We start from the raw sequence: 144179 nt of genomic DNA on the forward strand, positions 1-144179 counted from the left end.
GGTTGCTAGAGGATGTGCAATTTGTCTAGCGCCAGAGGCTATAGGTGTAGGCTCCGATCAGAGATCTAGTAGGTGCACAACCATAGGGATAGAAATAGGTGTTACCAGAGGCACAACCATAGGTACAACAACCAATAGCACCAGATGTACAACCACCACTAGAGAGGCCAAGGGGATTGACTAATTTGGAGGCTAGGATGAGTGCCATGGAGGCTCAGATGGGTGAGGTGTTGAGTACCCTACAGACATTTATAGTTGTGATGACACCAAGGCCAACACCACCACCACCACCACTAAGGAAAAAGGGGGTATCGACGAGTTAGGTAGTTGTGATTGGACAGGCTACACCTAGGAAAGATGTAATAGAGTAGGTTCTGCAAGAGGAGACGAGTGCCCCTAGTGAGTAGGGATCATCAGATCGAGCACCTACACATGGATGAGTGTGCATTATGTGTTGTGGATTTCTCCTCATTATTTATGATTATTATTTTGATGTTCTTTTTATACTCATGTTGATGTTACTTGGTTGATCCTTGGATGCCATGATTTATTGACGTATAGGTTATGTGATCTTTGGATGTTCTCATTGATGTAGTTTATCTGCTATTTATGTTGATTTTGGTATGTGGATGCATTGTTTGATTGTTATTTTTTTTGTATGAGATATCCAAGCTTATTGATGTTCCAATGTGTGCACTTGTTATATCATGGACTTATGTATGCATGTGATGGTTTGATTTGATGGATATGGTAGTAGTATATGCGAATGTGTATATATTAGTGAATGATTAATGTAGCATGACAAAATGGATAATGATTAAAATAAATGACATTGAAATAATGATGTAATGAAAAGGTGATGTGATAATATGAGTGTAATGACATGAAATGAAATATGGTAGAATGACATTGGATTTAATGAAATGAGATGTAATAGAATGTAATAGAATGGAATATAATGAAATGTAATGGAATGACATGAAAATGTAGTAAAATGGAAATTAGATGTGATGAAATGAGATTTAATGGAATGTAATGAAATGACATTTGGTGTAATGTAACATCATGTAATGCGATGTAATAAAGTGATTTGTAAATGTAATGGAATGAATTGTGAAAAAAATGAATTGTAATGGGATGATTGTGGTGGTGATGTAATGAAATGTGATAAAAATGTGGAAAGAAATGATATGTGATGAAATAATAGGTGAGGTAATGAAATGAAATAGGTAAATGAAATGGAATGAATTTTGAAAAAAATGAATTGTAATGGGATGAATGCGGTGGTAATGTAATGAAATATGATAAAAATGTGATAAAATGTGGAAATAAATGATATGTGATGAAAAAATAGGTGAGGTAATGAAATGAAATAGGTAAATAAAATGGAATGAAATGTCAAATAAATGAAATGATATGTGATGAAATGATAGGTAATGAAATGATTAGAGCTAATGTAATGAAATGAAAAGAAATTGGTAAGTGAATAAAAAATATGATGAAATGGCAAGGAAATGGAAGTAATACGATGTAATGAGAGGAAATATGATATGAGTTATGATAAAATAGGATTGTATGTAATGGAATAAAATGAATGTAATGGAATGTAATGTAATGATAATGATATGTAATAAAATGAAATTTGTTGTGATGTGATGCAATGTAATGATGTCAAAATGAAATGAATGTGTAAATGAAAATAAAAGTGTAAATGAATGAATGTTTGACAAAGTGTCCTAGAAGTGAATATGGTAAAATGAAAAAAAAAGTGAAGATGGGATTGTAATGACTAGAAATGATAAATTAAAAAAATGTGAGAAACGTAATGGGAACGTAATGAAATAAAATGTGGTAAAATGTAACATGACAAATAGAATGTGAAAGAAAGTGAAAAATGGAAAGAAATGGAATGGTTTGAGATTTGAAAGCTGTGGGATGGGATATAAACTTTTGAGATTCAAAAGCCATGAAATGAAATAGATGAAATGCATGAATTAAAGGTAATGTGAGGAAGAACACGAAATGCAAGTCACAAATGTCGAAACATAGGGAAAGTGAAATATAATAAAATGAAATGAACTGTGATATGCAAGGAAATGAAATGGAGGGGGGATGATGTGTGATGTAGTGAATTATGGTGAACAAAAAGGAGATGAAATGGGATATGACAAAATGAGATTCAAAAAGCCATGTAATGCAGTAGATGAGGGGGTGTGATAAGGGATTAAATTTGATACAAGGTAATAGTGAATAGAATTGTTTGAGATTCAAAAGCCACGTAATGCAATAGGTGGGATGAAAATATAAGATGATGATGTGAAACAATGAATTATGATGCATAGTGGTGTTGGAAATATTCAAGATATGACAAGTTACTGAGAGGGGAGGGGTGAATCAGTAACTTCTAAAATTTCAAACAATAAAACTGTATACTGATATATTCACCATTCATCCAAGTAACCTACTGTAAGCATGAAACAAAATCATTTGCAACACTTGAACACACAGAATTGGTGACCCAGAAACCTTCCAAATAGAAAGTAAAACTGGGGTGGGGATGAAACCCACAAGCTTCGTTACTACAGTTTGAAGTTGGCCGGTTAAGGCTTACAATGACCACTTATGGTGATCTGCCCTGTTACGAGCACAAAGGATTGCTAGATCCACCTTGTTAGAGGATTTCCAAACATACCATAAAGTATGCACTCTGTTAGGAGATTTACAAAAGACTGTTAAGTCTACCTTGTTAGAGGATTTACAAAAACTGATTCACCTGTTAGAATGAAACAGTGGATCTGATTACAACTGATTGTTGATAAGATCCGCTATGCTCTGATTCACCTTGATGTGATAGATAAAACTTTTCTGCTCCAAAATTTGACCTTGCTGAATATCTTCACAAATCAACACACATACTTTCGCACGCATGTATTTCTTTCACACTTTCGCAGTTTCATTAATCACAATTTCTATTGCCATTGCAATTGCTTTTCATCTCATTTCTTACTTGCTTTTTCTTCTTTTTGAATGATACAATACATTACATATATATACCATTCAAATAAACAATGCATGCAAGGTCGGCCAAAACAACAAGTGCAAATCTCTATACAAAGTCGGCCCAAGGTAAAAACTCGGGTTCACTGAACTGACTCGGTGTCCTTCTGATACTCGGCGTCCACTGCGTTACTCGGCATTGTCATGCACTCTGTAGAAGTGAAGGCATGGTTCATACTAAACACTTCAAGTAGTTCTGAACTTGGTAACCACTGGAGACTCGGTAGAAGAGATGTCACTCGGTGAATACTTCTATCTGAACTGCAGCTCGGTGATCAAAGGAAACACTTGATAGAACCTTGTGACTCGATGATAGTTAGTTTCCTTGATATCCGTCTGAGCTCGGTAAAAAAATAATTTCCTTGATAACCATTTGAGCTCAGTTATCACGAAGTTCTCGATTAATACTAAGTACATCTTCACTCGGTCAAAACTGATTCCTTTCTTTACCTTGAACACTCGGTAAACACTGGCTGCTGTACTCGGTAAATACTGACTTCTTTGTTCACCTTGATTACTCGGTAAACACTGACTTCTTTGTTCACCTTGATCACTCGGTAAACACTGACTTCTTTGTTCACCTTGATCACTCGGTAAACTCTGATAACTAGGTAAAGCTTGGCTTACAAAGGAATGTCCGGTGAGAGCTCGGTAAGCATTTAGAATCCAATAAGTGTTGTAACTAATGACAAAAATGTATCATAATGCCAACAATCTCCCCCTTTGGCATTAGTGACAAAAACACTTATGAGACAAAATTTATCTGACATGCTGATGACTAATTCTGAATATACATAGCTTCGTTATATACAACTCCCCCATAGAATAGCTTTGTTATATACAACTCCCCCATAGAATGTACATACATTATTTACATGAGCTGTATATCTCTTCCTTTGTACAATTTTTCTTGAAAACACTTATTCACCCATAGTATACATATCCAACAATAATCTCCCCCTTTTTGACAATAATGCCAAAGAATAAAAGAATATATATACTTATATAGAAACACCAAAATGAGAGATGAACTCTGAATGTACCTGGAGAATAAGCTGGAGAGTCTTATCCCAATTCTCTTGCAAAATTTTGCAGGTGGAAAGAGCTACTTGAACTTCAGCCGAAAGTTCAATCACATGATCTACAATGGAGAAGTTATTATCATGGATTAACGTCTTTGAATGTGTAATGTGCTTTTGCATTGAATCCATGATGGGAAGGATCATGTTTTGGATATCTATCAATGTAGATCGGATCCTTGCCTCTTCTCTCAACAGCTCTACCTGCTTCTCTAACAAAAATTTGATTCTGAGGTGATGAGATGACCTTGAACTGGGGTCAAGCTTCAAGTTCTGTGCGCTCACCTTCAGATCTTCATCAATTTTATTTAGTTTCTCTCTTATTCCTTTAGTGTACTCGGTAACATCACAAAGCTTAGCAAAAAGAGATGTTACATTATTAAAAGAATTTTCCATATCTGCCAAAACTGAGGTTAATGCAACCTGATTTATTGCAATGTTCTGGGCAATGTGACCCAATACCTTATTATCAAATTTCTTTTCTGCACGCTCAATTAGCTTTTCTTGTCCGGAGGCATCTTCATTGAATTTATTAACTGCCTCTTCCAGTTGAATCAAAATGTGTTGAGAAGTATCAACATCAACACCTATAGCCTCAGTGATTATGTTTCGGGCTTCCTCAATTATCTTATATTCCTTATCCCTTTCCGATCTTAACTGCATCTGAGTAGCCTTTTTCTCAATAAGTTGACTAGCATACCTCATTTCTTCAATGGTAGCATTATCAAAGTCAATCTTTGGAATTACTATCTCTGTGTCCAAGTCAATGTCTTCAGGAATTTCCTTTCTAGTGATCATAAGTCTTAATGGTTGCTTTTGTTTGACTTCTGAGATGACTGGTTTGACCTTTGGAATAGACACAACAGTAGAGACAGAAGGACTAGCAGTAAAAACTGGGATGCTTGAGGCTTGAGTGCCAATAGGAGTATGTACAGGGTCAAAAATTTGAGTGCTGGCCAAAAATGGTGATACACTCGGTAATATAGTATCTAAGCTCACTATGCCTGAAGTAGATGGCGACAAAATTGTAGAACAAATTGGAGTTGTCAAAATTGGAGAACTTACAGCAATACCAACTGATGATGATGGAGTCAAGGAGGCCAACTCGGTAGATGAAAAGGGGTGCAGCTCGGTAGACGAAGAGGGATGCAGCTCGGTAGATGAAGTGGTAGTCACTTCCATTGATGATACCTGGAGCTGAGATATGGCAGGTGTAGATGGTAAATCTGGTGTAGATGAACCTGCTGAAGCTGACTCCAACCTTGATGATGTCACAGGTTTAGCTGGGGAGTGAGGAAGGGATGCAATAACTGCTGCTGCAATTTTTACCGTATCATCCTCCTTATCTTCCTCTTCAACTTCTTCCTCTTTGTCTTCCATCATTGCATGCAACTCTCCTGGTGTAACTGTGATGGATGGAGTGCTATCTGATTCATCACTGCTGTTGCTGCTGTCATCATCTTTTATTTCTACTGGGTCTACACTGGGCTTATGTAGATGATAGATGTTTTTCCACATGTTTGTAGCATCATTTACAACATGCTCTATATCTTTGATCAAAATCAAAAAAGTGTGGAATCTGATCATCATTTTACCTTCATAGGTTTTCAATTCAGATTTTACCTCTGCTCCAGTGAGACTAGGCCGAAGATTCTTCAAGGATTGCTCATATATATCTTTTACCGTCTTGGTGGCTAACTCCCATCTTGGCTGTACTCTCTCTAGTAGTTCTTTAGAGATATGAGGAGCAATCTGGTCTGGGGAGTATTTCCATTTTCCCATTTTGTTAAGTACCAGTTCCTCAATTTGCATTTTCTCTACATCAGTCCTTGTCTCAAATCTCAATGCCTTGAAATTTGCGATGCCAGCTCCTTCTTCCAATGATTTGAGCCTTTGCTCGAATGTAGGTGCAGGTTTGACCAATACAGGTTCCTGAATACCTTTTCTCGTCCTCCGAGTGAATACTGCAGTAGGCTGCTTCTTGGGCTTGGTAATGATTACCTTGCCTTTCTTCTTTGCTAGTTGCTCTTTTTCTGATTCTTTTTCTCCTTCTTCTTCTTCTTCACTTTCTTTATCTTCACCTTTTCCCTCGGTGACCATAAGAGGACTCATTTCAGTTTTCAGTTTGGCCACTTTCCTCTTACCTTTGCTGATGGCCTGTGGAATTTTGATTTCCAGTTCAATTCTGGCCTTTGCTTCATCATAAGTACCAAAAATTCATTGCCTTGGGTCTACTGGCTCATTTACCAGTGCTTCAATGATATCCCTTGTTTCATCAATATTTACCTCATATGGAAGAGGTTTCACCCATGCAACTCGGGGTCTAACTGCCTGTATGTATACCTTGTCACAGTCAACCATGAAACAGACATCATCCTTATACTCTTCAACAAGTTTTGGAGGTATTCTGAATCTGTTGTTCATCCTTTCCTTGAAATCTTCAAAATAATTATCCATTACTTTGTCAAAATTCATACCCATTTCTACTATGAATTCATTTATTTGATACAAAATTGGAGCATCTTTCCTCCATACAACTGCACCCTTAGATGGAAAGAATTTTTGTACATAGAAAAATAAACAAACTAGCAAAGAACCAAATTTACAAGGGTTTGTCTTTGTAGTCCTTATGCTTTCCATGTTTTTATTGAATTGTTTTAATAGCACATCAGCTAGGTCAAACTCCATATTTTTCTTTACAATTTTATATGCCAAATCTACAGCCTCGCAAGGTACACTATTCAGCCTGCTGGAACTATACAGTTTGTATGCAATAACATAAATACCAAATTTCAGTTCTATATCTGAAACATTGTTGAGCTTTAAACCTCTGCCATCCCATTCAGCTTGGGTTTTCTTCTGTAACTCATCCCGTCCTAGGGTTTTGGTGGTTTTGGCTTTGCTGAGCATCGGGAGACCCGTGATTTTGTGAATCATCTTCTTGGTTATCAAAACTGGTTGTTCCAACCACAACTGACCATTATGCACTCGGCTCAAGATATACCTCACCCATTTCACTTGGAAACTTTTTGGCAGATGCGGGATATGGGTTAAGCCTTTGGTTTCCAAATGTTTGAACTCAGGTTTTAGGGTTCCATCCACGCATAACTCGGCTAGGGTGCTATCCATATCTAGTGTCCCTATTTCTTGCACAATACACTTGAAATGAGTATGAATATCATTGATTAGAAGTACCTTTGGAGGGATCTGTGATTGAGCTCCATGCGGGTCGAGTGATTCAGCGATGGCAGGAACAAGCTTGAACGTCGGTGCCTTCCATTCCGTTCCCTTCACAAGCATTTCGGATCCTTTCTTCGCCTTGCTGCTGGTGGTGCTTGCGGAAGCCATTGCTACTCAGTGAGTGAAAGGATTTCATAAGAATACTTCACTGGAAAATCTCTTCAACTCACTTGAACTCGCTTGAAAGCCCTCTTTTTGTAAATCTCGAATTCGCGGTGAAAAATGAGGTTGAAATCTGCCTTTTTGATGAAAAATTTGCCATTTATGTTCAGTACGGAGGTAGCTGCGATCGAAAGACTGTCATCCACTAGCTCGGCTTAAACTTTGCAACTCGGTGACCAAAAGAAAATAGGTTAAACCACCCTTAACTCAGTAAGAGAAGAACCAACCATGTTCGGTAAGTGCAACTTGGTGAAAGAAGCCTTATTGCACCCGACTGAGCTCGGTAAGGTCATGTACCAACCATGATCCTGATGTATCTGAAATACTGATTTGATCATATTTTCATTCTAGGACTGCTTAGAATAATGCTTTGTAGATACAGTCCTGGTTTTATCCTGATGAGTCTTTAATTGGAAATGGGAGAGTCACTCACTTCTTGAGTGACCATTCCATTACTTGAATTATCTGGCTCGGTAGACTTTGGAATCCATTGCTGCTTCATTTGTTTCCGAATATTGTCTACTTTGATTTTCTTCTCATCCTCGACTTTCTTTATGTTCATGCAGTTTTTAGATATATGACCAAGTTCTGTACATGTATAACATCTTACAGTGGTATCCCTTTTTCTTAGGTGATGCCTTGCACAGTTTATGCCAGTATGACCATATTCTCCACAATAATGACATCTGCACCAAGTGTTGTAGTCCCAACCAAATATTGCTTTGACAAGTTGTTCAGCTGGATTAAATGATTTGGATTTGCATTGTGATGCCTTATGACCTTGCTTTTGGCATTTGTGACATTTACCTTCAAATTTTGGTTTCTTTTTGCATTCATTGGCTTTGTGTCCATGCTGATTGCAATTGTAGCACTTTCCATTAAATTTGCCTTTTCCATTGCTCCAACATCCGTTAGATGTATGACCTAACTTACCACAGTGGCTGCAAGTAGGTTTTTGATTCTTTTGAGTACCCTGTTTGGAGGATTCACCTTCTTCCTTGTATCCAAGGCCTGCTTTGCCATTTTGTTTATGAAAGTTTTCTTCATTTTGCAGATTCAATTGATCCATGTCCTTTTGAGATTTTACCATTCTCTCATTGACTTGTTTTTCAGAGATTAGATCACTTTGTAAGCTTGCATTGATTTGTCTTTCAGTAATTAAGTCATTTCTCAAATTCTCATTCTCAGATCTCAGATTCATAATTTCTTCATTTGCATTAGATAATTGAGTTACAAGATTTTCAAGCTGAGAGGATTGATTATTCCTTACCTCTAAGTCTTCACCTGCCTTGTTCCTTTGCTCCAAGATTTCGCATAGCCTGATGGACTGGATTCCTTGTTCCCTTTTGAGCTTTCTTACTTCTTCCTGCAGAGATCCATTCTTTTCTAAAAGTTCTTTGATTGCTTTGTCAGCTTCATCTGAACTATTTGATGGTGAGAGATCTTCAATCTTTTCTTCAACATACTGATGGTTATTCATTTGCTTTGCAAGTTCTTTTCTTCTTTTCAAGGATTGTGAAAGATGCTCTTTTGCTTCATTGAGTTGAGCCATGGCCATTTTCAGATCTAGCTTTTCATTCTCAATAGTTTTTTCAAGTCTGAATATCTCCATTGTCTTTGATCTTTGCTCAAGCTGTAAAACTTTTATCTTGAGAGGTTTAAAGCTCTGATACCAATTGTTGGAAATATTCAAGATATGACAAGTTACTGAGAGGGGAGGGGTGAATCAGTAACTTCTAATATTTCCAATAGGTGGTGATATTGTGAGGAGACAAATTCCATGACAGTTGAGTGTTAAAAGCTCATCTAGATGTTGATGTTGTTGCCTATTATTGGATAACTAGTTGTGAGTTTGCTGAAGGAATGGGTGGAGGTCTTCTTGTGAAATCCTAATTTGTGTGCCAAGCATTTATTTTTAAAGAACCCAAGATGAAAATGCAAACAAAATGAATGCAACTAACTATCACTTTGTAAAGAGATGCAAAATTAATTTTCATCATAGAGCGTTTAATAAAAGGTGACAAAGTACAATCACCACTAGCTCAACTATGGTGATATGAATACTATGTCACACTGAGAAGTATCAAAAATGTACATGGAAATATAACAACTACTAGAAAATAGAAGCTATAGTTATAGAAGATAAAAAAAGGCATGCAAACAATCACATGTTAGATAAAAGACCTTACCTAAGATAGTGCACAAAATTGGTCGAGGTACACATGGCTTTCCAAATGAGAGGAGGCACTTACAAGTGGACACCAATAATGCACAAAACCAAAGGATCACCAAAGTTAAACAATGAAAAACCAATAAAAAATATCATGACTTCATCCCGGTACCTCTAGTCAAGCAAATCATTGAGGTACTAAAAGTGCATGATAGTTTAGAAAACCATTATATGCAGACCAGGCATGATTCTAGTTGTGCGTAATAGTGTCAAGTTTGTTTAGTTTTTCTAGGGATCAATTGTTGTACTAGGTGTCTAAGAAAGCATGAGATGTGTTGGTGATGATTTAGTAGTGGATTCTATCATGCAATGTGTGTTGGTAGGAATTAGGGTGGTTGAATGTTAGAGCCAAGGGTCAAGTGTACCTAGTACTAGTGCAGCGAGATGTAGAGAGTGGATACATGGTAAGACTAGTGGAAAACAAGTCTCAGGTAAGTGATGGCTAGAAGTAAGCAATTATCATGGGAATGGAACAAGGCAAGGTGGAGAGTAGAATGTGGCTAGTGGATATATTGAGAATTTGCAGGAAGTTTGCAAGTGGAAATATGTCAGGCTCACCAGATTAGTTGTAGTAAGAGGGTGATGCTAGCTAGGGAAGGTGGATGAGGCAAAGGCAAAGAGCGAAGCACATTTAGTGAACCTTCGAGGAATTGGTGTATTAGTCAGAATTACAAGTGGTAATTCTGGAGCCTGGTGAAGTGTGTCATGCAGGACAAGGATGAGTGCAACCTAAAGAGGTGATAAGTAGGGTAGAAGAAACACCCTGGTTGACATTAATGATGTTGTCAGGGGCTATAGCACAACAGACATTATAGGTGGTATTGCATTATGACCTAATGATGTAGGTGGAAAACAATTTTCTTGGGACTGTCAGGAGCAGAGGAGGAGACAAGGGAGATAACATCTCCTAAAAAGTCCATGGGAGAAGCACCAAAGGATGTGGGGGGCGTTAGTAGGGTGAGGCAAGGATTATGTTGGCTACTTAGCCTTGTGATTCTAGGACAAGGGTCAACTGAAGGGGAGGAAAGTGGTGAAAATGTGGAAGATCCTTGACTAGAGGCATGGGTGGAGATCAAGCATCAAGCGATGTGGAGGAATTATGGAGAATGTTGGCTGCAGAGAGAGTCCAAGTGGAGAATGCATAATAGGAAGTTGCATTTTTGCTGGGATTGATGGAGAAAACATGGGAAGATGGAGCACAAACAAAGGAAAGATGATTGCAAGTAGTGGTGGATGTTGAGTGGGCGTGAGTACAATCAATATAGGTAGAACTACATGTGGAGCAATCACAGGTGGATGAAAATGATGTGAGAATGTGAGCAAAATAGTCACAAGTTGCAAGAATCTCTAAAGATGTCACAAGTGGGTTTATAAAGTGCTTAGAACAAGCTGGTGTTGTTGCAATCATAGTCAGAGTCATTTAGGGAGGCGATTGCAAAAGAAAACTCTCTGGCATTGAAGCTACAAGAGAAATTAGCATTAAGTGAGGGGAAGGTTAGATAGTTATAGCAGCATTTTTGCAAGGCAAAAGTAGACATGGAACACTAGAAAATTGTGACTGATCAGATGCAACAAGAGTGGGATGTGGCCCAATGAGTGATCACTACACCGAGAGTAAACAAGCTAGTAGAGAATGTGTTTGTGGAAATGCATCAAACAAAAAAAGTACATTGGGAAGCCACTTATTATATAGAATGTTTTCATCAAGCATTCCTAAATGATGATCGGCGAGAGATGCAGTTCATAGATAGGGAATTTACCCAACTATTAAATGCACAATTATGTGGTGTGAGGTTTCCAATTCCCATGGATGCAGTGTGGGTACGTAGATGAATAATGCTAGGAGCTTCCTCTTCTAGAGCTAGGTTAGAAGAAACACCATTGATTGGACACCCTATCTTGCCACCTCCTTCAAGAAGGCTAGAATAAATAATCTACCAAATGTTTATCGAATGTAAAGTTGTCATTGTCGGCATAGTAGAATAAAAGTCTATGCTTGTGGTTGCAGCAAGCAAAGGGATAACTGATGTTGATTGTAATATATTAGCATTTTTTTTGGTATTTTTGGAATATAGTTGGATGTTTTTAGCATTTTGAGGAATATGTGAATGTTTTTGGGATTTTTTGAATTTTTTTAGAAAGGTTTTAATCTCCATAAAAGTGGGAACAATATGATCTGTAGAGGAAGGAAAACCTTTACTTATTTGTGGGGAACTGAACGTCCGTGTGGGCTTGTAATGTAAGATGAGTAGAGATTTGCATAACATTTAGAGAGTTGTGATATGTATGACATAATTCTACGTATGTTAATAGTCGTTACAGGTGATTATAAAGCCAACATTGGGACATTTCTCTAGGTGCATGCCGAGATGAATACTCTCAAGGCCTATGGAATAGAGTTTGGGGGCCTGGAAAAGGCACTTAAGGGGCCTAAAAAAGGTGTTTGGGCCTAAAAAAGCACTAGAGGGGCCTTGAAAAAGGCACTTGGGCCAAAAAAGGCACTTGAGGGGCCTTGAAAAAGGCACTTGGGCCTAAAAAGGCACTCAAGGGGCCATGAAAAGGGTGCTTGGGCCTAGAAAGATGCTAGAGGGGCCTAAAAAAGTGTTTGGGCCTAAAAAGGTGCTTGAGGGGCCTTGAAAAAGGCACTTGAGCCTAAAAAGGTGCTAAAGGGGCTTTGAGAAGGGCACTTGGGCCTAAAAAGGTACTTGAGGGCCTTGAAAAAGGTACTTGGGCCTAAAAAGGTGCTTGGGCCTAGAAAGGTGCTTGAGGGGCATCGAAAAAGGTGTTTGGGCCTAAAAAGGCGCTAGAGGGGGAGCCAAGCTCTCACACTTACGCTTACTTATTTTGTACCCCTGATTGAGTGAGGATGAAAGAGTCTGATAGATATCTAGGCTCTTAAGATAGCATTGATATATTTTATGAAGTGGCTTGACCAATCGTGGCCACTGCAACATAAAAAAGACTAATGATCCATTAGGAATTGTTGTTTGTGACAAGAGGAAGGAAAAGGGGTACCTCTTGCAAATTTTGAATTTTTTTGATAATTTTTGAATATTTTTGGTAATTTTTGGTAATTTTTGATATTTTTTTGTAATTTTTGAATTTTTAAAAATAAATTTGGATGATTTTTTGTTTTTTTGATAATTTTGGATGATTTTTGAATTTTTTTGATAATTTTGGATGATTTTTGGGTCTATGGGGGTGGAATGAAGGATGGGAGTGAGATTTGTTGGAATACGAGGGTAACCAGGACCATGTGAGGTACCTAAAGAGGTAATAAAGGGAGTGTGGGACATCAAATGGGTTGACTAAGGGCTAAAATAAACATTGGAAATTGTTGGTCAAGGTAGATAACTGAGGTGTGCATTGATCTTCTTGTAATTCATGTCTATGGCATCTCAATACATAATCTGACTCCTTGTTTCTCCCAATTTGTGGTTCTTCCCTTTGTTGCTATCATATTGGCTATCTCTACTACTACAAGCTATTTTGGATGGTAAGGGACCACTGATTTGTAACCCATAAGTGTTTCTCAATTGGGTATGTGTGAAATTAACTTGACCGTGCTAGATAAGCCTCAAACAAGCAAAATTTGTCACAGAGATAGTTGGTTGAGTAGTGTCTTGATTTTTTTCAACACTGAAGGACTTGTGTTGTTTGGGAAGTCCAAAGGTGCTATCTCTTGCTCCTTTTCAAACCAATTTTTTTTGGAATTTTCTAGTGTTTTTGATTTCTTTGGTTTTTTTTTTTGGGTATTTTTGATGTGTTTCTCAAGGCTCTAGACATAAAATCTCTTGAGATGGATGCTATTGATGGGTTTTGCTAGGTTTGTGCCATCACAATATGAAAGTGTATAAGTACTAGGCCCAAAGGACTCTGTGATAATGTAAGGACCAATCCAATTGGCTTCCCACTTAACTTTGTTTTCTCTAGCCTCTTGGTTCTTAGGGTTTTCTCGGAGCACTAGGTCACCAATCTGGAAAACACAAGGTTTGACCTTTTTGTTGTAATTTCTTGATAACCTACTCTGATACACTTTGAGATGTTCATGTGTTGCACACTGATGTTCTTCTAAAAATTCTAGCTATTCTAGATGGGCCACTATGTAATTCTCATCTAATAGGATGTCCCAAAGAGTAACTCTCAAGGATGGAATCTCCACTTCTAAAGGAAGAATAGCTTCACAACCATAAACCAAGGGGAAGGGTGTTGCACCTGTAAGTGTCCTAACACTCATCCTCTAGGCCTAGATACAATATCTACCAATATCATTGAGAGTTCTTTTGAGAATGTTGATAATGATTTTTTTGGTGGCCTCTGCTTCGCCATTGCCTTAGGGGTAATAAATTGACAAGGAGTGGCGTATAATGTAAAGCTTTGGTCTTTAAAGAGGTGTAAAATTGGAATTGGTATAATGTGACACATCCTTTTCAAGACATCTAAACAAAGTACCATCAAGACCCTTCCTATACAGTGTATCGGCCACCAAAGTGTAAAGAGAGGTTTGTTGTATAAAATTTCATTTTTTGTTACATGAGGGTTCAGAAGGAATGGTGTTATCACGAAGGTAAGTGATGATGGGGTTATAACAAAGGGAATCATGAGCATCTAAGTGGAAAATGATAAGGGAATGAGATTGAATAAACGTGGGTTAAACCATCTCTTCTACTAAGAACTCATACCACTCGTGCTGCTCCAGGAGCTAGAGTAAGGGGGCCAAGGTAGCCATAGCATCTGTTGCTCTACTTTTATCTCTAAGAATTTTTTCAAAGGTAATGTGAACAAAAAATGCCTTGAGGTTGTTTACCATATGTTTTTAAAGCAATAAATTTTCATCTTTGGTCTAAGAAGTGTTAGTGACTTGATTGATGATCAACTAGGAGTCTCCATAAACCTCTAGTGCTGTCAATTTCCACTCTAAAGCTAGTTTGAGACCCAAGACCAAAGCTTCATATTCTATCACGTTGTTGGTGTAGGGGAAAAATAGTTTTTAAGACTTAGGGATGGTAACACCTAGTGGCATGATGTACAAAATACTAGCACCTGGTCCATGATGTGTGTAGGAACCATCAAAATAGAATTTCCATGTTATTGGCTCTATCTAAAGAATGTGCATGTTTGGGAAATTAGCTAGGATAGGATTTGAACTCTCTATAGGCACCTCTTCCAATTGATCGACAATGGCCTATCTTTTTATTTCTTTCCTATCAATGTACTCAATGTCAAATTCACTTAGGACCATCACCCATTTGGCCAATCTGCCTGTTAATGCTGTTTTGATAAGAAGATATTTGAGGGGATCAATCTTGGAGATGAGCTTGAATTTGTGTGTTAGAAGATAATGACATAGCTTTTGGGAAGAAAAAACTATAGGTAGACATTCCTTTTCAATAAAAGAATAATTAAGCTCATAATTGACCAAGGTATGACTGATGTAATAGATAGCCCATTCCTTTCCTTGGTTGTTTTCTTGTGCTAGGAGGGCTCCAATTGATTTATCCATTAGAAAAATGTACAGTAACAAAGGTTTGTGTGATATTGGAGGTACCAACATGGGTGGATTCATCAATTAGGTTTGGAGTAAATCAAAAGCATTCTAGCACTGATCATCCCATTGAAAAATTATATCTTTATGTAGTAAGTGGGTGAAAGGTACACATGTTTTTGCCAACTGATAAATGAACCAACAAATTGATTGAAGCTATCCTTAAAGAGAGCATAGCTGACTTAGGTTCTTCAAAGGTTGTATATTGATTATGGCTTGTACTTTTTAGGGTCAACTTCTATTTCTACACTTGGAATCTTGTGTCATATGTGTCATGGATTCTCAAAGGAATCTCTTGTCATTTTGCATATCTAAGGTGACAAATCCAATGCTCTCATCTTTCGTGTTGATTATAAAATGAGCATTCTTCCTCTCATTTCTGGTTGCTAGTTTCTTAGATTTTCACTCTTGCTCTCACACTAAAATCACATCTTCTAGTATTATCATAGCATTATCACCATCTTAGGATTTTGCTTCAACATTGTCCACACTATAGAAAATTTTGAGCTACATCATATGGAGATGAAAGAAGGACTTGGGAGCTACAAATGAAAGAGGGGGTTTCTAAAATTGTGTTGCTTCCTTTTTGTTTATTTGGCTTTCATGGTAGACTAGAAGGTGTCAATGTATGTTTATTGAGTTTGTGATTTTCTCATAGTATGTTAGGCATTAGCCTATTTTTTGGTCATATAATTGGTGAACCTGACGTAAACATGCTTAACAAACTTGGGTTTCTTGTGTTTGTGCTTGTAGATGCAAGGAAGGAGCTCACTTGGAGGGGTGTAACTCTGATTCTCTCTCCTTTATCACACCTAGTCTAATTAGGGGGCCCAGTAATATGGTTGTATGCTCTTATTTTTACATTCTATTAGCTTGCTGTCCTAGGGTGCACTCTTCTTTGTTAGGGCACACTTGGGACCCCTAGGAGGCAATTTTACTAGTCTAGGAGCCACCATAACTATTTTCTACTATTCCCAGCTTACCAAATATTCTTAGAAATGACCAATTATACCCTTATGGGCCTAGCTACACCATGGGTGTAGTCTACACTATTTGAGCACACTTGGGAAGGTAGATTTCAAACTTTCACTTTCTGGGTCTTGTTTGGGCATGATTTCCCCACACTCTACAACTGACCTCCTAGATGTGCCCAAAAAATACCAACTACACCCTTCTGGGCCCCAAGTGCACCATGGGAATAATTATCACTATTTTAGTGCACTTGGGGGCATTCTGGGTCATTCTAACCTTCTAGGGCACAGTCTGCTCTGTCAGAGCACACTTAGTTCACAAAAAGCACACACATAACTCAAAATCTACATCTAGGGTTTTTATTTCTTTGTAGGAACTAGGGTAGATTTTTTTTGTTACTAATGGTCTATTTGTAGTATGTGGTGATCGTTGGATGAAGACATAATCATGCTTGTTTGCAGGACATGGTCAAAGACCCTATGTGTTTGTCAAAACCATGTGTGTGGATTTCCTAGATTAGATAACACTTCGTTTGGTGCATAAACTGAACTTTTTCTTTTCTAATTGGCATGTCTATAGTGTTTAAAACCCTAGGGGTTACATGTACATATCCTCTCCCCTTGCCATTCATGGAACTTGGGTGTAAGAGAAATCCATCTAACTTCTATAAGAAGCTTGCCTTGGACCAAGATACCTAATATTGGGTATGCTAGGGGATGACTTTAGAGTGGTAATGAGCCAAAAGCCAGATCAATGTTCTAGTTTCTATATAAAACTTGATTATGGTGAAAGTCATGTTGGCGGTATCGCTGTGTGATAACTCTCCTCTATTACCCTTGTGGTGCGTCAAAGCTCAATTCTTGGGGTTGGGAGACCTTCTGAGAAAGTTTATCATTCACTTGCCAAACAAAATGCCCTTACTAAAATCCATGTTTTAGTGGCCAAAATCCTTTCTATCCACTGGTTCAAGGGGTTAACCATGCCTATGAAGACATCCTACATTCTCATGGTCCTTAGTAGAGACAACAATCCCTTGGGAAGTCATGCCCCTTGGGAAGCAAATCTTGGTAGCCCTGAAAAGTGAGTGCACTGTAAGGGGGAGCATGTGGTGCTAATATCCTAGGTTGTCCACTTTGGATAAGTGTGGCTGAACTTTAGTTCAAGTAGAAATTTAGTGGAGATAGTCCTAAAGCCTAGGCTGTGGTGTGACTATTCACTTTTAACAACAATTATTCTTGTCTTAATGTGTCTTGCGTGTGTGTAAAACATTAATCAAGATAAAAGCCAATTTTAAAATTTACACCTTGGATATTGTTAGAACCTTGTCAAAAAATCAAACACTATCTAAATATTACAACCTTGGTCAAAACTTTGCAAACTTTGGTACAATATATTCAAGGCTTAAAAGACATGGCAACTTGTGATCCCAAACATGCTTGGCATAACATAGGTTTCATCCTTGCATAGAAACCACTTGCATTCACCCTAGTTTAAGCTGCATACTTGCATTATATAGGATTCATCTTGCATCTTTTAGTCCTCACTTAGGATCCCTCATCTTTCATATTGCATCCATTAGGGTTTAGTGTGAATCCATTAGTCTTTGCATTTCAACCTCAAAAACTACACTTTGTGTCTCCCATCTTACATCTTTGTGTCTTAACTTTCATTCTAAAAATTTATCCTAGTCTTAACACTATCCTCTACTATCTAGCTCATTGTGACATCAATCTAGAAACCTTGACACTTAAAATTGCCTTAGTTTTAGCCCTACTTCGCAACTGTGCTCTGAAACTACCAACTATGTCCAAACTATCCCCAACTAAACCATAGGAATATTTGGTACTATCTAAGCACACTTGGTGGTCTAAGGACCCATTTTAGGCTTCCAGGTAGCATTCAGAGGCTTCAGAGGTGTCCATAAGTACCTAAATAGGTCCCCTTGCATTAGCATGCCCTAATCTGCATTCTGCACCTCCTAGTCTTCATTACCTTCAATTAGGACATCATTCCTTAGGTCATAAATTTTTTTCTACATCTCCTAATCCATCATAAAATCATCCCTAACATGCTAGCTTTTTGGCATAGTAACTTGACAACCACCCCACTTAGATTTAGAAAAAATTCAACCCAGCTTCCCAACTGCTCCATAAAACTACCAACTGTGCCCAAACTAGCCCCAACTACACCATAGGAATAGTTGGTATTATTGGATCATATTTGGTGCTCTTAGAGTGTAGTTGGGGACCTATATGACAATTTTGGGCTTCCAAACTACATTTTGAGACTCTAAAACTACATTAAGAAGCCTCCATAGATCTTCATTCTACGTCTCACCCAAAATGACATCTTGCACCCAAAATATCATTTTTCATCTTAGGAAATTTCCATATTGCATATCCAACCAGCATAACTAGCATTTTGAGCCCCCTAAATGTCATTTTGAACCCCAAAACCTTTGAATTTAGTCAAAAAATCTAAACAAAGTATGAGTCCTAGAGTATCTCCTAGTGTTGGTGGATGATGGATCTTGGCTAGTCCTTTTGTCTTTTCTTATCAATTTCTTTGGTCAAACTTTGTCTATGTCTTGATATATTTGACCTTTTTTTCTTTATCAATTTGATCTTTTTATCTTTTATCACTTTTTGGTCAAGATCCAAAGTCCATCTTCATAAGGTAAAACTCTTAGACAAAATAATTTCCAAAGATTTCACCTAAGTTCAAAACCTTGCATATACCCTTATCATTAGCACCATCATATTCTTAGTCTCCAAAAACATCATTTTGACTTACCCTAATGGCATATCTCCTTCATATTGCATTGTTCAAAACCCTAGCATCATTTCCACTATCAAACCCTATTAAATTGTCTATCAACCAACTTGTCTCCTTGGTCACTTATCCTCATTTTTTATAACCCAGACGTCATTATCAACCTTAGCACACCATCCCTTGCATAGTCCACCTTGCATACACCAACCTCTAGCATCATTATCAAGTCCTAGGTCTAACCCTAATCATCATTTTGCATACCATAGAGTCATTTTCATCTCTTTTAGTCAAATTCCCAAACATCACTTTGCATTTGCATAGTTTCACTAGGACATTTGCATCTTGCATATCAAAACCCTAGTTCATTTGGCACTTTTCTAGATTGCATAAAATCCTTTAACACCTAAAAATCCCAAAAAACACTCATATCTTGCATACCCACATCCTAAGTATCAAGTTTTGACCTATTATACCAACTACAACCTTGTTTTACCAACTGCACACTTCAGGTGCATAGTTGGTAGTTTCAGAGTGCACTTGGAAATTAAGGATTTTATTCTAGATTCTAGAACCCTAATCTTCACTTCCATAGCCTTCATTGCATCCCAAAACCCTAGAAAACACTCAAAATCACTCATATCATTCATTTTCTACATTTTAGGCATGCCGAGACCTCTGTTTACCAACTACATACCTTCTACTTAACAACTACTTACCTTTAGGGCCCCAAGTGCACCAAGGGTGCACTTGGTACTGTCTGAGCATAGTTGGTAGTTTAGGTGCACACTTGGGAGGTAGGGTGTCCATTTAGGTTTTCCTCCACTACATCTACATCCTTAGGTATCATGCCAACACTCACTAGGATGCAATCAAATTAGAGAGCTGAAGAACTTTATCAACCCTTGTTTTCTGAGGCACCAACACAACCAAAACCTCATCCAAGACAAAATAAGAGCAAGAAAACTTAACAAACATTTTATGAAGACCAAATCAAGGCATCAAAACCTTTACTTCTAGACTCCTTAAACATGTATTTGCAAGATCACCTTAATCAAGGGATGACCCTTAGCAACACACTTTCTATGTGGTTTCCTTCAAACACTTCCCCCACACATGGGATGGTTCAATGGAGTCCTAACTTTGAACCTATATTTGTGCCAATACCACCTAGAGGTGGAAGTGTACCAACCACATCTAAGGATGAACAAACACATTCCTTTGAATTCAGCAAACCCAACACAAGTACCTTCAACTCTAATACATAAAATACACAACAAAGTATCGTACACCTAAGTGATGACTCTAACACTGATTATGGCATCATTCATGAATAAATGGCTAGGGCATATCAAGAAAAAAGAATTCACAAGAAATTCAAACTTTTGGTAGCCCAAGAAATTGTCAAGTTTAACCCAAACTTGGAGGGGCCTAAGTCCAAACATCAAATCAACAACAATTGAAAACATGGAACCCATGATCAATTTGGAATTAGATAAGGGAAAACAACCTTTGGAGTTTTTGAAAACAATAATGAAACCTATAAGGTCCCATCAAGAATCAACCATCAAAATCCTCCAAAGTACATTTGAACACATCAACATTAATCCCTTGTTTGTGAACCACAACCAATGAAGGGAAACAAGAATCTTCCTAAGTATCCCAAGAGGATGTTAAGACTTGACCTCAATCACATGATGCAACAACAAGACATGCCTAAATGGAATTATACTCTAAAGATGCCAAACATACCTCCTTTGGAGGAAGATCAACAAAGTGCACCTTTGCTCCTAACTCTACCAAGTGTTATGACATCAAATGTTATGGAGCCTCCTACGAGTAGACCATGTGAAACATCAAGTGCAACAATCCCTATTGATGCAAAAAGGAAAAGTCTTATTGATATTACACCTATTCCAAAATTGAGTGTGGCTCATTGTCAAATCAACATGATGTCCCAAGGAGAAACCTCTAACACAAAAAGGTGCCAAAACAACAATACCAATATGGTGATCAATTCTCAAGGACATAACCCACTACCTCAACAACATCAACCTGCAATAGTCCAAGGACTTAATGTTTTCAACACAAATTTGACATATCAAAAACAACATCAACCACAACAACAACAACCTCAAGTGGTGCAAGCATCCAACATCCCTAATATGTAATCCAATGTAAAACCACTTGACTTCCATGCAATGTATCAACAAAAAATCCAACAATATCAAGCCGTGTTTGCTAAACAAAAAGAGCAACTCAAACAATAGTTGGAATACCACAGACACCTTGAGAAAGCATTTTTTACAACAACAACATGTTCCACAACAACCCCAACATATACCTCCACAACAACAATCACATACATGGTCTCACATGGAACCAACATAGGTATCCCAACAACAACCACAAAAAATGACACAACAACAACATATGGTGCATCAATTACAGTCGATACCACAACAAGTACCACATCAAATAACAAATACGCCAACATCTATCACAACAAGGAACCTTTTGTCTTCAAGGTACTAACATACCTCCACCACCTAGTGTGACATCACCAGACTCATCATACATAGAAATGTCAGAACCGAGTAGACACAAAAGACTTAAAGGTGTAGACATTTAAAATTGTCCTAAACACTATATTAATTTATTTAATATTTCCTTTGACATTATAGTTAATTATTTACTAATTAATTATATTCGTCATATTCTTCTACTTATTTAATTAAATCTATTTAATTAAATAGGTTCACTTGCTTAGTGTATTTAAATTTAATTTAAATACCCCACACCCACCGCCCCCCACCCCCCCAAAATGCATGATCCTCAATAAATCCGCTTTTAAATAAATTATATTTATTTAAATCCCTCCATCTCATTAATTCTTCTAAACCTATGATTAAGTTAAATCTTAAAGCCTGGCCTACACCTATCACTTTCATCCTCCTAAGCCTATCCACCATTTAGCCCCACTTAATTACCTTAATCATCTTTCTCAACCCTTCTTAAGCCTAAGTGTTTGCTCACACATGTGTGAGACCACTCCATCTTGCAAGCTTTGTTCCCCACTCTTCTCTCAAATTTTTCTCGCACATGTGGAGAAAACTTTTAATGTTGACCACTTGCATGGCTTGCTTTTGTGTCTCCTTGTGGCACTATGAGGATGCCACATAGATGCCACCTCACCCTGGGTCTCCCTCAAGCCCATAAATAGGGCCCTTGTCTCAAGCATTTTCATCTCCTATAATTGCATTGTTATCATGCTAGTTTGAATTTTGAGTCTTCATAGTAGAGCTTTCATAGTGATTTCTAGGTTGCATACTAACTCTTGGTAGCTGGTTTTTAGATTGAATTTTCATTATTAGTCTAGTTTGCTTATGCATTTGCATCTCCATTTCGCTTTCATGTTAGTGTGGGTTGCACATTAATTTAGTTTCTTTTTTTGCATCTCACATCTTCATCCTTGGATGCCTTCAAACATGGCTTCTTCCATAGCCATTGTTTGAGGTGTTCTTCATTTCATATAGCATAGGTTCATAGTTTCATCACTCACATTTGCACATTCACCATTCAAGAGATTCAATCACATAGTTGTGTTTGGGAGAGCACACCAAACATACCTCCAATATTAACACACCAACAAGGCCTCTTATGGGTGCCTTTGTTGAGCTATTTGAGGTTGCTTGAGGATTTGGTTTGTTGGTTTCTTTGAGTTGCAAAAGTCAAGCAAGCATTAGTTAGTTCTTTTATTTTGATAAGTACTTGATGCATATGTGATTTAAACTAATGTTTGTTTGTTGATTCATGCTCTCAAAAAGTCACTTCTTTTAGCATATAGAATTGAAAGCTATCATGCAAAACCCTAATGAAGAGTTATTACAACAATTCGAACAATTTTCCAAAGAAGTTGAGGCATTGGGAGTCCAAAAGAAATAAGATCTATATATAGAAAGGGATCTACGCCCTAATCCATTTGATAAAAGTCTGTATATGTCTCCATTCCCAAAACACTTTGAGGCTCCAAGATTTGAAAAATGCTGAGGAAAAGACAATCTTGTTTATCACATCTAAGAATTATGTGCCTCTTGTACCAAACTAGTGATGAGCCCACTTACCTCATGAGATTGTTCCCTTATTCCCTAGGTGGGACCATACTTGAATGGTACTCCAAACTTCTTGGTACTATCAAATCTTGGTTAGAGCTAGCAAAAAAGTTCATCTCCCACTTTTCCTTTAACATTACAAATGAGGTGACACTCTCTGATTTGTGCTCAACTAAATAGAAGATGGGAGAACCATTTATCACATTCATACTACATTGGAGAAGCTTAGTCAGTCAATGCTCACTTGACATTCCTAGAGAACAACAATTTAACTTGTGCATTAAAAACTTAGTCCCTGACTTAATGCATGAACTCAAAATCAAAAGTCCAAGTACCATTTCTAAACTAATAAAAAAAGGGGCTAGCTTTGAAGATGATCTTATCCGTAAGGGAATCCTTAAGATGAATAAGGAAAACACAAACACCAACTCCTCCAATGACAAGACAAAATTTTTCTCCAAAAACAAGATGTGACCAATGATGGCATAATGGGTGCACGTACGATTAGCATGACACAACCTCAACTAACTTTGAAAGGTACAAACCCTACAAATTTACAAACTCCCAATCAAATATCACCTCCACAACAAAAAATTGAGACCTCCACATAGGATGGACCTTAGAGACATTCTATAACCAAAGATAGAAAATTCACACCATTTGGGATACCTCTTGAGACTACACTTCAACAATTACTCAGTAATAACTTCCTATGGTTACCCCCAACCAAAGATGGGCCACTAACTAAAGCATCTTGGTGGGATGACAAATTTTTTTGTGATTACCACTACACCAAAGGACATAAAACCTCATCATATTTCCAACTAAAACATGCAATACAAGACCTTATTGATGATGGTGTAATTATAGTTGATTCATCACTACTAGCATCCAACACTGATCACACTATCTTCAAAGATCTTTTGGGTAATCATGACAAAGAGAAACCCTCTAGTTCAAACTCAAACTCAGAAGGTAATGTGAATTACACACACATTGGATATGACTACACCATCAATTGCTTCAATGAGTCAGATTCTTGTATATCCACATTCACCTTAAAGGCTGAGGACCCTCGTTGTGCTATCACTACACACCACACCAAGATCACCCTACTTGGAGCCCCATTTAGAGCTACTGCTTCTACTAGACCTGCACCCCCTAGTAGACTTGTTGCTCCTACTTCATCTAACTATAGCCTTATTGAACAACTCAAAAAGACCCTACGCAAATATCCATCTTGTACCCACTGCATGCATCTCCCCAACATCAAAAAATCTTGGATCAAGCCCTTAAAGAGTCTTTAGTCCTAGATAATATTGATGTTGCCTATTTCAAAGCCATGTTGGGGAACCTATCTACATCACAACATATCACCTTTTCCCCTCAGGATATTCCTAAAGACATAAAAAATCACAATGATCCTCTTCACCTTGAAGTCTTTGTCCATTATGTTAAAGTTAGAAGTGTCTTGATAGATGGAGTAGGGCTGAATATCTATACACTTAAAGTAGTCAAAGGTTTGGGTTATTCTAAAGATGATGTGGATCCCTCTTGAAGAATCACAATGAAAGCCTATGATGATGGTGAACACTTCTCTATGGGGGTCATCATATCACCTATCAGAGTTGGTCAAGCTACTAAGAACACTTTATTCTAGGTCCTAGATATAGAAATAAACTACAACATGATACTAGGCCACCCATGGATCCATGCTATGAAATAAGTACCTTCTACATATCACTAGTGCTAAAAATTCTCCTATAACAATGTAGAGGTCACCATTCTTGGTGATCTAGATCCCTTCTAATTTTGTGCCAATCTTAGAGGAACCACTATGTACTAAGTCCCAACAAACCATGCAACAAATCCACTCGAGTCCTCCAAATATGTTGATCCTTCCACACTCACACCCACATTCAAAGGAAAGCTCAAAATCCAAGACTAGGGTTGTGTTGAGTATTCCATGTCACATGCCTTTCACATTGGGAAATTTCCTTTATCTCCCAAGTCATATGGTAAACCTCATCTTATATAGAACAAGCCTAGATTCACATTTCAATAGAAATATTCTGTTTCTTTCACTAGTGGAGGAGGACTACATGAAGAACATGTCTGTGAAAACACTTCTACATGGATTTAAAAGGCTAAAGTAGAACAAGAACTTACTCTTATATCCCCCAAAAAATATGGACCTGGAATCATCATCATGTAGAAAAAGGGATATGATAGATGTAGTCACTTGGGACCCCAAAAGAAAGGCATTTTTTGGCCCATCACTGCATCAGGACGACCTCATAGCTTGGGACTTAGATTCAAACCATTTATTCTAGGTCTTCCTATTACCGAGTCACCCTCATCTAAGGATGTGAATGCTTCAAATGATAACAAGGCATCTATGAACACCTAACCCAAACCCACCCAATCTGTATCCAACATGGATGATCTTGATACCTCCCTTGGTCTTGATCATATGTTTGTATACCCTAATAGCCTACCTGTAGAAGATAAACATGTAAATCCACCTATCACTCAAACCAATTCTTCACCTTGGATCAAAACATTATGGAATCCAAGCCCTCCTACTTTTGAGTATGATCCTGATGATATCACTAAAGAAGATATCCATATATATGCCTTTGACCAAAACTTATTCAATAGCGATGATGGCATTTCCCTAGTTTTCCCCAAGCTTATTGATTAGGACCAACAAGGACAACCAACATTTGACCAGTTTGAAAATGATGATGCTATCATAGAATCCTTTGAGCTCTATGAAGATTTACCACAAGGTGATCACAAGTCTAGATTCTCCATTGATCTAAACATCATGGCATATTTCAAGGAGTCAGCTCCATCTTCTAGTTGCAAAATTGAGAAAATAACAAAAAAAGACAAGAGTAAGTCTCTTAGTGAAAACTGAAAGGCACCATTAGACCATGAAAAAGTAAAAATAAAGGATGTATCCAAGGGTGAAAACCTCTCTGAGGTGCCTGAGGATGGAAGATTTGACACACCCCCATTGAAGGAAAGATCAACATTACTTGTGGAAATGACAGAAGAGATAAGTTTAGGAACCCTTAACAACCCCAAGGTCATATATTTTGTAGCCTCATTATCACCAGAGGAAAAAGATGAATTTTTTAGATTCTTTCTAGAGAGGCAGATCAAATTTTCTTGGTCTTATGTGGACATGCCTGGATTAGATCTTGAACTAGTCCTTCATCACTTACCACTAAAACTAGGAGCAAAACTAGTAAAGCAAAAGTTGAGAAAGATGCATCCTCAAGTTGCCCTTCTTGTCAAAGTTGTATTGAAGAAATTATTGGATTTTGACTTCATAAGACCCATTGATTATGTTGAATGGATATCTAATCTAGTACCAGTAAGCAAACACTCTGGGGGCATCTAGATATGCACTAACTTCTGTGATCTTAACAAGGCATGTCCCAAGGATGATTTCCCTTGACCAAATATAGATATCATTGTAGACATGATAGCTCGATATGAGATGTTATCACTTATGGATGGCTTTTCTGGCTACAATTAGATAAGAATAGCCCTTGAAGATCAACATAAAATAGCTTTTACATGCCCTTAGGGAACATACTACTAGAATGTTATGCCATTTGATCTTTAAATTATTGGGGCAACATATCAAAGAGCAATGACTACCATCTTCCATGATTTCATGTACATCCTCATGGAAGACTATGTCGATGACTTAATTTGCAAATCCTATAAAAGAAAGGATCATTTGGGCATCCTAGATCAGATATTCAATAGAATGGAAAGCTATAAGCTCCATCTAAATCATAAAAAGTGTGTATTCAGGGTTGTTTCTGGAAAACTCCTAGGATACATTATTTCTAAATGAGGCAGTGAAGTGGATCCTAAGAAAGTAAAGGCAATACTTGACATGCCTCCTCCAACAAATCTAAAAACATTAAGAAGACTACAAGAAAGATTACAGTCTATTCGCAGATTCATTGCCCAACTGGCAGATAAGTGTCACTCCTTTCAACAGTTATTACATAAGGGAGTATCTTTCAATGGAAAAATTAGTGTCAAGAATCTTTCCATTAGCTCAAAGATTATCTTCTACATCCACCAGTTTAATGTCTCCTATTCTAGGCAAACCATTCATTCTATACATATCTACTACAAATACAACATTAGGAGCTCTCTTAGCACAAAATGATGAACAAGGAAGAGAGCGAGCCATATACTACATTAGTAGAACACTTGCGGGCTATGAACTAAATTATTCACTCATTGAATGAGCTTGCCTTGTTGTTGTCTTTGTAGCCCAAAAGCTAAGAAATTACATGCTCCATCAGAAAATAATGTTCATCTCTGAGATTGACCCACTAAAGTATCTCCTAAGTAGGGCCACTCTCATAGGTTACTTAGCCAAATGGGTCATGATCCTTAGTGAGTTTGACATCGAATATGTAGACATAAAGGAAATCAAAGGGCAAGTGATAGCAGATTAGTTAGCAAAAGCATCTATGAAAAATGATCATCCCATGTTGATAGACTTTTTGGATGAAGCCATATTTAACATGGATATAGCTAATTAATGGAAGCTTTACTTTGATGGATCACATACAAGAAATGGTTCAGGAGCTGGCATTATGTTTATCACTCTCCAAGGATACATTATCCCCAAGTCATATAGGATAGCATTCCATTGTACAAACAACATAGAAAAACTTGAGGCAATGATCACGGGACTCAAGATAGCCATCCAATGGAACATTGAACATTTACAAGTTTTTGGTGATTCCCAGTTGGTCATCCACCAAGTCAATGATAACTATGAAACCAAAGATTATAAGTTAATGCCATGCAAGCAGATGGTAAATTTCCTTAAATCTAAATTTGTCACTATCTCTTTTCATTAGCTACCAAGAATACACAACAAGCAAGCTGACACTATGGCTACCATCACTTCTATGATTGATATGCCTCAAAATGCAGAACATTGTGAATTCCTTGTTGAGAAACTTTTGATTCCAACATTCAAGCTCCCTCAATTTGAGTTTTTGTGCAAACTTGTTGGTCCCAATTCTCCCTGGTATGAAAATATTTACTAACATGCCCAAATCCTACCACCCAACTTGTCCAAAAATGAACGTCGAGCCTTTATCCATCAAGCCATGAGATACATCATCATCGGTGACACCCTTTACAAGAGATCCTTTGACCAAACCCTTCTAAGATGCCTTGACTCACAAGAAGCTAAAAATACCATACACAAGGTTCATTAAGGTATATGTGGAGGTCATTTCAATGGTTTGAGTCTAGCCAAGAAACTTATCAGAGCTAGATATTATTGGCTGACCATTGAACAAGATGCCCATGATTTTTCCAAAACATGTCATAAGTGTCAGATACATAGCAATCTAATCCATGCACCAACACAAGAATTGCAGCTAGTCATTTCTCCATGACCCTTTTCACAATGGGAATTTAATCTTATTAGAGCTATTTCTCCTCCTTCCTCTGACAGTCATAAGTTCATCATGATAGCAACAAAATATTTTACCAAGTGGGTTGAAGTTGTCCCTCTAACTTTCACCATTGGAAAGTAGATTTCAAGGTTTATTCTAAATTAAATCATATGTCAGTATGGATTACCCTTGGTTATTATTACTGACCATGGTAGTTCATTCCAAAAAAAAGATGTGGACAAGCTTTACGAGAAGCACAACATCTACCATGGATATTCTAGTATTTACCATCCATAGGGAAATGGCCAAGCAAAAGCATCTAATAAGATCATTGTTAAGATTCTCCAAAAGACTGTCAATGATTCTAGTCGAGACTGGAACCTACAACTAAATTCAGCTCTTTGGGCCTATTGAGCAAGTGTGCATGCTCCTACTGGTGCAACACCATACTCTCTTGTCTATGTCACTGGGGCCATACTTCCCATTGAAGTTGAAATTCCATCATTGAGAGTGTCCCTACAAGATGTTGTTGATGATGAAAAATATCAAATTTCTAGACTCCATGAACTAGAAATGCTTGATGAAAAAAGATGAGAGGCCTTGACACATCTGTAAGCTTACCAAAACTAACTCAGAAAAAGCTATAACAAGAAAGTTTGAGGTCATAATTTTGAGATCGGTGATCTAGTCCTGAAGATGAACTACAAGACTCAACAACACAGAGAAAAACAAGGCAAATTTGAAGCAAATTGGGAAGGACCTTATGTAGTTACTACATCATTTGGGTTTGGAGTATATCAACTTGCAACTCTAGAGGGTGAACCATTTCCCATGTCCATCAATGGAATGCATCTTTGCAAGTATTACACTTGATTCTATCTAAAAGTCCTGAAAAAAATATTAAAAAAAAAAGCAAAAAGTAATGAAAAAAGAAAAGGAAAAAGTGAAAAAAGTAATGAAAAATTGGATGCCTTGATGAAAACCTAGCAAATAGGAATTTTGGCATGAAATTTGAGTCTAGAGAAAAATTCCATCCAAAAGTGAAAACTTGGCAAATAGGCACTTTGGGCAAGTACCATGGTGAAAACCTAGGAAACAAGTGCCATGTGTAATCAGTTGTTGCTTCTCCATCTATCAAGATTCCATTTGGTTTTTCCCCTTTTGTTATTTCTTGATCATATCCTTCGTATTGCAAGACATCCCTGGTCTCTTTTCATGGCCCATGAATTTGTTAATATCCATTGTTATCTTACCTACAACATCACCAGTCTGTACACACATTGTCATTGGCTTTTGTACATAGTTTGCATCTTTTCTAGGGGCATATTACCTACACAGTGCATGAGTTTGAACTTGAACTAGGGGCATATCCCTAGGCACTTGTTATCCATTGGACTTATTGTGGATTGGATTTAACACTTGTATATGCTTTTATGATCTTAAAAAAATCTTAAAAATTCAAATATGATCCTGAAAAAATCCTAAAAATTCAAATACAATCTTGAAAAAATCCTAAAAATTCAAATATGATCCTGATTTTTTAAAAAAAACCATAAAATGTCCTGAACAAAATCACTAAAAATCATAAAATGTCCAAAAGTAAACACTAAAAATTGTAAAATGTCCTAAAGAAACGAGTCACACAAAAATATCAAATATCCACCAAAAACCCTAAAAATCACAAAACCCATTGAAAATTTGTAATAAACCTTGTACATAATCACCCCTCTTGCATAAACACTTGCACTTTCACAGACTGAAACTTAAAGCACTGCACTTCCATGGAAAACACACTATCTAAGCAACATGTCCTAACAATCAATCCAACATGTCACTACAAACCTATCAACTGAATCAACAATCAAACCTATCATATGATAACATATCAAACACTATCTAAAGACTTACAATACTAAAAGGAAAGTAATAATGGACAAGAATAGTTGTTGGATTGTGCTATTTAGTGAGTGATTTATTTTTGCTTTGTTTTCTCTTTGATCATGTTTGAATGCCACTCAATAATATAAACTGATCTATGAGAGTGGCCGGGATGGTTCATGGTCATCTTTTATTTTTTGTCTGTTAAAATGTGCCTTTGAGAGTCTAGGGCATGTATATATGCCTTAGGAAGGACAAGGTCATTTTCTGTCTACATCGTGCTTGTTTACACAAAAGATTTGCATTTGTGCTCTGGCCCTTTATGCCATGATGCATTGCATTCCATTTTCCATATCAAAATAAAGCTCCATTTGACATATAGTGCACTTTACAAAAGCAAAAGCCTTCCCATCATACTAACAATTCCTCATCTCATCTCCTCTATCTTTGGTGTCTTCTTCATCTACCGCCTTGGTCTCGTACTCTGATACATCAAAAGCATTGTTGCCTTGCATTCTTGCATATGTCAAAAGTCCAAAAAAATCCAAAGCAATATATCTTTGCATAAACATGGCATTTATATTATCTTCACATTTCATTTGCATTCATTTTATAGGTCATTTGCATTCATTTGACATGTCATTTGCATTCATTTAATATCATTTTACATTTCATTTACATTCATTTCATATCATTTACATTTCATTAGGCATTCATTCATGAGAAGAACATGTGGCAAACATAAAGATGTCATTTTCTAAGCATAACACGTAATAAACCAACACATGATGTCATCATATAAAAGCCCACATAACAAAGCATAAATGCATCCATATAGAACATATAAAAACATATGCATAAACTATCTCATATAGCCATCATAGCATAGTTGCATCTTATAAGTGTCTCAAAAAGTATCAGAGTATGTGATGATGGTTTACATCAATACTAATCACCTGTAGGTGTGAGCCATGAAAGAGCATAATAGAAAACCAAAAAAAAAAATAGAGAAGCTCCTCTATACATGAGCATGTTAGTGTCATCATATGTTGTCCCTAGCCTTGCAGCCTCTATTTAGCCTCGAGGATGATCCTTCTACTGTCTACGGTGGCCTCATTGACCCCATCACGCCTACACTACTCTATGTCCTATGTGTTCGATGGGAGTGAGATCTTGATGCATGGAAGCTCTCTACACTCTACCTTGGTGGAACCACCCTTTCATATTGATCCCTTTAGTACTGTGTCTCCATGTGTGCCCATCTCATCATCATCGCCATCTCTCAGAAGTTTGCATTTTTTATGCTGCTAATGAACTCTTGAGACTCTTGCACTACCATCTCTACCCTATGCACTGTGACATCCCTCTCAGCCATAGCCTAATCTCTCTCTACTATCACTACATCCCTATCTCCTATCATTGTGTCCCTCTCTACTACAACCCAGTCTAACTGACTTTGTAGACCTCTAATTAGATCCATCAGCTCTAACTGTCTGGGCCCTACCTGTACTGGTACTAGTTTTCTGTCAGTGTAATCCACTAGATGCCCTTCCACATTCATCACAACTGCACCCACACCTATATCATCCTCATCACCTCCCTCACCACCATCATCCCCAACCTCCCAATAGTCATCCCCATCCTCTCCCTTGTCACCACCTCCAACACCATCCCCACCCCCATTATCTCCACCCTCCTCATCATCATCTCCCTTATCTTCTCCCTCAACATCCTCCTCATCATCTTCCTCATCCTCTCCCTTAGTATTCTCATGATCATCCCCCGCATCATCCTTAGCATCCTCTCCATCCTCATCTCCCTCCCCCCCATCATCATCCTCATCTCCCCCTCCTCATTATCACCCTCATCTCCTCCCTCCTCCTCCTCCTCCTCATCCTACTCTACTCAAGACATCGCTCATGGTACTGGTATCACTGGATTTTTCAAATGTCTGAGACAATGTTGTGCAAACCATCTATCATATGTCATCATTGTGCTTGCATCCACTACATTTGTTGTTGCTCCCCATATCCATGGCTATAACTCCCCTAGCTGTGCATACACCACTTGGGTCCTGATGGGTGCTCCACACTCTCAAACCTCTGCTTTGGACTATGCAAATAGTGCTAGACTAGTTAGTACATCCTATATCTCACCAAGCTATCTGCATACCCACTTTGGTAGGTACATCTCTATCACCAAGTGCCCAATCACTCTTTGCCCTATGAGATAGCACTCCTACCTATAGTATGGTAGGTGAATATCATCATCATCCCATCTAGGGCAATCCCTATAAGCTCTCTAGATGAATGGTGTCATAGTATCTAGCTAATTTTAGAAGTACCTCATATATCCTAGTGGTCCCTATGCTAGTACATCTCTATAACTATATGCACATGGCATGTCTTCTACTAACTCCCTCTCAACAAGTGGCCAAAATACTGCAATGTGCTCATAACCCTAGATCTATAAAAATGTACCCTCAATACTAAATGTCAAACCACCTTTTTAGGCTACCTGATGTAGATAGTAATACAACATCACTAACATACATGGACCCTAGGAAAACTTAGTCTCCTCCATCACCATTTTCTCTAACACCTAGCCCTATCTAATGGGAAATCCATGTCCCCATCTATTTAGTATCAATAGCCTACCGATCACCTAGTAGATCACCACTACTAACCACTCATGGTGTGCCACTAATAAGTGCCATCCAATCTCATAATCATGAATTCCTAACTCCACATCTTGACATCCAAACAATCAGTGTAATGTTGCTCGTCCAGTCACTAGGTTATACACTACTAACTCCCCATGAATTGGTATCCTCAAGATGTACCATACATCTTGAAGGGTCACTATAGCCTCTCATGTTGGTAGATGGAATGAACTCATCTCTAAGTGCCATCTCTTAGTCAATGCTGTCAGTAGGGCTCTGTTGCCCCTCACCTCTGGCATAAAAGTAATATGATATAACCCTAGACTAGCCAAGATCCCCCACTCACTAGCTGTCATCTAGTGATGTAACATAAGACTCTATGGCCTATGTCCCTTCATCTATAATAGGGGCAGCTCCTCCTGCATAACCATATAGCTTATGTCAACCTTCTATAGTTTTGTATCTAATTTGCCCTACTTTTGACCCAATTTTGACTTAGTTTGGCTCTAGTTTGACTTTATCTAAGCATTTTTAACTAAGTTGAATTATGTTTTTAACTCTTTCTAGGGTTTTGAACATGTTTACCGAGTTTTTGATCATTTCAAGCCCATTTGCATCATTTTGACCATATCCCTATCCATTCGTTAGCCTTTTCCCTCCATCTAAGCTAAGTTTTACTATATTTGACTTTTTTTAGACCATGGTAGCCTTATTTAACCTATTTTTTCAACTCTTCCTAGGGTTTTGAACATGTGGTGCAAGTTTTGAGTCATTTTGAGTCTGTTTGCACCCTTTTGGGCCCTTTGCATTGTCCTCTATTAGCATTTACCTGAGTTTGACCAAAATTTGACCACCTTTGACTATGTCTTAATACTCTTTTGACATCCCCCTAGGGTCATGCTTGTCCACCCCAAGTTTTAGGTCAATTTGGTCTCATCTGGACCTTGTTCAGACTCCTAGAGCATCCTAGGGCACAGTTGGGGCCCCCAATTGTGCACATGGAGCACTTGGTCATACCAAGTGCACTCAATGCACACTTGGTTATGAAAAGTGCACCCACTATGTGGTTGGCTGCATTTTGGGTGTAGTTGGGATGTTTGGATGCCCTAATCTAGCCCTGGGACCCTTGTTTGACCCCATTTGACTCTGACTGACTCCTACATGCCTAAAAAGCATAGTAAAGCATGAAAAAACATATAAAAGTATAGAAAAGCATAAAAATCACAAAGAAGGCCTTGATGTACTCACTAAAGGTCCTGCATCTACTCGCCATCAGAAGGTATGCACTCGTTCAGCATGGTGTTGCTCCCTAGGTAGCTGATCTATTTTCCTTGCTTTAGAGCTCTTTTCTCCCAAAAGTGAAGGTGAAAATGACTTTCAAAACTCTCTCCAAGAATTTTTATTGTGTGCTACTGCCTAGATGGATGTGTAAGAGGCCCTTTTTGTGTTGGTTGTAGTGCCTTTTTGCACTTTGGAGCCCATAACTTTCATATTTTAGCTCTAATTTTTGATCTGTCAGTTGCTATGGTTTTGTTTTCTTATTGTCGATGAAATTGACCTATCATATGCCTATGTTGGTAAATTTATTGAGGGGGCATAAATATATACCACCATTACTAGGGCATGCTTTTAATGACTTTTTCATCAACATTCTTTGACACAACGCTCTAAATCACATTGTATCAAAGAGGGACAAAATGTAGATGCTCAAAAATGATTCGCATCTATGATTTCATCACTTCTTCATACTAATTCATCCCATTTTTTCATTCCACTAACCTTGATCTTTTGGCCAACTTGATCATATCTCAATAGTGTCTGTCATCATTCGTATCCTCTTTTACATCAATTTCATATAATTTTGGAACCATTTCAAATCAACTCAAAATCATATTAAATCAACTCAAAATCACTCGAAATCAGTCTTAATCAACCCAAAATGCATCAAACATCCCAAATCAATCATCATTTGTCCAATCCTAGGCATTTTTGTGGCTTTCAGTGCCTTGGAAACCTATAAATCTATCAAATCTTATCAATTTGACCTTAGTATTGTCATGGCTCTCAGTGCTAGGTCAAACTATCATTCATGTCATCTAATCTTTGACATTGTTGAGTCTCTCAGTGTCAGATCATGGCATTTTCAAGCATTTAATAATATTGATAGTGTCCATCAATGTTATTATGATCAACCCTATCAACCAATCTCGATCATGTAGCATTTTACAATGTCAGTTAAATGTTAGATATCTTTAATGTCATGTGTCCTTGGCATGCTATCATTTAATCCAGCAAACAATTTGACCATGGCTTTAGTTTATCCATCATCATCCTAGTCAATCTCCATTATCATCATATTCCAACAAAGGATATTGTAGCACTTATTTAATCAATTTGACCAATCACCTACTAACTTTCTCTATAGGATTAAATAACCCATAATTTAAGCCTATGTCAATTCCAATCATCTGTCATCTCTCATTACTAATTCTTCTTCTTAACTAACCTTCTCAATTAATTGATCCATTATTCACAAACCATGGAAATTCTCAATTTCCTAAGTCATATTTTCTACCATTAATTCCATTTTTCACTAATTTCTATTTATGTGGAATAATAGATTTTTAATTCAAATATTCCACATAATATTGGTATCATTGTGCCACATGGGTATGACACCTCATGGATTCTCCATTGAAACTTGGCTAAGATTATTCATAATCCATATATTCTTATTCTCTTATGTACATCCATATTTGGCTTCCATTTTCATAGATTTTTGGCTTTAAGTGGGTTTGAGGTGTCATATGACACATCATAGATTCTCTTTCATCTTTAGCCAAGTTTGACTTCCAAGCATCATATAATCCTACACTTGGCATCTTGTGTCATATGTGTCATGGATTCTCAAAGGAATCTCTTGGCATGTCACATATCTAAGGTGACAAATCCAATGCTCTCATCTTTCATGTTGATTATAAAATGAGCATTCTTCCTCTCATTTTCGGTTGCTAGTTTCTTAAATTTTCACTCTTGCTCTCACACTAAAATCACATTGTCTATTATTCTCATAGAATTATCACAATCTTAGGCTTTTTCTTCAATATTATGTACACTATAAGGAATTTGGAGCTACATCATATGGAGAAGAAAGGACATGGGAGCTACAAATGAAAGATGAGGTTTCTAACCTTGTGTTGATTCCTTTTTGTTTATTTAGCTTTCATGGTAGACTAGAGGGTGTTAATGTACATTTATTGAGTTTGTGATTTTCTCATAATATTTTAGACATTAGCTCATTTTGTGGTCCTACAAAACTGAAAACCTTCAACATGTCCATCATCTTCTAAGCTGCTTTGTTGTTCATTGACTCTCAGTGAAGTGGGTCTCAGACAAGAGGTTGTTCCTTGTGTAGCTAAACTATTAGATGCAGGTATGTGAACAACATCACATTCTTTTTTATGGAAAGACTCCTTGGATAATGATTCAAATTCTCATTTAGTGGAATCATCATCATCTTCGTTGAGGGTGGGATGTGTGTTAGATTGTGGTGATTGATTAGGAAAGTACTATACATACTTCATAATTAGTAGAATTTTTTTTTTGGTACTATTCGCCATTCGTAGAAATTTTTTGGTACTATTCGCCATTCGTCGATTCGCCACTAAAGTTATGGCTAATTATGGCCAACATGTTATAACCCTAAAGCAGTTTAATACTTGTATAAAAGGGTTTAGGGTTGGGTATTTTTTTCATTATGTTGTGATGCAAAATTGGTTCTTGAGGCAGTATTGAGCTGTAAGGGATTACAGATTGTAATAAGGTTGTAATCACTAGATTGTAATAAGATTGGACTTGCTGTTTGGTGGACATAGCCTAGGGATTGGGTGAACCATGTTAAATCTTGGTGCCTTGTGTTCATTTTTGTGTGATCTATTATTGGTTATATTTGCATGTATTTTTTATTTGTATCTGTGGTTTATCCTAACAAGTGGTATCAGAGCCTAGTTGTTTTTTTTTTTTTTTTGTTATCCTCTGCAAGAAAGTTTCACAGTTGAGTGGGAGTCTCACAGATGAGTGGGAGCAATGGTAGATGAGGGTAAGTTGAGGGTTGATAGGTTTAATGGGCAAAACTTCCAGTTATGGAAGATGTAAATGAAAGACTATCTATATCAAAAGGATTTATGGAAGCCGTTGGAAGGTAAAGCCAAGAATTAGGGAACTATGTCAGAGGCTGAATGGGATCTTTTGGACAGAAAGGCACTTGGAAGAATTTGGTTATGCTTGGCACCATCGATGGCATTTAATATTACAAAACCAAAGACGACAGAAGATTTGATGAAAACCCTAGCGACACTGTATCAAAAGCCCTCCGCTTCAAACAAGGTATTTCTTATGAAGCATTTATTTAATATGAAAATGGTAGAAGGTGGATTTGTTATAGATCATTTAAATGAGTTTAATACTATTACTAGTTAGTTATCTTCTATGGGTATCATTTTGATGAAGAAATTAGGGCTCTCTTGATTTTGTGTTCTTTGCCTGAAAGCTGGAATGGCTTGGTAATGGCGGTGAGTAATTATGTTCTTGGATCTAGTACCCTAAAATATGATAATGTGATCGATGTTGTTTTGAGTTAGGAAACTTGTAGGAAATCCTCAGTGGATCTACATCAGGAAGTGCTTTGAATGCACAAAGCAGGGGCAAAACAACTGAGAGAGGAAGTAACTCTAGAAATTGTGGGAAATCAAGAGGAAAGTCAAAGGGGAGGAGGTTTCAATCGAGAGGACCAAACGATTGCTGGTACTATGAGAAACTAGGGCACAAAAAAAAAGATTGCTGGAATCGAAAGAAAAATGAAGGAGATAAATCAGATGGAGACAAGGAGGAAAATGTGATAAGTAACAAATCTGAAGAGGATGCTTTGCTTCTATCTTTAGAAAGTGTTGATGATTCATGGGTTTTAGATTCTAGTGCTTCATTTCATGCTACACCTCATAGAGGTTATTTCATTGATTATGTCCAAGGGGATTTTGGGCTTGTTTATTTGGGGAATAATGAATGCTGTCAAATTGTTGGAAAGGGAAAAATTAAGATTAAGTTGTAGAATGGGAATCATTGGCTACTACATGAGGTAAGACATGTTCCAAGGTTGAGTAGGAATTTAATTCAGTAGGGCAACTCGGTGATGAGGGTTGTGTCGTTACTTTTAATGATAAAGATTGGAAGGTTTCAAAAGGTTCCCTTGTAGTAACAAAAGGTGTGAAAGTAGGCACCTTATATCTTTGTACAGGTCATATTGTTCCTTCTACTTTGATTGTTTCAGAGAAAAATGAATGTTCATGAACAATTGTTGCAGTTGAGCAAGGAGAACAAATAGTTGCTGTAGATTCTGATACAACACTGTGGCACAACAGACTTGGGCACATGAGTGAGAAAGGTATGAAAGTAATTCATTCAAGGAAAGTTTTACCAGGTGTGAAATGTGTTAATATGGATTTTTGTGAAAGTTGTGTGTATGGAAAACAAAAGAGAGTGAGTTTTGTAAAGATTGGGAAGGAAAACAAAAAGGAGAAATTAGAGCTTGTGCATAGAGATGTATGGGGACCAACTTAGGTATCTTCCCTTGGTGGCTCTCATTATTATGTTACATTTATTGATGATGCAACTAGAAAACTATGGGTTTATTTCCTTAGACAAAAATCTGATATATTTCAAACTTTTAAGAAATGGAAATGCTTGGTTGAAAATGAGACTGGTAAGAAATTAAAATGTCTCAGATCTGATAATGGTGGTGAGTATTGCTGTAATGAATTTGAAGATTATTGCTCCACTAATGGTATTCGTAGATAGAAAACTGTTCCAAAGACTCAACAGAAAAATGGAGTGGCTGAATGCATGAACATGACTATATTGGAGCGTGCAAGGAGCATGAAGTTGTATGCTGGGTTGCCCTTACACATGTGGGTGGACACTGTCAATACTATAGTATATTTGATTAATAGAAGTCCCTCTACTCCTTTGGGCTGTAGTATTCCAGAAGAGGCATGGACTGGTAAGAAGGTGAGTTATTCTTTTCTTAAGAACTTCGATTGTGAAGCTTTTTCTCATATAGACTCTAAAAATAGAACCAAGCTAGAAGCAAAATCAAAGAAATATGTCTTTGTTGGATATGAAATTAATGAATTTGGTTATAGGCTTTGGGATTTTGAAAATCATAAAATTGTTAGAAGTCGGGATGTCATATTCAATGAGAAAGTGTTGTACAAAGATCTGTTGCAGCAACATGAGAAGAAAGAAGATGATTATGTAGTGCTAGATGATACTCCAAAAGCTGATGTTCCAGCCATTCCTCATGATGTGCAACAACTGCAACAAAAAATACCACACACACCAGTGAATGTTAGATGGTCAATGAGGAAAATTAGACCTCCACAAAGATTTTCTCCCTCTTTGTATTCTATTTTACTTATTGATGCTGGTGAACCTAAAAGTTATGATGAAGTTGTGCAGGTGAATACTGAGATTCAGTGGGAGTCTGCAATGCAAGATGAAATGGACTCTTTGCTAAAGAATAAGACATGGGATCTATGTAAGTTGCCTACAGGTGAAAAGGCTTTACAAAATGAGTGGGTTTATAGGTTGAAAGAAGAGGAAGGAGGTCAAAAAAGATTTAAGGCCAGGTTAGTTGTATAAAGATTTGCACAGAAAAAGGGAATTGATTTTGATAAGATATTTTCTCTTGTTGTTTTATATTCGTACTATTTTAAGTCTTATGGCTACTGAAGATTTGCATTTAGAGCAGTTGGATGTTAAAAGAGCCTTCCTTCATGGTGATTTGGATGAAGAAATATATATGGCTCAGCCACAGGGATTTGAGGTCAAAGGTAAGGAGAACTTAGTGTGCAAATTGAAGAAAAGTTTATATGGCTTGAAGCAAGCACCTTGGCAATGGTATCTAAAATTTGATAGGTTTATGCATGAGCATGGCTATAAAAAGTGTCATTTAGATTATTGTGTTTATTTTAAGAGGTTGGATGATGATAGCTACATTATTTAATGTTTATATGTTGATAATATGCTTGTAGCTGTGTCTAACATGGATCATATTAAGGGGCTGAAATGCCAATTAGCACATGCATTTTCTATGAAAGATTTGGGGGCAGCAAAAAAAATCCTTGGTATGAAGATTTGCAAAGATAGGAAGAATAGAATATTGATGCTATCTCAGGCTGATTATGTTGAGAAGGTGTTGCAACATTTCTCTACGGAGAATGCTAAAGCTGTCAGCACACCTTTACCTGGTCATTTGAAATTGACTAAAGAGACGTGTTCTAAGACATAGGAAGAGGAGGATAAGATGTCCAAGGTACCCTATGCTTTAGTAGTAGGAAGCTTGATGTATGCTATGGTATGCACTAGGTCAGATATTGCCCATGCAGTGGGAGTCATTAGCAGGTATATGAGTCATCCAAGATTTGAGCATTAGAATGCTATCAAGTGGATTCTTAGATATTTGAGAGGAACATCCAATAAGTGTTTACACTTTGGAGGCTCTACTACTAATTTACAGGGCTATGTTGACTCAGATTTGGCAGGGGATATTGATATTGGGCAAAGTACTATAGGTTATGTCTTTACTGTTGGTGGGGCAGCCGTGAGCTGGGTTTCTAGGTTATAGAAGATTAATGCTCTATCCACTACAAAGGTAGAGTATGTTGCTGCTACAGAGGCAGCCAAGGAGATGAAATGGCTTTAGTTCTTCTTGAAAGAATTGGGATATCCTCAGAAGGATAATTATTTTTTCACTGATAGTCAGAGTGCCATTCATCTTGCAAAGAATTCAGCTCTGCATTCTAAGACCAAACACATATAGTTGCGGTACCATTTCATTCGGTCAATTTTTAAGGATGGAAAGTTAAAGCTGGAGAAGATACATACCAATGACAATCCAACAGATATGTTGACAAAGGTTGTAACACGGGAGAAGCTGAACTCCTTTTTAGCTTCGGTTGGTCTTTTAGACTGAACATGAATAAAATAACAATAGGGTCCATGGTTGTTTGATCAAGTGGGAGCCCCATGTGGTAGTGGTATTGCTACAGATCAATCTCCAAGTGGGAGATTGTTGTTTAGTGTGGAGCTTGATCAATCCCCAAGTGGGAGATTGTTAGATTGTTGTGACTGATCAGGAAAGTACTGTACATACTATTCGCCATTCGTAGAAATTTTTTTGGTACTATTCACCATTCATAAATTTGCCACTAAAGTTATGGCTAATTATGGCCAACATGTTATAACCCTAAAGTGGTTTAATACTTGTATAAAAGGGTTTAGGGTTGGGTATTTTTTTGATTATGTTGTGATGCAAAATTGGTTCTTGTGGCAGTATTGAGCTATGAGGGATTACGGATTGTAATCAGGTTGTAATCACTGGATTTTAATAAGATCGGACTTGCTATTTGGTGGATATAGCCCAGGGATTGGGTGAACCACATTAAATCTTGGTGCCTTGTGTTCATTTCTGTGTGATCTATTGTTTTTCTCTTATTGGTTATACTTGCATGTAGTTTTTATTTCTGTCTGTGGTTTATCCTAACAATGTGAACCTAAGAGGGATATATTTACATTTATGATGTCATTTTTTTCCTAACCATTATTATCCCTTTGTTTAGGTACCCATACTAAGGTGGAAGAGGAGGAATCACTATGCTTAGGATGATCTTCAAAAGATATTTGTGTCTTATCTTGGTTACCATACCCTACGTTTGTTTTGGACCTGTTGGACCTAAATTGTGCTATCAGAGGTTCGACGATGCCTGTCCCTTTCACTAAGGGACCATCTCCAGTATATCCCATTTTTTTCATGAGATCAAAACCTTTTCTATGTAGATGGGGGGAAATGTCAATGTTTCTCTGGCTGATTTCTTCTACTGAACTTGGAGGTGTTCCGCTTGCTTTGATAAAATGTGTGTGATAAGGCTTAGCAGTGGATGATGGTTTCCCATGAGATTTTGGAGAAAGAGGGGGATCAAATAAGGAGACTAAGTACTCACCCACCCCTTAGTGTTACAATTTACACTTTCTATCAAATTATTTCATCAATCTATCCATTTCTTCATAGCTTGACTATTTAGGGTCTTTGGATGATGATGGTGAAGGAAAGGAAGGACTCGAACAATCAACTTTCTCTTTTCCCTTAGTTGATGTTGATAAGTGATTGTCATTTCAACCAATAGAGCATGAGGTATCTATGGATGTGGAATAGTTAACATTATCTATCGGTGTGCTAGTTTCTTCCCTGTTATGTGGGGCAAGGGAATTACAATATTGAACAAAATGTTGATCTCTAGGTATGGTCACCTCTTGACCCATGTAAGGAAATTTAAGACACTGATGGTAGGTAGAGGGAATGAACTACATGTCATGAATCCACGGTCTTCCCAATAGGATGTTATAAGTAAATTGTAGGTCTAAGACCTAACAAACAATTTCTTTCATAATTGGTCCTACTCAGATTATCAAAATAACCATGCCTTTGGAGGATCTCTCCTCATCGTCATAGGCTTTGATGGTGATTTTCTTTCTTGGGTAAAAACCATCTTTTGCATACCCTAGGGCTTTTACTAGATTGAGTGTGAAAATATTGAGGCCTATCCCACCATCAACCAATGCTCTTTTAACTCTATTTCTATGAATAAAGACTTCAATATGAAAAGGAGAGTTTTGTGGCTGAATGATAGACATGTCATCTTGGGCTTAAAAAGATACATAGTGAGGGGCAACTAGATTGCTGACCATGTTATGAAATCTACTCACATCTAGGTCATTTGGCACTAAGGCTTTGGTGAGTATTTCTTTGTGCTTCGAGGAGATTTGCAATGGTTCAAAAATGGAGATGTGGGTTGGAGTCTTAAGAAATTGGTTGACCAGGTTGTATTTTGGCAAAGACAAACTTACAATTTCATGATTTGGATTTGTCACAGGTCTTGGTAGAACAACTTTAGAGGGCTTGGCCTTGAGTGATGACATTCGATGATTATTTCTTATTTTTGTATGTAACTATGATAACATTCATGACATCAGAAAAATTAGAGATCATGTTAATGGTGTTGTCGTAATGATGTGCATAATTAACCTTAGTTTGATTAGCTTTAGAGGGTTCCCCCTTTTCATGGCTCATGAAGGGGTTCTTAAAGGTCATGTGGTCTTTTTTGTTGGTAAGATTGTTCACTTTTATGGTTCTGTCATTGATTAATTGTTGTATTGCTCCCTTAAGGGAAAAACAATAATTTTTCAGCCGCCCCCTATTTGGATAGTAGACACAACCATGCTTATCATTCCACCACTTCAGATTGACTTGGGGTTCATAGGGTTTGGACTTAGGAAGTATGATGAGCTCATCAGCCAAGAGGGTTTGCAAAGCACTTTTGTAAGACACCCTGATAGGAGTATACACCATGGGTATATCGGAGGATTGATATCTGTAAGGAGGAGTAGCTTGATTGTAAGAAACTTGTTGATTTGTCTTTGAGGGAGTTTCCACATTATGTCAATAGAATGGATGGGAATTATCTTATTGGGTTGTGTTGGAGTTGGTATTTTCGATGATGGGATACAACTAAATTAGATTGATTTGACGTTTGACATGGTTAGCTTTGACCATCCTATCATTAACATTGTTCTTGTTGTTTCTACACCATGACTTTTGTTTATCAATTTTCTGATTAGAGGAATTATGAGTCTGTGTGGAGTTATTTGAAAGGAACTTACCATCTTTTGATAGTTTAATGATGTCATTATTTAGTAAGGTCTCTTCTACCTTAGTAGCATTCTCTAAGGTAGTTTTGAAATCTTTAGGCCCTTGGAGCTGAAGCCAGTAATTCATCAATTTGGAGAGACTATTAATGAAGATGCCAGTCTTCTCTTTTTCTGGTATGTCTCTATGATACTTTGCAAATGTGTGTCTCCACCATTGTATCAAGGTCTTAAATGACTCGTCGGGGAGTTGTTTCATGTTGCATAAGTCAATCATTGTGACTCCCCTTTTGATATTGTAAGAATATTGGGAGATGAATACAAAAGTCAGTTGGTCAAAGGTTTTGATATTGGAGGGTAGCTTGGAGAACCACTCCATGGCTTTCCCTCTAAGGCTTCTAGGGAATAGTCACATCAAGTATGTTGTGTCACGAACAAATTCCATACTCAAGGTATAGAATTGTCTGAGGTGGTCTTGTGGATCTAATGTGCCAAAATATTTATCATATTTTTGATATTTGTACTTTTTTGGAAAGGGTGTGAAGGTAATGTTCTTATTGAAAGGGAGAGGAAACACCTTTTTGAGGCTGAATTCTGTGGGTTTTGTTTTTCCTCTTTTCATTCTTTCCATTTCCATTTGTAGGTCTTGTAATTTTTGTGTGACAACATCTAGGGGCAACTCTTCTTCATCTCATTTCAAGTTGGTCACATCAAAATCAGATGGTAATTTTGCATCTTGTTGTGCTAATTCCTTATGTTTCTCAAGTATCTTTTCCATGATGTCGACAAGTTCAAGATTTTGTTGAAAATCTTTGATTTTAGTTTCAATACTCTTATCATCCATATGTTAGATGAACCCATTGTAGATAAGGATTCTAAATTTCAATTTAACAAGGGTGACTTATGAATAACTATGTTTTGTGAGCAATCTGTTGTTGTAGTAGGTTCAAGGAGATTTAGAGGTTTTTCTCATTTGATGGTTCTGCTAGCTATTCTAGCACTCACTCGTATAGGCAATCATTTTGGCTTTGTCGCTATACTAGTTTTATGTAGTGGCATGAAATGTGAATTGGATTCTTTTAATTCTTAGGCATTTTCAAAATGTGAGAGTTTTTGTTGATCGTGTTTCATTTGTAGTAACAAGCTAGATTAGACAAGGTGTTTGCTAATGTTGATAGGATGAGTTTCACTTTCACAAAGTCATGTAAAGGACAGATGCGTGTCTTTGAATATTTCTGGGTTGATGTGCAAAATGAAGCAATGATAACTATTGGGTTGATAATGATGTTTGTAGCTTTTCTTGTTTCAGAAAGATGTTTTTGATCAAATATGGAATTTCTTAGACTTTATAAAATACTAACGAGGAAAAGGGTATCCAAATTTATCGCTTGTTTGTAGTTATCATACATGCAGATGGCCTCTATTTTATGTTTTCACTCAGATACATCATAGGATTGGTCAAATGAGCTATTTTATTGACCATATGCAATTTATAAATGCTTAGATGTGCTATTCTAATTGTCATATGCATTGTTTAATGTTTTAGATGCATTGTTTTACTGTGCAAATGCATTGATTAAAGGCTTAGATGTGTTGTTTTGTAGGAACATGCATTATAATATAGATGAAAAGTGTTATAGGAGTGTTCAAATGCAATGTTTCATGTAGTATATGTGTTACTTTAGGATTATTCAGTGATGTTCTTGTTTTGGTCTTGGTTTCTCAATGTTCAGTTTGAAGTTGCATCTTTCAGAAGGATAGTGATCCGCACTGGTGTTCCCTATTAATTCTTTAAGAAACAACCAAGAAAAAAAGTAGTATAAACCAAAGCAAAACATAAAAGTGCACACACCTATAAAGTGAAAGGAAAGAGCTTCCTAACAAAGTTATCTAAAGCTGATGACTAGTGGGTCTTAGTGTTTAACCAACTATGTTTGGATTTACCTCTCTTGTGATAGAGAGCTTTCTACCAATGCTAAGGAGGTTTGGTGCAATCCCTTATAGGACTACTGGAGGAAGGCTATATCCCAAACATAGATGGCTTGCATTCAATTGGGAATACAAGATTGGGAGGAAATCCCTCTCACTAGCCTTGCTAAGGCAACTCGGGAGGTAGTCTTTCTATGGCTAGATAATCCTACCTAGTGAAAAGTAGGAAATGAAAGTCACAAATAGGTTTGGGAATCTAATCACTCGAGAAGAGTGAGATCATATCCCTATTGTTTTGGCTTCCTAAACATAATAGACACAAAATTTTAATCACCAGCTCTTATACTATTGAAGATAGAGGGGCTCCTAGTTAAGCTATGTGTGGATTCTTTCCTCATTCAATTGCAATCGATCTTTACAGAAGGTCAAGCATTTTGATCAACTCGAAGGAGTTGAGAGAATAGGCCTACTTCTATTTTTGATTAGCAAGATTGAACACTTCTATTAAGCTATGTTTGGAACTTTGAAATGCCACACTTTATATTGACAAGAACCAAGGTCCACTTACCTAATTTGGAGCTAGCAAAGGCTAGATGCTTTTAGAAGGGTCTTCATTCCTGTCACATTTTGTCTACAATCTGAGAGCTTTTTGTTAACTCAGAAGGGACCTATAAGAAAATGATATTTAGATCTCAAAGTTAGATTCAAGAAACTATAATTTTTACCAGATATGCTACATAAATACTCATATGCATTACAAAAAGCTTTGTATGCACTATTTAATCTATCAAATGCACTATAGTAACATCAAATTCATTGTAAAACACTTTATATGTGCTTCAAAAATGATCAAATGCATTACACAACTATTCAAGAGCACTATAGAAAGATTTAAATACATTATAGAACTATTCAAATGCACTTTAGAAATATTAGATGCATTAAACTAGAGTTTAATAGTGATAGAATATCTCTCAGAAGCATTAAAATGGAGCTCAAAAGTGCCAGAAGATTCAGATCTGGCCCTTGTGTGCTCGAGGAAGGCTTTGGGACATTGTTTTCACTTATATGAAGCCTCCAAAATGCTATAGAATCTGCAATTGATCAAATCTGCACAAGGAAACAATGAGAAACATAAATCTATACTAAAAATGAAAGATTAGACTAAAAGATTTGAAGATAAAGAGGCTTTGAGCTCAAGCCCCACATTGGGCACCATTTTGTACATGGTGTGAATGCATATTCATGAAACTTTAATGTAGAATGTAGATAGACTGACAACAAACTAGACTAAACTCAATAAATTGTTATCAAAATGTATATTAAATGAGTGTCTCATGTTTCCCTAACTACAATTGCTAAGAAAGCTCTCAGACCAACATATTAGTGATAGTTCTAGAATGGAAGTATGTTTAGAATGCAGATCTACAAGAATGCATGCAAGATCTATGACTATAATGCAAATTATATGGAAATAACAACTCTTAACATGCTATGACAATGGACATACAATGATCTACCATGTAATAAATGATGCTAAATGACATAAAAACAATGCTAAAATGCTATGAATTCACTAGAATGATAATGCTAAAAATCATAACTCAGAGTGTGCTAGTGCAAATACCTAAAACTTGGGTCCATTGGCTCTTGGATTTCCCTCCTATTTATAAGATTTTGGAAGGGATTGGGGTAAGAATCAGGATTTTAACTTTGACTGGTGGATGAAAGTGAAACTAAAAATATCTCATAAGAGATCATGAGGAAGAATCCAATAGACTTGGTTTTGAGGATAAATGGGGATATTTATGATTCTTTTAAATGAAAAAGGGAGATTTTCTCTTTTGTGAAGATAATTGATTAAATAAATGTTTGTTTGTTTCCAACACTTTATCTTTTTCCTCCTCCCTTTTTGAATTTCATTTTATAAATTTGAATTGTTTTTCTCCTTTTTAAAAGTTGATTTAGGTCTTATCGATTTGATAGATAATTAATGACTTGATGTGATTTTTGATTTGAAAGTCTATTGCATTTCTTTTGATTTTCTCTTTAATTTGCATTGATTGGTTAGAATTGTATGATTTAGGTCTTTGCCAATTTTTGGGTGTCTACACTATCAACACACCTTTACTTGGTCATTTGAAGTTGACTAAGGAGATGTGTCCCAAGATATAAGAAGAGAAGGAGAAGATGTCAAAGGTACCCTATGCTTCAGTTATAGAAAGCTTAATGTAAGCTATGGTATGTACAAGGCCAGATATTGCACATGTAGTGGGAGTTGTTAGCAAGTATATGGGTCATCCAGGAATTGAGCATTGGAATGTAGTCAAATGGATTTTTAGATATATGAGAGGAACATCCAATAAGTGTTTACACTTTGGGGGCTCTACTACTAACTTATAGGGCTATGTTGACTCAGATTTGGTAGAGGATATTGATACTAGGTGGAGTACTATAGGTTATGCCTTTACTATTGGTGGGGTAACCATGAGCTGGGTTTCTAGGTTACAGAAGGTTAATGCTTTATCTTCTACAAAGGTAGAGTATGTTTCTATTATAGAGGCAGTGAAGGAGATGATATGGCTTTAGTTCTTCTTGGAAGAATTGGGGCACCCTCAAAAGTATAATTATTTATTTACAGATAGTCAGAGTGCCATTCATCTTGCAAAGAATTCAGCTCTGCATTCAAAGACCAAACACATATAGTTGTAGTACCATTTCATTCAGTTAGATTTGGATGATGGATAGTTAAAGCTAGAAAAGATACATACAAATGATAATCCAATGGATATGTTTACAAAGTTAGTGACAAGGGAGAAGCTAAATTCTTCTTCAGCTTTGGTTGGTCTTCTAGACTAAATAGGAATAATAGAACAACAAAGTTTGGGGTGGTTTAATCCAGTGGGAGCCCCATGTGATAGCGATATTGCAATAAGATCAGTCTCCAAGTGGGAGATTTTTATCTAGTGTGGAGTCTATTCAGTCCCCAAGTGAAGGATTGTTAGTTTGTGGTGACTGATCAGGAAAGTATTGCACATACTTCATAAAAAAATGTTGGGCCCTATTTTATTGGGATTTTGGGCTTACATGTAATTATTAATTATAACCCTAAAGTGGTAAAATACTTGTTTAAAAGGGCTTAGGGTTAGGGATTGTTTCAGTATTGTGATGCAAAAATTGATTCTTGTGGTGTTATTGAGCTGTAAGGGATTATGGACTGTAATCAAGTTGTACTCACTAGATTGTAATAATATTAGACTTGTTTGGAGGACATAGCCTAGGGATTCGGTGAACCACATTAAATTTTGGTGTCTTGTGTTCTTTTCTTTGTGATCTATTATTTTTTGATATTGTTTATATTTGCATATAATTTTTATTTCTATTTGTGGTTTAATCCTAACAACCCTCACCTAAAATTTTAGAGGAGTTTTGAGGCATATGTAAAGGTAAAATAATGCCTTCACAATGAGAATGTGTCAAGAATTGCAAGGGTGCATTTAGTGAAGATTCTCACTAGAGGCCATATTAGTGGTCAAACAATTTGGATGTTGTTTCATCTAATCTCAATCTTTCTCCTACCTGAGAATTGGTGCATTTGATGGCTTTCCCAAGAGCATCCCTAGATATCTTGAAGATTCGACATTTCTAGTTGAATTGTGTAGGAAAATACTGGAGTGGACACCTTATGCTCTAATGTGAAGAAGATAGTTAGGATCCCTTTTCCAATAGTGTTAGGAACCTATTCTTGTGTCTCAAAATTTTAAGCTCAAAATTTAGTTAAATCCTTTGATAGCATAATTAAGTTGATTGATTATGAGGTAATAAGACCCTAGTATGACCCTGTCAACTTTGTAAAATATCATCTAAAGCTAGGGTACACTCAGAGGCATGTTTTGAATATAGAAGACTATTGGGTTGGGTGTTATAATGAATAAAAAACTAGAGAAAGGTACTAGTCCAAATTGACAATCGATTAAATTAAGTTGTATAATGAGACTATTGATGTTAGTGATCTTGCAGATGATGGATCCTACATGCATCCATCAACTTACAAGAAAATTAAGGACACTCCTATAGTGTCAACTCTGCCTGAAGGTTTTGTTTTCATCACAATGGAAGTTTTGATGCATGACATCATCAAAAGGACTAACAAATGGATGGATTGGATTAGAGAAAGGAAGAAATAACTAGAACTACAAGTTCTATAGGTGGAGTAGCTCCTGGGACAACCTAATCTACTGCTGCTACATCCAAAACTATCACTACATCAACATCAACTGGAACAATATTGTTCATTAGTGGAGGAGGAGACCAACCTCCTGAAAAGAATACTCAAATCACTCCAACCTATGGAGGAGGATCTTTTCCAAATACAGGAAAGGTTGGGGAACACGAGGAAGACAAGGAAAAATAAAAGGATAAGGAGAAATCAGTAGCCAAGCCCTCCTCCCATGTTCTAGTGATCAACCTCAATGGTGATAATAATCCTTTGGATGGCAAAGAGTAGAAGGCATCTCAACAAGGTGATACTTTAGCTCTCACTATCACTGAGGAAAATTATTTCCCTATTGTGAGCCAAAGCAAGATAATTCCTCGAGTTGCAAGGAAGTTGTTTGATCTTATAGCTCTAGAGTCGACACTCAATATCCTTTCAACTGAGTTTTGGTTGGAAGAGACTATTTATTAGAAGAAGAGAAGATGTAAGGAAGGTACTCCATCTAAGGGCCTTATTGTGCAAGAAACTAAAACTCAGTCAACATCAAAGAAGGCAAAGAAGCAAAAGACTATAGCAACATTGGCTCTAGATTTCTCTACTAGTCATATGCTAGTGTGGGTTGCAAAAACTCAGAAGGAGGGAAAGTTTCATGAGCTAAATACTAATGAATTTCAAATTGCAAAGGTTGACATAGGCATTCTAGTGCATGATTCTATGGTCAACATCTTGAAATCAACAAATAAGAAGATTGAGGATAGAATAGAAGAATTGATATCAGAAAAAGAGGTACTCAAAGCCTCAAATAGGGAATTTATAGATTACATTAGAGATGCACTTAGAAGCACCTCTACAAGTACATTCGACCCAAGTGTGGAGGAGAACACAAATTTTCTACTTAAGCTACAACAAGATAGGCGGTTTGGTCAAATTAGTCATGCCTAGATTGATGAAATGAAAGCCCAAGGTCCCCCTCTCATTGAGAACCTTGGAAATCTATTGTTAGGCACTGGTAGATTGAGAGAAACACTGTCATGCCACCAAAATTTGATGTAAAAAGCATCAGAGAGCCTAATAGATCAATTGGCCCTATTACAAGACCTGGTTGACATGAAAACTAATATTGCTATGACTCACAAGATACTCAAAATAGGCAAAGAACCATTACTTCATTGGAAGAAATCATTAGAATTCAAAATTGAGAGCTTAGTCAAGTATGAGCATGAGCTAAAGGATATCGATGATTTAGTGAAGAAAGCAATGGACAAGAGATTTGAACATTTAAAGGCTTTACACACTAAATGATATGTTATTAGTATTTTCTAGTTGGTAGATGTTGAATGAATGAAGACCAAGTTCTTGGAATTCATTGCAAAGACTTCTGATCCATCTAATTTCCAATGGGAAAAGATTCTAGAACTCTTAGTAGTGGATTTTTTTATGGACCATGTAGTAGAGAAGCTCCAATCAAAGGTCTCCAGAGTTGAAGAATTGGCAAAAATGCATGATTATTGGATGATTAGAGTTGACAATATTCTCATTCCAAGTGTCCATGAGTTGAAAAGTGTAACTGATACAATGAAGGCATACAGAGAAAAGGAAGTGACTCCAAAGAAAAACTAATGCTCTGACATAGGATTATACTCTCCCTACAAACATATGACAAGTGTCACTTCTTCTCTCTCTCTCTCTCTCTCTCTCTCTCTCTCTCTCTCTCTCTCTCTCTCTCTCTCTCTCTCTCTCTCTCTCTCTCCCAGTCTCTCTTAATTCTTGATATTGTAGCCATATTTTCCATTCTCCTTGTAGGCTAGAGTTTATTAATGGATGACTAACCAATCAATCCTATTATTAGAATGATTCAAAGATGCTTTATTGAGTAATCATGAAATGTAATTGGCCATTTCTAAAGGGGCCTATAAGTGTAAGTAAATAAGATCGACAAAATTTGGATTTGGACAAACCCTGGTAGCTAGGACTACTATATAAGACTATTTGTCCATGTTTTAATTCTTTTGTTCATGTTATTCTAGTGTTAGTTCTTGTATGGTGATTGAAATGAATATGTTGTTGATGAAACTGTGGGATTGCAAATAAACTGGGTTTTGTTTCTTTCTTTTTAGTGGATGTAAGTTTCATTCCCCTCATTTTTAGTATTACCCCATTTCCTCTATTCTATACAAATTAGTGCATGCACATTTTTATTGTTGTATGAGAAATTCTAGATTTGGTTGATGTAAGCTACTGAGTAGAAAACAAATCGTTGTTGTGAAATCTCAGTGACTAGGGTTATCTATGTATTGCTTAGTTAATAAAACATCCTCTCCTTATATAGTATGCATTGTTAGTTAGTCATGCATTACTACATTTTACATTTAGTATATTAAATAGGCTACATTTAGGTGTTGAAAAAACTTAAAGGTGACTCTTGTGTCTTCATAGTTGTGGAACTCTATGAGTCATTGTCTAAAATTTGCTTGGATTGTTTGAAGTTTTTCGGCAATCTAGTCAAACCTCTTCTGCTCTTTGGTTAAGAGCATACCCTTAATTCTTGTTGATTTACTAAAGACAATATTCATTGCAATCTTTGTGTATAAAGGAGCTGTAGCTTTCCAATTCAAGGGTCCTTGATAGAACACCTACTCTAACCCATTTTTTTGCTAACAACTTTGTCTTTCACCATATTGGGCCTATTAAGAGTCAAGGAATAAACCAAACCAGGGAAGAAAAAATGGTAACCAATAGTTTTTGGTGAATCTAATGGAGAAAATTGTTAGAATCTCTAAATTTCATCTTTCTCGTTATTGAAACCCACATAAAAGATAAACTCCTGTGCCTATTTCTCATTGCATAAAGTATTCTCAATAAGTCTATCTATGGGTTCACTAGAATAACTCTAAACTAGGCAATCAAAAATTTGTTGAGTCATGTCTTTTGACGCATGGAGAAATATGATGCTACCTCATCAAGGCCAAATCCTAGTAATTCAGCCCAACCTTGGTTTCCAAGATGAAAAAGAAGACATAATTAACTAGTTAAATACACTCACTTAGAGAAGCAAAAAATCCATAAATGGGTATAGAAGAGTAAGCTTTCTATTATAGCAAGAGGAAGCCAACATTGAGTACTAGGAGGGTGTGCTTCAATAGAGAAGGCTGAGGTAAGCCTAAAAGTACCTATCCATAAACAAGTTAGTTCACCTTAGATCCCAAGCATACTAGGAGTGTTTGTGATCAAGGTAAAATTGATCCAGTATTTCAAGAACTCAAGAAAGATGTTTTTTTCATAATAGAAGAGCTCTTGAGAAGGGAAAGATCTTTCTCATGGGACTTGCTACTTCAAGCTATTCATGGGGCTCTATTTCCACCACCCTATCCTGCTTCCTAGAGATGTAAACAACCCTCTTCTACTCTTATTTTTTGAACACAAACTCTATCATTGTGTAATGCTCTCACCTTACATGGAGTTGTAGCCCCAACTTCTATTACCTTCTAGCTAGTACTAGTTATTCTTCCTACATCAAAGGTTGTACCCTTGGATAATGCTATTGGTCCTTTACACCTTGCTACTAAAAATGATTTACCAAGAGCCTCGTGGAAGAATTTTCCCAAGTTCAATGGTGATTAAAAGGTTTCTACAGATGAGAATATTGCTTCTTTCTTTGCAGACTGTAGTATTTTCTCCCTCAATATGAAGACATAGCTATGCGGATGCTTGTTGAAACACTAGTTGAAAATGTGATTGATTGGTCCCAAAATCTTCCTATTGGATGCATAAAAACTTGGGATGACATGCAAAATTGGTTTGAACCCTTCTATAAAAGCATAGAAGATGAGCATATATTGTCATCTTAGCTAACTTAGAACAAGAAGGAGTTGAGTATTCCCATGAGAAATTTTATTGCAAGGTTCAACAAATTTTGGTTAAAGAAATTCCCAATGCAAGTAGGCTAACTACATATAACCAAAAGTTGTTCTTCATTAGTTCTATGCCTCTAGATATTAGCTTTCAAATTAGACCTTGTCAATCAAATTAGAAGATGATTTGATAGTAGTCAGGAAATTGAAGAGAGACATTTAGAGTGGACCTTTCATAAGTACTACTACTAGCCCTACCAACAACAAGGAAGCAATGCTTCAAAAGCTGTTAAATGAGATGATTTCCATGAAAAGGAAAATAGGTAAACCAACCTCTTCATTTCAAAAACCCTATCAAGATATACCTAGAAAGAAACACAGAGGAAAGGCTTTATAGTTACCACCTATTCAGCAAAGGCTTTCCATTGAGGTAACTCCCAAGAAATAGAGCATGTGCATATTCCACTTATGAGAAGTTCATGATGGTGACTCTTGCCCTAAAATGAATAGATATAGGAAGATGAATGAAAGAAATAAGCTAAAAATGGAGTATTTAGAAAGTGAAGATGATTTTATTCTTGGAAACTTTTGAGCATTTTATTTTGGAATATGAATAAGATTTAACTAGAGGAGGTTATTGTTTTCCCAAAAGAAGCTAGAAGAACTGAGCTCCAGCAAGCTCAGTTCCTATCTGGACCACTGCTCCTTCTAATTCACCAACTATGGCTAGTACTTCTACCCCTTCTACCTCAAAGAAAGAAATATCAAAATTAGAGCCAAGTGGTAAGGCCCATTCTTCATTTAATAATATTCAATATTTTAAAGATGCTCGTATTCAAGTGTCTCCTCCAGAATACTTGAAGTCTAATCTTGCTAAATTGCAAAAGCTACTTGACTATTGCAGAGATGAAGTTAGTAACAAAGCTCACCCAAGTATCAATGCTTCCATTAGTTATAAGACTTTAACTAGCACATTTTCCCCTATTTATGAGGAACCAATCCTTCCTATGTTATTTAGTGAAGAAGAATCCTCGGTCATAGTTACTTCCCCTGGCTAGAAACATGACCCCTTCTGTGTTTCATTACATGTCAATGGGCACATTAGAAAATGTCATACCTTCTATTGTTTCTCATTCCTTAGGCTTATGCTTAACCAAAACCTTTGCATGTTTTTATTCTATGGATGCAAAATAGATTCCCCTAATAGGTCAATTAAAAGATTCCTAAGTAGCCTTAGCTGCACATCCAATAAAAAAGATGAAATTGACTATCCTGCTAGCTGGTATCTTCGCTAGTTATGGCATGCTACTAAGTGGGAGATTTTGTAGGGACATGGGAGGAAAAATAAAATTATTCCCATTGGCAACAAAATGATCAAGCTTGAACCTGAAGAAAAAGCCAAATTTATTGTGATAATTTCTAATGATCCCAAGGCTCAAATTTTGTATCAAGAAATGGAATATGGGAATTGTATGATGTTCATTGATTTTAGTACTCTTCAAGAGGAATCAGATCCTCTTAATGATCAAGGAGTTTGGACCTTAGAATTTGATAGAAGTTGTGCGACTACCAGATGAGGAGTAGGTGTGCTACTAATTTTCCTAGAGGGAGAATTGACACAACTAGCATTTAAGCTACAATTCAAGAAGACACACAACACTATAGAACATGAATCTTTTCTCTAAGGCATTACCATTGCAAAGAAAAGGGGAATTATTATTCTAAAAGCCCAATGTGATGTAGAATTGATAGTGAAGCAAGTTCGAGGCCAATACACTATGAAAAATCCAAGACTAAGGAATTATAGAAACAAAGTCTAGGATGAGATAAAAGATCTTGATGTCATTTCTATACAAGTTGCTCCAAGGGAAAAAAATGTAAGGGATGATGTGTTAGCTGCCTCTTCATCCCTTCTATTACCTAATCTAGAATTCAAAAATAGGGAATACAAGGTTGACATCCTCTTCAGACCTAATGTAATTGATAATGTTGAATCATGGCAAGTCTTTAAGAATGATAAGAAAATATAGTACTTTCTAGAAGGAACCAAGCCACGAGTTTTCTCTTGACAATAAGAAAGACTTTGAGATAGATGTTGAGCAACTCAAAGGTAAAAAAATACCTAGACACCTAATCTCTTTAGAAAGGTTGTTCAATAGAAATGATGTATATATTAGGAGAGAAAGAGGTAGGAAATGTGGAAACTCAAATGATTATGAGGGAATCAATGTAGGCATTGAAATCAAGCCTAACATTATCAACATTGGTAGTTTTTTTTCAATCAAAGAGAGGATTAGAGCTAAAGCACTACTTTCCAAATATCAAGATATTTTTGCATGGGATTAGGAAAGATATGAAAACATTTAGGAATGGTGAATTTAAGCATAAAATTTCCCTTAAGCTAGATATAGTCAGATTTAAGAAAAACTAACACAACTAAAACCCAATGATTTTAGATGTCATCTTTAGAGAAATTCATTGAATGTTAGAAGCTAATATTATCTACCCAATACACTATTCAACATGGATAGCTAACATTGTCCCTATCAGAAAGAAAAGTTGGGAGATCAAAATTTGTGTTGATTTTAGAAATCCAAATCAAGCATCTCTTAAAGATAACTACTTTGACCCCAACATGGATCATTTGCTATAGATAGTGGTAGATTTTGAAATGATGTCTATTTTGGATGGTCTCTCTGGCTTCAATAAGATTGAAGTACATCCTAATGACCAGTTAAAAAAAATATTCACCACTCCTTAGGGAACTTTCACTTACAAAAGAAGCTCTTTGGGATAATTAATGTTGAAGCCACCTTTCAAAGAGCCATGAGTTCATCCTTTGTGGATTTGAAGTAAAAAATCATTGTTGTCAAGCTGGATGACTTGATAGTTTTAGCTAAAAGAAGAGAATATCATTTGAGAGATTTGGAGAATGTGTTGAAAAGATATAGGGAACATGGAATCTCCCTCAATCCTAAGAAATCAATCTTCTATGTGATAGAGGACAAATTTCTAGGTCACATAGTGTCTTGGATAGGCATCAGAATTGACCTTGACCATGTTAAAGCTATACAACAACTCAACCTCCTAGCAAGAAAAAATAGAGTTAAATCATTCTTTCGTCATGTAAATTTCTTAAGGCATTTTGTTCCTAAATTTTCTAAAATTATAAAATTCATTGTAGACATGATAGTGGTATCCACCTCAGTCACTCTTTAAATTATTTCCCTCAAGGAAATAGTCAAGCAGAATCAAGCAACAAGAGTTTGGTCAATATCATGAGAAAGCTTCTCTCTAACAACCATAAGGACTGACACAAGAAGCTATGTGAAACTCTTTGGGGAAATAGAGTAACACTTAATAAGGCCATTGGTATTTCCCTATTTGAGCTATTATATGGAGATAAGGCTAGTCTTCCCCTTCCCTTGGAGTTATCAATTTGCAAGTTGCAACAAACAATTGAAGACCCCATTTTCCAGATTGCTTTGGAAAGGAAAATATTGTACCTAACCAAGACAAAATAGGAACATAAAAATATGGTTGAACAAATCACAAAACATCAAAACCGTATGAAGAGCTTCTTTGAAAAATATCAAGATGAAGAAGATTCATGGAAAATGATCTAGTCTTGTTATGGGATAAAAGACATGAACCCAAGGGTATGCATCACAAATTTGACTCCCTTTGGAAAGGCCCTTTTAGAATTGTGGAAGTAAGTCAAAATAGATCCTTCATATTTTCCTATCACACTGGTGAAGTTAAACCATTTTCTTATAATGGCGAGGACCTGAAGCTATATCATCTCGACAATTGAAAGTAGGCAACCCTTGCAGTTAGTGTTAGCTTAGGTAGTTTTCCTTTTTGTTGTGTGGTCTAGTTTAGTTTTCTATTTTCCTCATTTAGTTTCCTTTTTGTTGTGTGTTTTTCTATTTTTTTTTCCCACCCCCAAAGGTTTGTGGTTTTGGCTTTGCAAAACTAGACATGCGAGGTCCCTTCCTAGACATGTGCATGCATAAGTCCCTAGTTAGAGCTAGTTGTTGCCAAATTTGAGTCCCTACCTTCTAAGCCTCTAGCTTGGTCAACTTCCATTGCATATATGTTTGAGTCCTTGTCTAGGTTTCCCCTAGGTGGTTCCCTTCTCATCAAGAATCCTCAAGGCTTTCCTTTTGGGTCCTTTCAAGTTTTGCATGCTCTTCTTCCCTCGAGACCTCTATGTGAGATTGTTGTTTTTTATTTCCATCAAGGTATTGGGAAATCTAGGCTTGTATGGGTTTATGTTTGAGCATATTCTCAATGAGAAGGGGCCTATTTTGACTCTACAATTAACTTCTAAAGATAGGATGGTTTTCCTTTCAGATTCCAGCATGTGATGTTGAATCCTTGTTGGCACACTCCATTAGGTAGCATATCAAAGAGCAAGATGTGTTGACATCTCCAGGTGCATTTAAAGGTTGATTCATGATGAGAGGATTAGAAGAACAAGGATCCACAACCATGGAACTTTGAAAATACAAATTCAATCTGAGTGCTTCCCCTTGGAAGCGTGTGGCTTTGAGTTCATTTTTGAAATAATGTCAAGAAGAGGAGAGAAATACTTCTAATTGTTCAAATCTTTGTAAAGTATATGATTCAATGATACTTTCTATCTAAGAGATATTACAAAGCCTCTATATGAAATGTGGAAATGCTAAAACCAGATGCAAGGACATTATTTGGAATTACTACAAAGTTGTTCCTGATATAATAGTTTGTGAAGTGCATACTTGCCTAAAGAAGAGAATTGACCAAGCACTCAAGGAAAAAAGCTTATTTTTTGGCCTCTCCAAGGAATGAGCTAAAATATAAAGGAAATATTTGTGTGGAAAGGAAAATGATAGGGTAACCAAGCCATTGAAGGAGTATTGCATGTGATGCGATCCCAAATCAAAGGAAAAGGAAAGCTTATAGAAATATAAGGTTATGCTTCCTTTCCTCCACATAAAGGATTGTGATGCAAATTCTTGTTCCTATTTCTAAAGTAAAAAGGGTAGTTTCAATTAGGCCAAAATCAACTGATTTGGTAAGTGAATAATCTTGCCACTATAGGAGATTTAAGTGAATGTTATGTTCATTAGATTTATGAATCGTGATATGGGTAAAAGTAAAATGTTTTAAAGAGTCATTATCCTATCTAATTTATTGTAAATCCAACCATTACAATTATTATTTGTGAGTTATTTCATTCATGTGGCACCAATGTTTGAATTTTTGAGTCTATATGGATTTTCCCCCAAAAAAGTTCTTCATGTCATAATGACTATTTTATTAAAGAAATTTCTTTCTTATGATAAAGTATAATCTAATGGAAATCAAATCAATAGGGTATGATCTCCTGATTGGATTGGATAGTGAGTTAAAGAGCTATTCTGGCACTTCCTTCAAATTTTTTGACTTGGATGATCTACAAAGAAGATTCAATACCCAACCCATTCATCCAATTACTCAGAAGTTGAAAGAGAGTAGACTAGTTGAGGCTGTCAGGTTCCCCATGTTTGTGCATGTACAAGAATGAGTAAGGGAATGCATCAAAAGGCATAATCTAGGGATGAAACAGATATTGCTACTTGATCAATCTTTTCTACTTTCTATAAAGAAAGAATTGGCACAATCTACATTCAACATCCCAATAAAGGAAGAGTATTTTGACATTGATTTCTCTTCATCTGCATTGATGTTCAATGAGAAGAAGGCTTTGAGGAGAGCAGATATGCAAAGAACTTGGTTTCAGGCACCTCATTGCAAAAAGAGTAAGATGTCAAGGAACCTTTCTAGAACCAATTTAAAGAGGGAAATTATGGATATATTGGTACTGTTGCTAAGATTAAAAGGAAATGAGGAGATTCTCTATTTCATTAAACATCACTTCTTATTGGTCTAGGTTCTCTATGCTTAAGGACTACAAATTGATTGGGCTCAAATTATATGTGAAGAGCTTGCCTGTTGGCTAAATTTGGCAAAGGCATTAAGGCAGTTCTTTATGTCTTTATATTTGATATATGCCTTAGCCATGCACCATCCCTGGCCTAGTCTTCCCATTATTGAAGACTATGATGAGAATACCAAGGTGTGTGAATTCTACCCTCACCTATCATTATAGAGGAGTTTCAAGGCATATGTAAAGGTAAATGACAACTTCACAATGAGGCTATGTCAAGAATTGCAAGGTTTCCCTGAGCAAAGATTCTCACTAGATGTCATATAAGCAGTCAACCAATTTGGATGTTGTTTCATCCAATTTCCATCTTTCTACTACTTCAGAATTGGTGCATTTGATGGATTTCCCAAGAGGCTCACTAGATATCATGAAGATAAGGTAGTTCTGGTTGAATTGTGTAGGAAAATATTAGAGGTGAACACCTTATGCTCTAATGTGAAGAAGATAGCTAGGTAATCTAAGTATTGCTTAGTTAGTCAAACATCCTCTCCTTATAAAATATGTATTGTTAGTTAATCATGTATTACTACCTTTTTAATTCATTAGATTACATGGGTTGCATTTTGATGTTCAAAGAACTTAAAAGTGACTCTTGTGTCTTCATTGCTATGAAACTCTATGAGTTATTGTCTAAACTTTGTCTGGATTGTTTGGAGTTTTTCTACAATCTGATCACACCTCTTTTTCTCTTTGGTTAAATCATACCCCTAATTCTTTCTTATCTACCAAAGATTGCATTCATTGCAAATCATTGCATATAAGGGTGTTGTACCTTTCCAATTCAGGGTCCTTATAGAACACTTACTTTGACCCATTATGTTGCTAACAACTTTGTTTTTCACCACAATGGACATAATAAGAGTCAAGGCATAAACCAAACCAAGGAAGACTAATTGTTAACCAACACTTTACTAATGATGCCTTCCTAACTAGATGGCTTTTTTGACCCAATTCTAGGAAAACACCCAAATACTTACAAGGAAAGGAAACCTTCTTAATATTCAAGATGTTAATAATATTTGTTTCTTGGGCAACAAAAGTGTTGAAAAAGAAGATCTCATATTTGGATAGGTTAATATCTTGTCTTGAGGCATTCTTATAAGAGCTAAGGACACTACTTAAGGCCTTGATTGTTGGAAACTTACAATTGAAACAATTGTTGTTTTGACATTGATGTCAAATCTATTGATAAGATATATTACTACCTAATCTAAATGTCATATCTCTTTGATTGATGTATAGGATTTTAGAAGTTTCTCCTAATAGTAGGACCTAGAGGTAAGGTTGAGTTATGAAAAGGAAGTTACAATGTAAATTTGATTAGATAGACTTTGATAAAGAAAAGTGATTGTTTATGTAAAGAAAGCTAAGACATGTTGAGAAAAAGTATAAAATATAGTTAGTGCCAAGTAAATCTATTCTCAACCAAGCTACTATTCGTGTTGATAAAATCTAGTGTTGACCAAGCATTAGCATCGACCAAGCAACGTAGATGATGTTGAACTAGAAAACTTTATAAAGACTAAGTATTTCAATGATGACCAAGTGCCAGAATGTATAGATTGTCGAGTGGTAGTATGAGAATGAATTCAAAAAAATTGTGAGATCAAGCTGACTCGGTTGATTTTTTTGGGAGATGTAAACTATGTTAAAGATAATATTGATAAGTTGGATCATTTAAATTAAAAAAAAGGTGTTAGGATTAACCTCAATCAAAAATAATAGTTACATGAAAATATAACCAATACCATAAAATAGTAGATCACATAACAAAGAGAACAAAAGACAACAAGATTTAATGTGGTTCACCTAATCCCTAGGCTACATCCACCAAGAAAAAGACCAATATTATTATTATCTAGTGATTACAACCTAATTACAATCTGTAATCCCTTACATCTCAATACTGCAACAAGAACCAATTTTTGCATCACACATTATGAAAATCCCTAGCCCTAAGCCTTTTTATACAAGCTTTTTGCCACTTACAAAATTAGGGCTAGAATAGTGGAAAAATAGTAGTTGACGCCTTTTACAATATAAGGGCATTTTTGGCTTAAGGGGCACTACCCCCAAAAACCCTACCAAGGGTGTTGCCCCTTGACCCCGCCCTGTACTATGATAGGGAGTGCACCTAGGGCACTATCCCTTGACCTAGTCTTTGGGGCGTTGCCCGCAAACCCCTAAAGAAATAATATGGGGAAAAAATTGCACCAAATAAACTTTTGAGTTTGATTAGGATTGACATCACAACACCAGGATTAGGTAAATGCCTAATAGATGAATTATAAAGAAGTTTCAAGAAGAACATCAAGAAGATGGATAGATACAATGAATCAAGTTGAACCTAATTGTAAAATCAAAGATCTATGGTGGATGTAGAAAGCGGTAAAACAAAAAATGCCTATTTAAAGAGATAAAGAGCCAAACAATTGTTGGGGTGTGTGTGTGTGTGTGTGTGTGTGTGTGTGTGTGTGTGATGTGCAAAGCTTATATGTGAAGAGAGACATAGAGAGAAAGATTGATTAGTAACACACAAGTGTGAGTGATTGCAAAGCTAATAGAGAAAGCTTGTAGAGATAATATTGATTTTGTTAGGTGAATCTAAGCAAAAGGCTTAAGTGTTATGGAGAAGAGTGGATTGATTTCTTGAATGGCCTCCAAGCGAATCAAGATCAAAGATGAAAGTGAAGAACTTATCAGCTAGTCAACACAATGACAAAATAGAGATCTGAACCAACAAAAGTGAGTTGTAATTTCACAGATCATACCTACTATTTTCTTTCTAGTTATTGTAATCAGTTTGTATCAAAATCCTTTTAGCAGAGGTTGACCTAACAGTTATTTGAAGACTTAACAATCTATATAAATCTTTTAACTAGGTGAAATTCTAAATGGAATGATCAAAATCCTCTTACAAGGCCACTCCTAATAGGGTGATTAAATCCTCTAACGATGTCACATTTAAAAGTGTGTTTTGTAACCTTTAATAGGGTTTTCTCCCAAAGCTCACTTAAAAGAGTGAAAAAGAGTGATATGTTGCTAGTGGTTTTCCCTAGATTCGGTTTCTACATAAAAATCCTAGTATCAAAACTATGATGAATGATTTATGTATGTTTATATTTGATAATGTTTTTATTATTGAATGCAAGTTATGTTTATGATTTTTTTACAATATAGACTAAGCAACAATAGGATAAAAAGAATAGTGAAGTGTTTAGTTGTTCAAGTGGTACATATTGACCTTGACAAACTAATTCACCACCCCCCCCCCCCCCCCCCCCTCTCAATTATTCTAAACATTTCTAGCATCTATTTCTTTACAACTCACTTCCCTATACAACATGGTATCATCTACAAATAGATGGTAGGTGGTTGCCTCTTCTTCCTATGAGACCTAAATTCCTTAAAGGGAATTGTTGTGTTTGAAATTCCTTAAGCCTCATCCCAAAGCCTTAGACATAATAATGAAGAGAAAAGGGGATATGGGTTCCCCTTGTCTTAATCCCCGAGATGAAGAGAAGAAACCATTTGGGGAACCAATGAGTCTTGGGAGTTGAGATACATTCATGGAGAAAATTTATCCATTTTTTAGAGAGCCCAAAGCCTTGAAAACATTGCAAAGGAATCTCCAACTGACTTTATCATAGGCTTTGTTGATGTCTAATTTGCTCATCATGCTAGGGGCTCTGTCAAAGCCAAATGAATGGATTGCTTCTTATGCAATAATAATTCCATCATAGGTAGATCTACCTAAATCCTATTTGTTCCTCACTTATAAAAATTGGGAGGAGATTAGTCAAGTGGTTGGCAAGATTTTTAGCTAGAAACTTTTATAGAGTGTTGTTGTAATGAAATAACTTGCATAATAGAAGAAATAATATGACATATTATATAAATACTTGATAAAAATTGAGATTAATAGGCCACTTTGAGGGGGAAACCTCCAAATATCTCCAATGAGAACACACTTCAAAATATGATGTTGAAATAAGACTCACAACCTCCTATATATACCTAATTATGCTTAGGTTGAATAGACACAACCCTATATAACACCTAGGCCGATCTACCTACCTAAATAATAATATAACAATGATAACATGACTTAATTAAGGATTGAGATGGCCACAAGTTGACTATTCATAACCCTATATACACCAATATTAAGGGCATATCATGCCCCCTCTCTTGAAAGAAGCATTGTCCTCAATGCTAACCAAGTGTGGATTCTTTTCAATGAACTCCTCATCCTCCCATGTGGCCTCTTCAACTAGTAAGTTCTTCTATTGGATGAGATACTAAGTCAAGGTTCTATTCCTTAGCTTCTTCATCCATGTTTGAAGAATGCACTTTGGTTCCAAAATTATTCTTCCTTCTTCATCAAGTTCTGGTAGTATTGCTTGAGTAGGAATATTCTACCCAATTACCTTCTTTAAACAAGAAACATGAAAAACTGGATTTATCTTTGGTTTTGGTGGCAACTCAAGCTTGTAGGAAACACTACCAATCTTTTGCCTGATTTGGTATGGTCCATAATATCTTGGAGACAACTTATTATTCATTTTTTGTTACTTCATTGAGATTTTTTTATAAGGCTACAATCTCAAGAAGACCTAGTCCCTAACTTCAAAATTTCTTTCACTATGATGTTGGTCCACTTGTTGTTTCATTTGATTTTGTGTCATAGATAAATTCTCCTTAAGTCCTGAAAGTACCCATTGTTGATGAAGCAAGTGGTCCTCTACTACTTTAACTCTTGGTGACACCTTTAATGATGATGTGATGGAAGGGGGATGATATCCATAAAGTGCCAAAAATAGAGATATTTTTTATGAGCTATGAAAAGAAGTATTGTACCACCATTTTGCAAGAGGTAGCCAATCTACCCATTGAGATTATTTTTCTGAAATGAAAGATATCCTTCCAAAAATTTATTAATAATCTTAGTTTGCCCATTTGATTAAGGATGGAATGAAGAACTATGAGTAAATTGAGTACCCAAACATGATAATAAATCTTTCCTAAAGTGACTAGTGAAGATAGGATCATAATCACTAACAATAACCTTAGGTGTACCATGTAGCTTTTGGATATTCTCCAAGAAAAATTTTGTAACTATACTTGTTGTAAAAGGATGTGATAATGCAATAAAATGTGCATATTTAGTGAGGTGATCAACTAATACCATGATGACATTACGACTTTTAGATTTGGGAAGCCTTGCGATGAAGTCCATGGATACCTCTTCCCAATGTTGTCTAGGAATAGATAAAGGTTGTAAGAGACCTGGTGTCTTAATTATTTCCCCTTATTTCTTTGACAAAACAAACATTCAGCCACAAATTTTTGAACATCACCTTTTAGCCCTTCCCAAAAAAAATATTGCTTGACCTAATGACATGTCTTCAAAAATCATCAATGACCACCAATTGGGGACTGATGTAGTTCTTTGAGAATCTTGTGTTTAAGAGTGGAATTCTTGCAAAGATACAATCACTCTTTATACCAAATAATATCTCCCTTTAAACAAAACTTATCTAAACTACTAGGGTCACTTTTTATTTGCTAGATGAGATTACTTGTTGCAACATCCTTTTTCCACTCTTCTTTGGCTTCTACCACCCAATTTTCTTGTAATATTGAAAGGGCACACAATAAGTCTTCGTCTTTTTCATCCTTCCTAGAAAGTTCATTGGCCACAATATTTTCCTTTCCTTTCCTGTATACAATTTCAAAGTCATATCCCAACATTTTAGGGACCCATTTTTTTTTTCTCTTTTTACATTAGTCTTTGTTCTAAAATATATTTTAGGCTATCATGATCTGTCTTAACCTTGAAGTGTCGACCCATTAAATAAGGTCTCCATTTTTTAACTGCATGAAGGATTGCTAGCATTTCCTTCTTGTAAATAGGTTTGAGTTTATTTTTACCTTTTAATTGATGACTCTCAAAATCAATTGATCAACCTTCTTGCATGAGAACTACTCCTATCCCATTTCCAAAAGCATCACATTCCACAATGAATTCCTTGGTGAAGTCTAGAGTGGCAAGCATTGGAGTTGTACACATAGCCTTCTTCAATTGCTCAAATGATACATTAGCAGATTCATTCTAATGAAAAGAATACTTCTTCAATAGAGTGGTAAGGGGTGCTGCTATATGACCATAATTCTTCACAAATCTTCTATAGTATCCTAGCAATCCCAAGAAACCTCTCAATTTCTTAATAGTTTTTGGAATAGGCCATTCAATGATAGCCTTAATTTTGTTAGGGTTTACCTTTACTCCTTCATGTGAAACTATGTCCCAAATACTCCACCTCCTTAAGACCAAAATCACGCTTGGATGGCTTAGCATAGAGTTGATGATCTTTGAGTAATTGTAATGCTTGATCTACATGCAACAAATGTTCTTCCCAAGTCTTGCTATAAATTAATATATCATCAAAAAACACTAACACAATCTTTCTCAAGAAATTCTTAAAAATGGAATTCATCAAACTTTGGAATAGATGGTGCATTGGTAAGATCGAATGACATCACCAAAAATTCATAATGACCCTCATGAGTTTGAAATGCTAACTTACAAATATCTTCCTCCTTAATCCAAATTTGTTGATAAATTGATCTAAGATCTAACTTGGTAAAATACATAGCTCCATTTAATTCATCTAGAAGATCATCGATGACTAGAATAGGAAACTTATGTTTAATGTTGTACTTGTTGAGCACTCTATAATTTGGACACATGTGCCAAGTTTCATCCTTCTTACGCACCATCACAACAAGTGATGAGTAAGCACTTTGGCTATGCCTAATAATTCCTACCTCTAGAATTTCCTCAACAATTTTTTCTATCTCACTTTTTTGTATTTTTGGGTACCTATAAGGCCTGATGTTTTTTGGCTAGCTCCCTAGAACTAGTTGTACGGCATGGTCATGATCCCTCTTGGGAGGAAGTCCTTTACGCATATCTCCAAGAATCATTGAGTGATGACCAATTATTACTTATAAATCTGGATGAGTAAGAGCATTGCATTGAGTAAGAGAATTATATTGAGAGACCTTTGGAAAAAAATTCCTAGATCTCGTAGGATTATTAAAATTTGTGTCCTTATTAGTTGACTTGAAGGTTTCACCTTCATTGCTTGAGAACTCCTTCCTTTTTTCATTCATATAGGTGCTTAACATGCTTTGTATATCTGATATATCTCCTTGTAGGTCACACATATCCCTCTTAACCTCTTCCTTGAACTTAGTAAGTTCCTCATTGGGATTACTATCCTCTGTTGCTTCCAAATCTTGATTAGAGGATTTCACCGGTGTGGTAGCATTCTTTTTTCCTCTTTTTGAAGTTATCTACTATGTATTCAAAAATCCAATACAAGTTATACTCCAATTCGGTAGGATGTGAGAGATATGAAGATCTCAATAAATTGTGTAGAAATAGTAATTCTGCAATAATTTTCTCAAATTTGCTCCAATTCCTCTAAATTTTGGACTATAGCTTATTTAATATGGTATTAAAAAACCCTTTAAAACTATTTGAAAAAAATGCTAAAATCTCAAAGTTATGCTCTTCTCAAAATTACCCCAATGTTGAGAAAAAATCTTGCCTCTATGGTGCCAAGATCATGCACTGATACCACTTGTAATGAAATAGCTTGCACAATAGAAGAAATAATATCTAATATTATATAAATAATTGATAATAACTAAGAGTAATAGGCCACTTCGAGGGGGTAGCCTCCAAATATCTCCAATGAGAACACACTTCACAATATGATGTTGAAATAAGACTCACAACCTCCTATATATACCTAATTATGCTTATGTTGAATAGACACAACCCTACATAACACCTAAGAAAACCTACCTACCTAAATAACAATATAATAATGATAACATCACTTAATTAAGGATTAAGATAATCCACAAGTTGACTAGTCATAACCCTATATACATCAATATTAAGGGTGTAGTAGTTGCATAGGGCAATAAGATTAAAATCCTTGAAGCTAGTTTGTAGAATCCAATTTTGGAATTAAAGAAAGAAAGGTGTGATTAACCTCTATGAGGAATCCACCTGAATTTATGAAACTTTCTAGGTTTTTTTAAATTTCAGCACACATGAAGTGCCAACATTTTTGAAAGAAACATGTAGGGAAGTTATCCGACCCTAGAGATTTGTCAAGGGCCATTTGAAAAAGATTTTTTGTTACCTCTTGCTTTAAATTATTTTTTAGTAATAATTTATTTTTTATTTGGAAATTATTTTAGGAATTTTACTAAGTAGAGCATTTTGAGAATACAAGGAGGATCCCTCAAAATTGTTTAACATATCTTTGAAGGGGATTGCCTCATTAGCGATATCAATAAGTTGTTCCACCATATTGTCTTCATTGTTTATTTTAGATATTCTATTTACAAGCCTTCTTTATTTGATGATATATGAAATAATTTAGTGTTTTTTTCAACCTCACTTAGCCATGTTTCATGAGATATTTGTTTCCAATATACTTCTTCTTTGCCCAAAATGTCTTCCAACTTAAATCTTAGGTTTTTTTCCTGGTGCAGGGACACCCCTCCAAGAAAAAGAAATGATGAAGACTCCTAGCATGTAAGATGAAAAAAATAAATCTCTAAAGGTCAAGTGGAAGGTTTTGGAGCCAATCATGGCTATATGTAATAATCAAACTCATAACATGTATGTGATTCCTCAAGGTCCTAATAAAGGATTGAGAAAAAATGAATGTAATGGGAGGCCAATAGTGCCCAATAAATATAGAATAGGTTAAATGGATATTATACTAGTTATTTAGATCCTAAATAAATATTTTCCAAAAGTTTGATTAGTTTTGAGTTAATTAGAAGGGAGAAATAAGAGTTGTAAATTTGAATATTCAAATTAGAATGGTTAGTTTCCTTTTGGAGGGAAATTAGTTTTAATGGCTTAAACATGTTTATAACATGTCCAAACTGAATGTAATTAGTTGGGGAGGTTATTTTACATGTTATATAGCCTATTCAAGGCATAGAAGCAAGTACAATACATATTTGATCATCATTTGTACGGACAGGTTATGAGAAACTCAATAAATCTCTATTTTACAAACATTTTGTGCATAGTTTCTTGATTATCTTTTATTCCTTGTAGTCATATGGTCTTGGAAGAATATTCATACATTGTTTGAACATTTTTACATGTACTAAGATTCATAACATTTTTGTCCTTAAGAGTTCGATGTCTTCTTTTGAAGGGTATTATTGCTTTCCTTAGCTAGTTTTGGTTTTCGTTTGGAAATGATGGTCATCGCATGGATGTAGACCTTGATACATATGAGATGATAATTAATATATATAATAATATCCCTAAGTTCTAATGTGGAGATAGAGGCATGATACTAACATGTGATAACCATTCTTACTTGGGAAAATCATGAAATTCATGGCTATGGAGCAACATTAGGAGTTTTGTCCATTAGAGGGAAATTTTTATGATTGTAATAGTTAATATATATTGAATAAGTGGTGGAAAATTTTTCATTTTATTCTACAAGTGGGTTCTTGGTTAGATTTGAAGAGGTCCTAGTTTTTGGCCTTATTTGGTGAGGGTTTCATAGAAAGTGTATATGGAGAGTTGTTGGGTTAAAACTAAGTAAGTAATACTTAGTTTAGGATCATTTGAAGATACTATAACAAATTTTAGGGTTGGGGGATATGTATTCCTTCTAGTTCCTTTGTAAATGAGGGGTTTTTTATGCCTAAAAAGAGGCCCATACCATAACAATAGTGACATAGTCAAAAAATACCTCACATAATATTTTGATATGTTTGTTAATACCAAATTGGTTTTGACTAGTGAGTGTGTATACACTAAATTCATTTACTTAGTTCATGTGAAACAAGTAACATTTGTCGAGCACAACATATAAGTTAGAGCATGCCGTGCAAATAGTGAGTGTCAAGTCACTCATATGTCGAGTCACTTAAGTATTGAGGAGAAATTATGTGCCAAGTGATTTAGGAGCCAAGAAAGCAGTGCACACTGAGTCATTTAGATGTCAAGTGAAAACATTGAAATTAGTATATGTCAAGCACCAAGGACTTCAGATGCCAAGTAACACTATTTTGTCATAGTTGTTTGTATTGGCATAAGCTACTATGTAAACTATTTTTGAGTCAACTTAAAGATTGAGTCATGATATTTTGGTGATAAGGATGAATCTTAAGTTGGAATCCCTATGTGTTACATGCACCCAATTAGGTAAAGGGAAGGTTTAAATAGAAATATGGATGAATCACAACCATTGATTCATACCTAACCCTAAGTCAACTAGGTCTTCTGAAGGAGGACAAAACCTAAAGTTATTATGTTGAGTGAGAAAGGGAATGAATGAATGATCAAGGAGAGTTTTGCATGCAAAAACTAGGACATTCATGGTGATCAAGGCATTATGATCTGAATTGTATTGTAGAACCAGTTAAAGGAGAACATAGGAAGGAAATAGTGAAAAGCAGAGAGTCATTTGATCAAGAAGGATCAAGTACATAGCAAAATAGAGGTGACCTATCATCAAGCATCAGAGCACTAACTATAGGATCATTTCTAAGACATTGTAACAGGTGAATCAGTTAAATGTCTTAAGAGAGTAGTCCTAACATACTGTATTGAACTCCTCTAACAAGGTGCTTACTTAATTGTGAGTTGAAGTCCTTTAATTAGGCACACTTTTAACAGGGTGTTGAAATCCTCTAATAGGGTGATACCTAACAGTCTTTGTAAACCATTACCAGGCTAGAACTTTCATAAGATAGATCATGGTTCATGATCAAACATTGTAACCTTCATTAGATACACTTTATTACTGTAGTAGTGAAGATAATCATATATTGTGTCACATATGTGTGAATGATTACTTGTTTACATGTTTTACATGGTATTTCAGTTTTGAATATGTGAGATGGATTTGTGCTGAATATTTTATGGGTCAAAGCTTAAAGAACTGATTCACCCCCCTCTCATAAGTTTACTTTTCCTATTGTAATTCCAACAACTGGTATTAGAGCCTTGTTCTCTAAAAGTGAAGCTTTGCAGCTTTGAGGAAAGATCTTGGAAATGGAACTCTACAACTTGGGAAATATCATTGAGAATCAAAGAATTGAAATACAACTCATTCTACTTCAGTTGAATGAAGCAAGAGATGATCTAAAGAAATCATTGAGAAGAAGAAAGGAAATTTTTATTGAGGAGAATGACACACAATACCAAGAGATGGACACTACTAAGCTATTTTCAAATGGAAACTCTAATGAATTTGATGTAGCACTTGCATATCTAATGGAAAATAATAGAACCCTATCTGAAGAAATTAGAAAGACTATGTGAGGTGACCGAATGTAAACAGAAATCTATGGAAGACAAAGTCATGATTGAAGATGAAAAAAGAGTTTTGACCAGTAGACTAGAAAATAAATCATCAGAGGTGACTAGGATTGAGAATATGCAATTAAAAAATTTGGGTCCACTGATGAGTCGCAACCATGAACTGGATGCCAAGGAAATTGAGATAAAAACACTAAATTTGCAAAGTGAATAGTTGAGCAATGACATAAAAAGGGAAAATAAATTTGCTGAATGTTTTAATAAACCAAATGAAGCTATCAAGTACTTTGAACAATTGATGAGATCTCCTACATCTAACAATAATACATCTGGACTAGGATATAGAAAAATTGAAGAAGGAGAATCATCCAAAAGTGTTGAAGAAATAAATAACAAAGAGTAAGAACTCAAAACATACTTGTCATAATTGTGGTAAGAAATGACATACTACTAATGTGTGCAAGAGCAAGATTGTAAATTAGAATGATAAGTAGAAGAGCATGGGTCACTTCCATAAGTGCAACAAATAAGGTCATTAGGCACATGAATGTAGAACCAAGATCATGCACACTCAAGAATTTGAAGGATATTGTTATAACTACAGAAGTATGGACATAGAGCTTTTGAGTGTAGATCCAAACCCATGTGGTCATCAAACAAGTAGATAAAGGTACAATGGTAACTTTTATAATTTTTATTACAATACAAGGTATAGTTGTCACTACTATCAAGAGTATGGACATGTTCCTGAGAATTGTATTAGAACACACTTTAGGAGTGACTACAAAAGTTGGTGAGTCAAACTAAATGTTTTAGCTATTTAAAGACTAGTCACATCAGTCAATATTATCCAATAAGGTCAAAGGCACCAAGTTGTGAGTTCAACAAAGGAAAAGGCAAGGCAGATATTGAAAATGTTAGAGATGAGATAAACAAGACATGGAAGAGAAAGGAGGATTGTAACACATCAAGTGGAGATGGGATCACTTCACCAAATGGGTCAAGTGATCACACCCCATCAAAGTGAGCAACTAAGAGGTATGTGAGACTGGTATTTAAAAGTTAAAGCATACATCAGTTCCAAGGATTTAGTTCTAAAAATATTACATACGCATGAATAAAGATGCAAAGTGTTATTAAAAATCAAGGGAAAATCTTTAAGTTTTGTTAGCTTTTTCATGTTACTACCGAGCATGAAAAGTTTACTTAGGTTAGTGCATTATTTTATTATTTTGCATTATTTTATTATTTCTCTTTATGAGACACTTAGGAGTTTGCACACCTTTTTGAGTTGTCATATAGACAACATAGAAGTATGCAACTCTAATTGTGCACATGGTGTCTACAACACAAGAGTTTGCATTATTCACTGAGTTGTCATTTAGACAACATAGTTATTCACACTCTTATTTTAGCACATGTCCTCTACAACACTGTTTTACAACACTATTTTACATGTCACACCATTGTAGGCTTATCTTCTCATCATCGCACTTACTTCCATGCTTAATGGAGGATAACCCATATCTAGTGGACATGTGCTTGGTTGTATGACTAATCATGATGTTGATTTTGAGGCATTCTAGATGCATCTTAAAGGCTTTTATATTCAGACAGTCCTAGTGTACTTGTACATTGTATTGGATACTATATAGTTATTTTGATCATACTCTGGTCTAATTTGTGCTTGTGTTTTGAGTTCCTTTGTCTTGGGTAAATTATTCCCTAAAGAAGATTCTTACATGATATCAGAGCTAAGGGAGATACTCATCACATAGCCATTGGAGACCTTGTTGCTTCATCTCTCAAAAGGACCTGATTCAGATTCAGAGAATCAGCTACAATTGGGAGCGTCTAGAGCCAAACCTGACTTCGCCATTGTGTCTAGAGTGATGATTCAATGAAGATCAACTATAAATTTTCCTATTTTAGGCCATAGTCAATTAAGAGGCAATTTTTTTTTGCAAATTGAAACTCGAAGGACCAATTTGCAAAGCCGAGTATGATCTTTTTTTGATCTAATTAATTCATTTTTGGATCTGATTAATTTTGCATTTTTCTACTTTTTTGAAATTATTATTTTTTATTTAGGCATCCAGGAAAAGAATTTTTTTTTGCCTAGGCACCGAGCAGTCACACCTTGGCCCTATGCAGTGCAGAATATTTTGTAGGTAGTTTATTTTATAGGCGGCCATTAATTTCCAAATCCAGCATAGCAGCATTCAAATTCTATCTGAAGTCAACATATTTTTTGATGAACATTCCCACTACACAGTGACTTCAACAATATTTTCCAGCACCTCATTTCCCACATCGCCCACTGTCTAAGTGAATCCCATAGTCACAACTAGCGGGAACCTCATAGTTTACATTTGTATTACGGGCTCCTATATTTAAAACGACCGTAGACCACACACTCGCTACATGTGGGATTTTTAATAAAAATCCAGAAACACTTTTTTCAACTTTTGAACGTGATTTTTCAACTTTGGAGATGGGAAGATAAACACCCACACACAAACAGTTTGAGCACATGGCAACCACATATAGTGCCACATGGCTAGTACTATGTCAAAGATGTGGACCACCCTGCTCCACCATCTGCTCTGTCAACACAAAATGATCTAATACATGGTGTTTTTTGGTTTGCTGCTATGACCACATATACAACACCACACAGGTGAATCTACAAATACACGTGTCCACTGTAGACCCACCACATAGGACACCAGTTGTCATCCACATCACACAACAGTGCACGAAGACTAGTCAGTGACACATAAGCATTCGTACATGCCACCTGTGTGCCAACTTAACAAACCATATATCCATGCAAGCATACATGTTTGCAATTTTTGTACCATCCATATAGTATGAGCATACCCTACCATACTACTGATGTCATCAACCATACAAGGTGATGCCATCATAGGCTTGTATAGTCTCTGATGTTAGCAAATCATGATCCTAAATTTGATGGTTGTCTGACCATCATTCTAGCGAATTTTTGAACTACTACGATGGTTGTTTGACCATCAAATTTAACACAATGTTTTCCTCTGTAGACCCCTCTTCAGATGCAATTTTGATTTGGTAGCCCAACTTCAAATGGCCATAACTTAGTCATCTGGACTCCAAATCAGGTTCATCGTACAGGCTCATCTGGACTCCTTTTCAAGTTCCATTTTTTTTGAAAGTGTATATTTTTTCATCTAGTTTTCATATTTGTAGTCAAATTGTAGTCTTATTTGGACAAAAATATCACTTTCAGAGATAGGTCCTATTTTGCATTGTATTGCTTCACAATTGTTGTAATTTTGAGCTACATTGTAAAAGTCTAGATTTGTACTCTATATAGAGGTTGTAATCAGTAAAATCAAAAAGCCCACTTTGTCCATTTTGGTAAGTGGCCCATTGTAGACACACTATATATAAAGTGCCAAAATCATTTATTAGGGGGGATTTTTTTATTAAGTGAAAAGGGGGGAGTGTACTATGTACTATGTCTCCTTGATCTTGTGTTCTTGCATCATGGGTTCATTTTCAAAGTTAACTCCACATAATTATGCTACTTGGAAAGAAAACATTAAAGAGTCATTGGTAGAAAAATGTTTATTGTGTTATATCATTGGTGTAGCAAAGAAACCTCCTATTGATGCTGATGAAGATTGGAAAGAAGATTGGGAATCCAAACAAGAGATGGCCCCAGGAATCTTGCTGAAAAACATCTACGATCCTATCAAATTTCACATTAGGAAGCTTATAGATCTAATAGAGGTTTGGGCTAAACTTGAAGCTTTGTATTGGATAGTAGATGAAGACATGGCTTACACCATAGAGGATAAACTTCTCAAGTTGGATCCTAGAAATTTTGACACCATCAAGGACTATCTTACCCAAGTAGAAATGTATAAGGCACAACTTAAGGATTGTGGTGAACCCATCAAGGATGGAAAGATGGTCAAACACATCATGATTCATCTTTGACCTAAATATACTCTTGATATAGGTATGGCTCTGATACCACTGATGAAGGGCCACACCACCCTAAGCTAGTCCAGATCCACACTCTGGTAGAAACCTCCAAGATCTCAACTTGTGCTCGCAAGCCACCAAGCAACCTCCTTGTTTCTAAACCGCAGTCACTAGCTCTTCTCACAAACCTAATGCAAGATCCAAGTGTAAACTGCCTCACATTTGGTGCTCTGTCTACACACTCACAACTCCACCATAATCCTACTGTAAACTGCCTCACATTCGGCGCTCTGTCTACACACTCACAACTCCATCACAATCCTGCTATAAACTACCTCACATTCGGCGCTCTGTCCACAGACTCAGGAAAACTCACTCTTCACTTCCTCCTTCTCTTTCACACCTTGAAGCCTTCCAAGCTTTCCAACCTTCACCTTCCACAACTTTTACCTTTCCAAGCTTTCCTTCCAAAGCTTCTACTTCTCGAGCTTCTCCTTCTCGAGCTTCCACTTCTCAAGCTTCTACTTCTCAAGCTTTTCTTTGAGCTTGATTTAGAATCGCTCATATGCCTTGCTTAAATAGGCACTTACCATCCCATGCATGACTTATCCACAACCTTCTAGAATTCCTCCACAACCTTCTACAACTTCCACAACTTCCACAACCTTCTACAACTTCGACAACTTTCTACAATATTCATAACTTTCTAGAATTATACCCACACACCTCGATAAATGGAATGACAACCATTTATTTTTTATTTTTTCTATTATGCCACCTATGCACCTCAAAAATAGAAATTTCTCATTTTCTCCTTTTTTCCATTTATTTTACTTTTTTATTATTTCTCCTCTAATTTTCATCACTTTTCTCTCTCCTCTAGAATTTTTTTTTTCAATTTAATTTAATTTTTTTCCAATAATTTTCCATGCAAGATGCTCCTGCATCAGACTCCCCCGGTAGATAGAAAAGTGTGTCCCACACTTTGAGGCCAAAAGAAAGGTCTACAACCATCTTCATCTTCACTAAAGGTTTCCACCTCAACAGGGACAACAAAACCACCATACAAATCTCCCACATCTGCATCACTCTATCAAACACCAGAACCTCAACCATCCAATTAGCATGCTCACTCCCAGGAACAAACTGCACATAATGCTTAATCAATAAAATTTCATTCACATCAACAACTAGTGAATCCACACTAGTAGCAAAAAACCCTGCATCAACAAAAAACTCCATATCAACACCAACATGTAGATCTCCATCAATACATGCCAAACTCTCAACACCAGCAACCTCATTGCTCACAATAAGATGCTCTACAAGATACAAGTCACCACCAACAACCAGATCATCCATGACCAAATGCTCTACAGTCTCCATGTCAGATTCAACCAATTGATCATGAAAACCAAGCTCTGTCCCAACATTAACAACATCAGGAATATCTTCAGCAACAACCTCTAGTTTCTCTGTAGGTTCTACATCAGACTCCACAATCTAATCAACAAAACCAACCTCTTCCACCTTGACATTCTTAGCTTGATCAGCCAATCTAGCATCCAACCAAGAAATCATCTTAGAAAAATTCCTCTCCACTATATCATGGATTTTCACAATCATCTTAGGTTCCAATCCTCTTGGAGCCATCTCCCAAGATCTTTGTAAACCCTCTAAAAAAAATCCTTCCTACGCTCCTTGTGACAACCTCAAATTGTTTGCAAGTCAGATCGCAACCTGCCACCTTGCACGAATAATCAGGAACCACATCACAAGTCTAGGACAACGGATTTGCAATCCACCAGCTCTGATAAAATTTGCCCAACCAAGGTCCTGGTACAAACTGCCTCACTCTTCGGCGATTTGCTTGTACACTCAGGAACTCCTGCTTTGATAAACTTTACCCAACCAAGGTCTTGGTACAAACTGCCTCACACTTCAACGATCTATTTGTACACTCCGAAACTCTTGCTCTGATACCACTTGATGTAGGTACGACTTTGATACCACTAATGAAGGGCCACACCACCCTAAGCTAGTCCAGATCCACACTCTGGTAGAAACCTCCAAGATCTCAACTTGTGCTCGCAAGCCACCAAGCAACCTCCTTGTTTCTAAACTGCAGTCACTAGCTCTTCTCACAAAACTAATACAAGATCCAAATGTAAACTACCTCACATTCGGCACTCTGTCTACACACTCACAACTCCACCATAATCCTACTGTAAACTGCCTCACATTTGGCGCTCTGTCTACACACTCACAACTCCATCACAATCCTGCTGTAAACTGCCTCACATTCGGCACTCTGTCCACAGACTCAGGAAAAATAACTCTTCACTTCCTCCTTCTCCTTCACACCTTGAAGCCTTCCAAGCTTTCCAACCTTCACCTTCCACAACTTTTACCTTTCCAAGCTTTCCTTCCAAAGCTTCTACTTCTCGAGCTTCTCCTTCTCGAGCTTCTACTTCTCAAGCTTCTCCTTGAGCTTGATTTAGAAATGCTCATATGCCTTGCTTAAATAGGCACTTACCACCCCATGCATGACTTATCCACAACCTTCTATAATTCCTCCACAACCTTCTACAACTTCCACAACCTTCTACAACTTCCACAACTTTCTATAATATTCATAACTTTCTAGAATTCTATCCACACACCTCGATAAATGGAATGACAACCATTTATTTTTTATTTTTTCTATTATGCCACCTATGCACCTCAAAAATAGAAATTTCTCCTTTTCTCTTTTTTTCCATTTATTTTACTTTTTTATTATTTCTCCTCTAATTTTCGTCACTTTTCTCTCTCCTCTAGAAATTTTTTTTTTTTTTCCAATTTTTTTTTTTTCAATTCGATTTTTTTTTCCAATAATTTTCCATGCAAGATGCTCCTGCATCAACTCCTTTTGTTTCTAGCTTTAATACACACAAATTGACAATGGGTAGTGCCTATATTAAGCCTTTATTCTAGAAATTCTTAGAAATGTTGATCTTAGAACATGACAATCTAGTGGGTATGGGAATTCTCAAGTCTTCCAAAACCAAAGCCTTGATAGAAAATGAAGGTAATTCAAGTGGTAAAAACACCAACAAGAAGTAGAAGCAATGGAAGGCTAAACCACAAGACGACACACAATAGTCCTCCTCAAAACAACAATCTTCCTCAAATCAATATTCTTCCACTCAACAATATTCTTCACAACAAGGAAAGTCTTCTTCCAAAAATAATCAAAAGGGGAACAATTCAAACAAGAAGGAGAAGAAAACTTGTTCCTATTGTAACAGGAATGGTCATGATGAACATGAGTGCAAAGATAAGCAGATTGATGAATTGGTCAACATAATGAGGAAAGAAAAAATTGATGTACCAAATGCATATAAGGACAAGGGATCTTAATCCACTTCAAAGGGCAAGGGAAAATCTTTAGTTGCAAGTACAAATAATGCAGAGGAATGGGTTCTTGATTTAGGAACAACACATCATATGAGTGCTTCAAGGAAGCAATTTTCCTCTTTAAAAACCTCAAACATACCTTTCATCTATGTGGGAAATGATACTCAAGTTGAAGTAGAAGGTAAAGGCAATGTTGAGTTGGAAAATGGCATCTTGAAGGATGTACTTCATGTTCCTAATCTTAGCACCAACCTTTTCTCCATCTATCAAATCACTCACTATGGATGTGGCAACAAAGTAGAGTTCCTCCTCAACATAGTAGTGGTGAAAAATCTCAAAGATGATTCAATGGTGGTGGTTGGAAAGGCAAACCATGAGACTAGACTTTATTCTTTCTCACATTTTGTGCCTAAGTCCACTTCTCTTTCCTTTTTGACTCATTCAAACACACAAAGCAAACTATGGCATGAGAGATTTGGACACCTTAATTATCGCTACCTTTAGCAACTCAATAGAAAGGAAATGGTCATTGGTCTACCTCAAGTCAAGTTTTTAGAGGGCATATGTCTAGGTTGCAAAGTAGGTAAACATCCTAAAGAGAAATATGACAAGGGGAAGTCTTGGAAGGCAACTACTATTCTAGAATTGGTTCATAGTGATGTCACTGGCCCTTTTCTAGTACCATCCTTTGGTAAGGCCCACTATGTTCTCACATTTATTGATGACTTTTCAAGGTACACTTGGGTCTTTTTCCTAGCTCATAAGAGTGAAGTATTTGATAACTTTATCACATTCAAAGCTTAAGTTGAGAAAAAATTAGGGAAAGCCATCAAGATCCTAAGGATAGATAATGGAAAAGAATATGTCAACTCCAGGCTTATAGACTTTTGCATACATGAGAGGACATATCTTCAACTTTTAGTTGCATACACACCACAACAGAATGGTGTAGTTGAAGGAAAGAACATAACCCTTAAGGAAATGACCACTTGCATGCTTCAACACAAGTCTCTAGATCAAGTGTTTTTGGCTGAAGCCATGTGTTGTGCCAACTACATCCAAAATAGAAGTCTACATAAGACCTTAGATGGAAGAACACCTTTTGAGGCTTGGTGTGGCAAGAAACCAATGTTAAGCACTTCAAAGTTTTTGGTTGTCCAGCATGGGAAAGGATGCCTCTACAAAAGTGAAAGGCATTAGAACCACAAAGAAAACCATGCATATTGGTTGGATATCTTGACCATCTCAAGGCATAAAAACTAATGGATCCAGAGACACATGAATTTTTTTATGAGAGGAGTGTTCACTTTGAAGAGACATGTCCAAGTTTGCCTTCTTCAACTCCTCCTTCTTCCTCCTTTGTGGATAGTGATCATAGTGATGACAGTGACTTGAAAGATGAGATTCCTCCAACTTTGACTCACAAGACACCACCTTTGTAGGGTCAACATATAGTTGAGGCCATTTCTTCTTCTTCCTCCACTAAACCTCATTGGGTACAACAAACTCTTGATGCAGTAGGTTCATTAGTGGGAAATCCTTCAGACACTTGGAGGACTAGGTCACAACACAAGTCATTTCCACATGCATGCATAGCCATTACTTCAGATCCATAATCTTTTAAGGAAGCATCAGGGATTCTAGAATCGAATAATGCTATGGAGGAAGAATATAACTCCTTGATGAAAAATAACACATGGGACTTAGTTCCCCTTCCTAAGGGAAGAAAAGTGGATCTATCAAACCAAATTTGTAGCAAATGGAAGTGTGGATAAGCATAAGGCTAGACTAGTTGCCAAAAGTTTCTCACAAGTTTTAGGTATTGACTATACAGAGACTTTTGCACCAGTTGCCAAGATGAACTCCATTTACCTGATTCTAGCAATTCCTGTAGCTCAAGGTTGGGTTGTACACCAAATGGATGTTAAGAGCATTTTTAGAATGGTGATCTTCATGAGGAAATTTATACGGAGCAGCCACAGGGGTTCATATAGGATTCTACTATGGTTTGTAGACTGAAGAAGTCTATTTATGGTCTAAAGCATGCTCCTCATGCTTGGTATGCCAAAATGGATTCCTTCCTCCTCTTAGCAGGTTTCACTAGATGTCACTCTGATTTGAATGTCTACATTCTTCAAAAAGATGACTCTCACTTGATATTAGTGCTTTATGTTGATGACTTAATCATTATAGGGAGCACTTCATCCATCATTGCTAGTGTCAAGATCTCTCTATAGGATAGATTTTCCATGAATGACTTGGGTTTGCTACATTACTTTTTTGGCATTGGGATCACACAGTCTTTAGTTTGGATATCTCTTTCACAACCCAAGTATGCTCTTAACTTGCTTTCTTAGTTTCACATGAATGACTACAAGCCTGCTCCTACTCCCTTTTTATCAGGTGTCAAGCTAAAGGCTAAGTGTACTACTCCACTTGTTGATGCTACTTTATATAGACAGTTAGTTGGGAGACTTATCTACTTGACACATACATGCCTTGATATTGCTTTTGCAATTGGTATGGTTTCACACTTTATGCAAGAACCACATGAGCTTCATTGGAAGGCTACCAAGTGTATTTTGCATTACATCAAGGGTACATATACACGTGGGATACATTATGTAGTAGGCACAAGACTTCAGCTGATTGGACACACAGACTTAGACTATGCAGGGGACTTAGGTTCTTGCAAGTCCACTTTAGGGTATATATTTCACCTTGGTTCTGGCCCTATTTGTTGGAAAAGTAAGAAGAAAAATAATGTTTCTCTTTCTTCCATAGAAGCTGAGTATTGAGGAGTTGTCAATGTAGCTACAAAGGATCTTTGGTTACAACACATCCTGGAGGAGTTTGGATTTGATCTACCTAAGCCTACAATTACTCATTGTGACAATCAGAGTGCTATTGAAATCTCTAATCATCCAATTTAGCATCAGCAGACAAAGCACATTGAGGTTCATATGCACTATATCAGATAGCTTATACATGAGCAGATCATTGCACTATAGTACTATCCTACTGCAGAGCAGGTTGCTGATATCTTCACCAAACCCTTCACCGAGGTCAAGTATACTCATTTGTGAGATCTCTTGGGGGTGTGGGATGTTGTAGAATGGGGAGTCCTTTGAATTCTCTCTTCTTCTTCTTCTGGGAAGGATTTTTATCTCTTATGAGGTCTTCTTCTCTCTCATCTTCTTTATTGTACTTATCTCTCTTTTTGGAGGAGGGTTTTTCCCATATGGTTTTCCCCTTTTCTTTTCTTTATGAGAGATTGCATTGCATCATTCAATAGCATTGCTTTTGCACATGGGTACCTAACATGGCCTCATAGCCAGGACCCATCATGCATTAGTGAGCTTAAGTGCATTCCCCTAAGTTGCACTTAAGGGGGGGTATTAGTGTAAATAGGTATTTACTATTTACACTTTACTTAAGTTTACTTAGATTAGTGCATTATTTTATTATTTCTCTTTATGAGACACTTAGGAGTTTGTGCACCTTTTTGAGTTGTCATGTAGACAACATAGTTATTCACACTCCTAATTTAGCACACATCATCACACTTACTTTTTTGCTTAATGGAGGATAACCCATATCTGGTGGACATGTGCCTAGTTGTATGACTAATCATGATGCTGATTTTGAGGCATTCTAGATGCATCTTAGAGGCCTTTATATTCAGGCACTCCTAGTGTACTTGTACATTGTATTGAATACTATATAGTTATTCTAATCATACTCTGGTCTAATTTGTGCTTGTGTTTTGAGTTCCTTTGTCTTGGGTAAATTCTACCCTAAGGCATATTCTTACAGCAATGTTTTAAGGAATATTTGCTTGATTTTCACTCATTTAACATTATTTGAAATTGAGAGAGAAGATGAAAAGCTAAAGGTGATCTGGAAAACACTATCTAAAGTGTTTGTAGGAGATTTTAATGGCTATTTGACACCATTTCATCAGGATTTGTAAGGTATTTATCATGTGTCAAGTTACACAATTTCAAAATTCGTAAACCCTAGATTTATGTGATGGCATCTAGTTCTTCAAAAGTGAAAGCTATAGAGGGAAAAGAGGTTTTAAATGTTTAGTTAATTAGAAATGAGATAAAAACAATCTATTTTCAAGGCCATTCTAGATATAGCATATAAATAGGATCCCTCTGGTGCGTTGTCTATGATACCACTTCGAGTCTTAGTGATACAAGATGCTAGGAAATATTATATCTACAAGATTGGTAGCATAGGTGTCATGGAAATTAGAGAAAAGAATGGAATATTATGTGAAAATGGAGCATTGAAGGTAGAATACAACATCGTTGAGAAGCAAAGGTTAACTCATGCCCTATATTTATTGAACGTCTTCAAAACTAAGTGGATAAGGATTGTCTTAAGCAAAATTCATGACAACTCAGTATGCTTAGATAATGGGCTAGTTAAGATCACAAAGAAAATTATTCATAGGGTAACAGCGTATCGAGCACTAGATTGACAAAAGATTATGAGAAGTGAGTCAAAAGATGTTATTGAAAAGAACATAGGGGTTGTATAGAACAAAAGGGGAATGACAAGTGATACAATCATAGATCCCCTGATAGCTTTTATAGTGAGGATAATAGCACAAAAATTTTGTCAATCAAGAATTGTACCTTGCATTGCAGTGGACATGGACTATAAAATTTTGAAGAAAGATCATTCTTATGATCTTGTCGAGTTGCAGTTGCAGAAGTTGATTGAAAACCTAGGAGCAATAAGGAAAACAAATAGTGCTCAATGGAAATTTGGATCTATTTTGGTATGTATTATCTTTTGCGTACAATACATTTTCCACTATTGGTAATGTTCTATGGAAGACAAATAGATCAATTATAGTACAGATAGGAGAGTTCATTGAATAATTAGGCAATAACTTTGGGTCGGTAATGACTAGTTATTTTGAAGATTTCAAAAAATCTATGAAGAAGAGATTAAGAATACCAGTCTCACTAGTGGAGAAACATTATGATGATGTTTGCTTCTTAGTTGACAAGTTGATCATACATATATTCAATCAACAATTCCTGGAATGAGATGGCTAAGGCCATTAGGATATGGGATAAATGTTGATGAGGCTTATGTAGCAATTAGAACATTACTTGCAGAAGAAGTGGACAAATAAACCAAAGCATTTGGTAACTATGAATTGACCAAATCTAAAATCACTATGGAGTTGAATATTGCTTCTGTGATTAGAAAGAAGAACAAAGTGGTGAAGAAATTGAAAGAAAAATTTGGTGAAGGAGCCAAGGAAGAGGAAGAAAAAGAAGAAGAAACACAGGCTCAAGCACCACTGGCTCTAACACAAGGTCAAGGAGAGGATCAACAAGAAGAGAAGACATAAATTACAAAAGGTGCCAAGGGAGAAGAAGCCAAGGATGAACCTACTCCTACTAAAAAGAAGAAAAGGAAGGCAAAGATACTTGTAGTGACAAAACCAAAGAAGGTTGCAAAACCAAGTCAACCCAAACCAATAGCACCTACCACAAGGGCTAGCATAAAAGTCACTACACAGAACGTTAAAGAGATAATCAAGCCTAAAGAGAAACAAGGTGGACCATGAAAAAGGCCAAGAAAAAAGTATGTTGCTCAAGCTGAATTTGATGAGGAGAAGACTGAATCTAATGACAACAACCAATTCCAAGCGATGAGTCATAGTCCCTCCTTAGACCTAGATAATTTATGTGAGAGCATTAGAAACAATGTTGATTTGTCAGGTTTCTCTCACATTGAATTGGATAACCTTGGAAGATTGAGAAGAATCAAGTAGAGGGGAGGCAATATATACCATGATGCTTACATTCAAGAAAGCCCCTCTAGAAACTGCAAACTTAATACCTAAGAGTCTATATGATAGAGTTAAGCAGAAATGGCATTATTATTTGGACATAGAAAATAAATTAGGTAGATAATCCTCACTCAAGTTATGCCAGAACTTAGAAAGCTAAAAATCTCAAAATCCATAAAGAAATATGATGTGAGATTTGTACCTAAATATAGGGCATTTAGCATATTACAAAACAACATAAAGGATGTTGTAAAGAAGTCCAAACAGATGTGGAAACTCACATAAGGACTAGCTACAACCAAAGAAGGTGAAAAAGAATCTATTGAGGTAGAAGATGATGAAGAGGATAACAATGAAGAAAGCACAATTAAGGGAGGCATTGATATGAATATTGATAATCGGGCAACAACTAAGGGAGAGCAGGGACTAGACTAGAGTGTACAAGATACACAAATGTCGAGTGCCAGTCCTCCACAGGTAATAAGTGTAAGTATTAAAGCTATTATAGCAAATGATGTTTCTAATTTTACTACTTAGAACATCAATCCACTAATAGAGGAAGATTTGAAAGGGATACTTGACCAATCCACACTATAGGCCAAATTATCTAACAACTTTGTATTTGTAAGTGTTGACAAAATTCAAAAGTTAGAGTCTATGATTGCAGGGGAAAAAGTGAAAACACAAGAAACAACTACATTCACTCATCAAGTCACAAGTGTACAACCTTCACCACACTTAGTTGTATATAAAAGGAAGGAGACAATAGGATGCGCTATTAGTACACCCATGGAAAGCACTCTAGTCACATGAAATATTTAAGAAACTAAAAAAGGATGAGATAGTTGGAGAAGATTAGGTGGAAACACCAGTTGATGATGGGACACCAAGTCAGACAGGTCAGGTAGATGTACCTACACCTCCAACACAAATTCAAGGTGCAATTGTAATCAAAGAGGTGGAAAAGGAGAAGCCTAAAGAGACAAAATTAACATCCAAGACAAAGGAGCTAGAAGAAATACAAGCACTGATAACATTACCAAAATCTAAAACTCCTTCCAGTAAAACTCTTTAGTGGCCAAGCATAGATGCAACATCTTTTTGATTCTTAGTGTCAAGTCCTAGCTCACCTAAGGCAAAGGAAGTAATAACTTATGGAGATGTTAGCCTAGATGAAGAAATTATTTTGCCTAAGTTTGACTATGCAACAATAATAATTAAGCAAATGGGTATACTTCAAGAGGCCCTAGCAAGAAACAAAAATAAAGAACTACTTAGAAGGGAGCATAGGCAAAAGAAAGCTTTGATTGAGATTAAAGACATCTTCTTAGATGCATTTAGTTTGCCTACTCCAGATGAAACAAATCCAATCATTAAATAATTGACAAACATGGTGGAAAGGGTACGTAATATAGACCTAGTTACTAATGTCAAATTGTTAGAATGGTCTAACAAGAAATTTCAAACTAAAGTGAATGAGAAAATATCTAGTGAGATTGCACTAACACAAGTTGCATTGGCAACTAAGATAGATAGTGTGAAGAAGGTACTAGAGAAAATTTTCTCTCTGTACACCAAATTGTGTAATCTTACACTATTCACATGGGAGATAAGGAATCACATCCTAGCTTGGAAAGTCAAATGCAATCATCTAGAGCTAAATTGCCCATGACTCTAGCTCAAAGTGAGAAACACTTTATGACCCTATTGCAAACCCAATGTTAGTTAGAAAAATTACATGCAAATGAAGCCAACATAAGGGCTAAACTGATGAGCATCCATTCTACATTGACTCCTCACATGGAGATTCTACACAAGGAGCTAGGCTATATAGAAACACTTATGAAGAAAGACCCCAATCTTACATTAGATGGATTAGTATACCTTACTACCAAGCTGGCCATCTGAATCAAGTCTTTGGAGGTAGGATGTGATAATTGGGATGTAGCTCTTGAGATTATTCTTGAGGTCCATAAATATTTTTTAGACAAACACACTATTAGTGTATAACCCATTGACATCAGTGTCAAAAAGAGGGAGTAAGAGCTATGGGGGAGCAAGTATGGGGGAGCAAGAATGGGAGAGTAAGAACAAAGGGGAAGTAAGAGCAGAAAGCAAAGGACAAATAAATAGTATTAGTTTAGGAAAATCTACGTAGCAAGAGAAATGATTTTGATACAAAATACAATACTAAACATAGAAAACAACTCAAGGGGAGTTATGAGGTTTTGAGGTATAAGTCATGTTGCAAAATTTTGATATTTTGAAATTTTGTATAGAAGCTGAATAAGAGTTTATGTTATGCTTGTTAGAATAAGAGTATTAATGTATGACAAAGTGTTTTTGACACTCACATCAAAGGGGGAGATTGTTAATCTTAGATTGGTTTTGAATAGTTAGTGTCTATACACTTAAGCCATTTTCTTAGTTCATGTCGAACAAGTAACATATGTCGAGCACAACATATAAGTTAGAGCATGCCAAGTAAACAGTGAGTGCCAAGTCACTTGAGTGTTGAGTAGATAGTATGTACTGAGTGATTCAAGAGCTGAGGAAGCAATGTATGTTGAGTCATTCATATGCTAAGTGACAACATTAAAGTCAGTATGTATTGAGCACTAGGGACATTAGATGCCAAGTAATACAATTTTGTCATAGATGTTTGTATTGGCACAAACTACTACGTAAACTATTTTTGTGCTGACTTAAAGATTAAGTCACAATATTTTGGTGATAAGGATGAATCTTAAGTTGGAAACGCTATGTATTACATGCACCCAATCAAGTAAAGGGAAGGTTTAAGTGGTAATATAGATGAATCACAATCATTGATTCATACCTAACCCTAAGTCACCTAGGTCTTCTTAAGTAGGACAAACCATAAAGTTATTATGATGAGCAAGAAAGGGAATGAATGAATGATCAGGGAGAGTTTTTCATGCCCAAACCAAAACATTCATGGTGATCGAGGCATTATGATCTAAATTATATTGCAGAACCAATTAAAGGAGAATAGAGGAAGGAAACAATGAACAATAGAGAGTCATCTAATCAAGAAGGATCAAGTACACAACATAATAGAGGTGATTTGTCATCAAGCATCATGGTGCTAATTGCAAGATCATTGTTGAGACATTCTAATAGGTGAATTAGTTAAATCTCTTAAGAGAGTAGTCCTAACAGGTTGTATTGAAATCCTCTAACAAGGTGCTTACTTAATTGTGAGTTGAAGTCCTTTAATCAAGCACACTTTTAACAGGGTGTTGAAATCCTCTATCAAGGCGAGAAATAATAGTCTTTATAAACCTTTAATAGAGAAAACCTTTCACAGGGTAGATCATGGTTCATGATCAAACATTGTAACCTTCATTGGATACACTTTATTACTACAGTAGTGAAGATTTGTGGGTGTCATCCCTGTAGGAGTTGATGAAATCCAACTCCACAGCTCGCCAAGATCACCTACATGCAAATAACTTTTCAAAGGTCTACCTTTGCTAGCAAGTGCCACCAGGTTCTCCTCTTGGGTGCCACCTCCACCAATGGCACCACTACCTATTCACCTTGCCAATTGATGTCAACAATTTAATCTACTGATGTCACTTCCCAGTGACACGTCAGCTTTTTTCTGGCCTCTTCTGATGTCATTTTCTAGCCAATGATGCCATCTTCTTGAACATTGATGTCAACATTCTAGCCACTAAAATTTTTTCCAGTGATGGCCTTTGACGGCCTTACAAGTGAAAATTTCAAGACGGTGTCTATAATTTCCTAGAGAGCTTCTTTTTTGGATTAGTAGTCAATTTTTTGGCCATAACTTTAGCATACATATGTATTTTTTTGATTCGAAAGAAGCACCGTAAAGATGACTAAAAGACAGAGACAATGGTGCTAGTTTCATTTGATTTTGAATTTGTTTGGGCTTCCAATTTTGGCATTAAAGTAGAGGCTTTTGTTTTCCTCTTGTCTGCATCCAAATTTTAGGTTCTTTTCTCAATTTTTATGCTTTCTATAGTTGTTTTCTTTAGTATTTGAGGGATATTATTATCTGTTGGGGGGGGGGGGGGGGGGCGCATTTTCTTTTCTATAATTTAATTCAGAATAAGACCCTTCTACTTTTTTCTTCTTCTTTCTCTCAATGTTGGATCCTTCTGTGACATGACTCATGCCACACAACTATCACACTTGAAAAGCACAAATGACTAGGCTTCTCATGTCACAAGGTCTATGGTCATGTTTGGATGAGAACCAACCTATTCTACAGTGCCCTTTTGAGGTTCTTCAACATAGAAATAAAATGGATAAGGCCATGGGATTGATTGTACTAAACAGCTTAAATAGTCTACTATTTCACTTAGATGGTTTGGCCACTCCTTAAGCTATTTGGACCAAGTTCTACAACTTTTTTGGCATAGTGAATGATTTCTGAGCATTACAATTTGATGTAGAGTTAACTTCTTTGTCACCAGCCAGCTTCCCTGCCATTGAATACTTCTTGATGAAGTTCAAATCTCTATGTATAGTCTTGCAAGGATGTGGCAAAAACAAAACAAATGATGAGTGTATTTTTTTGATACTCTCAAAGTTGTGAGGACGATATTAGATCTTTTCTTCCACTTTCTACTCCACTATGGATGCCTTGGGTAATAGACATTAGATGCCTTCTTTTGAGACACTTTGTGATTGGTTGACATGAGAATAGGCTAAGATCTAATAGGTGGATGCCTTTGACTCTTCTAGCCAAGCATTGGTTGCTTAGACTTCTCAGGAAAAACCAAAACAGAAAGCCAAACCAAAGAAAGATACACCGAAAATTGATGCCAAACCTCCAGCTAACCCTTCCAAGGGTAAATCTACTTCAAAGTCTACTAAGTCTACCTCCAAGACTAAGAAGAAATCAATTGAGACCTGTAGTTTTTGTGGAAAGGATGGACATCCCGTTTCTAGGTGTTGGAAATGTTTGGAGGCTTTAGAGGAAGCCATGCAAGAGCATCACATTTCAGCTCCTAAGTCTACATTCCCCCTGTAGGGAAAGGTCACACTCTTACTACACAAGCTATGACTTTTTGGCCTGCTTGGATTCTTGATTTTGTTGCCTCTCACCATATGGTAAACACTCAGTATTTGGTCACCTCACTTGCTCCTTGTGCTACTTCACAGATTGTTGATGGAAACTCATCGCATCTTTTAGTCATGGGTTTTGGTTCTATTGCACTAGCTGGGGGTTCCTTTTAGGATGTACTTTTTGTCCTTGAAATATTGATGAATCTATTGTCCATTTATTAGATTTGTCACTTTGGCTTTGGTAAGATAGTTGAGTTCTCACCACATGATGTGGTTATTTGGGATTTACTTGATTATGAGATGATTGTGCCTACTGGGAGTGCTAATTCTGCATCTCATCTTTATAGCTTTGATGGATTTGAGTTCTCTTGCAACACAAGTTCTTATCTTGTAGCACATGCAAATTTAGTAAGTAGACTTTGGCATGAGCATTTTGGCCATGTCAATTACAAATATCTTTAGCAGACAAGCACACATGCACTTATTCTTGGGCTTCCCCAGATTTCCTATATAGATGGTGTTTGTCAAGGTTGTCCACTTAGCAAACAACATAGGGATCCTTTTCCACATAGACGAGCCACTCGTGCTTTGGCACCATTGGAGTTGATTCATAGTGACCTCATGTCATTTCCCACTCCTTTTTTAGGTGCTAGATATGTACTTACTTTCATTGATGACTTCTCCAAATGTACATGGGTGTAATTTTTGAAGTACAAGTCTAATGTCTTCAATTCATTTTGAGTCTTTAAGATATTTGTTGAGAAGCAATCTAGTATTTCTATTTGATGGATACACACAGATAATGGGGGGGGAGTATGTGAACCAAGCTTTCAAGGATTTTTTCTCTGAACATGGTCTTCAACATCAGTTTTTAGTGCCCTACACCCCTCAGTAGAATGGTGTGGTTGAACAAAAGAATAAAACCCTTCGGGAGATGGCTAATTGTATGATTCAATCCAAGTCAATGGATTCATGTTTTTAGGTAGAGGCAATCAATTGTGCCAAATATATTTAGAATTAGATGCCTCATAAGGTAGTTCAAAATATGAATCTTGAGGAGGCTTGGTCTCATGTCAAGCCTGATGTATCTTCATTCCAAGTTTTTGGTAGTGAAGCATGGGCATTTATACCAGATGCTAAAAAAAGAGCCATGGAGTGGAAGAACTGACACCTCATTTTTGTTGGCTACTATGAGGATGTTAAGACCTACAGGTTATTTGATCTTGATTCCTAAGAGGTCCTATTTTGACAAGATGTCTAGTTTGACGAGTGCCTTCCTACAGTAGATATCATGTTTCCAGAGTCTACTTTACTTACCACTACTCTCTCATCCTTTCCACTTTTTTTTCTAGATGATGAGGATGATCATGTTGATCCCCATTTACCTCTACCATAGGATCCTCCCCAGATGCCTAAATGGGCTAGAGCTATAATTGAGGCTGGAGGATCTCTAGCTAGTGACCCTACCACTTCCTATCACACCTGTTCACATACTGTAGGTTCTAGTATTCTTAGTAATGCTATTTGTGATGATCCTTAGACATTGTAGCAGCAATAGGACATCTTGAGTGGGAATTTGCAATGGAGGAGGAGTATTCTTCTTTGATGAAGAATCATACTTGGGATCTTTGTTCTCTTCCTACGGGAAGAAAGTTAGTGTGATGAAAATGGTTGTATCATACTAAGGTTGTTGTTGATGGTTCCATTGGTAAATGTAAGGCCCATCTTGTTGTGAAGTTTTTTTCATAGGTTGAGGGTATTGATTACACTGAGACATTTGTTTCTATTGCCAAGATGAATTCTATTCACCTTGTTTTATCCCTCGCAACTTCTCAAGGATAGCCCATTTTTTAGATGGATGTGAAGAGTGCATTTTTGCACAATGATCTTACTAAGGAGATTTACATGGAGCAGCCTCAAGGATTTGTGCAAAATTCCTCCTTGGTTTGTAAATTTTGACACTCATTCTATGGTCTCAAAAAAGCCCCTCCGGCTTGGTATGAGAAGATGGACTCTTTTATGCTTTCTATAGGCTTCACTCACTACCATTCTGATCTTATGGTCTACATTCAGCATCTTGAGGCTGAGGTTTTGATCCTTGTGCTATATGTTGATGATCTTCTTCTCATAGGTAGCTCATCCTCTATGATTACGACTGTCCAGAGAGCATTGATGGACTAGTTTTAGATGACTGATCTGGGTCTACTACACTATTTCCTTGGTCTCCAGATTGTTCAGTCCTCTACTTGCATTTTTGTTTATCAGCAGTAGTATGCTCTTGACATGCTTTGAAACTTTGACACACTCATCCTAATCTCTCCTTTGCAGTGGGTCTTGTCTCTTGCTTCTCACATGATCCTCATGAGAGTCATTGGCAAGCTACCAAGTGTATTTTGAGATACATTCAAGAAACATTGATGTATGGCATTCATTACATAGCAGGGACTCCTTACATTGTTGGTTACACTAACTCAGATTGGGCCGATGATGTTGATGATCATAAGTCTACTTTTGGCTTTATTTTTTGTCTTGGCTCTGGTCCTATCACATGGTCATGCAAGAATCAACATGCTTACACACTTTCATCTATAGAGGCTAAGTATCAAGCAACGATGCTTGCTAGTCAAGAGATTTTATGGCTTCGACAGCTAATGACTAAGTTTGGTTTTCCTCTTGATCATCCCACTATTCTATGGTGTGATAATTAGAGTGTTATTCATATTTCCCACAACCCAGTGGAGTATCAATGCACTAATCACATTGAGCTTCATATGCATTTCATTCATCATCTAATCTAGGACAGTGTCCTCTCTTTGGAGTACATTTCCACTGATGTACAGGTTGTTGACATCTTCACAAAGTCATTTGCATCACCTCGCTATCTTCAGTTGCAATCTATGCTTGGGGTTTCAGAAGTTGTCCTTGGGGGTTCTTCTTGAGGCCTTCATGTTTTTTCAGCATGTTTGTTATATCTCTTTTTGGAGTGGGGTTTTTCCCACTAGGTTTTCTCCTTTGTCTACAATTTTAGATAGATTTCCTTGTTTGGGTTACCTAATCAGGCCTTGTTGTCGGGACCCTTTTTCCCGCTTTCATAGCTTTTCTAGGTTAGCTTCCTCTTGAGCTTCACTTAAGTGGGGGTGTTAGAGTAATTATTTTGTTATGCTTATTAATTAGATCATCTTGATTTAGTTAATTAAGTTGGTTATTGCTCTAGTTACTTAAGCTCTCTTAGGTGCATTAATTAATATTTTATATTAATTATAATGTGAAAACCTAGTTTTCTTTCCCTTTAGGGTTTTTTTCACCTTTAAAGTTGAGCCTTTACACTTTTTTTTTCATAAGTTGGAATATAATTTTGCTCTCACACCGTTGAGATTTTCCAAGCTCTACTTTTTCGTTCTCTGGTTTCTCTTCATTGCAGGATATTTACATGCAGGTGTTGTTAGTGATTTGTGAAGTTGGTTTTCTCAACTTTTACAAATACAAAAGCCCATTCAAGTGCAGGCACCAAGGGAAAAAGAATGAGGTAAAGAAAACCCCTTAGCCTAGGATTGAACTCTTGTATATGTACAATTGTCCAAGTTGGGACTTAAAGAGGGCCTCCCCTCTTTTACAAGAGATATTGAAGGACATACATCCTATTATAGTGTATATAATATATGTTTACATGAATGAGTGGTTCCATAACTGGTGTTTTACAAATAATTATTAGAATAATTGATTAATGCTCAAGATATTGGTGAGGTAGCACCCTTGACAATTTAAAATGAAATAGCTTGTAAGTCTCTACCTAAATTCAAATCCACTTGCCAAAGCACAAAAAAACTACCAAAAAAAGAATATTTCCATAAAAGGAGGGTTAGAGTATAATAATCCTGAATATATTCATGAGTTTCTTAGGAAGCCATCATCTAAATTTCATGCCCAAAAAAGCTATAGGGTGTTTTTTTTTGCCAATGATCTACTACTTAATCTAACATGAAAGAACAACCCTAGCTTAAGATTATTAAAGAAAAATAACAAAATAGCTCATAAAATTTGGATTTTAAGATTCTAGAAGAAGACTAAATGAGAGGAATCTCTCTATAATAAAATAAAGTCTCACCTTCTTAAAAAAATGCAAAATGATATATTCAATTCACCTTGCTCAACCTTGAATAGGTAGATAGGGAAGACAATAAATAAAGGTCTATCAAATGATAAATTACATAGTGCAAGGCAGGTGAGTCCCCAAAGGAGATGTCCTAGCCCCCTACTATAAAACCACATAGCAGAAACACAATAACAGGAAGCAATAACAATGCAAGATCTGATACCAAATAAAAATAATATATTCATATAATATTACTAATTACATGCAATGTATTGGGCTGTAAGACCTTCCCAGTTACAGCCAAATACAAAGCAAGTAATAGTTCTACAAGATCCCTCAAGATCCAAAGCCAAACCCTAGCTAGTCCAAATCCACACTTTGGTAGAAACCCACAAGGAAGATTTCAACTTGTGCTCACAAGCCCACCAAGCTATCTCCTTATTTTCCAAGCCATAGCTACTAGCTCTGCTCCAACTTCATCCAAGTGTAAATTGCCTCACATTTGGCGCTCTATTCACAGACTCAGAAAAACTTGCTCTTCAACTACTTCCCACACCCATTCCTCTTCTGAGTGAATGAATCATTGCTAAAAACTTCCCCATAACCCCTACTTATACCAATATAAGCCACAAGTCAGCCCAAAACACAAATTAAATGCCAAAGTCGGCCTCCTACAATAATTAAATTCCCAAAATTGATGTCTTAGTAAAATTGCAATATCTCCTAGCTCCAAATGAATTAGAACTTGAGCTTCAAAACATAGGTAGAATTCTAGTCTGCCTTCAATATTTGAAAGTTTCATCCTTTAAATTATTGTGGAAAAATAGTTATACAACCTAAAAAAACCAAATTCTTAGACCATGTTGAGCAACCAAAGACCATGTCAAGCAACCAAGGACCATACCGAGCTCCCAAGATCATGCTGAGCTATATAGACCATGTTGAGCTCCCTAGACCATGTCAAGCTCCCTAGACCTTGCCAAGATCCATAGACCATGCTGAGCTCCCAAGATCACGTCGAGTTGCATAGACCATGCCGAGCTCCCTAGACCATGCAGAGCTCCATAGACCATGCTAAGCTCCCTAGACCATGCCAAGCTCCAATCCTTTTTTGATCGAGTACTAGTCCAAACACCCTCCAAAGCAACTACTAAGCCTCCTCCCATGAACTCCAAAGTAGTCACCAAGTAAATCCAAGATGCTCCTGCATCAATAAAGTACCTAATGCTAGCCAAAGTATTGAGTACCAAACTAGAGCATATGAGAATCATTGAATTCTTTGATTACAACCTCAAAGGTTAAAGATACTATTCTTCAAGGTCATAGTATTGCTTCTTCAAATTTACATTATGGAATCCACAAACAATCTTCTGCTATCAAATAAACCTTTTTAAAAAGTTATAAACAAGCCAATAATTCTAATAAACTAAAATACAAACCCAAGATTCACCCTAGGTTCAACTAATCTAAAGAACCCACTTAATAAACATGCATTGTCACTTTGAAAATTGATTATAGCAAGTAGACTAAATTACAAGAAAGAGTTCCTATTAGAGAACACTGTTTATGTTAATAATTCATCAAAGACTTTAGTTACTTAAAAAAACTAGCCATGGTGAGAAAAGTTCACCTTAGATCCAAAAGCTAAATGATAATGTTGAGACTTAATTAAGACTATAAAGCATAAGTTTTTTTAAAAGTAAAAGTAAATCGAGAGTATTAGTCTTGAGCTTTAGCAAGCTCCAAAGGTTGAGATAATAAAAAATAAAATATGTGCATTAGTCCACCCTAAAGGCCTCCCAGAGATCATAAAAAATAACCTCAAGGGATCCATCCTATATAAAATCCTTATCACAAAAATAACGCTCAAACCAGTCATCTTCTAAGGGCTATAAGATAGAGCAGAAGTGAATGAGTAAACACATGTTCCTTTTGTAGGTGTCACTTTTAGCCTAGAAACTAGTTGGGTTCTTTGTGAAGGTGATTGGATAAGTGATGTCAACTTCCCCTCTAACATATACCATATTATAGTTTTTCGCTAATGGAATAGTGGGGTCATCCCTGATATTTTGGAGAATAGTGTCTAGGTTGCCAAGAAGAACATCCTCAAATAACTCCCTACATAGACTAGCAATGAGGTCATGGTCATCATAGAAGTGACAAGAAACTACAATAAACATAGTGATAATTTTTGAGTTGGACCAAAATCTATTAGGGCTATTTATGCATTGGGTCCCCAAACATCATAGGATGGCTCACTAGATGACCATGTTCTTAACTTTAACAATCTGCACAATTCTCTCTATTTTGATAGGCATGTCAAAAGGGATGAGCCAAGAGGGGAAAGAAATTTTGATTAGAGTATTTGTGGGGAAAAGTGAGGCCATGGAAGTAATCCACTGAAATAAATGAGCGTGGGAATGTTTGCAACCCAGTCCACACAAATTCCATAAATGTTCTTGATCTATTAACTGGGGGAATTGACCAAAAAGTACTACCAATTTAAAGACATAATAAAGATGGTGCATAATGTAGGACATTTAATTCTAGGTAAATACACGTCCAAAAGAAAGATGTGACAAGGACGAGTAAATTCTTGTCGCCGAAAAGAAAAGCAAACAACATAACTAGAGGGGGTGGGGAAAAGGGAAGACCTAGGAGAAAATGGGAGAGTCATCCTCCTACCTAGAAATAACTTTTAAGTAAAATTAAAAAGTAGATTAATAGAGGAAAATGTCCAAAGCTTAAGGTAGGAAGGGGTGAGGATAGAGGATAATTTCCTCCTTTCTATCAAGTACCTTATTAGTAAGTTTATCAGCCAAACTATTTCTGTCTCGATATATATATTGTTAATAATAAAATTTTGGGTGTTTTTAGCTAGGTCTAAAGGCTTAGTTAAGAGGGAACTTAATCTCTAGTTATGCAACGATTGGTTCCTAAATGCATTGACCACAATAGCCAAGTCTCCTTCTATTTCAATTTGGTTAAGATTTAATTTAGTGCATAACCATAAACCCTCAATTAGGGCATTAAATTCCATTTCGTTACTGAAATCTTTACTTGTAGGATTCAAACATTGGGCTATAAGATTTCCTTCATGATTGTGTATAAAACATCTTATCCCAATAATTCTTGGGTTACCCCTTGATGCTCCATCAAAATTCAATTTAGTCCAATTTTCAGTTGGAGGGTTCCATCTACAAAGGGCTCTTCTTACTTTGCTTTCTCCATCACCTCTACCATAGAAAGATGGAATTTTGAGGCCTGACCATTTTTTCTCATTTTTTTAATCCTAGATTGACATGGATTTTGATAAGACATAAGAGTTTAAAAATTTTCTTTTAAGGGTTTCTATGATAAGGGCCTCAATTTTTCAGGGTTAGCTATCCCCAAGACATACTAGACTCCTTACAGATTCTTATGTTCCTTTCCTTATCCAAAAACCAAGGTAGATGCTATTGGAATACAATTTTGGAAAAGAGAGTTATTTCACTCGTGTAGCACCAACATTTGAATTTATGAGTCTATATGATTGGATTTTCCCCAAATAGAGTTCTCCATGTCATAATGACTATTTTATCAAAGCAATTTGTCTCCTCTGAGAAAGTATAAACTAATGGCAATAAAAGTAGTAGGGTATGATCACCTGCTTGGATTGGAGATTGAGATAAAGAGTTGTTTTTACACATCCTTCAAATTTTACGACCTGGGTGATCTACACAGAAGACTCAATACCCAACCCATTCATCTAATTACTCATAAGTTGAAAGAGAGTAGACAAGTTGAGTCTACCAGGTACCCCATGGCAAACTACCATAATTGGTAAGGGAATGTATTGAATGATATAATCCAAAGACAAAGCAAATGCTACTACTTGATCAATCTATTCTACCTTTTGTAAACAAAGAATTGATGCAATCTACATTTGATATCCTAGTAAAGGAAGAGTATTGTGACATCGATTTCTCTTCCTCTACATCGATGTTCAATGAGAAGAAGACTTTGGGGATAGAGGACATGTGGAGAACATGGTTTTAGACACCCCATTCCAAAAATGAGTAAGATGCCAAAGACTCTTTTCAGAACCAATTTAAAGAGGGAAATTGTGGATATATTGGCACTATTGCTAAGATTAAAAGGAAATGACGAGATTCTTTATTTCATTGAACATCACTTCTTTTTTGTTGAGGTCATTTGTGCTAAAGGACTACAAATTGATTGGGCTCAAATTATATGTGAATAGCTTGCCTTGTGGCTAAATTTGGAAAAGGTATTTAGACTATTCTTTATATCTTCATATTTGATATACACCTTAGCCATACATCATCTCTAGCTTGGTATTCCCAGTATTGAATACTATGATGAGAATACCAAGGTATATGAATTCTACCCTCACCTATAATTACAGAGAAGTTTTGAGGCATACGTAAAGGTAAATGATGCTTTAACAATGAGGATGTGTCAGGAATTGCAAGGGTGCATTTAGCAGAGATTCTCACCAGAGGCCATATTACTGGTTAACCAATTTGGATGTTGTTTCACTCAATCTCAATCTTTCTCCAACCTAAGAATTGGTGCATTTGATGGCTTTCCCAAGAGGGTCCCTAGATATCCTGAAGATTAAATAGTTCTAGTTGAATTATGTAGGCAAATACTCGAGTGGACACTTTATGCTCTAATGTGAAGAAGATAGTGAAGATCCCTTTTCCAATAGTGGTAAGACTCTATTCTTGTGCCTCAAGATTTGATGCTCAATTTTTAGTTAAATCCTTTGAGAGAAGAATTAAATTGATTGATTATAAGGTAATATGACCCCAGTATGACCCTGTTAACTTTGTAAAATATCATCTAAAGCTAGGGTACACTCATAGGCATATTTTGGATATAGAAGACTATTGGGTCGGGTGTTATAATGAATAATAAACCAAATAAAGGTACTAGTCTAGATTGACAATTGATGAAGTTAAGTTGTATAATGACACTATTGATGTTAGTGATCTTGTAGATGATGGATCCTACATGCATCCATCAACTTACAAGAAAATTAAGTACACTCCTATAGTGTCAACTCTACCTAAAGGTCCTATTATTATCACATTGGAAGTTCTGATGTATGATATCATCAAAAAGATTGAAAAATGGGTTGAGTGGATCAAAGAATGGAAGAAATAACTAGAACTACAAGTTCTATGGGTGGAGTAGCTTTTGGGACAACCCAATCTACTACTACTACATCCAAAACTATCACTACATCAACATCAATTGGACCAATATAGTCCATTGGTGGAGGAGGAGACCGACCTCTTGAAAAGAATATTCAAATCACTCTAACCTATGGAGGAGGATCTTTTCCAAATACGAGAAAGTTTGAGGAACAAGAGGATGACAAGGAAAAATAAAAGCAAAAGGAGAAATCAATAGCCAAGCCCTCCTCCCATGTTCTAGTCATCAACCTTGATGGCGAAAATAATCCTTTAGATGGCCAAGAGTATAAAGCATCTCAACAAGGTGATACTTTAGCTCTCTTTATTACTAAGGCAACTTCTTTCCCTATTGTGAGCCAAAGCAAGATGATTCCTCAAGTTTCAAGGAAGCTATTTGATTCTATAATTAAGTAAGTCTTAGGCCAATAAACTATAAAATCCCCAAGACAAAGGAATTATAGGAATAGAGTCTGGGTTGATATAGAAGATCTTGATGCCTTTTCTATACAAGTTTCTCCAAGGGAAACAAATGTAAGGGCTGATATGTTAGTTGCCTCTTCATCCCTTCTATTACCTCATCTAGAATACATAGATAGGGAATACAAGGTTGACATCCTCTTCAGACCTAACATAATTGATAATGCCAAATCATGGAAAGTCTTTAAGAATGATAAGAAAATCAAGTACTTTCTAGAAGGAACCAAGCTTTTCACTAACCTATACTTTGAAGGGAGTGTCAACCCTTGCCAAGAGCTTTCTCCTAACAATAAGAAAGACTTGGAGATAGGTGTTGAGCAACTAAAAGGTAAAAAAATACCTAGACACCTAATCTATTTAGAAAGGTTGTTCAGTAAACATGATGCATATATTAGGAGAGAAAGAGGTAGGAAATGTGGAACCTTAGATGATTATGAGGGAATCAATTTAGGCACTAAACTCAAGCCTAAAATTATCAACATTGGTAGTTGTTGTTCAACCAAAGAGAGAACCAGAGCTAAAGCACTACTTTCTAAATATCAAGATATTTTTGCATGGGGTTATGAAGATCTAAAAACCTTTAGGGATGGTAAATCTAAGCATAAAAATCTCCTTAAGCTAGATGCAGTCCCATTTAGGCAAAAATGACACAACTAAAACCAAATGATATCAGATGCCATCTTTAGAGAAATTCATTAAATGTTAGAAGCTAAGATTATCTACCCAATACACCATTCAACATGGATAGCTAACGTTGTCCCTGTTAGGAAGAAAAGTGGAGAGATCAAAATGTGTGTTGATTTTAGAAATCTAAATCAAGCATCTCTCAAAGATAACTATGCTATCTCCAACATGGATCATTTGCTGTAGACAGTGGTAGGTTATGAAATGATGTCTATGTTGGATGGTTTCTCTGGCTTCAATAAGATTGAAGTACATCTTGATGATCAGTTAAAAAAAAAATTCACTACTCCTTAAGGAAATTTCACTTACAATAGAAGCTCTTTGGGCTAATTAATGTTGGAGCCACCTTTCAAAGAGCCATGAGTTCATCCTTTATGGATTTGAAGGAAAAAATCATTGGTGTCAACCTGGATGAATTGACAGTTTTCACTAAAAGAAGAGAATATTATTTAAGATATTTGGAGAATGTTTTGAAAAGATACAGGGAACATGGAATCTCCCTCAATCCTAAGAAATAAATCTTCTATGTGATAGAGAACAAATTGTTGGGTCACATAGTGTCTTGGGTAGGCATTAGAATTGACCTTGACCGCGTTAAAGCTATACAACAACTCAACCTACCAGCAAGAAAAAATAGAATTAAATCATTCTTTGGTCAAGCTTAAGGCATTTTGTCCCTAAATTTTTTGAAATTAAAAAATGCATTATAGCCATGATAGTGGCATCCACCTCAGTCACTCTTTAGATTATTTCCCTCAAGGAAATGGTAAAGCAGAATCAAGCATCAAGAGTTTGGTCAATATCATGAGAAAGCTTGTCTCTAACAACTAGAAGGACTAACACAAGAAGTTATACAAAACTCTTTGGTGAAATAGAGTAACACTTAAGAAGGCCATTGGTATTTCCCCATTTAAGCTAGCATATGGAGATGAGGCTAGTCTTCCCCTTCCCTTGGAGTTATCAATTTGCAAGTTGCAACAGACAATTAAAGACCGCATTTTCTAGACTACTTTGGAAAAGAAAATAATGTATCTAACCAACCTAGAATAGGAACATGAAAATATGGTTGAACACATCACAAAAAATTAGAAGTGTATGAAGCGCTTCTTTGAAAAAAACCAAGGTTTAGAAGATTCATGGAAAAGGATCTAATCTTGTTATGGGATAAAAGACATGAACCCAAGGGTATGCATCACAAATTTGACTCCCTTTGGAAAGGCCCTTTCAAAATTATGCAAGTAAATAAAAAAAAATCCTTCGTATTGACCTATCACACTGGTGAAGTTAAACCATTTTCCTATAATGGCGAGGACTTGAAGCTATATCATCTCGATAGTTGAAAGCAGGTAACCCCTATAGTTAGTGTTAGCTTAGGTAGTTTTCCTTTATGGTGTATGGCCTACTTTAGTTTTCGATTTTCCTTGTTTAGCTTCCCTTTTTTTGTGTGTTTTTCATATTTTTTTTTCCACCCCCAAAGGTTCACAATTCTGGCTTTGCGAAACTAGATATGCTAGGTCCCTTCCTAGACATGTGGATGTCTAAGTCCCCAGTTAGAGCTAGTTGTTGCCAAATTTGAGTCCCTACCTTCTAAGCCTCTAGCTTGGTCAATTTCCATTGCATATATGTTTGAGTCCTTGTCTAGGTTTCCCCTAGGTGGTTCCCTTGTCATCAAGCATCCCTGAGACTTTCCTTTTGGGTCCTTCTATGTTTTCCATGCTCTGCTTCCGTAGAGACCTCTATGCGAGATTCTTATTTTTTCCTTGCATCAAGGTCTTGGGAGATCTAGGCTTGGATGGGTTTATGTCTGAGAATCTTCTCAATAACAAGGAACCTATTTTGACTCAGCAATTAATTTCTAAAGATAGGATGGTTTTCCTTTCAGATTCTAGCATGTGTTTTTGAATCCCCATTGCTGTCGCACTTCGTTAGGTAGCATATCGAAAAACAAGGTGTGTTGATATCTCTAGGTGCATTTAAAGGTTGATCCATGATGAGAGGATCAGAAGGACAAGGAACCACAACCATGGAACTCTAAAAATACAAATTTGAAGTCAAAATCTATTTTCATGTAGAGAAATGTAGTTTTATCAATGTGAGTGATTCCCCTTGGAAGTGTGTTTCTTTGAGTTCATTCCTAAAATAATGTTAGGAAAAGGAGAGAAATACTTCTAATTGTTCAAATCCTTGGAAAGATTATGGTTCAATGATACTTTATGTCTAAGAGATATTACGAAGCCTCTATATGAAATGTGGAAATACCAAAACCAGATGCAAGGACATCCTTTGAAATTATTGCAAAGTTGTTCCCAATAGAATAGTTTGTGAAGTGAAAAGTTGATTAAAGAAGAGAATCATTTGAGAACTCAAGGTAAAAAGATCATTTTGTGGCCTCTCCAAGGAATGAGCTAAAAATATAAAGGAAAGATTTGTGTGGAAAGGAAAATGATAGGGTAACCAAGCCATCAAAGGAGTATTGCACGTGCTGTGATCCCAAATCAAAGGAAAAGGAAAGCTTACGGAGATATAAGCTTATGCTTCCTTTCCTCCACATAAAGAATTGTGGTGCAAACTCTTGCTCTTATTTTTGAAGTAAAAAGGGTAGTTTCAATTAAGCCAAAATCAATTGATTCGGTAAGTGAGTAATCTTGCTATTATAGGATATTTAAGCGAATGTTATGTTCATTAGATTTTTGAATCATGATATGGGTAGAAGTAAAATGTTTTAAAGAGTCATTATCCTATCTAATTTATTGCAAATCCAACTGTTACAATTGTTAGTTGTGAGTTATTTCATTTGTGCGGCACCAATGTTCAAATTTATGAGTCTATATGGATTTTCCCCAAAAAAATTTCTTCATGTCATAATGACTATTTTTTCAAAGCAATTTGTCTAGTATGATTAAGTATAAGCTAATGGAAATCAAAGTAGCAGGGTATGATCACCTGATTGGATTGGATAGTGAGTTAAAGAGCTATTTTGACACTTCAAATTTTTCAAATGGGTGATCTACAAAGAAGACTCAATACCCAACCTATTCATCCAATTACTCAGAAGTTGAAAGAGAGAAGACTAGTTGAGGCTGTCGGGTTCCCCATGTTCATGCATGCACAAGAATTGGTCAGGGAATGTATTGAAAGATACAATCCAAAGATGAAGTAGATATTGCTACCTGATCAATCTTTTCTACTTTCTGTAAACAAAGAATTAACACAATCTACATTCAACATCCCAATGAAGGAAGAGTATTGTGACATTAATTTCTCTTCCTCTGCACTAATGTTCAATGAGAAGAAGACTTTGAGGAGAGAGGATATGCAGAGAACTTGGTTTCAGACACCTCGTTCCAAAAAGAGTAAGATGCCAAGGAATCTTTTTGGAACCAATTTAAAGAGGGAAATTGTAGATATATTGGCATTATTGCTAAGATTAAAAGGAAATGAGGAGATTCTCTATTTCATTGAACATCACTTCTTATTGGTTCAAGTCCTCTATGTTGAAGGACTACAAATTGACAAGGCTCAAATTATATGTGAAGAGCTTACCTCCTAGCTAAATTTGGCAAAGGCATTAAGGAAATTCTTTATGTCTTCATATTTGATATACACCTTAGCCATGCACAAACCTTGGCCTGATCTTCCTATTATTAATGACTATGATGAGAATACCAAGGTATGTGAATTCTACCCTCAACTACAATTGTAGAGGAGTTTCAAGGCATATGTAAAGGTAAATGATGCCTTCACAATAATGTTGTGTTAGGAATTAAAAGGGTTCCTTGAGCAAAGATTCTCACTAGAGGCCATATCAGCAGTCAACCAATTTGGATGTTGTTTCATCCAATTTCCATCTTTCTATTACTTGAGAATTAGTGCATTTGATGGATTTCCCAATAGGTTCTCCATATATCATGAAGATAAGGTAGTTCTGGTTGAATTGTATAGGAAATACTAGAGGTGAACACCTTATGCTCTAATGTGAAGAAGATAACTAGGTAATCTTTGTATTGCTTAATTAGTCAAACATCCTCTCCTTATACAATATGTATTGTTAGTTAGTCATGCATTACCATCTTTTGCATTCAATAGATTAAATGGGTTGCATTTAGGTGTTTAAAGAACTTTAAAAAGTGACTCTTGTGTCTTCATTATTGTGGAACTGTATGATTTATTGTCTAAAATTTCTTTGGATTGTTTGAAGTTTTTCTGCAATCTGATCACACCTCTTTTTCTCTCTGGTTAAGAGCATACCCCTAATTCTTTCTTATCTACTAAAGATGGTATTCATTGAAAATCTTTGCATATAAGGGAGTTGTACCTTTCCAATTCAGGGTTCCTTGATAGAACACCTACTTTGACCCATTATTTTGCTAACAACTTTGTCTTTCACCATAATGGACATAATGAGAGTCAAGGCATAAACCAAACCAAGGAAGACTAACTGTTAACCAACATTTTACTAATGAGGCCTTCCTAACTAGATGGCTTTTTTGACCCAATTCTAGGAAAACACCCAAATACTTACAAGGAAAGGAAACCTTCTTAATATTCAAGATGTTACTAATATTTTGTTCTTTGGCAAAAAAAGTTTTGAAAAAGTTGATCTCATATTTGGATAGGTTAATATCTTGTTCCTAGGTATTCTTATAAGAGCTGAGGACACTGTTTAAGGCATTGATTGTTCAAAACTTACAATTGGAACAATTGTTGTTTTGTCATTGATGTCAAATCTATTAACATAATCAGATTTCCACAATCCATTAGAATGTGAGCAATGTTTCTGGATTAGATTGTGTGAGTTTTTTTAGCATCATGCTAAAAAAACTCACACAATGCTAAAAAAACTCACACAATCTAATCCAGAAACATTGCTCACAGTCAAATCTATTGATAAGATATATTGCTACCTAATCTAAATGTCATATATATTTGATTGATGTATAGGATTTTAGAAGTTTCTCATAATAGTAGTACCTAGAGGTAAGGTTGAGTTATGAAAAGGAAGTTACAATGGAAATTTGATTAGATAGACTTTGATAAAGAAAAGTGATTGCTTATACATCAAGAAAGCTAAGACAGGTTGAGAAAAAGTATAAAATATAGTTAGTACTGAGTAAATCTAGTCTCAACTGAGCTACTATTAGTGTCAATTAAGTCTAGTGTTACCGAGCATTAGCATCAACCAAGCAACATAGTTGATACCGTGCCAGAAAAATTCATAAAGACAAAGTATTTCAGTGATGATCGAGTGTCACAATGTAGAGATTTCCAAGTGGTGGTATGAAAATAAATTGAAGAAAATTGTGAGATCAAGCTGACTCTATTGATTTCTTGGGAGAAGTAAACTACGTTGAAGATAAGATTGATGAGTTGGATCATTAAATTCAAAACAAGTTGTTAGGATTAACCTCATACAAAAAAATAGTTACATGAAAATATAATGAATACAAAAAAATAGTAGATCGCATAAAAAAGAGAACAAAATATAGCAAGATTTAACGTGGTTCACCCAATCCCTGGGCTACACCCACTAACAACAAGTCCAATATTATTATTATCCAGTGATTACAACTTGATTATAATCTGTAATATCTTATAGCTCAATATTGCCTCAAGAACCAATTTCCACATCACACATTATGAAAATCCCTAAACTTAAGCCCTTTTATACAAGCTTCTTGCCATTTATAAAATTAGGGCTAGAATAATAGAAAAATAGTAGTCGATGCCTTTTACAATATAAGGGCATTTTTGGCTTTGGGGGTGCTGCCCCTGAAAGCACCTGCAGGGGTGTTGCCCCTTGACCCCACCCTATACTGCGATAGGGAGTGCACCTAGGGCACTGCCCGAAGACCCTACAAGGGTACTGTCCCTTGACCTTGTCTTGGGGGTGTTGCGGCCAAACCTCCACAGAAATAATATGTGGAAAAAATTGCACTAAAAAAACCTTCGAGTCTAATTAGGATCCAAATCACAACATAAGGATTAGGTAAATACCTAATAGATGAATTCCAAATAAGTTTCAAGAAGAAGATCAAGAAGATGGATAGATACAATGAATCAACTTGAACCTGATCGTAAACCCAAAGAACTATGGTGGATATAGAAAGTGGTAAAACATGGAATGCCTATTTAAAGAGATAAACAACCAAACAATTATATGTGTGTGTGTGTGTGTGAATGTGTAAAGCTTGTATGTGAAGAGAGACATGGAGAGAAAGATTGATCAGTAACACACAAGTGTGAGTGATTGTGACGCTAATAGAGAAAGCTTGCAGAGATAATGTTGATGTTGTTAGGTGAATCTAAGTAGAAGGCTTAAGTGTTATGGAGAAGAGTGGATTGATTGCTTGAATGGCCTCCAAGAAAATCAAGATTAGTGATGAAAGTGAAGAACTTATTATCTAGTCAAAACAATGACAAAATAGAGATCTAAACCAACAAAAGTGAGTTGTAATTACATAGATCAAACCTACTATTTTCTTTCTATTTGTTGTAAGTAGTTTGTATTGAAATCCTTTTAATAGAGGTTGACCTAATAATTATTTGAAGACTTAACAGTCTATGTAAATATTTTAACTAGGTGACATTCTAAATGGAATGGTCAAAGTCCTCTTATAAGGCCACTCCTAACAAGGTGATTAAATCCTCTAACTATGTCACATTTAAAAGTGTGTTTTGTAACCTTTAATAGGGTTGGCTCCCAAATCTCACTTAAAAAGAGTGACATGTTGCTGGTGGTTTTCCCTAGATTGAGTTTCTACATAAAAATCTTAGTATCAAAACTATGATGAATGATTTATGTATGTTTACATTTGATAAGGTTTTCATTATGTAATGCCAGTCATGTTTATGACAGTTTTACAATATAGACTAAGCAACAACAGGATAAAAAGAATAATGAAGTGTTTAATTGTTCAAGTGGTACATATTGACCTTGAGTAACTAATTCAAACCCCCCCAACCCCCCCCATTAGTTATTCTAAACATTTCTAACATCTATTTCTTTACAACTCATTTCCCCATATAACATGGCATCATCTACAAATAGCTGGTAGGTGGTTGCCTCTTCTTCCTATGAGATCTAAATTTCTTCAAGGGAATTTTTGTGTTTGAAATTCCTTAAGACTTGTCCCAAAGCCTTAGACATAATAATGAAGAGAAAAGGGGATATGGGTTGCCCTTGTCTTAATCCTTGAGATGAAGAGAAGAAACCCTCAGGGGAACCAATAACCAAGACTAAAAAATTGGCAGTTGAGATACATTCATAGACAAAATTTATCCATTATTTAGAGAGCCCAAAGACTTGAAGACATCTACAAAGGAATCTCCAACCGATTTTATCATAGGCTTTGTTGATGTCTAATTTGAACATCATGTTAGGGGCTCTATCAAAGCCAAAAGAATGGATTGCTTCTTGTGCAATAATAATTCCATCACAGATAGATCTACCTAGGACAAATCCTATTTGTTCCTCACTTATAAAAATTGGGAGGAGATTAGTCAAGTGGTTGGTAAGAGTTTTAGCCAGTAACTTTTATAGAGTGTTGTTGTAATGAAATAACTTGCATAAAAGAAGAAATAATATGAAATACTATATAAATACCTAATAAAAATTGATAGTAATAAGCCACTTCGATGGGGAAACCTCCAAATATCTCCAATGAGAACACACTTCAGAATATGATGTTGAAATAAGACTCACAACCTCCTATATATACCTAATTATGCTTAGGTTGAATAGACACAATGCTACATAACACCTAGGCTGACCTACCTACCTAAATAATAATATAATAATGATAGCATGACTTAATTAAGGATTAAGATAGCCACAAGTTGACTATTCATAACCCTATATACACCAAAATTAAGGGTGTAGCATGCCCCCTCTCTTGAAAGAAGCACTTTCCTCAATGCTAACCAAGTGTAGATTCTTTTGAATGAACTCCTCATCCTCCCATGTGGCCTCTTCAACTAGTAAGTTCTTCCATTGGATGAGATAATGAGTCAAGGTTCTATTAATTAGCTTCTTCATGCATGTTTGAAGAATGCACTCTAGTTCCAAAATTATTCCTCCTTCTTCATCAAGTTCTGGTAGTACTATTTGAGTAGGAATATTCTGCCCAATCACCTTCTTTAAACAAGAAACATGAAAAAATGGATGTATCTTTGTTGTTGGTGGAAACTCAAGCTTGTAGGCAACACCACCAATCTTTTGCATGATTTGGTATGGTTCGTAATATCTTGAAGAAAACTTATTATTCTTTTTTTGTTGCTTCATTGAGATTTGTTTATAAGGTTGCAATCTCAAGAAGACCCAGTCCCTAACTTCAAAATTTCTTTCACTATAATGTTGGTCTACTTGTTGTTTCATTCAATTTTTTTCCATGGATCAATTATCCTTGAGTTTTGAAAGTACCCATTATTGATGAAGCAAGTTGTCCTCTATTGCCTAACCTCTTGGTGACACATTTAATGATGATGTGATGGAAGGAGGATGATATCCATAAAGTGCCAAAAATGGAGACATTTTTGATGAGCTATGAAAAGAAGTATTGTACCACCATTCTGCAAGAGGTGGCCAATCTACACATTGAGATTGTTTTTCTGTAGTGAAACAACGTAGATATCCTTCCAAACATTTATTAACAACCTTAGTTTTCCCATCTGATTGAGGATGGTATGAAGAACTATAAGCTAATTGAGTACCCAAATATGAGAATAAATCTTTCCAAAAGTGACTAGTAAAGATAGGATCATAACCCTTTTTCCACTCTTCTTTGGCTTCTAACACCCAATTTTCTTGTAGTATTGAGAGGGCACACAATAAGGCTTCATCTTTTTCATCCTTCCTGGAAAGTGCATCGGCCACAATATTTTCCTTCCCTTCCTTGTATACAATTTCAAAGTCATATCTCAACATCTTAATGACCCATTTTTGTTGCTCTTCTGATGATAGTCTTTGTTCCAAAAAATATTTTAGGCTATCATGATATGTCTTAACCTTGAAGTTTTGACCCATTAAATAAGGCCTCCATTTTTTAACTGCATGAAGGGTTGATAACATTTCCTTCTCATAAATAGGTTTGAGTTGATTTTTACCTTTTAATTGGTGACTCTCAAAAGAAATTGGTCAACCTTCTTGCATGAGAACTACTCCTATCCCATTTCTAGAAGCATCATATTTCACAATGAATTCCTTGGTGAAGTTTGGAGTGGCAAGCACTAGAGTTTTACACATAGCCTTCTTCAATTGCTCAAATAATACATTAGCAGATTCATTCTAATGAAAAGAATCCTTCTTCAATAGAGTGGTAAGGGGTGCTGCTATATGACCATAATTATTCACAAATCTTCTATAGTATTTTTTCAATCCCAAGAAACCCCTCAACTTCTTAATAGTTTTTGGAATAGGCCATTCCATGATAGCCTTAATTTTTATAGGGTCCAACTTACTCCTTCATGTGAAACTATGTGTCCCAAATACTCCACCTCCTTGAGACCAAAAGAATACTTGGATGACTTAGCATAGAGTTGATGATCTTCGAGCAATTGTAATGCTTGATCTACATGTGGCAAATGTTCTTCCCAAGTCTTGCTATAAATTAATATATCATCAAAAAACACTAACACTAACTTTCTCCAGAACTTCTTAAAAATGGAATTCATCAAACTTTGGAATGTAGATGGTGCATTGGTATGACCGAATGGCATCACCAAAAATTCATAATGACCCTCATGAATTTGAAATGCTAACTTACAAATATCTTCCTCCTTAGTCTAGATTTGGTGATAACTTGATCCAAGATCTAACTTGGTAAAATACATAGCTCCATTTAATTTATCTATAAGATCATCGATGACTAGAATAGGAAACTTATCTTTAATGGTGTACTTGTTGAGCACTCTATAATCTAGACACATGCGCCAAGTTTCATCCTTCTTATACACCATCACAACAGGTGACAAGTAAGCACTTTGGCTATGCTTGATAATTCCTGTCTCCAAAATTTCCTCAACATTTTTTTATATCTCACTTTTTTGTATTTGTGGGTACCTATAAGGCCTAATGTTTGGTGGCTAGCTCCCTAGAACTAGTTGTATGACATGGTCATGATCCCCCTTGGGAGGAATTCCTTTAGGCATATCTCTAAGAATCATTGAGTGATGACCAATTATTGCTTGTAAATCTGGATGAGTAAGAGCATTAGATTGAGAGACTTATAATGAACATAGCTGGGCCACAAATCCATCTGCACCTTTCTTAAAAAACTTTTTCATTTGATGAGAGCTTACAATCTGTGGGATTTTCCTTCAATCCTCTTAGCTCCACTACCTTTCCTTTTCATTGAAATCATATGAATAGTTCTTGGAAGTTCATCTCAATTATTCCCAATGTAGTAAGCCATTGTGCTCCCAAAAAAACATCTATTGCACCCATGGATATCACATACATTGGGGTATCAAGTTAATAATCTCCCATGGATAATTTGATGCTATGACACTTCTCTGAACAACTAATTGTGCCCCCATCTACAATCAAAACCTGAAACTCTGGGGCTGGATATATAAAACAATTTAGAAGAGTTGTTGTTAGAGTAAATAATTAATTACTAATTATTTATTCTATTTACTTAAGCTTACTTAGGTAAATGCATTTATTTATTAGTTGTAGTCTAGGAGTTTGTTATAAGTTGTTGACAATACGAGAGTTTGTTCTCTCCTAAGTCATACTTATCCTCTCACATTGTTCGAGGACTTTCCACCTTATGTGGATGTATGCTTAGTTGTCACACTTATCTCCTAGCATCTTCTAGCTTGTTCTAAAAGATTCTTGGAGCTCTTTATATTCGGGCTCCCTCATTGTATTTAATATCATCACTTCTCATTGTAAATACATTTTTCTCTTGTGTTCCAATATCTTGTGGTCTCTTATGTCCGTTTAGGGTTTTTCCCTTGCTCCACACTCTTCCTTCCTTGGCTTCTCTTTGATAGGTTTTTGCATGCAGGTGATCTTGGGCATCTTCAGAGTTGGCTTTCATCAACTCCAACATGGTATCAAAGCCTTCCTGCTGTAGCTTCGTTGAAGGATTTTTGAAGCCATGATTTGAAGTCACAAACCCTAGTTTGTTTGTGCATTTTTTCTTCAAATCAAGGGATCAACAATTTTTTGGAGCACTTTCAGCCCAAATGGACATTGCCATTAGATCCAGAAGGCCATTTGCAGTCAGGTTTCATATAAAGCTTTTTGATTTTGGAGACAGAGCTCTGGGAGGCAAAATTTTTTTAGCCCTACAGGCTGCCGTACGGACTTTTTTGGCAATTTTTTTTTAATAAAAAAATTTAAATAGCGCCATCAGCGCACTGCCAGGCAGCCACCCATGCACTGCTCGCTAGCCACCATAGTCGGCTGAGTCACCGGCGAGCAGCCTGGCCCAGTCGCAGCTCGCGGGCCACCCCGCCTCAGTCGCTGCACCGCCCAGCTCTACCGCAGGCCTCTCTTCTACGCTCCACTTCCTCTGGCTGTTGCAGTCTTCACCGATGTCTACAGCTCCTCCGCCTCCCGATGTCAACTGCCACCTTCGCTCATCCACTCAAGGTGCTCTGTCAGTGTTTTCTGCTGCATCAGCGCCTGTCATCGCATGACACATGGCAAGGGTGCCACGAGGCACTTTACCACATGGACCCTGCCATGTCAGCCTTTTTGCCACATAGCTGCCACATGGACCTACCACGTAGCATCATTTGTTTTTGTGACAATTTGCAAACCGTCAATTTTTTCCCAGTGAAATGCTGACATCAACACTGCATCATCAAGACTCTTGCACATCTCCTAGGGTCATTTTGGACCTACTTGTTTTTTTGGCCATAACTTGAGCACATAAAGGTATTTTTTAGATCTAAAAAAGGCATTAGAAAGCTAGTTCTGAGACAGAGACATTGATGTAGCTATTTTTAGATTTTGATGCTTTTTCATTGCTCATTTTTTTAGTCAAAGTTTGAAGTTGTGTTTTTGACTTTGACATGCATATCTTTTGTGTCCCATGCCTATTAGTTGAAAACTTTATATTTTTGGAAAGCTAGTTCTGTCACCTTTTTAGAAATGTAGTCCTTTTTCTTAGTTTTTGGCCCATGCTCTTTCTATCATAGTTTTGGCATTTTTGCTATATGGTGGATATCTTGAGTGTTTTAGGCCTGAGGATCATTTTCCTGGCATGGTTTCTTTTGTTTTAGGCTAAACTTTGTTTTTTTGCAGCTTATTTTTAGTTTTGATCATTGTAGCTATCATTTTGAAGCACTTTTATGTATCGCACTGAGATAAAGTGTCACTTTTGCATTTCGAGGATCATGAACGTAGTTTTGAGTTAGTTGTACGTGCACTATTTTCATAAAGCACCATGGTGAGGATAGTTGTTTGCTATTTTAGGAATTCTCCCTTTGTCAAGTGAGTGTCTCTTCCATAACATTAGCCCATGCAGTGTCATTGTGACCGTGTCTTTATAGGTGTTTTATACCCCTTTCCCTCTCTCGTCATTCTTGGTTTGTTTGCAGGAGACTTTGGCCCACCTTCTTAGTTGCCTGTCATCACACCCCATCTGCATTAAGGGGGGGTTATGCTATTTTTCTAATGCATCCTTGGTTCGATGGTTTGATAGTGTGAACTATGTATTCAGTGGTTGATCCTATGTACAAGGCGATGGCAGTGGCTGACTACCTATGCATTTTGGTGAGATGGATCATCTACCATATAGACATGCTTGGTTTGTGCCTTCTTCTTTCATGGAGGTTCTTCAAATCAATAGTTTGGAAGATTTGTGGCTTCTTCATGCTTCAATGATGCTTCTTCATGATCACTCCTTGTTCCTATTTTAGGGGACATTCTCCTAGTTGGAGACTTCTTCAGTTCTTTACTAGGTTTTTACCTCTTTTTGGAGGAGGGTTTTTCCCATGTGTTTTTCTCTCTTTCCCCATTTACAAAGGTTGCATTTTGTTGCATTGTTCATGGGTACCTAACATGGCCTCGTTGTCGGGACCCATTCTACATTTCATCTTAGTTTTGTGAGCTTAAGGCATTTCCCTAAGTTGCACTTAAGGGGGGGTGTTAGAGTAAATAATTAATTAGTAATTATTTATTTTATTTACTTAAGATTACTTAGGTAAATGCATTTATTTATTAGTTGTAGTCTGGGAGTTTGTTATAAGTTGTTGACAATACAAGAGTTTGTTCTCTCATAAGTCATACTTATCCTTTCACATTGTTTGCGGACTTTCCACCTTATGTGGATGTATGCTTAGTTGTCACACTTATCTCTTAGCATCTTCTAGCTTGTTCTAGAAGATTCCTGGAGCTCTTTATATTTAGGCTCCCTCATTGTATTTAATATCATCACTTCTCATTGTAAATACATTTTTCTCTTGTGTTTCTATATCTTGTGGTCTCTTATGTCCATTTAGGATTTTTCCCTTGCTCCACGCTCTTCCTTCCTTGGCTTCTTTTTGACAAGTTTTTGCATGCAAGTGATCTTGGGCATCTTTGGAGTTGGCTTTCATCAACTCCAACAATTGCCAACTTTTTGTTGATGAAATTATGAGACTTACCAGAGTCAATCAACACTATTACTTTTTGCTTCTTTAAGAAACCCACTACCTTAAGAGTTTGTAGTGCATTAAAACCTAAAAGTGCATGACAAGAAATGCTTGGTTGAGATTCATGTGATTCCTCACTTAACTCCCTATCCTCCTCTCATATTGGCTCATCCTCTTCTTCCTCACTTGGACCTTCAATATAGATCAATTTCTTTTCACTACATTTATGACCTTGACTATATTTGCTATCAGAATTAAAACACAATCCTTTTTCTCTTTTCTTCTCATTTTTTTGTGGAATCAACCTAGTAGGTTGAGGAAGATAAGGTGTTGAATATCCTTTTTCTCTTGTCACATTAGCCCCTTTCTTTCTAGGAATCAAGAACTTCTCCTCTACCCTACGTGCCAATATTAAAGACTCATTTATTGAGCTAGGGAAAAATATGCATACCTCATGTTGAATGTGATCCTTGAGACCATCCAAGAATAAATCATTCAAATCCTTCTCTATAACTGTATCCACTCTTAAGGATAGATTTTGGAATTTTTGAATATAATCCTTAACTTATCCTATTTGTTGAAGCTTAGCAAGTTGACTAAAGAGGTTTTTTGCCATACTATTGCTATACTGTGCTTGGAGTTCTTCTATACAAATTGACCATGATACAATGAAACCCTTTTTCCTCCTATGAGTACAAAGCCAATGACACCAAATAAATTGATTTGGTTCCACATATAAGGAAGCCATAGTGACCTTTTGTCCATATGGGATTTGATGTACTTCAAAAAAAATCTCCATTTGATTTATCCATGTTAGAGGATCCTTGCCATCAAATTTGTGCATATCCAGCTTTGGAAAAAAATTCCTAGATCTCATAGGATTATTAAAATTTGTGTCATTATTAGTCAACTTGAAGGTTTTACCTTGATTTCTTGAGAACTCCTTCCTTGTTTCATTCATATAGGTGCTTAACATGCCCTCGAAGTGGCCTATTACTCTCAGTTATTATCAAGTATTTATATAATATTTCATATTATTTCTTCTATTGTGCAAGTTATTTTATTACAAGTGGTATCAGAGCATGATCTTGGCACCATAGAGGCAAGATTTTTTCTCAACATTGGGGTGATTTTGGGAAGAGCATAACTTTCAGATTTTAGCAATTTTTTCAAAAAAATTTAAAGGGTTTTTGAAGAACATATTAAAGAATATATAGTCCAAAATTTGGAGGAATTGGAACAAATTTGAGAATATTATTGCAGAATTACTATTTCTACATAGTTTATTGAGATCTTCATATCTCTCACATCTTGTAAAATTGGAGTATAACTTGTATTGGATTTTTGAATACATAGTAGAGGAGCATAAACTTCAAAGCTTGGAGAAATTGAAAAAGAAAAGCAAGATATTGCAAAATTAGGAAAATTCTCTCTCAAGGCAATAAATTTACTTATTTTTTTGGGATTTTTTTGAGTACGGGTATCTTGGCCATAGTAAGTTACAATTAAAAATGAATAAATAAATCAGATAATTTACATTTAATTTGTATGATTTATTTCAAAAATATTGGTTTCCATCATGCTGGGGCCTTCAACAAGAGGCAAAAAGAATGTTACCACACTGGGGAAATCCTCTATTCAAGATTAGGAAGCAATAGATGATAGTAATCCCAATGAGGAACTTAGTAAGTTCAAGGAAGAGGTTAAGAGGGATATGTGTGACCTACAAGTATCTCCTTGTAGGTCACACATATCCCTCTTAACCTCTTCCTTGAACTTACTAAGTTCCTCATTGGGATTACTATCATCTATTGCTTCCTAATCTTGAATAGAGGATTTCCCCGGTGTGGTAACATTCTTTTTGCCTCTTGTTGAAGGTCCCATCATGATGGAAACCAATATTTTTGAAATAAATCATACAAATTAAATGTAAATTATCTGATTTATTTATTCATTTTTTACTGTAACTTACTATGGCCAAGATACCCGTACTCAAAAAAATCCTCAAAAAATTAGCAAATTTACTGCCTTGAGAGAGAATTTTCCTAATTTTGCAATATCTTGCTTTTCTTTTTCAATTTCTCCAAGCTTTGAAGTTTATGCTCCTCTACTATGTATTCAAAAATCCAATACAAGTTATACTCCAATTTTACAAGATGTGAGAGATATGAAGTTCTCAATAAACTATGTAGAAATAGTAATTCTGTAATAATCTTCTCAAATTTGTTCCAATTCCTCCAAATTTGGACTATAGATTCTTTAATATGTTCTTCAAAAACCCTTTAAATTTTTTTGAAAAAATTGCTAAAATTTGAAAGTTATGCTCTTCCCAAAATCACCCCAATGTTGAGAAAAAATCTTGCCTCTATGGTGCCAAGATCATGCTCTGATACCACTTATAATAAAATAACTTGCACAATAGAAGAAATAATATGAAATATTATATAAATACTTGATAATAACTGAGAGTAATAGGCCACTTCAAGGGCACAACCTCCAAGTACTTTTTGCCTCTTGTTGAAGGCCCCATCATGATGGAAACCAATATTTTTGAAATAAATCATACAAATTAAATGTAAATTATCTGATTTATTTATTCATTTTTTACTGTAACTTACTATGGCCAAGATACCCATACTCAAAAAAATCCCAAAAAAATTAGCAAATTTACTGCCTTGAGAGAGAATTTTTCTAATTTTGCAATATCTTGCTTTTCTTTTTCAATTTCTCCAAGCTTTGAAGTTTATGTTCCTCTACTATGTATTCAAAAATCCAATACAAGTTATACTCCAATTTGACAAGATGTGAGAGATATGAAGATCTCAATAAACTATGTAGAAATAGTAATTTTGCAATAATCTTCTCAAATTTGTTCCAATTCCTCCAAATTTTGGACTATATATTCTTTAATATGTTCTTCAAAAACCCTTTAAATTTTTTTGAAAAAATTGCTAAAATTTGAAAGTTATGCTCTTCCCAAAATCACCCCAATGTTGAGAAAAAATCTTGCCTCTATGGTGCCAAGATCATGCTCTGATACCACTTGTAATAAAATAACTTGCACAATATAAGAAATAATATGAAATATTATATAAATACTTGATAATAACTAAGAGTAATATGCCACTTCGAGGGCACAACCTCCAAGTACTTTTTGCCTCTTGTTGAAGGCCCCATCATTATGGAAACCAATATTTTTGAAATAAATCATACAAATTAAATGTAAATTATTTGATTTATTTATTTATTTTTTAGTGTAACTTACTATGGCCAAGATACCCATACTCAAAAAAATCCCAAAAAAATTAGCAAATTTACTGCTTTGAGAGAGAATTTTTCTAATTTTGCAATATCTTGCTTTTCTTTTTCAATTTCTCCAAGCTTTGAAGTTTATGCTCCTCTACTATGTATTCAAAAATCCAATACAAGTTATACTCCAATTTGACAAGATGTGAGAGATATGAAGATCTCAATAAACTATGTAGAAATAGTAATTCTGCAATAATCTTCTCAAATTTGTTCCAATTCCTCCAAATTTTGGACTATAGATTCTTTAATATGTTCTTCAAAAACCCTTTAAATTTTTTTGAAAAAATTGCTAAAATTTGAAAGTTATGCTCTTCCCAAAATCACCCCAATGTTGAGAAAAAATCTTGCCTCTATGGTGCCAAGATCATGCTCTAATGCCACTTGTAATAAAATAACTTGCACAATAGAAGAAATAATATGAAATATTATATAAATACTTGATAATAACTGAGAGTAATAGGCCACTTCAAGGGCACAGCCTCCAAATGTCTCCAATGAGAACACACTTCACAATATGATGTTGAAATAAGACTCACAACCTCCTACATACGCCTAATTATGCTTAGGTTGAATAAAAAGGAAGGTGTGATTAACCTTTGTGAGGAATCCACTTGAATTTCTGACGCTTTCTAGGTTGTTTTTTATTTCATCACACATGAAGTACCAACATTTTTGAAAGCAATGTGTAGGGAAGTTATCTAACCCTAGAGATTTGTCAAGGGTCATTTGAAAAAGAGTTGTTACCTCTTGCTTTAAATTATTTTTTAGTAATAATGTATTTTTTTATTTGAAAATTATTTTAGGAATATTCAAATTAGAATGGTTAGTTTCCTTTTGGAGGGAAATTAGTTTTAATAGCTTAAACATGTCTATCAAAAGTCCAAACAGAATGGAATTAGTTAGGGAGCTTATTTTACATGTTATATAGCCTGGTCAAGGCATAGGAGCAAGTACAATACATATTTGATCATCATTTGTATGGACAGGTTATGAGAAACTCAATAAATCTCCATTTTGCAAGTATTTTATGTATAGTTTCTTGATTATCTTTTATTCCTTATAGTCATATGGCCTTGTAATAATCTTCATACATTTTTTGAACATGTTTACATGCATTGAGATTCATAACATTTTTGTCCTTAAGAGTTTGATGTCTTCTTTTGAAGGGTTTTATTGCTTTCCTTTGCCAGTTTTGGTTTGCATTTGGAAATGATGGTCACCTCATGGATGTAGACCGTGATTCATATGAGATGATCATTAATATATATAATACTATCCCTAAGTTCTAATGTGCAGATAGAGGCATGATACTAACATGTGATAACCATTCTTGCTTGGGAAAATCATGAAATTCACGACTATGGAGCAACAATAGGAGTTTTGTCCATTAGAGGGAAATTTTTTATGATTGTAGTAGTTAATATATATTGAATTAGTGGTGGAAAAAATTTCATTTTATTCTACAAGTGGGTTCTTGGTCAAATTTGAAGACACCCTAGTTTTTGGCCTTATTTGCTAAGGGTTTCAAAGAAAGTGTATATGGAGAGTTTTTGGGTTAAAACTAATTGAATAATACTTAGCTTAGGATCATTTGAAGATGCTATAACAACTTTTAGGGTTGGGGGATAAGTATTCCTTATAGTTCCTTTGTAAATGAGGGTTTTCTTTATGCCTAAAAAGAGGCCCATATCGTAACAATAAAGACATGGTCAAAAAAAACCTCACATAATATTTTGATATGTTTGTTAATATTAGATTGGTTTTGACTAGTGAGTGTGTATAGACTTAAGTCATTTACTTAGTTCATGTCGAACAAGCAACAATTTGTTGAACACAACATTTAAGTTAGAGCATGCCAAGTAAATACTGAGTGTTGAGTCACTTAAGTGTTGAGAAAATAGTATGTGTTGAGTGATTCAAGAGATGAGAATGTAGTGTATGTCAAGTCATTCAGATGTCGAGAGACAACATTGAAGTCAGTATGTCTTGAGCACCAGGGACTTTTGATGTCGAGTAACATTATTTTTTCATAGTTGTTTGTATTGGCACAAACTACTATGTAAAACATTTTTGAGCAGACTTAAAGATTGAATCATGATATTTTGGTGACAAGGATGAATCTTAAGTTGGAATCCCTATGTATTACATGCACCCAATCAAGTAAAAGGAAGTTTTAAGTGGCAATATGGATGAATCACAGCTGTTGATTCATACCTAACCCTAAGTCACCTAAGTCTTCTTAAGGAGGAAAAACCCTAATGTTATTATGATGAGCGATAAAGGGAATGAATGAATGATTAAGGAGAGTTTCACATGCGCAAACCAGAACATTCATGGTGATCAAGGCATTATAATATGAATTGTATTGTAGAACTAGTTAAAGGAGAACATAGGAAGGAAATAGTGACTAATAGAGTTATTTGATCAAGAAGGATTAAGTACACAAAAAAATAGAGGTGATCTATCATCAAGCATCAGAGTGCTAATCATAGGATCATTGCTGAGACATTCTAACAGGTGAATTAGTTAAATCTTGTAATAGAGTAGTCCTAACAAGCTGTATTGAAATCTTCTAATAAGGTGCTTACTTAATTGTGAGTTGAAGTCCTTTAATTAGGAACACTTTTAACAGGGTGTTGAAATCTTCTAACAGGGTGAGACCTAATAGTCTTTGTAAGCCTTTAACATGGCAAACTTTTCATAGGGTAGATCATGGTTCATGATCAAACATTGTAACCTTCATTGGATACACTTTATTACTATAGTAGTGAAGATTTGTGGCTGTCATCCCCACCCTAGTTTTACCTTCTCATTTGAGGGTTTCTGGGTAATCATATCTTGTGTCACATATGTGTGAATGATTATTTACTTACATGTTTTAGATGTATATGTTTTACATGGTATTTCAATTTTCAATATGTGAGATGGATGTGTGGTGAATATTTTATGGGTCAAAGTTTAAAGCACTGATTCACTCCTCCCACCCCACCCCCCCCCCCATCTTAGAAGTTTACCTTTCCTATTGTAATTCCAACAATTGGTATCAAACCCTTGTTCTTTGAGGATTGCAACACATCAACTGGAGATGGGATCACTTCACCCAATGGGTCAGGTGATCACACCTCATCAAACCAAGCAATCAAGAGGTATGTGGGACTGATATTACCATACATCAGCTCAAAAGATTTAGTATTGAAAATATTACATATGCATGAATAAAGATGCAAAGTTTTATTAAAAATCAAGGAAAAATCTTTAAGTTTTGTTAGCTTTTTCATGTTAATGTTGAGCATGAAAAGTATCTTATGGTTGTTGAGTAAAATGCTAGTGGATGCCAAGATAATGAAATTGGTTAGTTGAGGTCAAGCTCATAATGGCTATTGAGCAAATGGAAATATGTGGATGCCAAGTGAGCAAGAAATTAGTTAATACTGAGCTTACAGCTATGTAAGAACTTTGCATTAATTGCAATGTTTTAAGGACTATTTGATCAATTTCTAATCATTTAACATTATTTGAAATTGAGAGAGAAGACAAAGAGCTAAAGGTTATATTGAAAACACCATCTAAAGCATTTGGAGGAGATTTGAATGACTATTCGACACCATTTCATCAAGATTTGTAAGATTTTTATCATGTGCTGAGTTATGTAGTTTCAAAATTCGTAAAGCCTAGATTTATGTGATGGCATGTAGTTCTTCAAAAGTGAAAGGTGTAGACAGAAAAATAAGTTTTAAATGTTTAGTTAATTAGCAATGAGATAAAACAACCTATTTTCAAGGCTATTCCAAACATATCGTATAAGTAGGATCCCTTAAATGCGTAGTCTATGATACCAATGCGAGTCTTAATGATACAAGATGTTAGGAACTGTTATATCTGCAAGATTGATATCATAGGTGACATGGAAATTAGAGAAGAGTATGGAAGATTATGTGAAAATGGAGCATTGAAGGTAGAATACAACATTGTTGAGAAGAAAGGGTTAACTCATGCCCTAGATTTTCTGAATGCCTTCAAAACTAAGTGGATAAGGACTGTCTTAAGAAAAATTCATGACAACTTAGTATGGTTAGATAATGGGTTAGTTAAGACCACAAAGAAAATTATTCATAGGGTAATAGGGTATCCAACTCTAGATCAACCAAAGACTATGAGAAGTGACTCAAAAGATGTTATTGAAAAGAACACAGGGCCTGTATGGAACAAATGGGGGATGGAAATTGATACAATCATAGATCCCCTAATAGCTTTTGTAGTGATGGTAATAGCACACAAGTTTTATCAATCAAGCAGTGTACCTTGCATTATAGTGGACATGGGCTATAAAATTGTGAAGAAATATCATACTTATGATCTTGTCGAGTTGCAGTTGCAACAGTTGATTGAAAAGCTAGGAGAAATAAGGAAAAAAAAGATTGCTCAATGGAATTTTGGATCTATTTTGGTACAGATAGGAGAGTTCATTGAACAATTAGGAAATAATTTTGAGTCAGTAATGACTAGTTATTTTGAAGATTTCAAACAATCTATGAAGAACATATTAAAGATACCAATCTCACTAGTGGAGAAACATTATGATGATGTTTTCTTCCTAGTTGAGGCTGATCATACATATATTCAAGTAGCAATTCCCAGAGTGAGATGGCTAAGGCCTTTAGGATATGAGATAAATGTTGATGAGGCCTTTGCAGTAATCACAACATTAGTTGTAGAAGAAGTGGACAAAGAAGCCAAAGAATTTGGTAACTATGAATTGGCCAAATCTAAAATACTATGGAGTTGAAGATTGTTTCTCCGATAAAAAAGAAGAAAAAATTGGTGAAGAAACTGAGAGAAAAATTAGGTGAAGGATACCGGGAAGAGGAAGAGGAAGAAGAAGAAGAAGAAACACAGGCTCAAGCATCACTGGATCTAACAGAAGGTCAAGGAGAGGATCAACAAGAAGAGGAGACAAATTTTTTAGAAGGTGCCAAGGGAGAAGAAGCTGAGGAAGCACCTACTCCTAATGACAAGAAGAAAAGGAAGGAAAAAGAAACCTATAGTGAAAACCAAAGAAGGTTGCAAAACTAAGTCATCCCAAACCAATAGCACCTACCACAAGGGCTAGCACAAGAGTCAATGAAAAGAAGGCTAAAGAGGTAGCCAAGCCTAAAGAGAAAGAAGGTGGACCACAGAAAATGCCATGAAGAAAGTATGTTGCTCAAGCTGAATTTGATGTGGAGAAGACTGAATCTGATGACAACAACCAATTCCAAGTGGTGAGTCATAGTCCATCCTTAGACCTAGATAGTTTATGTGAGAACATTGGAAACAATGTTGACTTGTTAGGTTTTTCTCACATTGAATTTGATAACCTTGGAAAGATTGAGAAGAATCAAGTAGAGGAGGCAATAAATGCCATGATGGCTACATTCAAGAAAGCCCCTCTAGAAGTTATCAACTCAATACCTAAGAGTCTATATGATAGAGTTGAGTAGAAATGGTATTATTGTTTAGACATAGAAAAGAAAACTAGGGAGACAACCCTCGCTCAAGTTATGCCAAAACTTAGCAAGGTAAAAATGTCTAAATCCATGAAGAAATATGATGTGAGATTTGTACCTAAATATAGGGCATTTAGTATATTACAGAACAACATAGAGGATGTTTTAAAGAAGTCCAAACATATTTGAAAGCTCACATATAGACTAGCCACCACCAAAGGAGGTGAAAAAGAACCTATTGAGGTAGAAGATCATGAAGAGGATAACAATGAAGAAGGCACAATTAAGGGAGACACTGATATGAATATTGATAATTAGGCAACAACTGAGGAAGAGAAACAACCAAATCAAAGTGTACAAGATACACAAATGTCAAGTGCCAGTCCCCCATAGGTAATAAGTATAAGTACTAAAACTATTAAAGTAAAGGATGTTTTTGATTTTACTGCTCAGAACATCAATCCCCTAATAGAGGAAGATTTGAAAGGGATACTTGACCAATCCACACTACAGGCCAAATTATGTGACAACTTTGTATTGGTAAGTGTTGATGAAATTCAAAAATATGAGTCTATGATTGCAGGGGAGGAAGTGAAAACACAAGAAACAACTACTTTCACTCCTCAACTCACAAGTGTACAATCTTCACCACACTTACTTGTATATCAAAGGATGGAGACAATAGGATGCACTATTAGTACACCCATGGAAAGCACTTCAATCTCACAAAATGTTCAAGAACCTAAAAAAGACGAGGATGAGATAGTTGGAGAAGATAAGGTGGAAACACTAGTTAATGATGGGAGACCATGTCAAACAGGTCAAGTAGATGTACTTGCACCTCGAGCACAAATTCAAGGTGCAATTGTAATCAAAGAGGTAGAAAAGGACAAGCCTTAAGAGATAAAATTAACATTCAAGTCGAAGGAGCTAGAAACAATATAACCACTGGTAACATTACCAAAATCTAGAACTCCTTCTAGTCAAACTCTTTAGTGGCCAAGCATAGATGCAACACCTTTGCAATTCTCAGTGCCAATTCCTAGGTTATCTAAGGTGGAAGAGGTAATAACTTATGGAGATGTTAGCCTAGATAAAGAAATTGTTTTGCCTAAGTTTCACTATGCAGCAATAATAATTGAGCAGATGGGTATACTTCAAGAAGCCCTAGCAAGAAAGAAACATAAAGAGCTACTCAGAAGGGAGCATAGGCAAAAGCAAGCTATCATTAAGATCAAAGACATCTTCTTACATGCATTTAGTCTACCTACTCTAGATTAAACAAAGCCAATCATTAAACAATTGACCAACATGGTGGAAAGGGTATGTAATACATACCTGGATACTAATGTCAAATTGTTAGAATGGTTTGAGAAGAAATTTCAAACTAAAGTGAATGAGAAAATATCTAGTGAGATTGCACTAACACAAGCTACATTGGCAACTAATATAGATAGTGTGAAGAAGGTACTCAAGAACATTTTCTCTCTATACACCAAATTGTGTAATCCTACACTCTTCACACAAGAGATAAGGAATCACATCCTAAGCTTGGAAAGTGAAATGTAGTCATCTAGAGCTAAATTACCCATGACTCCAACTCAAAGTGAGAAACACTTTAGGACCCTGTTGCAAACCTAATATCAGTTAGCAACATTACATGTAGATGAAGCCAACATAAGGGCTAAACTAATCAATATCCAATTGAAATTTACTCCTCACATGGAGATTCAACACAAGGAGCTAGGCTATGTAGAAAAACTTATGAAGAAAGACCCCAATATTTCTACATTAGATGGATGAGCACACCTTGCTGCCAAGCTGGCCATCGAAATCAAGTCTTTGGAGGTAGCATGTGATAATTGGCATTCAACTCTTGAGACTGTTCTTGAGGTCCATAAATCCTTTTTGGAAAAATACACTATTAGTGTATAACCCATTGACAACAGTGTCAAAAATGAGGAGTAAGAGCTATGGGCGATTAAGTATGAGGGAGAAGGAATAGGAGAGTAAGAACAAAGGGGGAGTAGGAGTAGAAAGTAGAGAACAAAGAAAGAGTATTAGTTGAGGCAAATCTACTCAGCAAGAGAATAATTTTTGATAGAGAATAAAGTAGAGAACATAACAAACAACTTAGGGGGAGTTATAAGAATTTGAGGTATAAGTCATGTTGCAAAATTTTGATATTTTAAATTTTGTATAGAAGTCTAATAAGTGTTTATGTTATGCTTGTAAGAATAAGAGTGTGATATTGCTATCAAGATTTAATTGTGTGATTTTGAGTCAAACTCATTGACCCATGTTTCATGAGTAGTGACTCAACATGAATCCATCTCTCATGAGAATAAATGGAACACTTAGCACTCATTGGATCTAGGTGATGCTCATAAGGGTGAAGCACTAAGACTTCTCAGGAGGTCACCCATCCTAGTGCTACTCTAGCCTAAGCAAGCTTAACTAAAGAGTTTCCTCCATGGTTAAACCCAAAACTTGCAACCCCATTTGCAAAACCTTCACCAAGTGTTGTGCCTTATGAACTATTCATTAGAAATACCCTTAAGCTCATCAATTGATAAGTAGGAGATAATTTCCATAGGAAGTCAAATTGTGATATTGCAATAAGGATTTAATTGAGTGATTTTGAGTCAAACTCATTGACCCATGTTTCATGAGTAGTGACTCAACATGAATCCATCTATCATGAGAATAAATGGAACACTTAGAACTCATTGTATCTAGGTGATGCTCATAGGGGTGAAGCATCGGGACTTTCCAGGAGGTCACCCATCCCAGTACTACTCCAGCTTGAGGAAAATTTGTAGTTAAGTGCTCTTAGACTGGAAAAATACTAGAATGGGTGACCTCCTAGGAAGTCCCATTGCTTCACCCCTGTGAGCATCACCTAGATCAAATGAGTTCTAAGTGTTCCATTTATTCTCATGAGAGATGGATTCATGTTGAGTCACTACTCATGAAACATGGTTCAATGAGTTTGAATCAAAATCACACAGTTAAATCCTGATAGCAATATCACAATTTGACTTGATGTGGAAATTATCTCCTACTTATCAAGAATAATAGTATTAATATATGACCAAGTGTTTTTGACACTCATGTCGAAGGGGAAGATTGTTAATCTCAGATTTGTTTTGACTAGTGAGTGTCTATACACTTAAGTCATTTACTTAGTTCATGCCAAACAAGTAACATATATCGAGCACAAAATATAAGTGTGAGCATGCCAAGTAAACAATGAGTGCCGAGTCACTTATATGTCGGGTCACTCAAGTGCTAAGTGGATAGTATGTGCCAAGTGATGCAAGAGCTGAGGAAGTAGTGCATGTCGAGTCATTTAGATGCTGAGTGATAACATTGAAGTCAGTATGTGCTGATCACTAGGGATTTTAGATGTTGAGTAATATAGCTTTGTCATAGTTGTTTGAATTGGCACAAACTACTATGTAAACTATTTTTGAGATGACTTAAAGATTAAGTTGTGATATTTTGGTGATAAGTATGAATCTTAAGTTGGAATCCCTATGCATTATATGTACCCAATCAGGTAAAGGGAAGGTTTAAGTGGTAATATGGATTAATCACAGTTGTTGATTCTTACCTAACCCTAAGTCATCTAGATCTTCTTAAGGAGGAAAAACCATAAAGTTATTATTATGAGCGAGAAAGGGAATGAATGAATGATCAAGGAAAGTTTTGCGTTTGACAACCAGGAAATTCATGGTGATCAAGGCATTATGATCTGAATTGTATTGTAGAACCAGTTAAATGAGAATAGAGGAAGGAAATACTGAACAATAAAGGGTCATCTGATCAAGAAGGATCAAGTACACAGTAGAATAGAGGTGATTTGCTATCAAGAATCATAGTGCTAACTACAGGATCTTTGCTAAGACATTCTAACAGGTGAATCAATTAAATCTCTTACAGAGTAGTCCTAAAAGGCTGTATTGAAATCCTCTAACAAGGTCCTTACTTAATTGTGAGTTGAAGTCCTTTAATTAGGCACACTTTTACAGGGTTTTGAAATCATCTAATGGGGTGAGACCTAACAGTCTTTGTAAGCCTTTAACAGGGAAAATCTTTCATAGGGTAGATCATGGTTCATGATCAAACATTATAACCTTCATTGGATACACTTTATTACAATAGTACTAAAGGTTTGTAGCTATCATCTCGACCCCAATTTTACCTTCTCATTGGAAGCTTTCTAGGTAATCATATCTTGTGTTACATATGTTTGAATGATTACTTGTTTACATGTTTTAGATCTATATGTTTTACATGGTATTTCAGTTTTGAATATGTGAAATGGATGTGTGGTAAATATTTTATGGGTCAAAGTTTAAAGGACTTATTCCATATGATGTACTTCCCATCCCTTTGGTGTTGCAATAGATAGGACTGCTCTTTTTGAGAAAATCCCTTGGCTACAAATTTAGATTTATATTTTTCAGTGCTACCATCAGCAGCATGCTTGATTTTAAAAATCCACCTGGAAGAAACAACAGATTTTCCTTCAGGTCTTAGAATAATTTTCCAAACATCATTCTTCATAATGGAATGGTATTCTTTTGTCATGGCATCCTTCCAAGCTTTGTGTTTAATAGCATCTGAAACATTGGTAGGTTCTAATTTAGAAAAATCACACATGTATGCTGCATAACTATAAAATATTTTTTGTCTTTTGCTTTCTCTTGAGGTTCTAGATGGTGCAACAAAGTATTGTGCTTCCTCTACTACATTAAAGGCCCAAAGTGGTCCTTTCTTAGAATTTTTAATTTCTTCAAGATTGATATTTTTAATTTCATCTTCAATTTCTTCAATGTTCTCCCTTTGAGACTCAGATTCAATATTTCCTTCAGAACTAGGTAAGGGAGAGGGATCTCTAGAACTTAGGGTCCTTTTGAATGCTAAATTTTCTTCAAAAATTACATCCCTACTAAGTTCAATTATTTTCTAACCAGGTATGAAGATCCTATATGCTTTAGATGTTTCACTATACCCTACCAAAATACATTTACTCCCAAAGGGTTCTATCTTAGTTCTCTTTTCTTTTGGAATATGTATATATACTGGGCACCCAAAAATCCTAAGATGAGTTATATTAGGTTTAACCTTAGTAAATACTTCTTGAGAAGTTTTATCTCTAAGGTAGGAGTGAGGACTTCTATTTTGAATATAGAAAATAAAACAAGATTCTTCTACCCAAGGATAATATTCTAGATTTTGATCAAATATTATAGCTCTTGCAACTTCTATAATTGTCTTATTCTTCTTTTCTGCTAACCCATTTTGTTGTGGGTTATAAGGAATAGTATACTCCCTCTTAATTCATGTTTCTTTACAAAACTCTTTGAACAAATCTTATTTATATTCTTTGAACAAATCTTAGGTATATTCCCCTTCATTATCATTCCTAAGAGTTTTAATTTTATGTCTTGATAAGTTTTTAGTTAAGGTTTTAAATTCTTTAAATCTCTTAAGGATTTCTTCTAATTCTTTACATTTTAAGAAGTGAATCCAAGTTTTCTAGAGAAATTCATCTATAAAAAGTATATAGTACCAGAATCCTCCAAGAGATGGAACATACATAGGTCTGCATTACTCTGAGTGGATTAATTCCAAAACATTGTTAGTTTTTCTAGTGTTATCATGAAATGAACTTTTGGTGTTCTTACCCAGAGCACATCCTTTGCATATGCTTGAATGATCTTTATTTAATTGGGGTAAACTAGTAACCATCTTCTCCATAGTCGATAAGGTTTTGAAATTAGATATCCTAATCTTCTATCCCACTCGCAGATCTTGCCCCATGAACCAGTGGTTTAATGAGGACTACAAATCCATTCACCTTATGCTTCACTCTACTCCACCCACTTATCCCTCCTCTTCCTCTTAGTTAAGGCTCAACTACCACTACTTGCTTCACCACAAGAAATGGAAGTTCACTTTATTGCATTGTAGATCCCTTTATGCCATATTCTTCTAGTCTCCAAAGCTCTTTTTGCACACCATGTTTCCTTGCCACCCCCCCTCCCTCCACTATGGACCTTCACTCCCTTGCCTCCTATACCTCCACCCTTTATGATATTCCTGGCTAGCCCCCTCTCCATCTCATCCTCCCCCCACTTTTTGTCATCTCTTCTCCTTCTCCTACATTAGTGAGGTAGTTAGAGTTATGAATAATAACTATACACCAAATAAAGAAGGATTCCAAGCTAAATTCCTCAAGTTGGGTATCTCTGTCCTAGGACCCTTTCTTACAGTGCTCTTTAATTGAGTGGTTTCCATTGGCTTCTTTGACTATTGGTTACAACATATTATCTATTTGATCCATAAGTTCGGGCCATCTTTCTATCTTGGGAACTACAAGACCATCATGGTTGGGCATGCTTTCACAAAACTCTATGTGACTGTGTTGAACGATATCCTATCTAAAGAGCTCGATCAACGACATTTCCAGGCTTCAAACCACTGATCACATTTTGACCTTACAGGCCATCATTGTAGAGGCTTGCCACTACTCAACAAAATTCTATTACTATTTTTTTGACTTTTGCAAAGCCTTTGACTCTGTTCCTCGAGTGGCTCTCTTTTAGTGTCTTAGGGACATCGGGATCTCAGAGATTCTCCTTATAGCTATTATGAGGTTATATGAGTGCATGGTTGGTAGATTTAGGACTCCACAGGGCTTCTCTAACCATATTTAGAGCACTATTGGGGTGATTAGGGTTGTCATCTCTCCCACACTCTCTTTGGCATCTACATCGAGGAGCTTGAGGCATTTCTCATGACTTCTCACTAGCTAACAATGGTTATTACTTACATCAAGTGTTGATCTCTATTCTCCTATTTGTTGATGATGTGATTCTCCTAGTATCTTCCCTCGATGGTCTTCAGTGGCACCTTGATGGCTTTGCTTCTTTCTATGACCCATGTGAGCTTGTTGTAAATCTAGGCAAGACTTGGGTCATGGACTTCAATTGTTTGAAGACATTGCACCTCCATTTTTATTTTTAGGGTACCAAGATCGAGATTGCATCTTCATATACTTACTTGGGAGTTAAGTTTTCTAGACTGTAGTTCAGCCTGAGACCAACCATGTAGCCCCGAGTCAACAAGGGGATTAGATCCCTTGCTATTTTTGAGTGATAGTGATTTTGACACAACTTCTATGACACCATGATTAAGATGTCCCTTCTTGACCCCCTAGTCAACTTGACTATCCTCTATGGCTCTACTATTTAGGGCCCCTCCCTCCTGGAGTCTAATGTGGCCTCTATTGAGAGAGTCCAAACTCTTTTCCTTTGGCATATTATCAAATGTCATTGGTCCACACCACATAGCATCATTCTGGTAGAGTTTGGTGCTCACCCTTTCAGATTGGGGACCATCTTTCATTTAGTTTGGTTTCTTCACCAGCTCTAGAGATTCCCTAATTCCCCTGACAGTTGTCACAGATATTCCTACATGGCATACTGTTCCTTTAAGGAGGTTGTAGGTTCAAAATCTGGTCATAGATCTTGTTGCTAGTACACCTAGGTCTCTACCCTCTTGGGCTCGGTTGATATTAGTATGGATCATCATCCCCCCTTTTAGTTTTCTCTAGATGCTCCATCCCACCTTCTTCTACCTCAGCCAGAGTTGAATGAGCATGTTAGACTTGACATCTATAGACAATATGTTCTCATGACCTAGAGGAATACCCCAGGTGGGCTTCATCTACGTATGACATTCTATGTTGAGTACTTCCTTGATATTTAGGACGAGACCATCTTATGCCCTTGGTACCTCACTCATCATTGGACTCACACTCTTTTCATCTCTTTGGGATCTTTCAGGGTGGGATCTCACCAGCTATGTATTTAGACTGATCGACAGGAAGGACAATATTTTTTGTCTTTGTCACCTCAGGCAGGTTGAGACTGAGTCTCATTTTATCTTTCATTGTCCCATTTACTATGAGATCAATCACTATAGCATGATATACAAAGATATCAAGACAATAAGCAGTGAAGTCAAAGAATGGAAAGAGTACTAAATTCACACCATACTAGACTTACAAAGCAACTTGTTGGCATTGATGTATGAAGATAAATTATTATTCCTACCAAGAAAGGATGGTAGTGGTGAAGCCAAAGGAAATTGCCATGTAATTAGATCATTTGGTATAAGTGCATTTGGACAGAGATCAAATATGCTCAAGCATTGTGTCAAAGATAGAATATAGTTACACCTCACCTTATCCTTCCTAATGTACACCATGCCAAGACCTGTACATTTCCATGTGTATCTATAGTTGGATATCACATTAATAAAGAAAGGACACACTCAAGTAAGTCGCTAAACATAGTATGGCAAAGAATAGGGATATCGAGTCCACACATACTTGGTAGGGAAGAGCGAGTTATCGTGAGCCCGAAGTAAAGTTGAAAAAGCCAAAGATTTGAGTGGAGATTACAACCATGAAGAAAAGTCTCTTGGGATTAAAATATGAGAATTATAATCTTAAAATACATAGGATGTGTTTAAATTCATAGAATACTCAAAATTAGACATTAAATGGTCTTTTCTCACTATGAGAGAAAACTTATAATAGTGAGATCTACTCTCATGATTTTGATGCAAGGTGACACATTCAACAAAGTGTAGAAATGCCAATGGTACTTTGAACAAGGATGGATCAATTGGACAAAGAGCTTGAGTTTTCTAGGAATGCATTTGACCTAGAACTAGTTACAGTGTAGGAACTACAAGGATGTTAATGAACATCTTGAGATAAGTATTGAATACTAATTAAATAGTGTAGTAAATTTCTTAAATCCATACATGTAATATAAGAGTTATTTTCTTTATTATTCTTTTGTTCTTTTCCTTGATCCCTAGGTAGGACTATTTGCTAAGAAGAACAAAACCAAGTTTGTCATGCTTGAATATGACGCAAAATTGTTTGACAATACAAAAACTTAAGAACTTCACATTGTGGGGGCAAATGAGAAACAACGTTCCATTCTCTCTTGAACCATCTGTAGAAGGGAAATTTTCCATTCATGTGTAGATAAATATTTCTTATCTCTAAGTATTACATTTGTCTACTCATTGTATTCTCTCTTATTTGTAATTCTATACATATTATATGGGTTATTTTCCTTGATCTTTTCCTTTATGTTGAGGATATTCTTACAAGAAAAGAAGGTTGGTACTTTATATATGCTATCAAATATTATGCAAACTCAATCTAATGATAGTAGCTCCAAAGACTTTGATGATCAAGATGGATAAAGTGAGGCTCTTGAAGAAAGCATCTTTGATGATTTAGATTATGCAATTCTTCTACATTAAGATATGGTTATTTATATTACTAGTATATTAATATGTTAACTAGTGATGTTTAACCATGAGACATGTCTCCTCCTCTCATATTTATAAGCCCTCATTTGCATTTGGAACACAACCAATAAAATGAAAATTTTTAGTACATTTTCAGTCATCCTAGAATTTAACACTTCCAAGATCAATTGTTTAGAGGAATTGGTAAAGAGTTAAGTTACTACATGACTCAAATAAAGAGAATTGGCTCATGATAAAAGATTTTGACAATCTTTAGTCTTATATATTATGCTTCTCGATGAGATTGTGTGTGTTATTTTAATCACCAACATTTCAAATCATACTTAATGATCCATCATCAAGATGAGAGAACCTAAGAATTGATTCATTGATTAAAGGGTCAGATCAATTAGTTGGCTAAGTTGATTGATCTTTTAAGCAAACTAATTAAGAGTTGAGAAAATTTGAGTTAATTGATCAATTAAACAAAAAATGAGTAAGAGTTAAGAGATTGCAGTGGAAGAATAATAAAAATTAAATAATTAACAATTAGTAAAAAATGCACATGAGAAAGAATTAAATAAATAAGAAAATACGCCAAAGGGTTTTTCTTCCTTGTTCTTTTCCTTTGATACGTGCTTGAATGGGATAACATTGTAAATAATAATTTTGAATTAACAAATAAAATTATTAATGACCTTGGTCTACTATCTATAAAAAAGAAAAAAAAATTTAAAATTTTAAAAAATTATTAATCTTATAGGAAAAAAGATAAAAACTATAATAATTATATAAATAATAAATGCTTTTTATTTTTTTTTGCTAGGTAATCGACCAAAGCCTAGATTATTTATTATTCATTTATTTTTATTAGTAAGATTAATTATTTTTATGTGCAAGTCTTGAATAGATTCAAACCTAAGACCTCCTAGGCTCACTATTTACTATTGTGCTATAGGCTTTGCCTAATAATAAACACTAATTTGATTTTACCAAATATAAATTATAAAAATAAATAAAAATAAAAATATTTACTTAATAAAAAGTGATGAAAATAATTAAATAAATAATAATTAATTTTAATTAAAAAAATGAGTTTTAAATTATAAAAAAATTATTAATAAAGAATTATTAAAATAAATGAATAAATAATAACTTATTTTTCATAATTAAAGAAGAAAAAATGTAAGTATTAACAAGAGCTCTTGTTGAGTTGGAGCCCCTACCTTTTGAAGAAGTAGGTGCAATGATGAAGTTGAATAGTGTAAACTAAATTGAATCTAGAATAAAGGCTTGAGAACATAAATAAATACTATATTATACGGAACACAACAAGTACAAGACATAAGTTGTAAACATGAAACATATTTTGTATAGTATAAACAAAAGTGGCATGTAGCAAAGGGATTGTGTTTTTTCCATATTAAAAAATGCAATAATATGTCAATGTTATTTGAGTAGAAGTTGAATTGATCAGTACAAAGTTGTTTTTTTATTTTGGACAATAAAAGGCAAGTGCCCATCATATTAATATCCAAAATACAAAAGCCCATTCAAGTGCAGGCACTAGGGGAAAAAGAATGAGGTAAAGAAAACCCCTTAGCCTAGGACCGAACTCCTATATATGTACAATTGTCCAAGTTGGGACTTAAAGAGGGCCTCCCCTCTTTTACAAGAGATATTGGAGGACATACATCCTATTATAGTGTATATATTATATGTTTACATGAATGAGTGGTTCCATAACTGGTGTTTTACAAATAATGATTAGAATAATTGATTAATGCTCAAGAGATTGGTGAGGTAGCACCCTTGAAAATTGAAAACAAAATAGCTTGTAAGCCTTTTCCTATATTCAAATCCACTTGCCAAACCACAAAACAACTACCAAACAAAGAATATTTCCATAAAAGTGGGGTTAGAGTATAATAATCCTGAACATATTCATGAGTTTCTTAGGAAGCCATCATGGAAATTTCATGCCCATGAAAGCTATAGGGTGTTTATTTTTCTAATGATCTACAACTTAATTTAACATGAAAGAATAACACTAGCTTAAGATTATTAAAGAAAAATAATAAAATAGCTCATAAAATTTGGATTTTAAGATTCTAGAAGAAGACTAAATGAAAGGAATCTCTCTATAATAAAATAAAGTCTCACCTCCCTAAAAAACTACAAAATAACATATTTAATTCACCTTGCTTGCCCTTAAATAGCTAGATGGGGAAGACAAGAAATAAAGGTCTATCACATGATAAAATACCTAATGCTGGCCAGAGTATCGAGTACAAAACCAGAGCATATGAGAATCATCAAATTCTTAGATTATGACCTCAAAGGTTAAAGATACTTTTCTTCAAGGTCACAGTATTGCTTCTTCAAATTTACATTATGGAATCCAAAAACAATTTTTTGCTACCAAATAGACCTTATTAAAAAGTTAGAAATGAGCTAATAATTCTAATTGAGTAAAATACAAACCCAAGATTCACCCTAGGTTCAACTAATTTAAAGAATCTACTTAATAAACATGCATTGTCACTTTGATAGTTGATTATAGCAAGTAGACTAAATTACAAGAAAGAGTTCCTATCAGAGAGCACTGTTTATGTTAATAATTCATGAAAGACTTCAATTACTTACAAAAACCAGCCATGGTGAGAAAATTTCACCTTAGAGCCAAAAGATAAATGATAATGTTGAGATATAGTTCAAACTATAAAGAATAATTTTTTTTTAAAGTAAAATTAAATTAAGAGTATTAGTCTTGAGCTCTAGCAAGCACCAAAGGTTGAGACAATGAAAAATAAAATATGTGCATTAGTCCACCCTAAAGGCCTCCCAGAGATCATCAACAACAACCTTGAGGGATCTATCCTATAGAAAATCCTCATCACCAAAATAACACTCCAACCAATCATCTTCTAAGGGCTCTAAGATAGACCATAAGTGAATGAGGAAACACATGTTCCTTTTGTAGGTGTCACTTTCAGCCCAGAAACTAGTTGGGTTCTTTGTGAAGGTGATTGGAATAGTGATGACAGGTTCCCCTCTAACATATACCATATCATATTTTTTCGCTAATGGAATAGTGAGGTCATCCCTGATATTTTGGAGAATAGTGTCTAGGTTACCAAGAAGAACTTCCTCAAACAACTCCCTACATAGACTGGCAAATAGGTCATAGTCGTCATAGAAGTGATGAGAAACTACAATAAACATAGTGATAATGTCTGAGTTGCACCAAAATCTATTAGGGCTATTTATGTATTGGGTCCCCAAACATCATAGGATGGCTCACAAGATGATCATGTTCTTAACTTTAACAATCTACACAATTCTCTCTATTTTGATAGACTTATCAAAAGGCATGAGCCAAGAGGGTCAAGAAAATTTGATCAAAGTATTTGTGGGGAAAAGTGAGCCCATGGAAGTAATCCACTGACATAAATGAGCATGGGAATGTTTGCCACCCAGTCCACATAAATTCCATAAAGGCTCTCAATCTGTTAACTGGGGAAATCGATCAAAAAGTACTCTTGATTCCAAGACTTCATAAAGATGGTGCATAATGTAGGACATTTAATTCTAGGTATATACACCACCAAAAGAAAGATGTGACAAGGAAGAGTAAATTCTTGTTACCAAAAAGAAAAGCAAACAACATAACTAGAGGGGGTGGGGAAAAGGGGAGTCCTTGGAGAAAATTGGAGAGCCATCCTTTTACCTAGAAAGAACTTTTAATTAAAATTAAAAAGTAGATTAATAGAGAAAAATGTCCAAATATTATGGTAGGAAGGGGTGAGGATAGAGGATAATTTTCTCCTTTCTATCAACTCCCTTATTAGTAAGTTTATTAGCCAAACTATTTCCCTCTCGATATATATGGTTAATAATAAAATTTTGGATGTTTATAGCTAGGTCTAAAGCCTTAGTTAAGAGGGAATTTAATCTCTAGTTAGGCAACCATTGGTTCCTAAATGCATTGACCACAATAGCCAAGTCTACTATTTCAATTTGGTTAAGATTTAATTTATTGCATAACCATAACCCCTCAATGACGGAATTAAATTTTGTTTTTTTATTGAAATCTTTACTTGTAGGATTCCAACATTGGGCTAGAAGATTTCCTTCATGATTGTGTATAAAACATCCTATCCCAAAAATTCTCAAGTTACCCCTTGATGCTCCATCAAAATTCAATTTAGCAGAATTTTCAGTTGGAGGGGTCCATCTACAAAGGGCTCTTCTTACTTTGCTTTCCCCACCACCTCTACCATAGAAAGATGGAATTTTGAGGCTTGTTCTCATTTTTTAAATCCCAAATTGACATAGATTTTGATAAGCCATTAGAGTTTAAAAGTTTACTGTTAAGGGTTTCTATGATAAGGGCCTCAATTTTTTAGGGTTAGCTATTCCCAAGACATACTAGACTCCTTAAAGATTCTTTTATTCCTTTCCTTATCCACAAACCATGGTAGATGTTGTTGGAATACAATTTTTTCCAAGAGAGCACAGGAGACAGTGTTGTGTTAGGGAGGGCATCTTAAGGTTCAATTTATTATAGAAACAATACCAAACTTTAAATTAATAGGAGAAATTGAGAAGGATGTGATCCATATCTTCCTTAGTGACATGACATAGAGAACAAGTTGTGGGTCTCTCAAAACTAATTCTTTTAATTATCTGTCAAGATCACTTTTGAAGGGCCAAGCATGAGAAGGCCCCAACTTTTGGTACACATAGGGGGTTCCATCATAATGAGTATGTAAATTACACCTTATGGTGATGTTTTAGATTGGTCAGATAGTTATAGCCATCCTTGGAATTATACTCTCCACTTTTGAAACCATCCCAAATTATCATATCTTCTATAATAGCTTGGTCCTTCATATTCTTCATACCAAATCCCCATTTTTGCTTATGTTGACACACATTTTCCCATGCAAGTAGAGAAAATTTATTTTTATCTTCTAACCCCTACCATAAGTAATTTTAATTTGTTTTATTAAGGTCGTCTCTGGTCTTTGTTGGTAAATTTAGCACTAATAACTAATAAAGTGGTATACTAGACATAACTAAATTAAGCATAGCAATTCTACCAGTAAGGCATGGACAATTCTCATTCCATGATTGAATCCTAGATCTAACCATATGTTGCCAAATTTCAGTCCCTCCCTTCTAAGCCTCTAGCTTGGTTAGTTTCCATTTCATATATGTTTGAGTCCTTGTATAGGTTTCCACTAGGTGTCCCCCTTCTCATCAAGCATCCCTAAGGCTTGACTTTTGGGTCTTTCTGGGTTTTCCATGCTCCACTTCCCCCAACACCTCTATGTGGGATTCTTGTTTTTTCCTTCCATCAAGGTCTTAGATGATCTAGGCTTGGGTGGGTTTCTATCTGACTGTCTTCTCGATGACAAGGAAGCCTATTTTGACTCTACATTTAACTACTAAATATAGGATGGCTTTCCTTTCGAATTCCAGCCCATGCTGTCAAATACTTATTGCTGGCACACTCCATTAGGTAGCATCCAAATAAACAAGGTGTGTTAACATCTCCGAGTGCATTTAAAGGTTGATTGATGCTGAGAGGATCTAAAGGACAATGATCCACAATAATGGAACTCTAACAATACCAATCTTAAGTCATAATCTGTTTTCGAGTAGAGAAAAAGAGTTTCATCAATCTGAGTGTTTTTCCCATGGAAGTGTGTGTCTTCAAGTTTGTTTCCAAAATAATGTTAGGAAAAGGAGACAAACACTTCTAATTGTTCAAATCCTTGGAAAGTATATGCTTCGATGATACTTTCCATCTAAGAGAGATTATAAAGTCTTTATATGAAATGTGAAAGTGCTAAAACTAGATGTGAGGACATCCTTTGGAATTACCACAAAGTTTTTCCCCATAGAATAGTTTGTGAAGTGTGAAACCAACTAAAGAAGAGAATAGTCCAAGCCCTCAAGGTGGAAAGTTCATTGTATGACCTCTCCAAGGAATGAGCTAAAATAGAAAGGAAATCTTTGTGTGGAAAGGAAAGTGATAGGGTAGCTAAGCCGTCAAAGGAGTATTATTCATGATGTGATCCAGAATCAAAGGAAAAGTAAAGCTTACAAAAAGATAAGCTTATGATTATTTTCCCACACATAAAGAATTGTGGTGAAAACCCTTGTTTCGAGTTTCAAAGTAAAAAGTGTAGTTTCCATTAAGCCAAAATCAATTGACTCAGTAAGTGAATAATCTCGCTACTATAGGAAATTTAAGTGAATGTTATGTTCATAAGATTTATGAAGAATTATATGAAAAGTAAAATGTTTTAAAGATCTATTAAACTATCTAATTTATTGCAAATCCAACCATTAAGACCATTAGTTGTGAGTTATTTCATTCGTTTAGCACCAACATTTGAATTTATGAGTCTATATGATTGGATTTTCCCCAAATAGAGTTCTTCATGTCATAATAACTATTTTATCAAAGCAATTTGTCTCCTCTAAGAAAGTATAAACTAATGGCAATAAAAGTAGCAAGGTATGATCACCTGATTGGATTGGAGAGTGAGATAAAGAGTGGTTTAGACACTTCCTTCAAATTTTATGACCTGGGTGATCTACACAGAAGACTCAATACCCAACCCATTTATTTAATTACTCATAAGTTGAAAGAGAGCAAACTAGTTGAGTCCACCAAGTACCCCATGGCCAAGTACCAAAATTGGTAATGGAATGTATTGAATGATACAATCTAGAGACAAAGTAGATACTGCTACCTAATCAATATATTGTACCTTTTGTAAACAAATAATTGATGCAATCTGCATTTGACATCCTAGTAAAGGAAGAGTATTGTGACATCAATTTCTTTTCCTTTACATTGATGTTCAGTGAGAAGAAGACTCTGGGGAGAGAGGACATGCAAAGAACTTGGTTTTAGACACCCCATTCCAAAAATGAGTAAGATGCCAAGGACTCTTTTCAGAATCAATTTAAAGAGGAAATTGTGGATATATTGTCACTATTGCTAAGATTAAAAGGAAATGAGGAGATTCTTTATTTCATTGAACATCACTTCTTTTTTGTCAAGGTCATTTGTGCTAAAGGACTACAAATTGACTAGGCTCAAACTATATGTGAAGAGCTTGCCTTGTGGCTAAATTTGGCAAAGGTATTTAGGCTAACATTTTCCTTGTCAGGAAGAGAAGTGGGGAGATCAAAATTTGCACCCAATACACCATTCAACATGGATAGCTAATATTGTCCTTGTCAGGAAGAAAAGTAGGGAGATCCAAATCTGTGTTGATTTTAGAAATCTAAATCAAGCATCTCTAAAAGATAACTACACTCTCCCCAACATGGATCATTTTCTTTAGACAGTGGTAGGTTTTGAAAAGATGTCTATGTTGGATGGTTTCTTCGACTTCAATATGATTGAAGTACATCCTGATGATCAGTTTAAAAAAATGTTCCCCACTCCTTAGGGAACGTTCACTTACAACAAAATCTCTTTGGGCTAACTAATGCTGGAGCCACCTTTCAAAGAGCCATGAGTTCATCCTTTGCGGATTTGAAGGAAAAAATCATTGTTGTCAACCTAGATGACTTGCCAGTTTTCATTAAAAGAAGAGAATATCATTTGAGAGATTTGGAGAACATGTTGAAAAGATATAGGGAACATGAAATCTCCCTCAGTCCTAATAAAAAAATCTTCTATGTGATATAAAACAAGTTTTTGGGTCACATAGTGTCTTGGGTAGGCATCAAAATTGACCTTGACTGCGTTAAAGCTATACAACAACTCAACCTACCAGCAAGAAAAAATAGAGTTAAATCATTCTTTGGTTAGGCTTAAGGCATTTTGTTCCTAAATTTTTTGAAATTAAAAAAATACATTATAGACATGATAGTGGTATCCACATCTATCACTCTTTAGATTATTTCCCTCAGGGAAATGGTAAAGTAGAATCTAGCAACAAGAGTTTGGTCAATATCATGAGAAAGCTTGTCTTTGACAACTAGAAGGACTAACACAAGAAGCTATATGAAACTATTTGGGGAAATAGAGTAATACTTAAGAAGGCCATTGGTATTTCCCCATTTGAGCTAGTATATGGAGATGAGACTAGTCTTCCACTTTCCTTAGAGTTATCAATTTGCAAGTCGCAACAGACAATTGAAGATCCCATTTTCCAGACTACTTTGGAAAAGTGAATATTGTACCTAACCAAGCTAGAATAGGAACATGAAAAGATGTTTGAATACATCACAAAAAATCACAAGCATATGAAGAACTTCTTTGAAAAAAAACAAGGTTTAGAAGATTCATGGAAAATGATCTAGTCTTGTTATGGGATAAAAGACATGAACCCAAGGGTATGCATTACAAATTTGACTCCCTTTGGAAAGGCCCTTTTAGAATTGTGCAAGTAAATCAAAATAAATCCTTCATATTGGCCTATCACACTGGTGAAGTTAAACCATTTTCCTATAATGGCAAGGACTTGAAGCTATATCATCTCGATAGTGGAAAGCAGGTAATCGGTGTAGTTAGTGTTAGCTTAGGTAGTTTTCCTTTCTATTGTGTGGTCTAGTTTAGTTTTCTATTTTCCTAGTTTAGTTTCCTTTTTGTTGTGTGTTTTTCTTTGTTTTTTCCCTCCCCTAAAGGTTTGTGGTTCTAGCTTTGTAAAACTAGAGATGCTATGTCCCTTCCTAGATGTGTGCATGTCTAATTCCCTAGTTAGAGCTAGTTGTTGCCAAATTTGAGTCCCTACCTTCTAAGCCTCTAGCTTGGTCAATTTCCATTGCATATATGTTTGATGCCTTGTCTAAATTGCCCCTAGGTGGTTCCCTTCTCATCAAGAATCCTCGAGACTTTCCTTTTGGGTCCTTTCGTGTTTTCCATGCTTCACTTCCCTTGAGACCGCTATGCGAGATTCTTGTTTTTTCCTTACATCAAGGTCTTGGGAGATCTAGGCTTGGATGGGTTTATGTCTGAGCATCTTCTCAATGAAAAGGAGCCTATTTTGACTCTACAATTAACTTCTAAAGATAGGACGGTTTTCCTTTCAAATTCTAGCATGTGTTGTCAAATCCCTGTTGCTGGCACACTCTGCTAGGTAGCATATCAAAGAAAAAGGTGTGTTGACATCTCTAGGTACATTTAAAGGTTGACTCATGATGAGAGGATCAGAAGGACAAGGACCCACAACCATGGAACTCTAAAAATACAAATTCAAAGTCAAGATCTATTTTCATGTAGAGAAATGAAGTTTCATCAAAGTGATTCCCCTTAGAAGCATGTGTCTTTGAGTTCATTCCTAAAATAATGTTAGGAAAAGGAGAGAAATACTTCTAATTGGTCAAATCCTTGGAAACCTTATGCTTCAACAATACTTTCTATCTCAGAGATATTACGAAGCCTCTATATGAAATGTGGAAATGCTAAAATCGGTTGCAAGGACATCCTTTGGAATTATTGCAAATTTTTTCCCAATAGAATAGTTTGTGATGTGCAAACTTGATTAAAGACAAGAAATTTCCAAGTGCTCAAGGCAAAAAGCTCATTTTGTGGCCTCTCCAAGGAATGAGCTAAAATATAAAGGAAAGATTTGTATGGAAAGGAAAATGATAGGGTAACCAAGCTGTCGAAGGAGTATTGTACGTGATGCAATCCTAAATCAAAAGAAAAGGAAAGCTTATGGAAATATAAGCTTATGATTCCTTTCCTCCTCATAAAGAATTGTGGTGCAAACTCTTGTTCCTATTCCTGAAGTAAAAAGGGTATTTTCAATCAAGCCAAAATCAACTAATTCAATAAGTGAATAATTTTGCTACTATAGGAGATTTAGGTGAATGTTATGTTCATCATATTTATGAATCATGATATGGGTAAAATTAAAATGTTTTAAAGAGTCATTATCCTATCTAATTTACTACAATCCAACTGTTGCAATTGTTAGTTGTGAGTTATTTCATTCGTGTGACACCAATGTTCAAATTTTTGATTTTATATGGAATTTCCTCGAAAAAAGTTCTTCATGTCGTAATGATTGTTTTATCAAAGAAATTTGTCTCCTATGATTAAGTATAAGGTAATGGAAATTAAAGCAGTGGGGTATGATCACCTGATTGGATTGGATAGCGAGTTAAAGAGCTATTTTGACACTTCCTTCAAATTTTTGAAATGGGTGATCTACAAAGAAGACTCAATACCCAATCCATTCATCTAATTACTTAGAAGTTGAAAGAGAGCAAACTAGTTGAGGTTGTTGGGTTCCTATGTCATGCATGCACAAGAATTGGTAAGGGAATGCATTGAAAGATACAATCTAGAGATGAAGTAGATATTGCTACTTGATCAATCTTTTCTACTTTTTGTAAACAAAGAATTGACACAATCCACATTCAACATCCCAATAAAGGAAGAGTATTGTGACATCAATTTCTCTTCCTTTGCATTGATGCTCAATGAGAAGAATACTTTGAGGAGAGAGGATATACAAAGAACTTGGTTTCAGACACCTCGTTTCAAAAAGAGTAAGATGCCAAGGAATCTTTTTGGAACTAATTTTAAGAGGGAAATTGTAGATATATTGGCACTATTGCTAAGATTAAAAGGAAATGAGGAGATTATCTATTTCATTGAACATCACTTCTTATTGGTCCACATCCTCTATGTTGAAGGACTACAAATTGACTAGGCTCAAATTATATGTGAAGAGCTTGCCTGCTGGCTAAATTTGGCAAAGGCATTAAGGTAGTTCTTTATGTCTTCATATTTGATATACGCCTTAGTCATGCACCATCCCTGGCCTAGTCTTCCCATTATTGAAGACTATGATTATAATACCAAGGTAGGTGAATTCTACCCTCAACTACAATTATAGAGGAGTTTCAAGGCATATGTAAAGGTAAATGATGCCTTCATAATGAGGCTATGTTAGGAATTGCAAGGGTTCCCTAAGCAAAGATTCTCATTAGAGGCCATATTAGCTATCAACCAATTTGGATGTTGTTTCATCCAATTTCCATCTTTCTACTACTTGAGAATTGGTGCATTTGATGGATTTCCCAGCAGGCTCTCCAGATATCATGAAGATAAGGTAGTTTTGGTTGAATTGTCTAGGAAAGTACTAGAGGTGTGTTGGAGTTCTTTCTTGTAAAGAACATATCAGATGGATTTAAACCTGATACCAGGAAACAAAGACAAGGACAAGCCTAAGAATGAGCTAAATCCTATATTCAGCAAGGCTAAATCTTAGTTCTAGGCCAACATTAATAGAGTTAGCAAGATTCACTTCACTTTAGGCTCTGCTAAGCCAAGACATGAATACCTAAGGGATTTATCTTAGTATCTTGGTATTCTTCTATGCAAGATTGTCCCCTATAGTAGAATAGCAGAAATGGTCAATATTCTTCTATAGTTTGTTGACAAACTTCTCAACTACAATAGCCAATTACAACCAAAGAAAGCAACAACAAATAAGCCATGATCGAGTTTTCTAGCTCTTTAATGCATGAAAGTAAATTGATTTTTTGTTGTGATTATTATGTAACAAGGTGAATCAACAATGTACTCTTGAACTTTACAATGGACCAGTGCTTTATCCAGTGGGATATAGGTCAGAGATTAGCAGGTTTAGACCTTTTAAAATCAACTTGTGATTGAAAATGTCAACATTAAACTTTTAGTTCCATTCTGATTCTGATCCTTTCTATAAACCCTAAACCTTAACAATTATAGAAAGCAATTACTCGATTCCTTAAATAAGAAACAATTAGTAAGAGACATACAACCTTTTGGATTGCATTAAACTAAAGAAAAACTTGTCTATTCGGTCCCAAAGCTATAGATATATGAAAAAGAGACAAAACTTCAATGATAATGATATTTAAGGATAAATCCTTCAATTTAAATCTTAACATTGCAAATAAAACTCATAGTATGACACAAAGATAAAACCATTGGTCCCAAATATTCCTTTTCTATTCAAGTATGCATACATGTGAACTCATTCAGATTATTACAGAACAAAATGGATGAAATGAAAAATAATACATGACACATATAAAAATTCTATAGACAACCCCCCTCCACTTCTCATCTTGGGAATCCATATATAGGATTGCAACAAGCTATAGATGAGAGGAGGACACATGTCAAAATTTTAATGGAAAACAAAAACTTTGGAAGATGGGAACCACAAATTTTACAAAACAATCTCCCAGAAGATCGATCAAAAAGATAGGTAGATGAAAAGGTAGAAAAACATTTATATTTATCCTTTAGTCTTTCCTTTTCCTTTTACTTTATATGCCTAGCTTGCAAAATATCTCAGCTACCTCCTTTTGGTAGAGCCTTTATTTCACCCACTACTTCTCAAATATAAATCTCCCTTTTAGTGGGCCAGTCAGTATTCTTTACTTCTTGTAAATCTTGAGTGGCCTTGGTCC

The sequence above is a fragment of the Cupressus sempervirens genome, chromosome 2, assembly GCF_028749045.1.
Source record: "Cupressus sempervirens isolate cs-2001-9-10 chromosome 2, ASM2874904v1, whole genome shotgun sequence".
NCBI classification, from domain to species: domain Eukaryota; kingdom Viridiplantae; phylum Streptophyta; class Pinopsida; order Cupressales; family Cupressaceae; genus Cupressus; species Cupressus sempervirens.